This window comes from Ictidomys tridecemlineatus, unplaced genomic scaffold (assembly GCF_052094955.1).
Source record: "Ictidomys tridecemlineatus isolate mIctTri1 unplaced genomic scaffold, mIctTri1.hap1 Scaffold_54, whole genome shotgun sequence".
In the NCBI taxonomy this organism is placed as follows: Eukaryota; Metazoa; Chordata; class Mammalia; order Rodentia; family Sciuridae; genus Ictidomys; species Ictidomys tridecemlineatus.
In genome coordinates this window covers 432268-576446 of record NW_027523576.1, presented here as the reverse complement: position 1 = coordinate 576446, position 144179 = coordinate 432268, and the positions used below count along the sequence as shown (strand labels likewise).

The following is a 144179-nucleotide window of genomic DNA, read 5'->3' as shown; positions in this document are numbered from 1 at the left end:
ACTAAGTGTTGCTGAGGATGTGGGGAAAAAAGTTAGACTCATACACTGCTGGTGAGACTTCATATTGGTGCAGCCAATATGGAAAGCATTATGGATATTTCTAGGAAAATTGGGAATGGAACCACCATTTGACCCAGCTATCCCTCTCCTGGGTTTATACCAAAAGGACTTAAAAACAGCATACTACAGGGACACAGCCACATCAATATTTATAGCAGTACAATTCACAATAGCTAAACTGTGGTACCAACCTAGATGCCCTTCAATAGATGAATGGATAAAAATATGTGGCATATGTATACAATGGAATATTACTCAGCAATAAAAGAGAATAAAATCATGGCATTTTCAGATAAATGGATGGAGTTATAGAAGATAATGAAGTTAGTCAATCCCCAAAACCAAATGTCAAATGATTTCTCTAATATAAGGAGACTGATTCATAGTGGGATAGGGAGTGGGAACATGAGAGGAATAGATAAACTCTAGATAGGGCAGAGGGGTGGGAGGGGAAGGGAGGGGGCATGAGGTTAGAAATGATGGTGGAATGTGATGGATATTATTATCCAAAGTACAGGTATGAAGACACGAATTGGTGTGAATATACATTGTATATAACCAGAGATATGAAAAATTGTGGTCTATGTGTGTAGTAAAAATTGTAATTCATTCTTCTGTTACATATAAATAAAAAATTAATTAAAAAAGAAATAAAAAACTAAGAAGAAAAAAATAAAATGTGTTAGATGAAGTAGCATTTGGCAACACATTAAAATCTTACTCCCTATATGGGGAAGATAAACAATAAACAAAATAGATACTATGATAAATGGCCATAAATTGTATGGTTAGAGTAAAGAAAAGGAAGAGGACTAAGTGAATAAAGAATGCCATTTCTGTCATATATAGGAGAGTCCCAGAAGGCCTGGGAGCATAAGGTTCAGGGAAGAAATTGTATCAATTTACTAGGAAGCAATAATATTTGAGAAAAAGACAACCAACTCTGATGGCAGATACACAAGATCTTAATATGGTTGATATACAGTAAGGAGGCCTGATTGGATCCAAAAATAGTGCTGAATAAAGGTATGCCCGAGTGATAGTGCAGTTAGACCTTCTACATCTTCATGGACAAAATTAAGGATTTTGAACTTCATTTCAATGAGATGCAAATCCATTGAAATGTTTTGTGTTCAAGAGCATAAAGAATTGGTAAACATCTACAGTAATAAGTAGTGAATCATTGTTTGCCATGGGCTAGTGAATGAGGAAAGAGTGTGAAAATATGACGGAGAACTGGGATATTTTTGATGTGATGGAAGGGATATTTTGATTATCATGATTTTAACACAACTATCACTATTTTCCCAAAAGTATAGAAATGAACATTTAAAATAACTGGACATTATGATGTGTACATCATACCTCCATAAATTTAGCTGAAGTTAAAATTGCAAAAAGTGGAAAGATTAATCATAAAAATTTGACAAAAGTATGGCCACACAAAATATTTGGAAGAAACTCCAAAAATCAAATCATACAAAGAGTTTGTGAGCTGAGACTTGTCACTAAAAGAGTAAGTCACCTATAAAATGTGGGATCATCCTAAGGGAATTCCACAAGATCAGTGTTACAGATAGGAGACAAGTTTCAGACCAGTATTACATGTAGGATAGAATCAGAGACTCCCATGTTATATCAGAACACTTTGAAGGGAGAGAAACTTGATCCATAAAATTAATAAATAGGGAGACAAGGGGAGATAGCAAAATTATTAGATAACAGTGGAGATATGAAAAATAGAATGGGAACATCTAATATGTGTGTCTGATCAGATATCCCAAAGTAGAAAAGAGAAATTGGCAGACATGAAATATTTGAAGATATAACCATCTAAACTTTTCCTGAAGGTATTAAAATATAAACCCACAAAGAATTTCTCAAAGTACAGTTTAAAATTTATATGGTAAGAACAAAAATATAAATACATAGAGGCTTTTAGGAATGCTGAGAAACACCATACTCAAGAGAGGGATTTTAAAAGTAGTCAGAAAATGCCTGGAGATATTACTCAGTGCCAGCACAACAAAATGATAAGTACATACATAGTAGCTAGAGAAACATATAAGATCAAATATGCATCAAGGAATAATAAGTAAACTGATGGCAGATTTCTCAGCAATTAAAACCTGAAGATAGAATTCTATATTTGGGGTAGAATGTTTCTAGAACATCATTACCAATTAAGATTTGTATATCTAGCAAAACATCATTTGAAAGCAAAGTGAAAATAAATAAACCTTCTCAAATATATAATAATTGAGTACACCATTATCAGGATTATATTAAAAAAATTTAAAGGAAGTTTAATATTTTAAAGAAAAACACTGAATAAGAAAACAATGTAAATAAAACAAAATACAAAAATTTTGAGAGATAATGCGGAATAAAAATGTTCAGGATAAAAATGTAGGATAAATAAGTAAAAATGCATGATAAAATTCCAAAAAGTAAGAAATCCCACTTGATGTATATAATCAAGATGATTAGAAATATATTAATATAGTGCTCAAATAGTGGTAGCAGTTTGGATTTTAAAATTTCACCCTTATGCTCTGAATAAGAGACCAACCTAAACACAAGTAGTTGAAAATATGTTAAGTAAGGGGAAAAAAAGAAACAAGTATTTCTAATCAAAATAAAGTTTATATGGCTTTACTTATATCATACAAAATATACCTTAATATAAATATTTTATTAAGATCATTTTGTATGATAAAAGTTCTAATTTAACACTTTTAGATTTTATGTACCACATAAGATAACAGGAGGAATTTGAGAAATCTATCCTAAATATCTGAGATATTTGAAATATTTCTTGCAATTAAAAGTATCTCATATGCAGAAAAGTTTACAAATGTGTAGTAACTTTTTTAAAAAAAAATGAACCCAGGTCTTAGAAATCAAATAATTTGCCTACCTCCATAAAATTGATATTAGATCATCTTCTCAAGAATATATGAAGTATTAAACTGCTGACCACATATGAGGACATAACATAAATTTTTGAAAAATAATATGTACAACATGTTCTTCGATCACAATACCTTTGAAGTCAATAAGGGGATCAGTAAAATGAACACTTAGATATTTTGAATTCTACAATCACATTTGTAAAACACTCATAAATCAAAAGAGAAAATATAGTGGATAATTTAAAAGTAGTTATAAATGAATTTTAAAGCACTAGTTACGGGAAAAATTCTTATTTTAAAATGCTTATCTTACACAAAAGTAAGGACTAAATTATTTATATATGTATGTATTTATTTTTGTGGCAATGGGGATAAAACTCAGGGGAATACCATCACTGAGGTATATCCCCAGTCCTTTTTATTTATTTATTTGGAGAGATGGTCTTGCTAAGTTGCCTTGGGTGATCTTTAACATGGGATGCTCTTTCCTTAGTCTCCTGAGTCTCTGGGATTACAGGCATGTTCCTCCATGCCCAGCAAATCTAAAAATTAATAAACACACTTGTAATACAAAATTTTCAAAATTACTAAATAGTACAATAAAACTCAAAAGAGGAAATATAAACATATGACCAAATGTTAATGAAATTGAAGATATAGTAAAAATGATCTACAAAGCTAAAACTTAATTACTGAAAAAGTCTAGTACAATAGGCAAATGTTTGCCCATATATACCAAAAATAAAATTTATGAGACCAAATAAATACTAGCTATTGTAAAATAGGATAAATGGCCCCAATAATTCTGATATAATGTACATAGGCATTGAAAAATACTTACAATATAGCCAAAATGCACATATTCCAAGATAAATTAACTCAACAGAGCTCAATTTCAAAAGTGCATTTAAAAATCAAAATAGATCTATGATCATTAAAGAAATGAAATATCTAGTCTATATTTCCCATCAAGAAAATAATAGGTGTAAATCATTTCTGGAATGTTTTTCATATTTTCAAAGATGATACTACTACTATATAAATTCACTGAAACATAGGTATAAAAACAAAAGGAAGGAAAGTGATTATTCTCTTTATTTGCTTTCTCATTTAAACAGACTTGGAATCATTTACTTGGGAGGTCTGATGTTCACATATTTGTACTTCTCTGAAATTTTTAAATAGAACATGCTACTGGGAACAAAGTTAACTAAGAGTTACAGATTGTTATCTGTTGGGATACACTGTTCAATTGTGTGAAAATCATACTCTCTTGGCTGTTGTCAATCCCTGACTAATTGGGGCACTAGTACCAGTCCAGTCTTACTAGTGAGGGCATTCCAAAGGCCACTCTCTGCTGGGTACTCTTTGCTCTAGAACTGTCCTATTTCCTGTGACTCCTATTACTCAGTCATGCTTTTTTTTCTTTTTCCTTTGTATCAAATCTACTTTGTGATTTCAAAAGTCTTGCTTGCCAATACCTGCTTCTTCCTTTTCCTTTATACATATTTCTCATGAATCATTTTATGAAGATCTAATCCAATCTTTGCATTTTCTACTCAAAGGTAAATAATAGACATGAATGATACTCAAATTGAGTGACAAACACTAAGATCAGGTTTAGGGACAGGCCATCTATGATACACCTGTCTAGGAGGACCCATCATGAATGATATAAGTTGTACAGAAAGTTGTTGGCATGGTTATGAGGCCCAATTGCAAACTTTTACTCATAGTGACCCCTAGGAAAATTTCCAAGTGAGGAGAATTTCAGTGTTAGTGTGATGATTTGGGCATTTAAAAGCAATGAGAGGGAAATTCCTCCAAAGATAAGAGAGCTGGCAGGTTATTATAAAGTTGTGTTGAAAGTCAACAGAGGAATAGAGCCTTGTCTTTTTTCAGTATACAAGTACAAATGAGGCATGGTCATAGGATTTGAGACTTTGAGACAGAGAACTCCAGAAATGTTTTACATCCCCATTCATAATTAAGAACAATGTGGGAAATCAGTGCTGTACTTCCCCATGTGTATGAAGTTATGGGCATTGTAAAATAATAAACAAATACCCCACCAAAATAGAATATGAATCTCAAATTTGGATTTTGTATTGTAGAAAAAGTAAATTAGTCACTTTGGTAATTATTTAGTTAAATTATTTATATTTTTATAATTTTCAGATTTTGGAATATGATTTCATGATTTATTTAATATTGGAAAATAAAATTTTATTCAACTTGGCCTAGTTGTTCTTTGTAGGATATAAAGTTCTAAATTAAACACTAAATGGATTTTTATACAACTTATTTCTGGAACATATAAATAATATATCAAAGTGGTTTACATAAAATTTCAAAAACTTTGCTTTCCAGGAGAGGATAAAAATAACCATTCTGAAATCTATTCAGAGTACTAAGTCATTTACTTTGGTTTCCATAGCAAAGAGTAACTTCAATAAAAATCATTTTTACCAAAGTCATAAAGAACAAAGGCAGTAGGTGCAAAAAGGGAAAATGTGACATAAATCTGGTAAATATTAATACAACCATATCAATAATACTCAAATGTGAATCACCCAAAACACCAAATAAAGATAAAGATTAAAGAGTGAATAATAATAATAAAAAACTATAGTTGTCTTTAAAAATTTTACTTTAAAGACACCCAGATTTGAAGTAAAATATTGAGACAGATGTGTCATGTTAACTCTAATAAAAAGAGTCGTGGAGTAGCCATATTAATTTCAGAAAAGCAGACTTTAGAACAAGAATAATTATCAAGCATAACAATGGGCATCATATAATGAGGAAGAGGTTAATTCTGCTAGAACATGTAACAAAACAGTGTATCAACAATAAAGAATCAAAATACATGAGGCAAAAACTATAAAACGGCAAGGAAAAAATAGATTATTCCAGCATTATAATATTTTAAAAATTTTAATTCCTTAATTATACTTGGAGACTTCAACAATCTTCTTTTAATAATTAGCAGACCCAGGAGGTAAAATATTGGGTGAGATATTATTGAACTAAAGATTATAATCAATTACCTGTATCTAATTGACATCTATAGAACACATCACTTCATGATAGCAGAGTATGCATTCTACTCAAGATCACATGAAGTGTTCACCAAAATAGTCTACATTATGGGCCATAAACACACTAAATAAATTTAAAAGCCCAGAAATCCTGCAAGTTTCTTTCAGAACACAATAGAATTAAACTATAAATCAATACCAGATAAATAGATGGAAAATTGCCAAATATTTGAAGATAAAATAATACAGTTCTAAATACCACTTACATAAAATAGAAAATCTCAAGGAAAATTCAAAAAAAACATATTTTACACTAAGGGCAAATGAAAATAAAATTCTCAGAATTTGTTGGATACAGTGATAGCACATATATTAGATAAGAACATCTGAAATCAATAACATATTAGAGGCAGAAAAGTAACATGAAGTTGAAGCAAGGAGAAGAAAAACAATAAGAATTAAAGTGAAAATTAATGAAATTAAAATAGGTAAACAATAGAGAAAATCAATGAAACAAACATTTGGCTCTTCTAAAAAATCCATTGAATTGATTAACCTTTATCCAACCTAAGGAAAAAAGGGAAGAAACAAACTAATAATATCAGAAATAAAGAGATTTCATTACCTCTTTCCCAGGGACATTAAAAACCTAATAAAAGAATATTGCTACTCCTCAAATTATTCCATGAAATAGGAAAGGAGGTATCTTTTCCAAACTCATTCTTTGAGGCTAGAATCACCTTTATATGAAACCAGACAAAGACACATCAAAGAAAGAAAACTTCAAACTAATATCCTTGATGAAGGTAGATACAAAAATTATGGATTTTTTTTTGCAATCACATCAATAGACTTAAAGACCTTGCTCCTAATTGAAGAAAAAATAGGGCCAAAAGTTTACCATGTCAGCTTAGAACATGACTTCTTTAACAAAACTCCTAAAGCACAAGAAGTAAAATTAGGAATCATTAAATTGGATAGATTCAAACTAAAAGGCTTCTTCACAGCAAAGAAAATCATCATTACTGTGAAGAGAGTGCCTACAGAATGGGAGAAAACCTTTACCACCTCCACCTCAGCTAGTGTTAATCTTCAGGATATATAAAGTACTCAAAAAAACTTAACACCAAAACAATCGATAATCCAATGGAAATGGGCTAAGGAACTCAGCAGACACTTCACAGAAGAAGAAATACTATCTGTTGCCATATATATGAAAAAATATTAAGCATCTCTAGCAATTAGAGAAATGCAAATCAGAACTACTCAAAGATTTTAGCTCACTACTGTCAGAATGGCAATATGAAGACTACAAACAACAATAATTGTTGACAAGAATGTGGGGAAAAAAGGTACACTCAAACATTGCTGGTGGAACTGCAAGTTGGTGCAACCACTATGGAAAGCAATATGGAGATTCCTTAGAAAATTTGGAATGGACCCACTTTTGACCCAGCTATCTCATTCTGGAGTTTATACCTAAAGGACTTAAAATTAGCATACTTTCTTGATGTAGCTACATCAATGTTTATAGCAGTTCTCAATTCACAATAGCCAAACTATTGAATCAATTTAGATGTCCTTCAACAAGATGAATGGATGAAGAAAAGGTTATATATATTCACAATGAAATATTACTAAGACTTAAAGAAGAATAAAATTATGGCATTTTGCAGTAAATGGATGGAGCTGGAGAATATGCTAAAAGAAAAATAAGATAATCCCCCCAAAACAAAAAAAAATGATGAATGTTTTCTCTGATATGGGAAAGCTAATTCACAATATGAGGACTAGGAAAACATAGAAGTACTTTGATTAGGCAGAGGTGAGTGAATGTAGGGGAGGTAGAATAGGTGTAATAAGGACAGCAGAATGAATTGGACATTATTACCCTATGTAGATATATGACTACATGATTGGTATGATTCTACATCATGTACAGTCAGAAGAATGAGAAGTTATGGTCCATTTTCATATGATGTATCAAAATGCATTCTACTGTTTTGTATAACAAATTAGAACAACAACAACAAAAGAATATTATGAACAACTCTATGGCCAAATGTTTTTAATTTAGATGAATTGAACCAATTTCTTGAAGGAGATAATTTTCTCAAACATAGTCAAGAAGAAATAGAAAATCATAACATGTTTTTATCTATTAAAGAAATTGAATCAATAATTAATAGTAATCCTTCAAAACAAGATCACTGAGCCCAAATTGATTTCATTAATTAGTTCTACTAGACACTTAAGCAAGAAATTAAATAAAGCTTTTATAATCTCTTCTAGAATTAGAAACGGATTGCATTCATCTCAACTAATTCTATGAAGCCAGTATTATCCAAAGTCAGAAATAGATGTCTTAGTAAAAATATAAAACAGTATCTCTCATGAACACAGATGCAAAAGCCCTTGAAAAATACTGCCAAAAAGAATCCAAAACTGTTTAAAAATAATGGAACATCATAATCAGGCAAAATCTATCCCATCCCTTCAGATTTAATAATTAGAATGTTCATGTACTCCCTAAATTCATTTTGAAAGCACCATTGTTATATTAAAAGTTGGGGCTGTTAGGAGGATTTAGGTTGCAAGGACAGAACCTTCAGGAATGATATCAGTGTCCCTATTAAAGAGTTTCCAGAGAGCTGTCCTGCCTCCTCCACTATTTGAGGACATAGCTAGAAAGGATAATCTGTTAAACAGAACCAGTGTCTTCACTAGACACTCTTTGTGCCTTGATATTCAACTTTAAAGCCTCCAAAACAGTAAGTAATAAATTCCTGTTCTTTATTAGATATCAATTTATAGTACTATGTAATGGCAACAAAAACTGGCTAAAACAAAACTAGTGCAACCTTGAAAATTCATCAATTGGTGCAAATTGCATCTTCAACGGGCTAAGGAAAACAAAAAAACCTATGGCCATTCAAATGGATGCACAATAATTTGATAGAATCCAACACATATTCACAGAAAAATCTATCCGGAAACTAGAGTTAAAGGATGAATTTTCTCAACTTGTTAAAGAACATTAACAAAAATCTATAGTTCATATTATATTAATGATTAGAAATTACATACTTTCTCCCTAAGACCGAGAACAAGACAAACTTCCTCATCATGCTGAAAGTCCTATCTAGTGCTATTCAAAAAGAAAATGTATATTGATTTGAAGAAAAAAATGAATTATCCTCCTTTGAATATAATACGTTTCTGACGAAAATTTCAAAGAATCAATAACAAAGACAACAATAAAACTCTTGGAGCTAGTAAGAAATTATAACAGCAAAGTTGCATAAGTTATTAACATAAAAATCAATTGATTTTCTACATATCAACAATGAAAAATATATATTCAAAATTTAAAACACAATACCACTTTCATTAGCACTAAAAAATACTTAGTTAAAAATTTGACAAAGTACATGAAAATCTATATTAGGAAAATTATAAAACTGATGAAAAAAATTAAAGAATGTGTAAGCAGAGACATATTCATGTTCATGTATAGGAAGACTTAATGTTTTTTATGTTGTCAGATCTAGACAAATACATAACGGTCAGTAAGAAATAGACCCATGCAAATGGGAAATAAGCAAAGATAATTCAACAAAGAAAATATACTCTTTTCAACAAATGTTTCTGGAAGTAGTAAATATTGCATGAATAAAAGTAATCTAGACCCATATTTTATACCTAGATTTTATAAAATGAGATTCCTTGATTGCCAGATTTTTGGAGGTACACTGAGGACTCCCAAAGGAAATTTTTATCATGCCTTATGTCATCTGAGAAATAACCTCTAACATGTTAAAACACTTTTCTGCTTATAAACATGCTAAATAACAAAAAAATGGATCAATAGATAAAACTTGATTTTATTAATATATTTATATGTTTGAATTTATGCAATAAACTCAAAATCACTGTAATCACATTTGTTTATGTAAAAATATCACACATTTGAGCAAGAGACTTGGCATCTTCCAAGAAAAGAAAAAGGGAATGTTTCTACGGGTATATCTAAGAAGTTTTTTTTTGCCAATTTCATTCATTCCATATTATCCCTGGATGATACATGCACATGATTTCTGGTGACTGTGGAGAAGCACAGCTGGTAGCTACCATCAAAACTCAAATACACATCTGTTGTGATATTGCCTAAAAGAGTTTCTTACTAATTTATATGACAAAACATCTTTTACCCACTACCCCTTCACACAGAAGTATAAGATATTTTCAAAAACATCTGGACTCTCTGCTCAAAGGAGGCATTTCTTATCTAGTAGGGCATTATTTTCATTAGATTTTACTATAATTTGCTATTATTGTCCAGTGAATCATTAAAAACAACATATTAGTGTCAAAGATATGTTATTCATAAGCATTTTTTAACTTTCTTTTTTAATCCTTCTGAACTATTCCAACTGTCTCAGGATTTCCAAAGCAAAGCAAATTAATTCATTTCCCTACTTTAGCAAATTACTTTTTTCTCCTGATTATTTTTCTAGAGACTTAGCATTCCATACATTTTTAGATCTCCAAAAGTTGCTTGTAATAAATCCAGTATAAGAATACAAAATGAATTGTTTATAACTCATACATTTTAGGTTGATTTTTTAAATATCTAATTTGTTGTTTGCTATATTGCATGATGGTCCTGTTGTTGACACATAATCTATGTAGCAGACTGACCAAATAGTTGACAACTAAATTAACATGATCTAAGAGCCCTATCTTCGGTGTTTTCTAAGTTCTTGGAGTATACACTAAATTTTTATTGATTATGCATTACACAGTATCTATTTTAAGTTGAATGCATGGTATCAGGTGACATGAAATCATAGGACACTATAATGAGATACAAAAAATACTTAAAAGAATAAAAGCAATTTCCTAATTATAGATGGGTGTTAAATCTGTGAAATTTCAAGCATGAAAAAAATCATTATAAATGTTAAATTTCACACTTAGGCAAATGTATACAACAGAATGTTCATGTACAATCTGCACATTCTCCTCATTTCTATCTGGTTTTCAAATTCCTCACAGTATACTTCTAAACTATCTTTGTGAAATTAGGCATAAAACAGCCTATGAAATTTACAAGGCCAGTCTAAAATGAATATACAATTTCTCTTCAAATATCCCAAGACAACAGCAAATAAGGCAATAGGGTTGTACAGTAGCTATTTAAAATAAGGGAGGTAGGAAATTAGAGAAGATGGAATCAACTGTGATAGCGCCATTGTTGACTCTTTTAAGGAATTTGGAGTCAATTTTAATGTTATATAGCTAATATAGAGAGTTTAGTAGACAAAGTACTGCTTTTTCTAATTTATCTTTTTAAAGTTTTTTTTTCCAAAATTTTAAGAAAAAGTACAGGTGGTTAAAACCTAGAATGAGATCAGAAATGGGGCTGTCTTAATGTCAGTGTTACATTAAGTCTAAGCTGACCTCTCAGTACATTCAGATTGTGCGAGTATATTACAAATCAAGAATCCAGGATGCCCATGTCAACCATATCTCTTGCGTTGGCATCTTTCCTTCAACTCACATCTATTTCTATTGCCTCATTAGGGGTGTATGTATGTGTATGTGTGTGTGTGTGTGTGTGTGTGTGTGTGTGTGTGTGTTTGTATATACACACAAATGGAAAAGAGAAAACAAAATTCAAGGTTTGGACAGCTCAATGATACTAAAGTTAAATTTTTTGTTTTCATTAACAGTCCCTCAATGAAATAGTGTGCATATTGAAATGCATGGTTAGAGGCAGATGTGAATGATGTGGAAGGTTGGAGGCACATATGAATGACTTGAATTTTTGTCTGGTTCTCAAAGTAGTGATATGGGAATATCACTGGAACAATCTTGGAAAACATTGTGAACCTATGGACTTTAGCACAAGTATAAGAATTCTTGTATTTCATAGCAGCAAAGCAGCTTCTGTAGAAGAGATAGTAAATCACTACACACACATACACACAGTGATTCATTCATGAGTGGTATTCTTTGTCACCTCTGTGCATATAGAATAGTCCTATGAACAAAGTTGTTATGGTTTCAGGTATGGGGAATATTCCTGAGCCAAAGTGAATATTCTCCTTTCTAATAAGTTGGTCTAATTCTTCTACTAGCAGAGACAAACTTTGAGTTTCCATGACGGTATTATTTCAATAGGAAATGGATCAGCAACTTGATGGAAAGTAAATTCTCCAGCTTTCCTCTTTGACCATGGAAGGTGCAGGAAATTTTCTTTAGATAAATGATAAAAGTTATAGTCTAGTAGACTTTAATTTTTAACGTTACCTTTTTAAGTATCATTCTAGTCATCGTGACCATCCATGACTGTGGGAAATTAGTAACATAATGAGTGGTTCCAAACTTTGTAAGCAGTAGACTAGAATTCAGAAGATCTTGTTGGAGCTTCCATCTGCATTGCTTTTTCATGTGTTTCATTATTTAGACCAAGTATTTTTTTCTACTATAATCACATGTTCATCATTGAACAGATTTTTGTTGATGTCAGAGCAAGATCAGCCTGTACCTATGGCAGGCTATAAAAGTTAAGCAATTAGTGACCTTAGGAACCCCTCAAAACCAATAACTGGTAGAAGCTAATGAATCTATATCAACAGTTGAAAATGATCATAAAATATACACTTTAAGTCAATCTTTCCTGTAACTGTTTTTATCACTTACAAATTAAAATATTTCTATTCAAATCTTTCTTTCTGATTTGCTTTTGGCAGAAGATTACAGAAGACATTAAAAAATTCCCTGATTTGTGTTTCTATAAATATGTTCATCAATGAAAGTGAGATGTCCCTTTCACTAGAATCCTGGTTATATCCAGCTTAGCATGTCTCTCTGAGGAATAATGAAATTTCAGAGGATTGTGAGTGTTTGATGCTTCTTTCCCCCAAAATATTCTCTTGTTTAATTGTATTTTGTGTTAAAATTCTAAAGCATTAGCTGTGTGTGTCCACATTTTCTTTTCCATGAGAGTTTCTGCTTCTTAGAGATACCACTAATTCTTTTTCTCAATCAGTACCACATTAATGCCATACATTGTAAGATTAAACTACAAAGATTCTATAAATACTTACTTTGTATAAAATAATAGGGAAATAGGAGAGGGGAATCTGTGTATTGGCTCATATGGCACAAGTGGTAGGATATGCCTTATAACCTGGACCAGCTGAGAAGTCTTGTCTTGTTCTTGGACCTATTCAACTTATGTAGTTTTAAAGATTAAAGATATATTGGAAACACATGCTAACCTTTGGTATTAATTACCTCTAAGTCCAAAATGTCACTTATCTTGTGCTGCAGCCCTTTCTTTTTTTTCTTTTTTTCTTTTTAAACATGTATTTATTTTTTAGGTGTAGACGATCACAATACAATGCATTTATTTTTATGTGGTGCTGAGGATGGAACCCGGGTCCCAGGGGTGCTAGGACACAAACAGACAACTGAGTGAATGAAGGAAGACTGTACAGGATATGAATAAGAAATTCAATAAAGAGATAGATATATTGAATAAGAATCAAAGAGAAATCCTGGGGGGGAGCACATTTCAAAAACCAGTTAAACATCTCACCAATAGGGCTCAGAGGTAGAACGCTCACCTAGCATGCACAAGGCACTGGGTTTGATCCTCAGCACCATATAAAGTAAAATAAAGACATTGTGTCCACCTATATCTAAAAAATAAGTATTTTTTAAAGTCTCACCAATAGATTTTTAAAAATAGAAGACAGAATTTCAAGACTGGGAAATTCATAGCAATAAAATAAAAAAAAATACAAAGCTCTTACTAGAATATACAAGAACCCTTGGACAACAATAAGAGACTAACATAAGAATTGTAGGTCTTGAGGAAGTATAAGAGGTATAGGTCAATGACATAAGATATTCTGTAAATATAAAATTCCCTAAACCTCAGGAAGAAGATGGACATTCATAGACTAGAGGCATATAACCCCAAATAGATAGGATTAGAAAAAGAACCTCTCCAAAATGTATTACAGTTAAAGTGTCAGAAGTCAAGTACAAAGAATACAAGTTGCAAAAGACACATAATAGATCAATTATAAAGTCAAATTAGAATAACAGCAGATATCTAAGCAAAATTCCAAGGGTCAGGAGGGCTTAGACTGTATTTCAAGTCCTGAAAGAAAACAACTGCCAACCAAGGTCCCTATATTCAGAAAAAGCTATACTTCAGGATTAGAGAATAAAAACTTGCTATGATAAATGGGAACAAAATGAATTCATGACCACGAAATTATCATTGCAGAAGGATATAAAAGAAATCCTACACACAACCAAGAGGGCATGGAAAAGAAGAAATCTCATTAGAATTGTCCACAGACAAATGGGAATTAGAAGTAAATCAAGACTTAGAAGTGAAAAACAAGAACAACAAGAAGTTAATATATAGCTATGCATATTCATACATATTTATAATGAAAGAGAATACAAATCATCTTAATTATTCAATTAAAAGATACAGACTGCCCTATTGTATTAAAAAATAAATTTTATATTGTCTTCAAGCAACACGCCTCACAGGCAAAGACATTCACAGACTGAAAGTGAAAGGATGAAAAATGATATTTGATGCAAACACAATCCAAAAACAAGCAGGCACAATCACTCTAACACATGTCAAAGCACATTCTAAACCAAAACTAGTCCAAAGAGACAAAGAAGGTGAAGGGAAGAATTTAATAAGAAAATAGTAGGATTATAAATAATAATGGCACGAATATTGGTGAATCTCATTTTATAAAACTAATGTTACATGATATAAAGTTAACCTCAATTGTACTGATAAAGTTCTTTATAATAAAATTGGGGGGCGGCCGACCGGCCTCTAGGAGCCGCCGCGGCGCTGGCCGCCTCGCTCGCTCACGCCGCCCGGCCCTCGGCTCCCGCGCCTGGGCGGCGCACGCAGCCGGGTGGGGCGCGGCTCGGGCGGAGGCGCGCGGGGACGATGCCGCGGAGCTAAGCGGACGCGGCAGCGGCGCGGCGCCCTCCGCGGGATGGCGCAGGCGGCTGGCGGCGAGGGCCCGGCGGAGCCCGCGGCGGCTGCGGGCCCGCCGGAGGCGCTGAGCCTGGAGGAGATCCTGCGGCTGTACCGGCAACCCATCAACAAGGAGCAGGCGTGGGCCCTGTGCTACCAGTGCTGCGGCTCACTGCGGGCCGCCCGCCGGCCCCGCACCGGGTGCGCTGGGCCGCGCAGGTCCGGGTCTCAGGGACGGCGCCGTCACGAAAAAAAAAAATTGGGGGACTTCAATATATCTAACTCACTGACAGATCACCCAAACAAAAAAGTCAAGAAAGATACATTTTACTATAAACTGAACTTTAAAAAAAAAAAATTAGTTGTACATGGACACAACATCTTCTTTTTATTTATTTATTTATTTTTATATGGTGCTGGGGGTCCAATACAGGGCCTCACGTGTGCAAGGCAAACGCTCTATCACTGAGCTACAGCCTCAGCCCCAGATAAATTGAATTTAACAGAAATCTACCAAATATCTATCCAACAACAATCAAATACACTTTTGTTTAGACATCTCATGGAACTTTCTCAAAAATAGATCATATTTTAGTCCATATATTCACAATGTTATGAAATTAGAAACCAATACAAACTGTTCAAATACATGAAACTTATACAGTACACTTTTAATAATGAGTGGGTCATTGAAGAAATTAAGGGTTAAACTTAAAAATTCTTAGAATTAAATGAAAATAGAACCAAAATATACTAGAATTTGTATACAGTTAAAGAAGTGCTAAGAAGGAAGAATATAGCTACGAGTGTCTACATAAAAAAAAAACAGATTTCTCAAATGGTAAACTTAATGACACATCTCAAATCCCTTAATATGAACAAACTCACTCTAAAAACAGGAGAAAGAAAGAAATAATAAACAGTAGAACTGAAATTAACAAAATAGAGAGTAAAGAATAATACAAAGACCAACAAAAAAGTTGTTAAGATTGATAAACTCTTCACAAAACTAATCAAAAGAAAGGCAAAGAAATTCCAAACTAATAAAATTGAAGAATAAAATAATTATTTTTGTTACAGCAGATGTTACAGCAGACACAACTGAAATGCAAAGGATCACCAGGGATTGTTTTGAAAACTTACATTTCAATAAATTGGAAAATTTAGAAGAAATGGATCTATATCTAGGCTCACTTGAACCTAGAAGATTTAGAAAACCTAAACAGACTAATATCAAATGATTGAAGCAATAATAAAAATCTTTCCAGTAAAGAAAATTTCAGGATCAGATTGATTCATACTTAATTTTATTGTATATTTGAAGACTAGCTAATGCCAATACTCCTAAAATTATCCCATAAAATTGAAAGCAAATAATCATTCTAAAGTCATTCTGTGAAGCCTATATCACTCTGATACTAAAACTGGATGACAGTTCAAGGAAAGAAAACTATATAACAATATCTTTGATAAACAAAGATGAAAAAATTCTCAATACACTATTAGAAAATCAATTCAAGAACACATTAAAAACATTATGTATATAATTAAGTTGATTAGTTTTCAAGGATTCGAACATTATTTAACAGATGTAAATCAATAAATTTAATATACCACATAAATAGAATCAATGACAAAGCTACACAATCATATCAGTAGATGCAGAAAAATCTAAAAAAATTCTACACTCCTTCATATAAAAACCCTGAAGAAACTAGAATAAAAGGACCTACCTCAACATAATGAAAGCTACATATGACAAACCCAAAGTCAATATCATAGCGAATTGGAAAAGCTGAAAGAATTTCCTCTAAAATTAGGAGCAAGGCAAGGATATCCACTCTTACCACTCAAATTAAATATAGGGCTTGAAATTTTATCCAGAACAATGAATCAAGAAAAGGAAATAGAAGGTTACAAATAAGAATATATCAAATTATCACTATATGCAGATATACTTAGAAGACCCTCAAGTTTCTAGCAGAACACTACTAAACTGATAAATTGAGAAAAGCAAGAAGATTCAAAATAAACAAAAAATAACTAACTTTTCTATATATCACTAATTATTCAGCTAAAAAAGAAATTAGGATATTAATTCTATTCACAATTGCTTAAAATAATTAAATCTGACCATAAATGTGAAACTCCTCTACAATGGAAATTATAGAAAAATTAATATGACTTTGGACAATGGAAAGAACTTTCTCTTCATGGATAGGAAGAATTAAAATAGTTAAAATGACCATTTTCAAATTATATGTAAACCCATCAAATACCAATTAAAATCTTCATAAAACTGGAAGAAGACCATCTTAAAATTCACATGAAAGAAAGAAAGACCCAGGACAGTCAAAATAATCCAGAGCAAAAGAGGAATGCTAACAGCATCACAGTACACAATTTCAAATTATATTGTTATAGCATCAAAACAGCATACTAAGTACTATGCATGAAAACAGACATGTAAAACAATGTAACAGAATAGAAGACACAAAAACAAACTCATCCTGATTCTTGACAAAGATACCACAAATATGTTTTGGGGAAGAGGCAGCTTCTTTAACAACTGTTGCAAAGAAAATCAGTTAAGTGTTTGTAGAATAAAACTATATCTCTTATCTCTCACTCTATAGAAAAGTAAACTCAAAGTGGATCAAAAACCTACCCGTGTATATTACTAAAAACTGTTAACTGTTGCATCTGTTAGAAGAAAAAATAGGGAAAAACTCTTAACATATAGGCAGAGGTAAATATTTCCTGAATAGGAACCCTACATCTTGTGAAATATGAGCAATAATTAATGAATGGCATAGCATAGAATTTTAAATCTGCACAATAAAGGAAACCAAAGAGTCAAAAGCCAAAGTACAGATGGGAGAAAATCTATGCCAAATACTCTTTTAATATAGAATCAATATCCAGAATATATAAAAAGAACTAAAAAAATCACTATAAAAACCAGTAACCCAATCAATAAAAAATGGACAAATAAACTTAATGAAAACTTCTCAAGAGAAATACAAATGACTAATAGTTATGTAAAAAAATAATCAACTCTTTAACTCTCAAGGGAATTCAAATCAAAACTACACTTAATTTCCATCTTACTTCAGTTGGAATGGCAATCATCAAGAATGTAAATAATAATATTAGCAGGGATAGAGAAAATAACTTTTGCTCTGTTGGTGGGAATGTACAATCATGTAAAAATCAACATCCACTTACCTTAAAAATCTAAAAATAGAACAATGATATGATCCAGCTGTACCACTTTTTAGAGTTTATCAAAACAAAAATTAAGGTCAGCATACTTTAGACGTATATGCATACCCAGGTTCTTTGCAGGACAACTCACAATATCTAAGTTGTAGAATCAGACTTACTGTCTATGAGCATATGAATAGATGAAGAAAATGTTGTATATACACACAATGGAGGTTTATTCAGCCACAAAGAAGAAAAAAAATTATGTCATTTTCAGGAAAATAGATGAAACTAGAAACCATATTTTAGAGTAAAAGAATTTAAAAAAATTTATATGTTGTCTTTCATATGTGGAACGTTGAGAAATAAATATAGGTACTATGCTAGGGTAGAGGAAGGAGATCAGGGAGAAGTAGGGTTCTATGATGGAGCTATTGGGGAATGAAATTTACCATATTGCATTTTTATGTATATGAAAGTATGCCATGATGAAACTCAATATTTTGTATAAACAATATGAATCAATATAGAAAAAATGACATTAACCACATTAATTTGGTCCAATTAAGAAATCATATCAGGAAACTATCTGTAATCTGGGTATCATCATTTATTTTCATGATAATCTACTTACGTTCTCTAAACCAAAATGCCATTCATCTTTTGCCAAACCACAAGAATTTTCTATAACCCCCAAATTAATATCAACTTAATGTATATAAATCAAAATCCCTCTAAATTTAGTATTTTCTTTTCACTGATACGCATATTCTCTTTAGCAAGTCACTACAAATAAACATTATCATATATCTGGCGATGTTAAAATGTCCTTCCTCAAATAAAGTTTGTTCCCTTTTCATTCTAAATGCACTGTGCCATTGAAACCAGGACCAACCTGTTCCTGTAGAGAAGTTGGCATTGTTGTTAAAGTTATAAACATATCTCTTCAGAGGGGGGGAAAAGGAGAAACCTTTAGCAACTTGATGTTTCTCCCAAGAATGATCCTGACAAGGCGTAAATGTCGGGGGAAAACCAAAATTAGGGGTACAGTAAGGAGAGGCCTTGAAATGAGTGGCATAGCAAGTACTATTAGAAGAAGGAGGCATTGGGATCAATACCTCGGAGATAATAGCTAAAGTAGTTATGTTTAAAACAGAGCTAGTTGCGGGGGTCCCTGAGCCTGATTGTTTCCCTGAAACTACTTGGCTCAATATAGCACTGAGAATACTCCCTGAGACTCGACTGGACCACAATGGGTCCTCCCAGTTAGTCAAATTTTTGGTCTTAAGGCTAATACAATTAGTGTTCCCAAGGCTGAAACAAAAAACTCCTGTGAGATTAACTTGAGACTGATTAAAAATATTTTCCATGTCCCCTCTAGGAGAGGTACAAGGAGCAGACATCTCACATGAGGTAGAAAAAAGAGTGGGGAGGACACTAGAATTACTATGAACTGGCATTGGCATTGGCCATGCCCGTGCCACTGCCCACCACTGCATTGGTGCCATCTGTACCGTTGGCACCAGCATCAGAGCCAGAGCACTCATCAGAATGAAGCTCCTCATCATGGGGCTGTTGTGGCACCTCCTGCTGCTGGTTAGTAGATCTCGAGACTCTTCTTGTCAGGCGTTCAGGGATCCACAGCGGCTCCGTGCGATCCTGGGGAAAAACATACAGATCCTCGTGCCCATGTCAGCACGGGGTCAGGGCCGTTCCATTGGCCCGTAAGAACATCCTTCCACTTAACATAGCCAGTCACAGAGGGCTGAGGGGACACATGTCTATCGGCCGCAGAGCGGCCATGAATATCCAAATTCAAAAAATTAATGGTAAAAAGAGCTAAGGACAGGCGTTCTTTAGGAGTGTGGTCAACTCCTATTCCCCCTTTTTGTTTTTCTAAGGTTTCTTTTAAGGTGCGGTGGGCACGTTCAACAATGCCTTGCCCTTGAGGATTGTAAGGCAACCCATGAGCAAGTTGTACTCCCATAGTAGAACAAAAAGATGTAAACTGTCTGCCCGTATAAGCAGGTCCATTATCAGTCTTAAGGGATGCAGGTGCACCCCATGCTGCCCATGCCTCTAAGCAATGAGTAATAACATTACGTGCCTTTTCTCCCGATAAAGCAGAAGCATGAATAATTCCAGAGTATGTGTCAATAGAAACATGTACATATTTGAGGTTACCAAAGTCAGGCACGTGAGTTACGTCCATTTGCCAGACGACCAATGGCTTCAATCCTCGTGAGTTTACACCATAAGTAGGAGGATGAAGAAATGTGACACAATGGGGACATTGTAACACTATCTGACGAGCATCCGCTCTGGAGATGGAAAAACGTCTGCGCAGTGTCATAGCATTGACATGAAAGTTGTGATGAAACAATTTAGCTTCATCTAAGGAGGAGGCCAAGCATACCAACTGGCTTCTAGTTGCCGAGTCAGCACAGGCATTACCCTGTGATAACGGGCCAGGAAGAGAGGTGTGAGCCCGAATGTGCATTGGATAGAAAGGGGCAGTACGGCTACGGATAAGCTGTTGAAGCTGATTAAAGTAAGCAGACACAGTATGGGTGTCACTAATAGCTCCTACAGCCTCCAGAATTTTGAGTGCCTGCACCACATAGATGGAGTCCGAAATGAGATTGAAAGGAAAAGAACACTGTTTAAAAACTTCAATGACAATTTGTAGTTCTACCCATTGTGTATTACCAGGAGCAAATTGATACTGGACAGGGGGAGAGTCATTAATCACATAAGCTCCCATTCCAGACTTAGAGCCATCAGTAAAAATATTAACAGCCCCCGGAATTGGAGTGGGTGAAGTTACTTTAGGGAAAATGATAGGATGCTCTTTAACAAAATGGAGTAATGGATGAGAAGGGTAATGATTATCAATATCCCCTTGAAACGAGCAACATAGAATGGCCCAGTTGTCCAGAGTAGCACACAAAACATTAATTTGAGCTTTAGAATAGGGTATGATAAGAGAAAAAGGTGCTTGTCCAAAAAATTGAATGCTCTGTTGAATCCCTCTAAGTGCTAACGCTGCAACAGCATCAGGATAGTATTCTAAAGATTTTCCTGGGGATACATGTGGGTGGATCCATAGTAAAGGCCCATCTTGCCACAGTACTCCAGTAGGCTGCCGCATAGTGGCAAGCACACATAACTGGAAAGGTTTATCACTCTGGAGCCTGCATAGAGTAGCATGTTGTATAGCTTCTTCTACTTTTATAAGGGCCACTCTGGCCTCTTTAGTGAGGGTACGAGGGGAAGTAAGATCTGGATCACCCTTAAGAATAGCATACAAAGGCTGGAGTACGATATTAGGAATATGTAAATAACCTCTTATCCAATTAATATCTCCCAACAGTTTTTGAAAGTCATTTAGAGTTTGGAGATCTTGAGTTCTTATAGTAACTTTTTGTGGTTTTAATATGTCATATCCAATCGTCGCTCCCAAATACTGAATAGAATCCCCTGTTTGAACCTTTTCAGGTGCAATATGTAATCCATACTGAGCTAACAACTTCACCAGGTCTTTATAGGCCTCATTAACTGACTGTTGTAATTTGGCTGCCAATAATACATCATCCATATAATGAATAATCTTAATGGAAGGATATTGTTGTCTGAGAGGTGCGAGTGCCTTCCCTACATACATCTGGCAAATTGTAGGACTGTTAGACATTCCCTGTGGTAAAACGACCCACTCAAACCTTTGATCTGTTTCCTCGTGATTACACGAGGGAAGGGTGAAGGCAAAACGCTGTGAGTCTTTAGGATGCAAAGGAATAGAAAAGAAACAGTCTTTAATGTCAATAGCAATGATATGCCAGCCCTGAGGAACAGAGGAAAGCAGCGGCAGCCCTCTTTGAATGGGCCCCATAAGTTGCATTTGAGCATTAACTGCTCGTAAATCATGCAGTAGGCGCCACTTCCCTGATTTTTTCTTAATGACAAATATGGGAGTATTCCATGGAGAAGTAGAATGTTGAATGTGGCCCAAGTCAAGTTGTTCTTTAACTAGGTCATGGGCTGCTGCCAATTTAGCCGAGGGAAGGGGCCACTGAGGCACCCAAACAGGCTCCTCGGTGAGCCAAGTTATGGGTATTTGAGCCCCAGCGGCCCCTATGAAAAACCCAGACCGAATCTGTCAAGTTTTTGATGACCTTGCACAGGGTGTTTGCGCCCCTGTAGATGTTTTCCTAGTCCTAGACCTGGCCTATACCCCATATTTTGCATAATCTGTTGAGACATTAGGGAATAGTTATTACTAAGGGTGAACCCCATGTCTTCCATCAGATCACGGCCCCATAAAGAAATAGGTAAATCAAGCACATAAGGTTGAAAGGTACCACTGTGTCCCTCCGGGTCCTTCCAGGATAGATGTCTGCAGCTAATTTGAGGAGCTTGGGCATATCCAAGTCCCCTTAAGGATTGATCAGAAGTCTGTACTGGCCATCCCTTAGACCAGTCTTTAAGGGCTATAATACTACGGTCTGCTCCTGTATCTAGCAGTCCCACAATAGATTTACCCTCTATGATTAATTCCAAGGTGGGGCGGTTGCTCATACCCAATGACAAATAGATACAATTCCCTCCAGTGCTACCAATCTCACTTCCCATCCGTGACCGTGAGTCAGCCGGGAAGTGGTTATGTAAACTAGGCAAAATTAGTAATTGAGCAATCCGATCCCCTGGGGAGATAGACACAATGCCTCTTGGAGCTTCCACATGACTTTTACTGTCCCCACTGTATCAGGGCTTATGACTCCGGGAAAAATATGAAGACCTTGTAAAATAGAGGAAGCACGTCCAATCAATAAGCCCACAGTGCCAGGTGGTAAAGGCCCTTTGAACTCAGTTTCTACCAACTGGACTCCCATCTTAGGTGTTAATACGAGTCTGGAGGTGGAACAGAGGTCCAATCCCGCTGCACCTGTAGTGGCTCTCCGCGTCTCATGGGATGGCATAGAGATGGCCATGTCTCGGGTTCGGGTGTGACATTCTCCATTGCCCCATATATTTGCGGGCCCTGGGGTCAAGGGCCCCTCCGGCCGTTTTTTGACCCAGTTAAAATAGGCTGCCCATGGATGTCCCTCACTGATCTACACTCTCTTGCCCAATGCTTCCCCTTTTTACATTTTGGATACAACCCCGGTAAACGAGGGCCATTGAAAAAGCCACCATGGGGAGGTCCATTGAAATTGTCTTTTTTGGGACATTCACGCTTGAGATGACCAGGCTGACCACAACGGAAGCATGTCCCGGCACCAGAACCGCCCCTTTTTGTAACCCGAAGGACAGCAGCTGCAAGACCTGCATTAGTTAAAGGTCCTCCAAGCTCTCTACACACCTTCATCCATGCCTCTATGCCTTTATTTTTATAAGGAGTAATCGCTGTTTTACATTCTTTGGTGCATTGCTCAAAAACCAATTGCTTGATAAGGGGCATGGCTCTATCAGGATCTCCAAAAATTTTTCCAGCAGCATCCACCATCCTTGCTACAAAATCTGAAAAGGGTTCTGTAGGGCCTTGTATAATTTTAGTCAGGTTACCAGACACCTCTCCTCTATTAGGAAGTGATTTCCATGCCCGAATGCAAATATTATTAATCTGGTCATATACTTCAGGAGGAAATCCTGTCTGTTGATTAGCAAATCTCCCTTGCCCCAAAAGCATGTCCCTGTCCCAATGGGGGTGTCCTGCTGTATGATTTTGGGCAGCTTGCTCTGCTGCGCCCTCTAGCACAAATGCTCTCCAGTCCAGATATTTGCCTGGGGAGACGCAAGCCCGAACGAGGCTAGCCCAATCAGAGGGAGTCATGCAATATCTAGACAGATTCTCTACCTGAGTTAGTGTAAAGGCGGCATCGACCCCATAAGCGCGCACAGACTCCGCCAGGGTCTTTACAATCTTGAAATCCAAAGGCTCATGAAATCTTCCCCTATTATCATCCTGAAAAACTGGATAAGCAAGACCCATCTCAGCGTTAACAGCTCTCCATGTTTGGGCATGGAAACTTCGTCCCGAAACACCCCCGCCATACGGAGGCGGATCGGGAGGCCGCCCGTTCCCGAGCCCTTGCTTATCTCTGTTCCCTGTACCTAAACTCACTAACTGCCGGGACAGCATTCTTATCTCCTCCTCCTCAGCGTCTTCTGCCTCTGACCCACTTTCGCATGGGGGCGTGCGCAGCACACTGAGATCTGGATACAGTCTCCTCCCGTTCTCCACGCCCCGCACACTCCCCTCTTCCTGAGACACTTCACTCTCTGTTGTTTCTGATTTTTCCTCATGCAATTGTTCTAAAACCTCCTGCCCTTTAACAAGCGCTTCTTGGCATCGGCCATCCGTAAGACAACTACGGACCATCTTCCAGAGGGGTATCACCCCGCCCTCTAGCATGCCCTGCTCACGAGCAAAGTCAAGGTCTTTGCCTAATTTATCCCAGCTGGGTGTAGTGAGGCTGCCTGAAAATGCAAACCACGGTGCAGCGACATCTACTCTCTGTAAAAATTTTTCCAAGGTGCGATGCTTCACCTCCAGTCCCTTGGAACGTAAAAGGCCATCGAGGGCTAGAAGGAGTGGACTTGAAGTCACAGCTCCCATAACGCAACACAAGAAAACACAGAAATCGAAAGTGAAAGTACACAAAACAAAACGAACATACACAGAAAACAAAAACGAAAATACAGAGTGCAATTGCTATGAGATGTAACGCCCTCTCTTTTTACAGAGGAGCAGGTACCTTTTAACGCTCCCTCTTTATGTATAGAGGAGCCTCCGCTTTTTAACAGCGGGTCCCACCTTACCTGGGACTTACTGGCGCGCCTCCCTGACTGCTGAAAGTTCTGGTTCCTGGGTGTTTCTTTGTTTCTTTTCTCCCGGGTCTCGGCACCACTTGTCGCGACCCCCCTTGCCCGCAAGGAAGACACGACTCAGGAATCTTCTTTCAGCAGTTTATTCAGGCCCTTGATATTCTTCTAATAATTCTTCTACTACTCTCTCGGATGCCCCTCCCAGCCTTAATAAAGCACCGCGAACCCCAATGCAAAGCTGCCACGTGTACCCTTCTCACAGGGTGCTAGAAAATGACACGCCAACTTTCTCTGATAAGGAGCTGGGAACACGCCAACTCTCTTTGATATGGAGTTGTCCTTCACAGACCACAACGGAGCCAGCGCCATCATGTAATGGCGACCACAGTCCGCAGGAACGGCTCACCACAAATTAGTATATCTACTACCTCACAGTTACTTTTTTGTGTGTATGGAGAGCATTTAAGATCTATTCTCAGTGAATTTTGGGTATGCAATACAATATTTTTGAGGATAGTAACCATGTTGTACCACTCATTCAAGTCTTCAGCTACTGCATCTAATTATTGTAATCTAATTATCTAGAAATGTGAAAATGCAGCTTTTGTATAGAAATTTTTCAATGCAGAAAGGTTGAGTACTTATATAATAGTTACATAGTTTCTGATTTTTATGTATTTTCTTATTTGTGCTTTTCCTTATATTATTAGCATAAGGAATTTGAAAATTAAATTGGCAAAAACTCATGAAAAACAATGAGAGTGAGCTTAAGGTGTAGTTCAGTGTTAGAGCACTCACCCAGCGTGGGCAAAAACCTGGTTTTGATCCCCAGCATCACATACAAACAAATAGTAATAATAATAATAATAATAATAATAATAATAGAAATAATAGCAGCTCTTTTTTGAAGACTTGTGATATGCTAAGCACTGTTATCATATTACCTGCTTTATATCTTTTTCTTTTTCACAATAGCTCTATGGGGTATTATAATTATTGTATAGATAAGAAAGTTGAAATGCACAGTGCTACATAAAACAACAAATATCACAGAGGTAAGTAGCAGAAATGGATTTCAAACTCAGACAGTGTTTTTTCAGAGAATTTACCCTGAATCACTGTGATACACCACCCTTATTTCAATATTTTCTCAGTATAAGGCTGATTCTTCTATTCTCTCTCTAGCTGTAGCAAGAAAATTAAACAATGTGTTTGAAGATCTAGAGTCACTTTTACTATGGTTTTCTTCCCTAATTCTTTTCATTTCTTTCTTGACCTAGGTATGTACTATTTCTTATATTCACTAAATTAGTAATTGTATATCTTCTAAGTAAGGTTTTCATCTCAATTTCTTTCATTAAAAGCAAACATTTTTAGCAAAAAATAAGAATGTATACTATGCATTTAAACATATCAACTGTTTTTCTAAATATAAATTTATTTATTATGAGTTCTAGTGATTGAAGAATATTTTTTAATTTATTGCAAGAATAGGAGGTATAGAATTTTTGTATTTTAAAAACTACAAGAGATTAATACTAATTTTAAATATCAAAAATATATCCAAACATATTGTTTTCTATTATTAAAACTACTTTCTCACCATCACAGTTTTTTTGGGGATTACATATATATAAAGAACAAAAACTTAAAAACAAGATAAAGAAGATAAAGATGATGAACAGAGATAATTAAAAGAGCAAAGATATTACTTAGCACCATGTAAAAGGGAAATTCCAAATTAGAAATTAATAGTGAGTATACATAGGAGGTTTGATATGATCATACAATATGTGTTATTCCCTCTATCTCTTTTCTCCTTCTGGGGCTGAGGATTCAACCCAGGGTCTCACACATGCTAGACAATCTTTACTGCAGAACCGTACCTCTTCCCTGTGTTACTAAAGAGAAAATGGTCATTTAGCTGGTGCTCCAGTGTGAACACTGGAATGTGTCCATTGCTTGCATAATTAGGCTACCCAAGTAGTTTGCAGTGAATGGAAATAGGAAGACAATTCTTATTATTAGTTGCAATATTGCAAGCTTTTGTGTTCTGCCCCAAGCAGATAACTGTGGACACATGTCTGACTTCCCCTTTGTAAAATTAAACCTCTTAATGGGGATTCATAGAAAATATTCTGAAATTGTATTAGTTGAAACTATTATATGAAGTAATTGAAAGAACAGATCATTCAATTCATATATTATGGTATAATTACTGTTTCTTAACAAAATCCAAAGCATTAAAGAATCTGAATTAATTCACATGGCTTTAGTGATGGGAAATCCTGGGGTTATCATACCTTTTCAGTCTTAGTGGCTTGGAGGTCAGTATTTTTAGTAGAATTCAGCACTTTCCCATCACACATGCTAAATTTTATTAATTTCACAAGTTGTTTTAAACTTCAGCAGAGATATCAAATCAGGTAACACTTTTCTGATAAACTTATTGAACAGAGATTTAGTTTTGTAGTTAGAAATGAGGTTTAAAAATGATCTGTAACTCTGTTGAACATTGGAAAACCTGTGGAAATATACCAGAAAAGTTTTGTCACATTCTTACACCTTCTACATTTCTAAGAAAAACTTAATCCATATCAAAGAATATTACTTTTAAATATCATTCTGTCTTGGATTTCTTCCAAAGAAAGATGACTATCCTGGTGTTTGACATTTTTCTAATTGAAAGCAACTGATACATCTGCAGACCTTTTTTAAAAAAATTTTACTTTTAATATATAATCTAAAAAATAAAGTTTTTCTTGAAGCTATCTCATAACATCCTCTCATCAGCCAGATAGTTCTAATTTTGTTGACAGAAGTAAGTGAATTTATTAACAATAGTTCTAAAGGGACTAATATGACAAATATTTAGTAATAAAAAGTTATTAATAATTAAACTGCTTAGGTATAAATACATAAATAACAAAACATTTGATGGATGCTTTTCAGAATATTCCAGAATGTAATCCAGAATACATGAAATTGAACAAAAAATTCTCAAAGCCTGAGTCTAGTCAATATTGTAATTAGTATATAAGTCTGCAATAAGTAAAAGGAGGTTCAATTATTGTGGTGAATTGTATTTATACATATATATATAAATTACTTTTCCTGAACTCATTTCAGCTATTACAGGATAATGAAGATTTAGTACAGTTCAGTGTCACAAATATGCTCTTTCTCAACCCTGTGACAATTGAGTCAAGTCTAAATTAAACTCTTCTAAGGTGCCAATCTTGTTGAACTCCATTTTCACTGAGCACTATTAATTCAATTATTAACACTCTTCTTCTTTTGACTGATTGCACCTTGCAGTTTCTAGAGAAGTAATGGAACTGAAATCTATATTCTTTTCTCCCTTTTGTAATTACAGACTGCAATGATTATGGCATAGCTATGCCCAATTTCCTATTTCAGATGATCAAGAGGACCTCATTTAAAAACAGAGATAGTAGGATCCCTTGTGAGTAAGGTTTAGTATGTATAAATGTTTCCCTTTTGAGTTTTAGGAAGATTTGCAATTATCAACTCATAAAATATAATTTAAATTTTTCTTGAATATATACTATGTCATTTTCTGGCATATGTATTTAATTTTATTATAGATTAATCTTGATGTCTTTTAGTACTGTTAGATGAATAGCAGTATTTAACTAAATTACTTTATTCAGAATAATTAACTGATTTAACAGTCTGTGCTAGCCTTTTCAATAGCAAATAATTGCGTTGGCTCTTTGGAAGATATTCTTAGAAATCCAGATATATGGGTAAATTTTCCAATCAATAAAAATCTTAGTAATATTTCTTTTATCTGATTCATTTTTAAGGTTTTTTGTATTTAAAAAAATATTGCAGGCATGTAATCCAACTGTAAATTTAATGTACATTTAAATGCAATTAAAATTTATTATGGTACTTGAAAAAGATTAGACAAGGCTACATCAGTAATTACACTGTACTATTTAGGGAATAATATAATCATGAGAAAAAATCTATACATATTAAGAACAAATGCAATATTTTTTCAAACATTTTTATTGGCAGTTAGTGAAATTTATGAGTGCAGGATCTATGGGTATGGGATGGCCAACTGCATTCATTTGAGTGGCTTAATATGCTTAGTTCTTTGGACGTATTTTAAAATCCCTCCACTAGGGTTTTAGAAAATCTTAATCTGCTCTCTATTATTGTTTCCAACCACAACTCAGTTCTGTAGAAGCTGCTGAGATATCAAATTAATTTTCTTGAATAAAGAACATGAAGTGACTTTATTTAAATAAAAGATTCCAATTAGACTTCAATGTTAAAATTTTAATATGATAATAAATAATAAATTTTAAATAACCTTCTATTTTACAACAATATGTATTCACATATAATTTGAAATACAGAGTTCCTATATATCCCTTGCCCTCATTTCTCTAGTATTGACATTGTGCATTATGGTGTATTTGTTCCAAACAATTACATAATATTGATAACATGGTTCTTAACTTGGAAGAATGAGAGCCTAATTTGCAGATTTGCTGGTCTATAGTGGTTTTTTTTCCAGTTATGTAAATACTCCCAGCATGACTGATTCCAAACTACCAATCAACAGCTTGAAAAAACTCCTGAAATTTTATTTCTTTTAATTTTCAAATTTTTTATTGGTTTAAAAAATGATAGTGGATTGCATTACAATTCTTATTACACACATACAGCACAGTTTCCCTTATCTCTGGTTGTATGTAAAGTATGTTGACATCAATTTGTGCCTTCATACATGTTCTTTGGATAATGATGTCTATCACATTCCACCATTCTCACTAATCCCCTGCCCTCTCCCTTTCTCTCCCACCCTCTGTGTGATCTAGAGTGCATCTATTCCTCCCATGCTCCCCCTCCATACCCTACTATGAGTCAGACTCCTTATATCAGAGAAAACATTCAGCATTTGTTTTTTGGGGATTGGTTTAATTCACTTAGCATTATCTTCTCCAATGTCATCCATTTACCAGCAAATGCCATGATATTATTCTCTTTTATTGATGAGTAAAATTCCTTTGTGTATATATGCCACTTTTTGTTATTCATTCATTTATGAAAGGGCAACTAGGTTGGTTCCACAGTTTAGCTATTGTAAATTGTATTGGTATAAACATTGTGTGGCTGTGTCCCTGTAGTATGCTGATTTTAAGTCCTTTGGGTATAGACTGAGAAGAGTGATAGCTGGGTCAAATGGTGGTTCCATTCCCAGATTTCCAAAGAATCTCCATACTGCTTTCCAAGTTGGCTGCACCAATTTGCATTCCCATCAGCAATGTACAAGTGTACCTTGTTCCCTACATCCTCACCAACACTTATTGTTCTTTGTCTTCATAATAGCTGCCATTCTGACTGGAGTGAGATGATATCTTAGAGTAGTTTGGATTTGCATTTATCTAATTGTGAGAGATGATGAACACATTTTCATATATTTGTTAATTGATTGTATATCCTCTTGTGAGAAGTGTCTGTTCAAGACCTTGTCCCATTTGTTGACTGGGTTGTTTTTTAAGTGCTTATCTTTTGAGTTCTTTATATACCCTAGAGATTATCTGATGTGTGAGGAGTAAAAATTTGCTCACAAGATTTAGGCTCTCCATTCACCTCACAGATTGTTTTTAATGCCGTGAAGAAACTTTTTAGTTTGATTCCATCCCACTTATTGACTCTTGATTTCAATTCTTGCACTATAGGAGTCTTATTAAGGAAGTTGGGGCCTAATCCCACATGATGAAGATTAGGGCCTACTTTTTCTTCTATTAGATGAAGAGTCTCTGGTTTAATTCTTAGGTCCTTGATCCATTTGAGTTGAGTTTTGTGCATGGTGAGACATAGGGGATTAATTTTATTTTGTTCCATATGGATTTTCCCAGCACCAATTTTTGAAGAGATTATCTTTTCTCCAATGCATGTTTTTGTACCTTTGTCTAATATAAGATAATTGTAGTTTTGTGGGTTAGTCTCTGTGTTCTATATTCTGTACCATTGGTCTACCAGTCTGTTTGGGTGCCAATCCATGCTGTTTTTGTTACTTTGCTCTCTAGTATAGTTTAAGATCTGGTATAGTGATGCCATCTGCTTCATTTTTCCTGCTAAGGATAGCTTTAGTTATTCTGGGTCTCTTATTTTTCCAGATGAATTTCATGATTGCATTGTCTATTTCATTGGGATTTTGATCAGAATTGCATTAGGTCTGTATAGTGTTTTTGGAAGTATGTTCATTTTGATAATATAAATTCTGCCTATCCAAGAGCAAGATAAAACTTTCCATCTTCTAAGGTCTTCTTTGATTTCTTTCTTTAGGGTTCTGTAGTTTTCATTGTATAGATCTTTCACCTCTCTCATTAAGTTGATTCCCAAGAATCTTATTTTTTTTTTTTAGGTTATTGTAAATGAAGTAGTTTCCCTCATTTACTTCTAGAGGTTTTGTCACTGATATACAGAAATGCCTTTGATTTATGGGTTTTGATTTTATAACCTGCTACTTTGTTGAATTCATTTACTAGATTTAGAAGTTTTCTAGTGGAGCTTTTTGGGTCTTCTAGGTATAGAATTATATTGTCAGTAAATAGTTCTAATTTAAGTTCTTCTTTTTCTACAAGTATCCCTTTAGTTTCTTTAGTTGTCTAATTGTTTGGGGCAGTGTTTCAAGAACTATGTTGAATAGAAGTGGTGAAAGAAGGCATCCATGATTTTTTTTCTCATTTTTAGAAGGGAGTGCCTTTAATTTTTCTCCATTTAGAAAGATTTTGACCTCAGGCTTAGTATAGATAGCCTTTACGATATTGAGATATGTTCCTGTTATTCCTAGTTTTTCTAGTGTTTTGAACATGAAGGAGTGCTGTATCTTGTCAAATGCCTTTTCCATATCTATTAAAATGATCATATGATTCTTATCTTTGAGTCTACTGATGTGATGGATTACATTTATTGATTTCCATATATTCAACCAATCTTGCATTCTTGGGAAGAATCCCACTTGATCATGGTGCACAATCTTTTTGATCCGTTTTTTTATTCAATTTGCCAGAATTTTATTGATAATTTTTGCTTTTTTATTGAGAATTTTATTGAGTATCTATGTTCATTGAAAATATTGGTCTGAAGTTTTCTTTCTTTAATGTATCTTTGCCTGGTTTTGAGATCAGGGTGATATTGGCCTCATAGAATAAGTTTGGAAGTGCTTCCTCTTTTTCTATTTCCTGAAATAAATTGAAGAGTATTGGTATTAGATCTTCATTAAAGGTCTTGTAGAACTCGGATGTGTTTTCATCTGGTCCTGGCTTTTCTTGGTTGGTAGGCTTCTGATGACAACTTCTATTTCATCACTTGATATTGGTCTGTTTAAATTGTGTATACCTTCCTGTTTCAATCTGGGCAAATTATATGACTTAAGAAATTTGTTTATGCCTTTAGTGTCTTGTATTTTGTTGGAGTATAAGTTTTCAAAATAATTTATAATTATCCTCTTCATTTCTGTAGTGTCTGTTGTGATATTACACTTTTCATCTCCAATGGTGGTAATTTTAGGTTTCTTTCTCCTTCTCTTTGCTAGCATAGCTAAGGGTCTATCAATTTTATTTATTTTTTTAGAAAACAAACTTTTTGTTTTGTTATTTTTTTTAAAAAAATGTTTCTTTTGTTTTGATTTCATTGATTTCAGCTCTAATTTTAAATATTTCTTGCCTTCTACTGCTTTTGCTGTTCATTTGTTCAGCTTTTTCCAGGGCTTTGAGATGTAGTGTGAGGTCATATACTTATTGAATTTTCTTCTTTTAAGGAATGAATTCTATGCAATGGATTTTCCTCTTAGTACTGCTTTTATAGTGTCCCAGAGATTTCAATGTTGTGTCTATGTTCTCATTTACCTCTAAGAATTTTTAATCTTCTTATTAAAGTCTTCTCTAACCCTTGGTTCATTCAGTAGCATATTGTTTAGTCTTCAGGTGATGAAGAAATTTTTATTTTTATTGTTTTGTTGATTTCCAGTTTCTTTTCATTATGATCTGATAAAACGCATGTTAATATCTCTACATTTTTGTATTTGCTAAGAGTTGTTTTTTGGCATAATATATGGTCTATTTTAGAGACGAATCTGTATGCTCCTGAGAAGAAAGTGAATCAGCTTGATGCAGGTTGAAATATTTTATATATGTCAGTTAAGTCTGATTTATTGATTTTATTTTTTAGTTCTATAGTTTCTTTATTCAACTTTTGTTTAGAAGACTTATCTAGTGGTGAGAGAGGTATGTTAAAGTCACCCAAGATGATTGTGTTGTGGTCAATTTGACTCTTGAACTTGAGAAGAGTTTGTTTGATGAACACACCATTGTTTGGAGCATATATATTTATGATTGTTATGTCTTGTTGGTGTATGGTTCCCTTGAGCAGTATGTAATGTCCATCTTTATCCCTTTTGATTAACTTTCGCTTGAAGTCTGCTTTATTTGATACGAGGATGGAAACCCCTGCTTGCTTCAGCAGTACATGTGAGTTGTATGTATTTTCCCAACCTTTCACCTTCAGTCTGTGTATATCTTTTTCTATCATATGAGTCTCCTATAGGCAGCATATGATAGGGACTTGTTTTTAAATCCAGCCTGCTAGCCTATGTCTTTTTATTGTTGAGTTTAAGCCATTAATATTCAGGGTTATTATTGAGACCTGGTTTCAAATCCCACCGTGTCTCTTGTTCTAGGCACAGCTACCTCTCACTCCTCTTCAAGACCTAGGTATCTTGCAACTGTCACCCTAGCCCCCTGGACCCACTGAGAGCTCAGCCCTGCTACTCAAAAATAAATAAACAAATAAAAGGTAGATACTAAAGGCAGAAAGTGTTGAGCTCCCTCTGTCCCTACACCTTTCCAGATTGTTGGGATCCAGCTTCAAGAGAAGCAGAGATGGTCAGCTCAAATGGTGAGTCCTTTCCAAGAGTGCTCCTCCTGGCCCCACTTCCCCTGGAGCAGGCCTTTGTTTGTGGCCTCCATGCTCCCAGGGGTGAGCCTCCCTCCCTCCCCCCCACCACGGTGGCTTCCACCTGGGAGAGTACAGAAATCTCCCCGGTCCCCCTCCCAACATCTGCTCCTGTGCCCACACAAATAAACACACAATCGCTTTAGCTTCTCTTTTCAATTTCCAAATCATTTCAGAGGCTCTGGAACCAATCTTTCCAAAGCCCCAAAGCACAATCTCTGAGGATTAGAAACCCAACGGAGCTCATTCCCTCCGAGAGGGAGTGCAGGCTGCTTTAGATTTTGCTCCTCACCCCATCATTTGTTTTCACCCTCTCCCCCCTGGCAAGCAAATCCTAAGGCATATAGATAGTCTGCAAGGGCTTTATGCGCATGTTACATCACTTGGCTCCCCTCACTGGCCCTAATGAATGTATAATTATGCCTATTTCACAGGTGAAGAAGCCAAAGTGCAGGGCAAGTAACACAACAACCTCGTGCAGATGAGCCGACGGACGAGTTCAGATGTGAAAACCAAGTCTGCAGGAGGAAGGGGAGATTTTAATAGGATCCCCGTCAGGCCTCCAAAAGGCCAACTAGCTTCTGTTGTACTTTTTTGAGTGATTTGCTGGGTAATATGTAGTGTGATCTCTCCCCATGAGCCTCTTGGCTTTTAGCAATGCTTGTTTCCTGGGCACATGCATGCGCGCGCGCACACACACACAGCAGACACACATATACACGTGCATACAAAGCAAGGAGCTGGCTGCATTGGTGGCTCTTAAAGGCAGGGCTGGGCCTCCCCCAAGGCCTCCTTTCTTGCTCTAGCCAGTTGTTCCCCCCAAAAGATCCCAGTGGGGACTCCAGGAATGAACTAGCTCCCAGAGATGCCTTCCCCAAGGCTAATCAAAGGATCTCTGTGCTTCCTGAGACTCCTGAGGCAGGCAGGCTTGGAATCCCTCACACCCCTCCCTCCAGTCCACTTTCAGAGATGTGCGGGGTCTTTGAGCATCACTGATTTGTCTTGGTTTTTGACTGCAAAGGAACTAGGCCCCTCTCCTCCAGCTGCCCGTCCCCCAGGCACTTGAACTTGTGTTTCCATGCCCCCTCTCTTGATTCCCTGCAGTCAGAATCCACAAGTTGTACTATGGCTCATTTGTCAGAGGGCAGAGCAATGGTGTGCATGCCTACCTGATCATTCTGCCAGAGCGGACAGGCCTCCCATTTAGGGGTTTTCTTCTGAAGGCAGAAAAGGAGAGCATGGAGCCTTGCGGGAGGAAGATGCATGCTGAAATTTTGCAGGTGGCTCCAATGGGGGTGGCTTGTCTGGGTTGGATCCACTTACAAGTTGCCTCATGGTTTTGTCCCCTATAAGTTCAACTAAGGCTCCCACTGACTGTGCCCAGAGTGGGTGTCCCGGGGATGCTGGCTTGTTTATGCCATCCACAGAGGCTGGAAACAGTCTTCCCATCAACATCATCTATGATATCATTCTGGCCCCATGCTTCCCTAGGACTGAAGTTTCAGAAACCAAGTCCACCCTGGGAGGTAGCAACTGCATAAATCTGATGAATTCAGTTGAAATATGGCCCATGGGGTTGAAACTAAGAGAATTTGAGGACCATCAGGCATTAGCACACAATACTCAACCCCTCATATGTTATATACTACGAATATACTCCCAAGATGGACCATGGAAGAATCCTAGATCAATAACAACAGTAGCAATAATAGTAAGCACACTGTAATCGAAATAACACTGCCTTTTTTTTTTTTTTAGCACCAGGCAAATCCGAGCAGGAACGCCAGCTCTGCCTCTGGCTAATCACGTGAACTTCTGCCCCTCTGTTTCCTCATCTGTAACGTGGGGTGATGACTCCTACATTGCAGGATTATAGGAGGAATAAGTGATATGACACAAGCAGAGTGCCCAGTGTGACATGTACTAAGATTTTAATTAAGGTGTCTTCCTTTGCTTTATGTCTTTTGATCCTAACAACAGTCTTGGGAGAAGGCAAGGCAGGCTGGAGTTACTCCCACTTACAAACAAGAAAAGAAATCCTCAAGGAGGTGAAGTGACTTGTCTGCAGTCACACAGAGCCAGTAACAAAAGAGCAAGAACTTGACATTGTCTAATTACTATCTCTGGGTTCTTTCCAATTAGGAGACTCAGGTTCATAAATCACCTTCCCCAAGCATCTAGCTCATTCCCAAAGGGGATTGAGGTATCAGAGAAATACCCACCGCTTAACTGTCACAGAGTCCACCATTCATAGGGAAGTGGGTTCTACTATGGGTTCTCACTGACCCTCTTTGGAGACCCTCTCAGTGATCTGAGATGTTTCATTGAGACCCTTACCACCCTCAGATATTTTGGCTTCCTGAGATCTTTCTGCATTTGTTCCCTTTGTGTTACAGGCCACCAGAGATGGTCTCCACCAGGAGCATAGGGCTTTGACCATCTGCACCCCCTGTCTCTCTTTCTCCATGTGGCATGGTGTCTGGATGGTGGAGGTCTAGCTGAATTGGATGGTGGAGGTCTAGCTGAATTGCCTTCCCAGGCTGTCCAGTGCCTGGAGCCCAGGTCCTTCTCTAGGGGCTCCCCATGGAAAAGTGATTACAAAGGAAGAAAGCACACAGATGCAAAAGTAGGACCCTCATCCCCAGTGAGGCAAAATGGAGTCTTGCCCTAGGCAAGCAATGCACACCTGTGGGAGACCAACCTTACAAGTGACTGAGTCATACTCCCCGGCTAGGTGATGTGTTGCTCAGTCACAGAAATGTGTCAGAGCTTTCCCCATCTTCTTGAGTGTGAGGGTTGGTGTCTTGTGCATGGGTATATCTTGCTACAGCCCCATGGGTGGAGCTATGCTCACCTGTTCCTTTGTGATATAACCCCTTGCCCTGTTTAGGATAGAATCTTCCATGGAAGTGCCTTGTGTGTGTCCCCTCCTCTTACTGTGTCCTTGGGTGTGGCCTACCCAGGTGTCAGTTAACCTGCTGACAGTGGACATCATGAAGATAGACTCAGCCCCCTGAAACCTGACCCCTGGCCTCATTTGAATAGCTTCTTCTCAACAAAAAGGGTCAGCCCGTGCTCTAGCTCTCTCTCTTTCTGCAGACCCTTAAAGTCAGAGGAGCTGTCACAGCGACCCCAAAGAAAAAGGTATTTTTGTCTCTTGAGTGGTTATTTTGCACAGCCCAGTCAGCGCAGTTTTCCCGGAGTGACCCCTGAGCCTTTTAGTCGCGAGAACAGAAACCCGGCACACACACACCATGGGTGCCTGGGCAGTTGATTTCTTTGGGCTTCAAGAAGTCAGTTCCCACCTGACTTCTTACTCTGTAGGAGGAGATGGGATGTGGGTGAGCCTCTCTTCTACCAAGCCCTCTTCAGGTGCCAGTGTCATGGGACACTGGGCCTCCTGCAGCTGCAAGAAATGTCCACCAGGGGGTGCAGGGAGCCATCACACCTCACTGTCCCTAACCAGTACCTTTCCAGAAGGCTCCTTCCTAGTCTCCCTAGCTCAGGTCTCAAGCCAGTTACTGCACTGACCAGGGGGTGATTAGAGAGAAGCACTGAGCCTGAGCTGCCCTGAGGGGGGCCAGGGACAAGTGTGGGATTCCTCCTGAGTCCCAGGAGACACTAGGGTTCAGGGACAGGACTCCACCCAGGCAGGGCTGGTCCTCTCCAGCTCTCCTTCCCCACTTGAGGACTCCCAGGGCTGTGCCCTGGACACACCTTGCTTCCAGAACAGGCCTGGGTCAGAGGCCAGCCTGGGAACCATGGCCTGTCCCCATCTGGGCCACACTGCCACCTCTCCTCACCCTTCTGAACCAGACTTTCCAGAATGAAAAAAAAAATCTCCAGCACCAGTCAGGGGTATCTGACAGCAATAGATTTATTAAGTATCCCCCCAAAATATAAACACAAACCAGTAAAAAAAAAAAACAAAACAGACCATGAAACATCAGGCCTGGAGCCACAATGAAAGAGACAATGAGCCACACGACATGGACACAGCCTAAGTGGGAGGACAGCCCAGTGGACCCCTGTGGGTGGGGTGGGCCATAAATACTGAAGGACAGCATCAGAGCCCTGGGGTTCTGCGGCCTGGGAAGCAAAGCTGGGGCAGCACTGTGGCTCCAGGGCCCTGGGTCAGACACTGCAGCCCAGACCTGGCTGCAGTGGCCCGGCACCAGCTGGGAACCGCCTCACTTGGGGCTCTGGGCTTTGGGCTCCTCCTCATCGTCCTCATACATCTCACCCTCCTCCTCGGCCGTGGCGTCCTGGTACTGCTGGTACTCGGACACCAGGTCGTTCATGTTGCTCTCGGCCTCGGTGAACTCCATCTCGTCCATGCCCTCGCCCGTGTACCAGTGCAGGAAGGCCTTGCGCCTGAACATGACCGTGAACTGCTCCGAGATGTGCTTGAACAGCTCCTGGATGGCCGTGCTGTTGCCGATGAAGGTGGAGGACATCTTGAGCCCACGCGGCAGGATGTCGCACACAGCCACTTTGACGTTGTTGGGGATCCACTCCACGAAGTAGCTGCTGTTGTTACTCTGGATGGCCAGCATCGCTCATCCACCTCCTTCATGGACACGGAAAACTGTGGCAACGGTGAGATAGCGGCCGTGGTGCGGGTCGCAGGCAGCCATAATATTCTTGGCATCGAACATCTGCTGGGTGAGCTTGGGCACAGTCAGCGCACCGTACTGCTGGCTGCCCCGGGAGGTCAAGGGCGTGCGGGAGCCCAGCATGAAGAAGTGCAGGAGCGGGAAGGGCACCATGTTCACGGCCAGCTTGCGCAAGTCAGCGTTGAGTTGGCCCGGGAAGCGCAGCGAGGTGGTGACCCCACTCATGGTGGCAGACACCTGGTGGTTGTGGTCCCCGTAGGTAGGTGTGGCCAGCTTGAGGGTGCGGAAGCAGATGTTGTAGAGCAGCTCATTGTTGATGCAGTAGGTCTCGTCAGTGTTCTCCACCAGCTGGTGGATGGACAGCGTGGCGTTGTAGAGCTCCATCACCCTGTTCGACACCTTGGGCCAGGGCACCACACTGAAGGTGTTCATGATGCGGTCAGGGTACTCCTCTCGCACCTTGTTGATGAGCAGCGTGCCCATGCCCGAGCCCGCGCTGCCGCCCAGCGAGTGGGTCAGCTGGAAGCCCTGCAGGCAGTCGCAGTTCTCGCACTCCTTGCGCATCACATCTAGGACCGAGTCCACCAGCTCTGCGCCCTCCATGTAGTGGCCCTTGGCCCAGTTGTTGCCAGCCCCACTCTGACCTGTGGGGTAAGAGGAGGAGGTGACAGGCCAGGGCTGAGGGTCTGCAGCCCAGACCAGCATCTGCCCGAGCACTGCAGAAGGACTTCAGAGGAGGTGCCTTCGTCTTTAAATATCTATTTATTATTTTTTTTAGGTGGACACAATATGTTTATTTTTTATTTTTATGTGGTGTTGAGGATCGACCCCAGCACCCTGCGAATGCCAGGCAAGTGGCTACCGCTTGGGCCACATCTACAGCCCTGCCTGCTTTGTATAAGTGCATACCCTGCAGGGCACACCTTCTCCACCTGCCGCGGGCCCTGGCCATGGCAACTGCATGCTGGGGACTCTGGACTCTGAGACTCTGGGGTCAGTCCAGTGCCTTGTTGTCTCACAAGGGCAACCTGGGTGTCCAGCTCACCTTCCTTCCCACCCCACAGTCCCTGGTAGCGCAGGAAGTGAGGCGAGACCTCTTCCTGCATCTGTGTGAGTACAGGAATGTTGATCTCTTGCCACATGCTCATAAACAGAGTCCCCTAGAGGCCCTCAACTTCTATCCCACCAGTTCCATATGATTCCAAAAACTTACTTGTATTTTTACTCCTCATTCTTCTTCTTTTTTTAACATTTGTTTTTTACTTATAGGTGGAAATAATACCTTTATTTTATTTTTATGTGGTGCTGAGGATTGAACCCAGTGCCTCATGCATGCCAGGTGAGCACTCTTTCCTCTGAGCCACAGCACCAGCCCTTCTCATTCTTCTTGAAATGCAAGAGTTGTGTTTCCCACACAGAATCCTTTCTCTGGGCCTCTAGCACCCAAATATAAACTGGAAAGATTAGTTCCAACAATTATGGCCCCAGCAAAAGGCTTTATCCCGTTTCTGACTCACCCCCTCTGCAATGTGGGTTCACCTGCCCAGGCTGCTGGGCCCTAAGTGCATATGTAGCAGGAGAAACTTACCAAAGATGAAGTTATCAGGCCTGAAAAGGTGCCCAAAGGCCCCAGACCGGACACTGTCCATGGTTCCAGGCTCCAGATCCACCAGAATGGCCCGAGGCACATACTTGTGAGCTGAGGGGAGAGGGGGGCTGCTCAGTAATGTGGGTCTCAAGGGCTCTTCACTTCCTTCTAAATCCTGCCATGTATAAAATGGTTGATACTTTAGATGGCAGTCAAGTTGTGCATCCCTGTGGGCAGGCTGATATTTCATCAGTTTGCTATGGAAATCACTCTGCACTGGTTACCAAACAGCCCCCAACCAAGCCCTCCAGTGAGTGGGCTCTGGGCCTTCCCTCAGCCTGCTCCTCTGGACTGTACACCTGCCCTCTTTGCCATTAGAGGTCTGCACCTCACTCTGTGCTGGCTGTCAACTGACTTGACATTTTCATTCTGTGAGTATGAATGCCCCATCTCCAGGACACCTGCTAGCCTCTGGGCCAACCAGTGGAGGCAGAGGTGTTAGGACTCTGCCCACCCAGGCACCCGGTTCCCAAAGGCAGGTGCTTACAGGAGGCCTCATTATAGTAGACGCTGATGCATTCCAGTTGCAGGTCCAAGTCCCCCACATAGTTGCCACTGGGGTCGATGCTGTGCTCATCACTGATGACTTCCCAGAACTGCCAGGGAGGCACAGAAGAGTCAGCGAGCAGCCACATTCAAGGCTAGGACCCACCCTCCTGGGGTCTTATAACTCACAGCCTATGAGTAGGAAAACCTTGTGCTCTCACCTGTCAGACAACCCACTGCCTGCATGACCAGGCTGCCCAGGGGGCCCAGGGGTAGACCAGGGCTCAGCCCACACAAACCAGGTTCCCAGACCCAGCTTTGCACTCATGGGCAAGGAGATAACACTTCCTGGGCTATATTATTCCTTCTTTCCAGACAAGGGAAAGCAGGCCCAGATCTGTCACATCCTTTAGCCACTATGTGTGGCCCTTGGCATCAGAGTAAGCAGTGTTCAGTGCTGGGGCTCAGCCCTGCCTGTCATGGTTTGATTGTGAGGTGTCCCCTAAAAGCTCACATGTGAGACAATGCAAGAAGGCTTAAAGGAAAAATAACTAGCTGGGGATGTGGCTCAAGCAGTAGCGCACTCACCTGGCATGTGTGCGGCCCGGGTTCGATCCTCAGCACCACATACCAACAAAGATGTTGTGTCCGCCGAGAACTAAAAAATAAATATTAAAAATTCTCTCTCTCTCTCTCTCTCTCTCCTCTCTCACTCTCTCTTTAAAAAAAAAGAAAAAATAACTGGGTTATAGCCTTAACCCAATCAGAAACTTGATCCCCTGATAGGATTAACCAAAGGCCCCTAGGGTTAGCTGGAGGAGGTTGGGTCGCTGGGGGCATGCCTTTGGGGTATATTTTGCAACTGGCTGTGGAATCTCTTTCTGGTTTCTGATCATCATGTGAGCTGTTTCCCTCTGCCATACAATTCCACCATGATGTTCAACCTCACTTGAGCCCTGAGGAATGGAGCCAGCCTTCTAGGAACTGAGACCTCTGAAACTGTGAGCCTCAAATAAACTTTTTCTCTTCTAATTGTTCTTTTCAGGTCTTTTATTCACAGCAGCAAAAACTGACCAAAACACTGTCTTAGCCAGGCAGACCCACAGGGACCCTGGGAGCCAGTGTTATCAAGTACCCCCAACAGAGTCTGCAGCTGGGCTACTGGGGTCCCATGTGGGAATAACTTCCCTCAGGCCACCCTCACCTTGCCGTCCACATGGAACTGGCAATGCTAAGGCTCATGCCCTAACACCTGCTGCACCCACCTTGGGTGGGAACACACAATGCTTCTCAAACTCTGTTCCCACACCTGCAGCGGAGCAGGTAGGTAGCACAGGGCATGTGCAGTAGCACCGTGATTGAGGACTCACAGCTTGGCCCCACCTCTTCCCAGCTGTGTGACCTCAGGCAGATCACCAGGATTCTCTGTGCCCTGGTGCAGTCTGTACAGTGAGCTTGATAACAAATCTATAGGAATATAGTGAGCTAATCTATGCAAAGCAAATTAACAGTTCATGGCAGATGGTTAGTACCATGCAGAACTGTTAGCCCACATGCTGGCACACACCCTGGATGAGGGAGCATCAGAAGAAGACACTTCCTTGGGGCACAGCATCTGCCTCCTAAGTCACATGTGTAAGACTCCAAGGATGTAGGACTGTGAGGCCCCTCCCATCGCCTCCTCTCTGCTCCTCAGGGCTGCAGTGACTTCCAGATGAGTTACTGGTGCGAAGCCTTGGGAACAAAGGGCCTCTACATAGGAGTCATGTGCTGGTGGTGATTCCCACAAATTACTAAGGCTCTGCTGCTGCCATTCCCGAGTGTTCACTCCTGGCCACTGACCCTATCCCTCCTCTGCCCGCCCACCCCAGCCAGGAACCTCCTGGAGTCCACCGCCCTTTGTGTTGAGCCTGGCCCACCCAGGGACCCTGGAGGAGGAAAGCAGCCCCTGGCCCACCTGCAGCTAGTGGGCAAAGCTCCTCATCCCCACCGCGGCCCATGGCAGGCAGCTATCTCCTGCTGTACCAGGGGCCAGCAACAATAGCCAAGAAATTTCCTATGGTCTGGGTAGATGCTGAGCAGATGAATCCTTCACACAGGGCCCTGCCCAGGGACCTCCAGCTTAGGACCCCTGAGAGCAGGGTTGGAGGGCTGCAGAAGAGAAGTGCTAAGTTGCTTCACACTGATCACTGATCACCACAAAGGGGAGAAAGGAAAAACAAAGCAGTATCCCCCCTCCTCCTAAAATTTGCCTCTGTTTGCTTGCCCCCCCGCCCCCCACTTTTAATTACTGAGGATTGAACCCAGGGCCTTCCATACACCAGGCAAGTGCTCTACCTCTGACCTACATCCCCAGCCCTTTTTATTTTATTGAGACAGAGTCTCACTAAATTGCTCAAACTGGTCTCAAAGGTGGGATCCTTCTGCCTCAACTGGGAATTATGGAATAGTTGGGGTTAGAGGCTGCGCTACCACACCCAGCCAGAAATATTTTTTTCTCATCGTTTTTGTTTTGGTAAAAGGGATTGAACCCAGGGGCACTTAATCACTGAGCCACAACCCCAGCTCTTTTTAAATTTTTTAAAATTCTGAGACAGGATCTTGCTAAATTGCTTAGGACTTCACTAAATTGCTGAGGCTGGCTTTGAACTTGTGATCCTCCTGCCTCAGTCTTCTCAGCTGCTGCTGGGATCACAGGCATGCACCACCACGCCCAGCAGGGGAAATTGTTTTTAGACAAACATAAATTAGTAAAAACAACTCAAAAGGAATAAAAATAGGAAGCAAACCTAATATTCCAGAGTCCAGTGTCCGAAGACACTGTCAACACTCTGTAGGCTGCATAAGAAAGTGGGTGTAGACTTGACTGTTTGAGCTTTTGTCTAACGTGTGCCTGTGGGATACAAGTGCTGGGCCAGGCCAAGCAATAGCAGCAGGGTCACCAGGCAGGCCCCAGGGCTGCCATCCTCTCCACCCAGCACTGACCCCTGACCCTCCCAGGAGCAGATGTTCAGAGCAGGCCTGGTCCCTGTGACCACAGTAAGGAGTGTTCAGCTCCTCCCATCAAGTCAGGGCAGCTGTCACTGACTGCCCCAGGAGTCCTGATTATATCTGAGAACCCTAGCCCTCAAGCCTCCCCTCCCCCAGTATCCCTCCTAGAGGGACACAGATGTCTCTTCTGGTGATTAGAGGATCTCCCCGTACTGTCCCACCCTCTTCAGAGGCATCTCCACCCTAGAGTCAAACTTGCAATTTACATGTCAGCCACAGGGCTCCCCCAGCCCATGGTAATTAGCTTTTTGTTCCTGCCTGATTACCATGGCAACAGCCTCCAGGGGAAGTTCTTGTCTGACCCCTTCCCCTCCAGGAACTATCTCCCCCAAGGCCCTCTTGGGAACTAGCTCCACAGCGACCTTGAGCTGGGTTCCTGGCTTCGGTCCTGACAAAGCCACCTCCCTCCACACTGTTGTTCTAAGGGTAGACCCTTCCACCCACCCAGCCGAAGCCCCAGCTCTGCTAGGGACAGAGCTAAGGGGTCAGCCAGCTGCCTTAAACCTGCTGTGTGACCTTGGGCAGGGGACAGCCTTCCAGGACTTGGGTACAGGAACGGCTATCTCACAGGCCGGGTGGGGATGAGGACACCTGAAGTTCCCTGCAGAGGCACACACCAAACCTTTCCTTGCCTCAGCCTTGACATCTGTGAGGTGAACTAACAAGGAGAAATGCAGAGGGAGGCTGCAGCCCCCGCACCTGCAGCTACCCTTTGTTCCAGTGTCCAAGCTACAGGAGTAGACCCTGGGTGGGCGCGGTCCAGGGAGGTATCGAGCCTTTGTCCAGAAAGAGCAGGGTTGAGGGAAGAGTCCAGCTCTGGACCAAGGTCACCCTAGTCCAGGCCCAATTCCTCCAACAAAGGAATAGGGTGGGGCTAGGAAGCTAGAGTTTTCAGAACAGGGCTGGGGACAGGAGGGCAGCTCTGTTCCTTGGAGGACATCCCGTTTTTTCAGTGGAGGTTTGGGCAGAGGGAATCATCATAGTTTTGGGGGAGAGCTCCACCCAAAACTGCTCACCCTATCCATCTCACTCAAGGCTAAGGTGCGGCCCCAAAGAGGGCCACGCCCAGACAGTCCCCCAGCAGGCCTGCTGAGGCCCCGTGGGGGAGGGAGAAGGTGTAGATGGAGCTGAGGTTTAGCAGCTGATGTGGGCTGCCTGCCAACAGTCCTAGGTCACCTGGGCAAGGGCAGAGGAAAGGCGTGGGTGGGAATCACAGGACGAGGATTTCGACGCCCCTGCCGCCCAGCGGTACCTCACTCATCCCTTTGTTCCAGACTGGGAACGGCGCACCACGCACCACGCCTGGCTCCTCAGGGCCGTCGCGTGGTGGGGGTCCCTGGGATGAGCGCTGGGATGGGGGGCCGTGGCCTCACCTTGGCCCCCATCTGGTTGCTCCCTCAGGCTGGCTGAGTCTGGCGGGCGGCGGTGAGCGCAAGCGGACAGTCGGGCGGGCTGCAGAAGGTCGGCGGCCCCGCCACCAGCTCTTATAGCGTGGACCCTGACCTGGCAATGGAAGGTGCCACCCGCCCTTCCTCCCCGAGGGTTGCCATGAGGAGGCATTGCACTCCTGGGCATTCCCAGCGCCTGGCAGGCAGCCCTTGCTCCATGAATATCCGCCTCAGGCATTGTCCTAAATGTACATAAGCCAGGCACTGGACCTACCAGGGCAAAAGACAGAGGACAGCAGTTTCTGACTCATTTCCTGATGTCACCTGTATCCTTGAACTCTTGGTATAAGTGAGGGTAAGGAGGGGACCTGGAGCCATCTGGAACCACCTACTTAAGGAGACTGTCAGAAGAGGAAGGAGAGGATGTACCTGCCATGCATCATTCTATTCATACATACTGCATTGGTTTAATATTCATCTAGGGTTTGATATTCCAATGACACCTTATAATGAGGTCCTCATGGAATTTTGATGACAGAAATCCCTTAAGAAGCGTTTCAGGGGCCGGGGATGTGGCTCAAGCGGTAGCGCGCTCGCCTGGCGTGCGTGCGGCCCGGGTTCGATCCTCAGCACCACATAAAAACGAAGATGTTGTGTCCGCCGAGAACAAAGAAAAATAAATAAATAAAATGTTAAAATTCTCTCTCTGTGTCTGCCCCCCCCTCTAAAAAAAAAAAAGAAGCGTCTCAGGAAGCACCACAGTTTGTAGACCCTCAAGCATCATTCACTTCAAAGCCAGCAGCTGAGAACAAGCTGCAGGTGCCTGTGCCCTCCATTCTGTGCAGGAGTGCTGTGTGTTGTAGTTGCGTCTCCTCTCTCGGGAGAAGCTCCCTGGTTTGGCAAGCATAGAAATGGGTCTTTTGATCTCAAGAGATGCCCCTCCCCCACAATTTGTCCGTGATGTGGCTTTCCATGGTTGGTTTCCAGCTGTCCCCATTCAAGGAGTCCTGGGTATTTGGCTGTGCCTCCTTGTCTGTGCAAGGGAAGAAGCTTGGAACCATCCATAGGCCTGGACTCCCTCTCTGCCAGGATGGCATCAGACCAAGCCAGCTCCCCCTCTGTCCCCAGAGGGCTCTGGTGCTAGGCTGAAGGCTGACTCACTGTTCTGTCTCCCAGCAGAGACTGGCCTTGCCGGGAACCAGCAGTCTGGGCTGTAGCTGACAGCAAGGTGGGGGCTGCTTACTAGACCTGTCTGGGAGAAGGTTAACAGGACATAATAGCTCCCACCAAGCTTACCCCAGGGAGGAGGTCTGCTGATGTCCAGTGTCTGTGCAGGAAAATTAGGTGGGCTTAGTGAGAAGCCCAGGTTGCTTCAGAAGAGGGGCACAGGGGTCCACAACTCTCTAAAACCAAGCTGTATAGTTAACCCCAAGATGCCCACTGCCCTGGACTCGGTTTTGGACATCCTGAGTCCCCAGACAACCTCACCCCATTCTCAGAGGCCTTGTCTAAAAATTTCCCCGGGCTGGCAGAGCACTGACCCAGCTCCCAGGGGGACAGTGACTAGCAGAGAACAGACTCCAATCCCTGTTCCACCCCAGGCCACAGGCCCCTCTGGGCATCTCATAGTAGATGAGGATGGTCCCATTCACTGTGTGCCATAGCTGTGGGGTTGCAGGGATGAGGCCAGGAAAGGGGCATGCTCTGGCTGGGGTCAAGCGTCTGCACCTCAGGGGCTGGGACTGGGTGGTGCTGCTTCTGCCAGTGTAGAATTGGGCCAGAGGCATTCTGGGCAGTATGAGTCTTGTCACCATGGAGGTGACTGGGGGAAGGGGCTGCTGAACATGTGTCCTTGGCTCTGTATTGCGGTTTGTAGCCACAGAGAGACAGATGGCCAAGAAGGAGCTGAAGCCTGAAGTCAATACACTCTTCCCATTAACACTGGAGGCCTCTGGAACTGTGGTCTCCTCCCCTGGGTAGACAGTCATGATTTCTGGGATTCTTTTCTCCCCATCATAACTACTGTCCCTACCTTCCCTCCACCCAGATTTCAAACAGCTTCTGGAAGAATTCAGGAGATGGTGGTGAGGCTGCACCTGGGCACAGCATTATTACCAATTGTTTCCTGGCCCTGCACTCCCAGGCACTGGCCACTGATTCAGACGGGCAGCCTCTCCTACAGCCAGAGCGTGCCTTTGCTGGATCCCCATGCCTTGGGTGAGTGTGGTGCTAGATTCCCAACTCTCAGGTTTCCACTAAGCCTGCAAACTTGAATGGATGCTCAGCCCCACTCTGGTGGACACCCCTGTGCAATAGGCCCATTCTGCAAATCCAGTGCCCTAGCTCACTTCTGAAAGCAGCCTACTGCACAGCTGTGGCTGGATCTTTCTGGTCACAAAGTCCTTTCTCCTGAGGCTCTGAACAGGAGCAGGGTCCCTTTTCCATGGCTCCTATTGATCTTCGTGTCCCAGCTGCTGAGGGCACAAGCCCCAAGAGCTGGCAATAAAAACCAAGTGATGGTGGGCATGGCCTAGTCACAGGCAGAAGCAGAACTCCCTAGGACAGAGAATGTCTCTTTAGGATCCTAGGATCTGCCCCTGCTGCCCAGTAACCAAGCCCCTCCCCTCCCCAACTTTCTCCATTTCCCTCAACTTCTTTTGAGGGTTGGTTTCTGGAGGTCACACTTACCCCTCTCCTGTCCCTGGGTCTGTGCTTCCACACCTTTAGAGATCATCCAGTCTGTCCTTTGGCAAATGGGACCAAGAAGGGAAGGGCCTATCCAAAGCCACACAGGACTTGGGCCACTGGATACCTTTGTCTTACTTTGCCCAGCATCCTGGCCTTGATTCCAGCAGCCACCCTCCCTGCTCACCAGGAGCACAGCAGCACCTCCTTTAGTGTCAGGCGGAGCTCCCGGCTGCGGAAGGCATAGATGAGAGGGTCCACAATGGAGTTGCATATAATGAGGGCCAGGAACAGGTTGAAGTTCTTGAAGACACAGCTGCAGGCAGGGTGCTGGGGGCAGAGAACGATGAGGGTGAGGTGCAGGAAAAAGGGGCCCCAGCACAGGAAGAAAACACCCAGGAGGGTAGTGAGGGTCACAGCGCCCTTCAGGCGGAAGCCCTGGTGCACTGGTCGCTGCATCTTGTGGAGCTGGGCGATGCCCTGGGCATGCTGGCATGCCCAGGCAAGCATGTGGATGTAGAGAGCTGCCATGAGTGCCAGCATAGCCAGAAAGAAGGTGACGAGACAAAGCAGGACAGCTGCATGGTTGTAGTAGGTGATGAAGAGGATGCTGGAGAGGATGCTGGCCGCCCAGATTGCCATGATGGCCCCTCGTGCGCGGGGCAGCATCACAATGCTGTGATAACGTAGTGCGTAGAAGATGGAGATGTAGCGGTCCACAGCAATAGCACCCAGAAAGCAGAGGCTGGACACCATGGAGCCACAGGTGAGCACGTCCATGACATTCTCCAGCTGCTGCACCACAGCGGCTGGTGTTGCCAGGACACCCACCTCCAGCAGCAGGAAGATGGCAGTCTCCAGCACATTGCTGGTGCTCACCAGCAGGTCAGACAGGGCCAGGCAGCAGATGAAGCAGTACATGGGAGAGTGCAGGTTGCGATTCTTGGTGATGGCCACCACCACCAGCATGTTCTCCACCAAGCTCACCAGCCCCAGGCCAAGGAAGAGCCCATCAGGAATGGACACCAGCAGGCACTGGGGGCCCGTCTAATTGGTGGCCAGCCGGAGCTGAGGGGTGGCCGTAGGGGTGGAGTTGAGAGATCCCAGGAGCCTCCTCTGTATAGGCATTGTCCTGTCCTCAGAAAAGGAGGGGTGGATGGAGGGTCCCAGACTCCAGCTGTGTCAGGCTCCAGGCACCAGCTCAGATCATGGTGCGTCGGGTGTCACTCACACCTGTCCTGTCCCATCCCTCTCTCACACTTGCACTCACCCTCTCCCTGGCTGGACAAAGGTTGGCCTCGGCATGGCCCCAGTAGAGTCCAGAGACTTCCTGGCTGGGACCCTGAGTTCTGCAGTGTGGAATCTCAGTTCACAGTGCCAATGAAGCTGGTCATCCACTGCACTGCCAACCTCTTCTCTGGAGGCTGCTCTGGTGGGGACCTCATCTGCTCCGGGAGCCTCTAGGTCACCTACCTCTGATAACTCTGCCTGGCCTCCTGCCTCCCTGGGCCAGGGGTAGGCTGAGGTCCCAGGAAGAATGGAGCCTTTCTTTAAAGTTGTCAGCGGAGCCCCTCCTCCAGAGGGTGGCACATGATGGGCGTGCGACTGAGCTGCGTGAGCACCCCGGGACCGGCTGCCAGGGGTGTGAGCGGCATCCAGCAGGCGCCAGAGCCCAAGAACCCCTGGGCACAGTGCGGGGTCAAAGCCATGCTGACCTTCCCCATGCTCCTGCCCCTGCATCATCAGTCCTGCCTCTGAGGACCTGCCCCTGAGCCCCCTTCTGAGAAACTTCTGATTCTCCTGCAGCCTCATCGCGGCTTCCTGCGTTCCCCGGTGCTACTGGGCTCTGCTTCATGGTGGGAGCAGCTGCGAGTCCACCCTGCCAGGCAGGAGGCACGTCACCTCTGGGGCATTTTTGAATTTTTTATACTTTTATGTATTTATTTTTATGTGGTGCTGAGGGTGGAACCCAGGGTCTCACACATGCTATGCAGCTACTCTACCATGGAGCTACCACCCCAGCCCCATCTTTCTTTTTGAATTTTTGCTGAGAGTGGAGCCCAAGGCTAGTAGTCTACCAGAGCCACACCTGCCATCCTGAAACTTGTAAAATGATTAAAATCTCAAGAAACAGTTGGCAAGGCAGGAGCCACAGCCTCAGCAGAGGCTCAGCGCTAGACATATCCCACAGGAGTACCTTGCCATGCCAGAGCGGCCACAGCCCCCAACTGTAGCACTGCTGGGACAGTGGGGGGGCCGTTTTTCTGGCGGCTGGCCAGGTGCATCCTGCTGAGGTCTACCAGCAGCCTGTCACCATGCAGACTTGCTCACTCACTGGGGCACCAGCTGCAGCCGACTCCCCCTCCCTGGTGGCACCCCCATTTCTGCTGTGGGCCTACAGGACCTGGAGCTGGGGACCACATCAGGGCACTCTTGTCTCTGGCCTTAGTGGGCCACAGCCAGGGATGGCACCTTGAGAACCATTTACAGCCCTTGCCTGGGTGGGGAAGGCAGTCCTGCTCCCATTTGGGTATCTGCTAGGCTCTCTACAGGGGGCCCCAGCACTTTCTCGGGCAAGATGTGTTTGTGTCTTGCATTACTGGAGACTGTACCCAGGGTCTCGCACATGCTAGGTAAGCCCTCTACCAATAAGCCATATCCCCAGCCCATTTTTTAAAAAAAAATTATTTAGACACTATTTTGTGGTACTAGGGATTGAATCCAGGAGTACTCTGACACTGAACTATATCCCTACACCTTTTTTAAAAATTTATTGTGTGTTTACTTATTGGCAGTACTAGGAAATGAACCCAGAGGCCCTCTACCACTGGACCATACCCCCAGCCCTTTTAATTTTATTTTGAAGCACGGTCTTGGCTGGCCTTGAAGCTGTGATCCTCCTGCCTTGGCCTCAGCCTCATGGCCTGAGATGATAGGTGTGACCACTGCACCTAGCAACCCTGAGGTGTTTTCAAAGCATTTGTTTCTGCAGTGCGTGTGAGAATCCATTCTCTCACTCCTTCATCTATCCCACTGCCAGACACCTCGGGCCACATCATGCCCGTACACCGGTGTGTGAAAGCACAGGATAGCGCCCACTAACACTGGTTGGACACTCCTTACATCCCCACCCTGCAACTCACCAACTCCTCATGTTCACTGTGGAGCACTAAGTACAACACAGATGGAACCTACAGATGACAAACATCAGAATGACGGCTTCCCCAGCCTGAGGACAGCCAGGAAGCAGCACCCAGACCCACAGATTGAAGAGTGGCCCGCGCCAGAGCAGCCTCAGGTCTCTTCCTGCCTTCTCTTGCAAGCCACTGTCCTGACCTCAACACCACAGGTGAATTTTGCCTTTCTTGGAATGTCATATAAATGGAACCTTCTGGTTGGTATTTTGTATCACTCTGAGATTCATCCGTTTTATTGCAGGTAATTAAAATCCTCCCACTTAGACCGTGTGGTATCCATTATGTGAGCAGATCATGCTTGCATTTGGACAGCTTCCAGCTACTTGGGACGGACCAAGGTGGCGTTGGAGGCTTGGCGCACATCCCCTGGGGAACAAGGGGCAATGTTGGTGCCACAAAGTGTCCATCCTTAGTGGATCTGGCCATTTTCCATGTTGGTGGACTGCTTTTTTCTGGTAGCTCACCAGTCCCACAAACCTTCACGGAGAGCCCGCATGGAGAACGGGGCCCACATACTGCCACACCCTGAGCTCAGCTCTTTGCCTCCATGACTTCTGCCCCTCATGGAGAATGGCCCAGGGGAGTGGGTCCCAGCACGAGGGCTGTGCTACAGCACTGGCCCAAAGCCACATGCAGCCCAGGCAGCAGCAGCTGCAGACCACTGTGCACCTCAGGGCAGCGGCAGGCAGCCCACCCCGCCCCCTGTTTCAGGGCCCCTTAACAGGGATGTGGATTTCCACTTCCATGAACAAGGCCTTTGAGAGGGATGTGTTTCTCCCCATCCCTTCTCTGCCAAGCCTAAGACTTCAAAGGCATGAGACTGGGGTAGCCTTTGGCAGAGGTGACCACATCCTTCCTCTCACAAGACCCAGCTGGTGGGATTAAGAAACCAGACAACCCTGCCTCAGGACTCCCTGTCTTGGACCTCACTGGACACTCCTGCTGCAGGCTTCGTGGGAAGGAGCCCAGTACAGCTGAGCTGGAGACAGTCACCTTTTGGCTTGTGACAGTAGGGAAAGTGGAGAGAGTGGCCTCGGGCTGTCTGTGCCCTGATGAAGCCAGATGGTGCTAAGGCTGAGTGTACCCTGACCTGGATGTCCTGGCGCCCAGTGCAGCTCCCAGTCTTGCCCCAGATGTACATACTTGGCCCTCACGGAGTATCCTGGTGAACACAGGAGGGCAGTGCACAGCAGGCCTGCCCCACACGGGGAGAGTGGGGCCACTGCCTGACCCTCATGCTCAAGCACAGCTTCTCAGGAAGGGCATTGGCCACATCTTGGCAATGTCAGCCTCCTCTGAAGTCCCTGTCTGGAAGGTGACAGGGAGGTTTGCTCCTGGGTGCCCACCTTGTCTAGCTCGGTGAGAAAGGCCACAGCTGGTCAGCCACCCTGCCCATCACACAGGGCCTCCTGCTGAGGCCAAGTGGTCCAAAGAGGAGCCAGGCCTGCTTGGCAGCTAGGCCTTCGTGGCTGTTCAGAGATGTGAGCAACTCTAGAAGAGTGCTCAGCTGTAGCACTGCTTAAGCCCAAGTGCACCATGAGGTGCTGTGGGCTCAGGGCCTCAGGAAGCAGGCCTGCAGCTGAGCGGGTCCCTCGAGCCCAGGGCCCTTCTCTCTGCTTTAATGCTAGAGTGCTGGCCGTCCATTTCAGAGGTCCCTGGCTCCTGGATGCAGGATCACTGCTGTGGTTCCAGATATCACATATCTGGATTGAAGGCAGGAAGAGGAAGGGTACCCTGCTTGCCTGTCATTTTCAGAGAACAAACCCTTTCTCAGTACATTGCCCCCACAGACCACCCCAGCTGTGGAAGCTCGAGTGCTGCCCAACCTGGAGATGGGTGCAATCCCCTACCAAACCCTGTTAGGCCAACATTGAAATTTGGGACTGCGCCTCTTCCTGGCCCCTCTTGGGGCAGAAAATCAGCACTTTGAAGGGGGCCCAGGAGAGAACTGGCACAGCTCACAACCCCTCAATTTCCTGACCTTTCCAGAACTAGACAGGATATTCCTCTGTTAGTTACTAGGGACTGAAAAGCATGCTATCCTTGAGCTACATCCCTAGCCCTGACCTCAGCCTCCAGAGTTGCTGGGATTACAGGATTACAGGTGTGGCCAACACTCCTGGCTTGGGTCACATGATCTGTCCCTCCAGTGGTTAGGCACAATGACGCTGAGGCTCTGGTGTGCCCTGGCTGTTTGGCCAGCTGTGAGCCAACTTGGGGGTCTTATTGGAGCTCCCAGTTACCCCCAGAACTAATGTCCATTAACCTGTCCTATACCCCCAATCTACCCTCAACAACTTTCTTCCTAAACTTGCTTTTTGGGCTTCTCCTTCACCTCCGGACACTGCCCCTGAAGCTTCCCAGATTTCTTCCTTCTCTCCCTGTCTCCTCCCCTCCCTCCTGCCTTCCTTCCCTCCTGTGCTGGGGATGGGTCTGGAGCCTTATACAAGCCAGCCCAGTGCTCTACCCCTCAGCTGCGTCTCAGCCCTCCAGTTTCCTAATACAGTACCGGGCTGGGGATGTAGCTCCAAGGTAGAATGTGTGCTCAGAAAGTTCAAAACTCACAAGTTTGGAGAGGCTGCAGTGTCCAGCTGAGGGACCCACCCCACATTATCCCCAACTGCTCAAAAAGAACTGGGCTGTGGCCTGAAGGCCAGCCATGTAGACATCTCTTCTCAATACAAGCCTGGAGATCCCACACCACCAGGGATCCCCCTGGAGCCCTGTGTTCCAGATTCTGGTATGGGCCGCACATGGGCCAGGGATGGCTCTGGACTACTGGGTGCTGAGGTGGAGTTGAGTGTTGGAGGAGGAGCCCCCGCAACAGGGAAGAAACCCATCCATGTTTGCAGGGAACAGAAGACACGGCAGACGGTACATCCCGCACTTCTACTTCAGGGGACTGGTCAATACAGACCAGAACAGAATCAGGAATATAATTACACAGCGCTGGGCGCAGCAGCCTAAGTGGCTCAGTCCCAGTCCTCCTCCCCCTGGGGTTGTCCTCCCGCGACGCCTCCAGGTTGTTGAAGTGGAAGTTGGCCATCATGTCTCGCATGGCCAGCATCAACCGGTTCAAGCCTTGGTTGTGGTTCAGACCCCCAGGCACTCCTTCCACTGGCCTCTCCCGCTGCAGCAGCAAGACATGTCTGAGCAGGGCCTCTCTGTGCTGGGACTGGGGACCTGGGGCCCAAGCAAGGAGATGCGTCATCAAGCCCGGGGTGGCCTGCACCCCAGCACGGGACCTGGACCCTCCTCAGGTCCCTGTCAAGGACATGAAGCTCTGAAAAACCAAAGGCACATGTCTACCCAGGCCAGTGCGAGGCAGGGGCCGAGCAGCCCTGCGGCTCTCAGGAGCTGTCGGCCCCGCTCCTGCACTGCCCAGCATGGTGCTGACGCTGGACATCTGCATGCAGATGACTGGCTTGAACCACTCAGCACAGAAGCTGAGACGTGCCCAACCTACCTCCACAGTGTAATTTGGCAACAGTGACCGGAAGAAGAGGGCAACCATGTTTCCATGGCTGACAGGACTTAACCTGAAACAGGAAGTCAAGAGAAGTCATAAAACAAAGCTAGACTCCCCTTGACTCCTCCCAACGCAGGTCAGGGTCCAGCTTGGGGAGGGGCCATGGACACCCAAGGACAACTGGGAAGGAAAGGAAGGGGCCCGGGGGTGGCTCTTCAAGGAGCCTAGTCTGTGAAATGACCACAGCCAGGCTCTCCTCTGCCATGGACAGGCCTTGTTTCCAAGAAGAACTGCAGTCTCACTGGGCGTGGTGGCCATGCCTGTGCCAGCGACTTGGGAAGCTGAGGTAGGCGGATCATGAGTTCAAAGCCAACCTGGGCAAATCAGCAAGATGGCTCCAACATTTAAAAAAGTGCTGGGGCTGCAGCTCAGGGGTAGAGCACCCAGGTTCCATCTCCAACACCACAAAACAGAAAAGGGCCGCAGGTGCACACCTCCTTCAGCACCAGGCCAGCAGAGAACAGAGCCACAGGCAGGGGACGCCACGGCCACTATCTGCTGGATGCCAGGGCCACACCCATGCTCTGAGGAGGAGAAAGCCCATGTGGGCAGAGAGCAGAGCAAGGTGCCTCTTTACCGCTGACTAATGACCTCCTCCTGAGCTACTGGGGAGCTTGACACAATGGGCTTCACTGTGAACACGCAGTCCCATTATAACTTCTACAAAGTTGGTGGGGAAAGGTGGGGCTGGAAGGCAGCCTGCCTTAAAAGGGAGGGCCACCAGCAGCTCTGGGGCTTACCCCAGACAAGCAGCTCCTCAGTACATTTTTCCCCTGCCAGGATGGAACCCAGGCCACACATACTAGGCAAGTGCTCTGCCACTGAGCTAAACCCTGGCCCTTTTGATTTTGAGAAAGGGTCTTGCTAAGCTGTTGGCCTTGAACTTGTGATCCTCCTGGTCTCAGCCCTGAGTAGCTGAGATTATAGGTGTGGCCCTAACACCAGAAGTAAAGGTGAAAGGGCTCTTGTTGGCTCTGAAAGCTGCCCACATTCTGGGGGCAGCTTGGAGGCAGGCTCTGATGTGTTTCTTTGTCACTTTCTGTCTCACCGACCCACTCTCCTTGCCCAGCCTCACGGGCCTTCTTGCTGCCTTCCTGCTGCTCTGGGTATCTCTCGGTGCACTTTGGACCTTACCCTTATCTCTAGGTTCTACAATTCTTATCTGTTCCTACCACGGCAGCTGACCACAGGCAGAGTGGCTTCTTATTCTGCTTCCCACTGCGTTTCTAGTACCTGCTACAAAATCTGGAAAGAAACGCTCAGAGTTGGGTGGATATGTGCAAAGGCAGCTGGGTCCTGAGTGTCACTGCTGCTCCCTCTTCCCTGTGGCTGACCGCTGGCCTTCTGGGCTGCCTTCGGTGGGCATCGAGCCCCGGGGAGCCCCGAGGCACTGACCTGGGTCTGCACAAGCACAGTGGGGGTGAGGGCATTACCTCTCTGGTCTGACGTAGGAGTAGATGGTGTCCAGGGGAGGCAGAGGGTCAAACCCCATCACAGACTGTGTGGTCACATCCTTTAGAAAGGGGAGAAACAGTGATGCCAGAGCCTTCTGGGGCAGGTCACTCAACAGAGAAAGGGAATGGGCTTGGCTTTCTGCCCCTGGGCAGAGGCATGGTGGGAAAGGTCAGGCACACAGGAAGTGCCCATGCATGCCATGATCAAACTCACTGTGGTGCCCAAGCCACACAGCACGGGCTGAACCACAAGTCACACAAAGCCGGCACAGCCCTGTCCGGCCTCTCTACACCCTCCCGCCAGCACCATGCTGTCACTACTCATCAGAACAAGACTTCCTGGACAGAAGAGGTTGGCAGTGCTGTCCTGAGGATCAGCAGAGCAGCTTATGTAAATTAGTGGTGTCGAGGGCCCCAAAGGACCCCCTGTCCTGGCCGCCCTGACCTGCCTCTTCCTACAGACCTGTGGTGCCCTTGAGGTTTCCCCACAGCAGCAGCCTGCTCTCAGCAGTGTTGCATGCAGGCCTGGCCACCAGCAAGGCACGTGGGGCCAAGACTATGGGTCCAGCTGCTCCTGGATTGACCAGCACCCCAGTAGGCTGAGGGAAGGTACATATATCCCCTTTGGCCTCACCCACCGTCCTGCCTGTGGGCTGCCAGGAGCAGGAGGGGAACGGTCACACAGCCCACCATTACGCCATCCTCCTTACCGGGGGAAGCGCAGCAACAGCCTCCCTGATCTCCGAGAGGATCACATGGCGATGGATGTATCTGGGTGCATGCTGGTAGAGCATCTTCCACCTGAGGCCAGGGCAAACAGCAACAGATTAATCAGTGCCCACCCTGCAAACTGCTAAGCCCTTCCTCCCTGGCAGGTCTCCATCTCCCAAGGATCTCCAGCTTCACGCCCAGACGGCCAGGCAGTCAGTTCATGGTGTGCTGAGTGAGTCTCTGAAGGACCCGAGTGTCACTACAGCTGCGGCACGGGGCCTGCCCCTGCTGGACAGGGTGGGGCAGAGAAGCTGCACAGGGAGCAGAACGTGCTCCTGCCCATTAAAACATCCCCTCTAGTGTAGAGAACAGATGAGTGCACAGTGAATACTGGCTGTGAGGGCCAGGGTTCCAGGGCCCCCACTCTCCCATCATTTCTTCAATTTTACTTAAACAGCAGAGGGCTTCCTCTGGGCAGTTAGGGGAGACTCCTGGCCAGCACAGACCACAGAGTCCTCACTGTACTACCCAGCCTGGCCACAGCAGTCCCAGACCACAATGCTAACAGGGCCAAAGGCCAGACCATGGGTGGAAGTGGGCCAGGGCTGCTGCTTGCTGCTATCTCTGCCAGCAGGTGTGAGCCTGGCACCTGCTATAGCAGATGTGAGAACCAGACGCACAGCAGTAGGCAGGACAGAATATGGGCAGACCTATGCCACACCTTCAATCCCACCTGGACAGTGGCAGCAGCCTTGGGGTCTACATGCTCATCCACAGGAGAGCAGGGCTATGCCAGCGGCAGAAGACATGAAACCACTCTGGCCCACAGCATCTAACATCAGAGGGTGACCAGAGAGGGCAGGAGGGGCTGACCTGCACGAATACCCAGCATCTCACCTGTTCACACAAGCCTCCACAGCGGGGTCCCCAGCGTCCACTGCCTGAAGAAACTGGCGAACATTTTCCTCCAGCCAGCTCATGGTGGCAGGCTATTTCCAAAAAAAGTGCGACCTCCCGAGGTACAGACTCACCAGCTGGGTAGGGCAGGGGGTGGCTGTGGGAGCAAGACCTGGGTCAGGGATGGGGGGCTGGCTGTGGGAGCAAGGCCAGGGTCAGGGATGGGGGGCTGGGTGGAGCACGGCCAAGGTCAGGAATGGGAAGCTGGGTGTGGGAAAAAGGCCATGGTCAGGGCAGGGGACTGGCTGTGGGAGCAAGACCTGGGTGAGGGATGGGAGCTGGGTGGAGCAAGGCTAAGGTTAGGGATGGGGAGCTGGGTGTGGGAGCAAGGCCTGGGTCAGGGATGGGGAGCTGGGTGGAGCAAGGCCTGGATCAGGGATGGGGGACTGGCTGTGGGAATAAGGCCTGGGTCAGGGATGGGGAGCTGGGTGGAGCAAGGCCAAGGTCAGGGATGGGGAGCTGGCTGTGGGAATAAGGCCAGGGTCAGGGATGAGAAGCTGGCTGTGGGAGCAAGGCCAGGGTCAGGGATGGGGGGCTGGCTGTGGGAGCAAGGCCAGGGTCAGGGATGAAGGACTGGCTGTGGGAACAAGGCCTGGGTCAGGGATAGGGAGCTGGGTGGAGCAAGGACAAGGTCAGGGATGGGGAGCTGGGAGGAGAAAGGCCAAGGTCAGGGATGGGGAGCTGGGTGGAGCAAGGCCAGGGTCAGGGATGGGGAGCTGGCTGTGGAATAAGGCCAGGGTCAGGGCAGGGGCCTGGCTGTGGGAGCAAGGCCTGGATCAGGGATGGGGGGCTGGCTGTGGGAGCAAGGCCAGGATCAGGGATGGGAACCTGGGTAAAGCAAGGCCAAGGTCAGGGATGGGGAGCTGGCTGTGGGAGCAAAGCCAGGGTCAGGGATGGGGGGCTGGGTGGAGCAAGGCCAAAGTCAGGGATGGGGAGCTGGGAGTGGGAACTAGGCCATGGTCAGGGCAGAGGACTGGCTGGGGGAGCAAGACTAGGTTCAGAGATGGGAGTTGGGTGGAGCAAAGCCAAGGTCAGGAATGGGAAGCTGGGTGTGGGAGCAAGGCCTGGGTCAGGGATGGGGACCTGGGTGAGCAAGGCCTGGGTCAGGAATGGGAGACTGGCTGTGGGAGCAAGGCCAGGGTCAGGGATGAAGAGCTGGGTGGAGCAAGGCCGGGGTCAGAGATGGGGGATTGGCTGTGGGAAAAAGGCCTGGGTCAGGGATGAGGAGCTGCATGGAGCAAGACCAAGGTCAGGGATGGGGAAACTGGGTGGAGCAAGGCCAGGGTCAGGAATGGGGAGCTGGCTGTGGGAATAAGGCCAGGGTCAGGGCAGGGGGCTGGTTGTGGGAGCAAGGCCTGTGTCAGGGATGGGGAGCTGGGTGGAGCAAGGCCAAGGTCAGGGATGGGGAGCTAGGTGGAGCAAGACCTGTGTCAGGGATGGGGAGCTGGGTGGAACAAGGCCAGAGTCAGGGATAGGAAGCTGGTTGTGGGAGCAAGCCTGGGTCAGGGATGGGGGGCTGGCTGTGGAGCAAGGCCAGGGTCAGGGATCGGGAGCTGGTCAGAGCAAGGCCTGGGTCAGGGATGGGGGACTGGCTGTGTGAGGAAGGCCAGGGTCAGGGATGGGCGACTGGGTGGAGCAATGCCAGGGTCAGGGATGGGGAGCTGGGTAGAGCAAGGCCAGTGTCAGGGCAGGGGGCTGGCTGTGGGATCAAGACCAGTGTCAGGGATGGGAGCTGGGTGGAGCAAAGCCAAGATCAGGGATGGGGAGCTGGGTGTGGGAGCAAGGCCTGGGTCAGGGATGGGGACCTGGGTGGAGCATGGCCTGGGTCAGGAATGGGAGACTGGCTGTGGGAGCAAGGCCAGGGTCAGGGATGAAGAGCTGGGTGGAGCAAGGCCAGGGTCACTGATGGGGGATTGGCTGTGGGAACTAGGCCTGGGTCAGGGATGAGGAGCTGGGTGGATCAAGACCAAGGTCAGGGATGGGGAGCTGGGTGGAAAAAGACCTGGGTCAGGGATGTGGAGCTGTGTGGAACAAGGCCAGAGTCAGGGATGCGAGCTGGGTGGAGCAAGGTCTGGGTCAGGGATTGGGGACTGGCTGTGGGAACAAGGCCAGGTTCAGGGATGTGGGACTGGCTTTGGGAGCAAGGCCTGTGTCAGGGATGGGGGACTAGCTGTGGGATCAAGGCCTGGGTCACTGATGGGGAGCTGGGTGGAGCAAGGCCAGGGTCAGGGATGGGAGCTACTTGGAGCAAAGCCTGGGTCAGGGATTGGGGACTGGCTGTGGCAACAATGACTGGGTCAGGAATGAGGAGCTGAGTGGAGCAAGGCCAAGGTTAGGGATGGGGAGCTCTGTGGATCAAGACCTGGGTCAGGGTTTAAAGCTGGGTGGAGCAAGGCCAGGGTCAGGGATTGAGAGCTGGCTGTGGGAGCAAGCCTGGGTCAGAGATGGGGAGCTGGGTGGAACAAGGCCTGGGTCAGGGATGGGGAGCTAGGTGGAGCAAGGTCTGGGTCAGGGATTGGGGACTGGCTGTGGGAACAAGGCCAGGTTCAGGGATGTGGGACTGGCTTTGGGAGCAAGGCCTGGGCCAGGGATGGGGGACTGGCTGTGGGAACAAGGCCTGGGTCAGGGATGAGGAGCTGGGTAGAGCAAGGCCAGGGTCAGGAATGGGAGCTGGCTGTGGGGGCAACCTTGGGTCAGAGATGGGGAGCTGGGTGGATCAAGGCCTGGGTCAGGGATGGGGAGCTGGTTGTGGGAGCAAGGCCTGGGTCAGGGATGGGGAGCTGGGTGTGGGAACTAGGCCATGGCCAGGTCATCGGACTGGCTGTGGGAGCAAGACCTGGGACAGAGATGGGAGTTGCGTGGAACAAGGCCAAGGTCAGGGATGGGGAGCTGGATGTGGGAGCAAGCCCTGGGTCAGGGATGCGGAGCTGGGTAGAGCAAAGCCTGGGTTAGGGATAGGGGACTGGCTGTGGGAGCAAGGCCAGGGTCAGGGATGGAGAGCTGGGTGGAGCAAGGCCTGGGTCAGGGATGAGGAGCTGGGTGGATCAAGACCTGGGTCAGGGATGAGGAGCTGGTTGGAGCAAGGCCAGGGTCAGGGATTGGGGGCTGGCTGTGGGATCAAGGCCTGGGTCAGGGATGGGGAGCTGGGTGGAGGAAGGCCAAGGTTAGAGATGGGTGGCTGGCTTTGAGACCAATCCTGTGTCAGGGATGAGGAGCTGGGTGGAGCAAGGCCTGGGTCAGGGATGGGGGGCTGGTTCTGGGAGCAAGACCTGGGTCAGGGATGGGGAGCTGGGTGGAGCAAGGCCAGGGTCAGGGATGGGGTACTGGCTGTGGGAGCAGGCCAGATTCAGGGATGGGGGACTGGCTTTGGGAGCAAGGCCAGGGTCTGGGTTGGGGAGCTGGGTGGAGCAAGGCCAAGGTCAGGGATGGAGAGCTGGCTGTGGGATCAAGGCCTGGGTCAGGGTTGGGGCTCTGGGTGGAGCCAGGCCCGCCTCAGGGATGGGGGACTGGCTGTGGGAGCAAGGCCAGGGTCTGCCAAAGGCCAATGTCTCGGCTTGGCACCAGAATCACGAGGCACTCACAGCTTTGTAGGTTCAAACAGCAATTCTTTATTCCAGCTCTCACACCGCCTCCACACAGGTCCAGGGGCAAACGCGTTCTGCCGTCTGCCCGCACAATTCACCTACTCCACGAGGCTCTCTCCAAATCCCATTTTAATCTCACAAGAGCTCAACGGGAACAAGCAACAGGAACACCCTAATCCCAGCAATAATCTTCAACCTCTAACTTCCCTAAAACCCATTATCTTAAACTGGCAACACCTTAAACTCAAGGAGCCGGTTACTTCCTCAAACCTGATCAGCTCTAAACCCGGATCCGCCTTGGTCCTTGAGCAAGGTCACCTTATTAAAGCATGCATGCAATGTCCCATGGAATGTCATCTAAGCAGCATGGGGTACGCTTGGCAAGGAAATTTCGATGCGTCCTTCCTACTTGGTAATGGCCCTCAGCAAGGGTCAGGGATGGAGGCTGGGTGGACAAAGGCCTGGATCAGGTATGGAGGGCTGGCTGTGGGATCAAGGCCTGGGTCAGGGATGGGGAACTGTGTGGAGCAAGGCCAAGGTCAGAGATGGGGGGCTGGCATTGGGAGCAAGCCTGTGTCAGGGATGGGGAGATGGGTGGAGCAAGGCCTGGGTCAGGGATGGGGGGCTGGCTCTGGGAGCAATACCTGGGTCAGGCATGGGGAGCTGGGTGGAGAAAGGACTGTGTCAGGGATGGAGAGCTGGGTGGAGCAAGGCCTGGGTCAGGGATGGGGGACTGGCTGTGGGATCAAGGCCTGGGTCCAGGATGGGGAGCTGGGTGGAGCAAGGCCAGGGTCAGTGATGGGAGCTGGGTGGAGCAAAGCCTGGGTCAGGGATTGGGCACTGGCTGTGGGAACAAGGCCTGGGTCAGGGATGAGGAGCTGAGTGGAGTAAGGCCAAGGTTAGGGATGGGTAGCTGGCTGTGGGAGCCAGCCTGGGTCAGAGATGGGGAGCTGGGTGGTGCAAGGCCTGGGTCAGGGATGGGAAGCTGGTTGTGGAGCAAGGCCAGGGTCAGGGATGGGGGGCTGGGTGGAGTAAGGCCAAGGTCAGGGATGGGAAGCTGGGTGTTGGAACTAGGCCATGGTCACGGCAGGGGACTGGCTGTGGGAGCAAGACCTGGGACAGGGATGGGAGTTAGGTAGAGCAAGGCCAAGGTCAGGGATGGGGAGCTGGCTGTGGGAGCAAGGCCAGGGTCAGGGATGGGGAGCTGGGTAGAGCAAAGGCTGGGTCAGAAATAGGGGACTGGCTTGGTAACAAGGCTTGAGTCAGGGATGAGGAGGTAGTTGGATAAAGGCCAAGGTCAGGGAAGGGGAGCTGGGTGGATCAAGGCCAGGGTCAGGGTGGGGAGCTGGCTGTGGGAGCAATCCTGGGTCAGAGATGTGAAGCTGGGTGGAGCAAGGCCTGGGTCAGGGATGAGGAGCTAGGTGGAGCAAGGCCAAGGTCAGGGTTGGGGAGCTGGGTGGATCAAGACCTGGGTCAGAGATGGGAAGCTGGTTGGAGCAAGGCCTGGGTCAGGGAATGGGAGCTGGCTGTGGTGCAAGGTGTGGATCAGGGATGGGGGGCTGGCTGTGGAGCAAGTCCTGGGTCAGGGATGGGGGGCTGGCTGTGGGAGCAAGGCTTGGGTCAGGGATTGGGGGCTGGCTGTGGGATCAAGGCCTGGGTCAGGGATGCGGTGCTGGGTGGAGCAAAGCCAAGGTCAGAGATGGGGGGCTGGCTTTGGGAGCAAGCCTGTGTCAGGGATGGGGAGCTGGGTGCAGTAAGACCTGAGTAAGGGTTGGGGGTTAGCTGTGGGAGCAATACCTGGGTAAGGGATGGGGAGCTGGGTGGAGCAATTCAAGGTCAGGGATGTGGAGCTTGCTGTGGGAGCAAGGCCTGGGTCAGGGATCGGGGGCTGGGTGTGGGAATAAGTCCAGGGTCAGGGATGGGGAGCTGGTTGGACCCAGGCCTGGGTCAGGGATGGGGGACTGGCTGTGGGAGAAAGGCCAGGTTCAGGGATGGAGAGCTGGGTGGAGCAAGGCCTTGGTCAGGGATGGGTGACTGGCTGTGGGACCAAGGCCTGGGTCCGAGATGGGGAGCTGGGTGGAGCAAGTCCAATGCCAGGGATGGGGAGTTGGGTGGAGCAAGGCCAGGGTCAGTGATGGGGCGCTGGCTGTGGGAATAAGGCCAGGGTCCGGGCAGGGGGCTGGCTGTGGGAGCAAGGCCTGGGTCAGGGATCGGGAGTTGGGCAGAGATCAGGGATGGGGAGCTAGGTGGATCAAAGCCTGGGTCAGAGATGGGGACCTGGTTGGAGCAAGGCCAGGGTCAGGGATGGGGAGCTGGCTGTGGAGCAAGCCCTTGGTTAGGGATGGCTGGCTGGCTGTGGTGCAAGGAGCAAGATCTGGGTCAGGGATGGGGAGCTGGCTGTGGAGCAAGCCCTTGGTTAGGGATGGCTGGTTGGCTGTGGTGCAAGGACTGGGTCTGGGATGGGGCGCTGGCTGTGGGAGCAAGCCTGGTTCAGGGATGGGGAGCTGGGTGGAGCAATGCCTGGGTCAGGGATGGGGGGCTGGCTATGGGAGCAAGACCTGGGTCAGGGATGGTGAGCTGGGTGGAGCATGTCCAAGGTCAGGGATAGGGAGCTGGCTGTGGGAGGAAGGCCAGAGTTATGGATGGGGAACTGGGTGTAGCAAGGCCAAGGTCACGGATGGGGCGCTGGCTGTTGAGCAAGACCTGGGTCAGGGATGGGGAGCTGGGTGGAGCAAGGCCAAGGTCAGGGATGGGGAGCTGGCTGTGGGAGCAAGGCCAGAGTCAGGGATCGGGAGCTGGTCGGAGCAAGGCCTGGGTCAGAGATGGGGGACTGGCTGTGCGAGGACGACCACTGTCAGGGATGGGGGACTGGGTGGAGCAAGGCCAAGGTCAGGGATGGGAAGCTGGGTACAGTAAGGCCAGTGTAAGGGCAGGGGGCTAGCTGTGGGAGCAAAGCCAAGGTCAGGGATAGAAAGCTGGCTGTGGGAGCAACATCAGGGTGCAGGATGAGGGTTGGCTTTGGGAGCAATGCCTGCGCCATGGTGGGGCCTGACTGTGGGAGCAAAGCCTGTGAGCAGACCCCCCAGCAGGACCTTCTGGAGAAAAAAGAGGCTGTCTCTCAGCTACTGATGGACAGTCCACCTCCTGAAGGGAGGGCATACAGGTCTGTAACTTTGAATTGGTGCTGTCTGCGCTCCTCAGCTGACTGAGTTGCTCAGTGTACATGTGTGTCTGCAGAGAGCAAGTGCAGAGGACGAAGGCTGCCTAGGGGACGGGGATTCTGGGGTGGACCCCCATAACATGTTTTTCTTTCATTTATGTTTTCTGTTTATTTCTGGTACTGGGGATTGAACCCAGGGGTACTCTACCACTAAGCCACATCCCCAGCCTTTTTATTTTTCATATCTTATATATATTTTTAGTTCTAAATGGACACAATATCTTTATTTTTTTATTATTTTTATGTGGTACTGAGGATCAAACCCAGTGCCTCACAAGTTCAAGGCAAGTGCTCCACCACTGAACCACAACTGCAGCCCCCTTTATTTTTCCTTTGAGACAGGGTCTCGCTGAGTTGTTGAGGCTGGATCCCCCTCCTCAGCCTCCAGCATTGCTGGCATCATAGGCTGTGCCACTACACCTGGATGTCTCCTCTGTATTTTTATGAGAAACATGAAAAAGGTGATATGTGCCAATGCAGAATGTGGAACATACCAGCAACGAGAGCCCTTCTGCCCACAGCCAGTGCCTGTGGGTCATGCTGTCTGACCTTAAGCCCTGCTGCCCACTCCTGTCAAAAGGCATCAGGTGAACCTCATGTCTTAGGCCAGAGGCCATTTACTTGACCCACCAGTGTTTCTCTTCAGACGTAAGGTGACCCATATGTGGACACAGACTCCAGGCCTTCCTTAGGGGACAGTAACCAACATCCCCAGGGGTTTCCTGTCTCTGAGATTGCCACCAGGCTGAAGCAGGTTTCCAGGAGACAGAGCCACACACACACCCTGACCCTGCGGAGCAGAGCTCATCTGCCACCCCTCCACTGCCCTGACGGTAAGCGAGGGCCCCCAGGAGTCGATGAGGATGCCCACCAGGTGTTATCCCAGCAGGGCACCAAGGCTCTACCTTATCTCAGCATCTGGTCCATAGAAGTGGTGATTGGAGACAGTGGCATCGGGCCGCACACTGCAGTACTCGAGCAAGAGCATGAGGACTGCAGGAGGAAGCAGAGGCTCAGGTGCTCAGTGGCCAGGACAGGGACCCGGGGCCCTGTGGGCCCTGATCACAGACACGACTGGAGTCATGACGTCACAGAGGCTGCAAGGCCACGGGGTCCTTGAGTGTGACTAGCGTTCTGAGCTGCTGCAGAGGGAGTGGCTGAGGATGGGGGTCCACAAAGGTTTAGCAGGTACCTCTCTGCACCCTGGAGGCAGACCCTTGTCCTCCAAGTGCCCTTCCACATCTCAGGGAGACTTGCCATCACCCTTCAAGCATGAGCAACAGACCCTAGGACAGACTGGTGGGAGTGGGTCGGCCAGTGCCCTGGAGGAGGTGACCCCACAGGGCCCCAGGGTAAGGACAATGGCCAACACATGGTCACGGGCTCTGGGTGTCCAGTCCCCTGGGTCAGGGCCTCTCCAGCTCTAGAACTGTCCCCATGCAGTACTCTCCGGCTGAGTAGGCAGGGCTTCCCTACACTGCCCACATGCCGAGACCCTGCCAGAGGCAGCTGCTGCGAAAGCCGCCCTACCAACTGCCTCCCAGGGACAAGCCGCAGTAGAGTCTCTCCTGAGGGATAGCCATGGCAGCTCTGTTATTCAACGTGGGCCCCGTGGCTCTGTGTCCCCCACCTTGGCTGGCCTACCAAGGGCTCCCAGTTGCATCGAACCCAAGGGGGACAGAGGTGGCTGCTGGGATGATGGGCTGAGCCCTGAGTTGGTGAGCTGGCTCTGCTCCTGACAGGGAGCTCTGGACACTGCAGGTGGGTCTACCTGTGCTCGCGTCCACCCAGTGCTGGGGTCTCTCCATGGCTTCATCAGAGCCAACAAAGCAGTGCTGACTCTGGGACTTCCCCTCAGAGGGGCAGTCACCGATTGTGTGCACACCTCTGTCACAAAAAACACTCCTACCCTCAAGCACAAGGACGGCCTCATCTAGAGGGTCACTTTCTGCGTGCTTGTGGAGAAGGTTCCCTACCTGCCGCCTGAGTAGGCAGCAGACCCCTGGGCCTTCCCTGGGTGCAGATAGAGGCCTAGTGTGGCGGGGGGGCACCCTGGAAATGCAGGGACGTACCACATACTGCCTCTGGATCAGGTCCAGGCCCCGCTCAACCCTCTGCTGCTGTTTCTCTCCCTAACACTAAACACCAATGTGCATACCCTGTATCTCTTTCCTGCCCTGTAACTAACAGCAAAGTTAGTGGACATACAGTTTGTCCCTCACCCAAAGCCCCCTCCCACCTGGCTGGCGTGCAGTTGGCCCGCTGAGGTGGATAATCAGCTAACTGCAACATCAGCAGTTTTTAGGCTGGCTGGAGAACACATCTTTCTTTAAGCACCAGGCAGGGCTGGGATCAGGTCTCCACCCTCAGGAAGAACCACTGCACAGGCCAGCGTGGTACCTACCTCCAGGGAACATGTGAGTGCCTGCTGGATCAAGAGGGAGGCCTTCTCTCTGGCAGAGCTGAGCTCATGCTGGGGGAGGTCTGTCTGTGACTCAACAGGAAGTATGCCAATGGAACCGAGAAGGCAAAATTTGGGAGCTGCGACAGGTTCCGATGAGCCTACAAGGGAGCAAGAGGCCAGGTGAGGGGCCTGCCCTCTGTGATGACCAGGTGCACCACAGTGAGCTGACAAAGCGGGCCACCCCCACACCTGGATGGAGGACTTGCTCCACCTGGGGGTCTTCAATGTGCAGAAGGGCAACATCAGTGGGAAAAGAGCTCTGTTGAGCCCCTCAGGCTCAGCACTGTGGGGGACAGGAGCGACTCCCTCTCCCCACACAGCAGGGTCCAGAGTGAAGGCAGCCAAGCTATGACTGCCCCCACCTAGAGGGGCCACCACCCTCTTCAAACATTTCCCCGCCTTTCTCTGTGTGCGATGTAACAGACATGATCTACTCCATGCTTTTCCATTAACAGGGAATGCTCATCTCCACAGAGTTCTGTAATCTTATAAACCACCACAAACATTCTTCTGTGGCTGGTTCTGGGGACCCCGTGGGTTTCTTATAGCCATTCTCCTAAGCTCCTGGAATCTCTGTAAACTAGATCCCTGGATGTGAGACTTCTTGGCCAACTGTATAAAGAGTTATGTGATTTTAAATGATTTACCTGTTTTTCATTACTTATTTTTTATGAAAAATGTATTTCTTTATTCACGAAAAATATGTACTGTGAAAGGTTCAAGCAGAAAAGTAGAACAAGTACAGGTTCCTCCCCCTCCTCCCCTCCTAGGCCTGAGCCCCCTCTGGATAAGCTCTGTTCAGCTGTTTGTCCCACTCAGTTTGCAGCAACTACACTAAAGCGAGAGGTGAGACTGATCTTCACACGTGGAGCCTGACCCAACACACCTATACTGCTGCTTTGACTTGTGTGCAAACCCCACCTGTAGCAAGATAGTGCATGCTCTATAGCACTCAGTGGAGCCCAAGACAAACCCCACTCTCCTGGGTCTGGAGGACCCAGGATGGCAGGTGGCATTTATGTGCGACTCTGACCTGGAACATGTAACCAATCATGACTACCCAGACTGTCGTCCCCACACTCAGGACCTAGGGTCCCTGTCAGCCCTGCATCCCTCACTGAGTGGCTGTCCCTTTCTGTGCCTAGCACGCCCAGCTCTGTGGTCTGCCTGACTGTCCATTACTAAGCACCATCTCTACACGCACACTCGGTGCAGTTGTGTGCTCATCTTGGGGATCTGATGCAAGGCTGCTTCCCTCTGGAAAGACCTGATTCTGCTCAGCAGCAGAATTGAGGGAGACTAAAGGGCAGGAGGTCCCTGGAACCCACCCTGGCTCTGCTTCATGGCCTCACCATGGCTACTAGTCACACTGCAAGCACACACCTACCTCCCACTCCTGGAAGGGGCGGATCAAGTACTCATAGTTCTGAGCCCGCAAGGCCAGGTGGTCGACAAGCAGCAGCATGCACAGTGGGTCCTCATGTGGCTCAAGGCTTCGCAGGCAGCACAGTGAGGGAAGAGCAAAGAGAGCAAGGAAAATGTCAGGGCCCAGGGTCTCTGCAGCCCAGAAGCCCCTGCCATGAGGACTGGCAGGAGTGGATCCCTGGTGGACACTCACCTCAGGATGAACTTGCAGAACTCCAGTGCGGTGCGCGGGCAGCCACGCTTCTCCAGGAAGCTCATCTGCTTGTAGAGGGCCAGGTAGAAGCTCCTACATCCAAAAAGGTCCATGTGAGTTCAAGTGGCAGCAAACAGCAGAGCAGCCTCTGAGAGCCACCTGGCTCCACGCCAGTGTCCAGGTCATCATACGAGTCTGTGAATGCCTTTTGTGTCTGAGGAGAAGCTTTGTGTGTGCCTGAAGAGCTGAACACACACAAATGTACTGAAAGTTTTTTAAAAATTTTTGTTGTTGGGGCTGGGATTGTGGCTCAGCTGTAGAGCGCTCGGCTAGCACAGGCGGGACCCGGGTTTGATCCTCAGCACCACATTAAAAAAGGCACTGTGTTGTGTCCATCTACACCTAAAAAATAAATATTTTTAAAAAGGGTTTAAAAAAATTTTGTTGTTGTTGTAGATGGACAGAATATTTTTTATTTTATTTATTTTTATGTGGTGCTGCTGAAGATCAAACCAGTGCTTCTCATGTGCTAGGCAAGAGCTCTGCCACTGAGCTACAGCCTCAGCTCCCTGAAAACCAAAATTTTTGAAATCATTATCTTGCTTTTGGTTTGCTACTTGTTATTCAAGGGAAATGAGCTAAAAACGGTTATAATTATGATCTTAATTTACCTTCAAATTTCAATGGCGCTACTGTTGGGTACATAAAGCTATGTGACTTTAGTCATCCTGTAGACTTATTTTTAGAACTGAGAGTTTACTAGAAAAAGAAACCAGTGGAGAAAGTCTAGACAGAGTGCCTGGTGCAGCCACGTTGCTGCACTGAGACAGGGCATGGTGGCCATAAGGTGGGGGCCATGCCACAGCCAAGCAGCACTGCCCAGAGCAGCAAGAATACACACAGGACAGCAGGAAGACTGCTGCGGTCATGCAGGCTTGCCACGGGGCTGATGCCAGAGGTGGTCAGCACAGAAATGTCATAAAGCAGAGCATAGACCCAGGTCTGCTCTGTCAGGCTGAATCTGACTTAAGCATCACTGATTTAAGAATCAAGACACAGGCCTGTGAGGCCTGCAGAAGTATCCCAGGCCCACAGGGAGGGCTGCCCTCAGGAGAGGCAGCTCACCTGTTCTCGGGTCTGTGGTAGTCCAGCCGGCATGTCCCACTGGTGAGAATGAACAGGGGGTGGAAGGCACACTCCATGCTGTACAGCGCTCGCTCTGTGGGCAGCAACACAGAGGCGGGAGTCAGCCACAGTAGGCGCCTGCAACTCCCAAGACGCCAAACAAGCGAAGCACTGGAAAGAAGGGGTCACAGAATTGGGACCCTGCAATGGGACCTCCTAGGTTTCCCTGGTGCCACGGCATTAATTGCAGCCAAAGAACATGTGAGCCTGAATGAGAAACACCCTCGACACCATGGGGTGCCACTGCCACATGTCCTGTTCATGCCCAGTCCCCAGGTGATACAAACACGGCCCAGACGCCCACAGCAGCGTGCGTGCACACACGGAAGAGCAACCAGAACCACCAACTGATGACGGATTCACCAACCACGTCTGTCCAAAGGGGGAGTACTATCCAGCCAAGAGCACACGCAAACCTGGGTCACACCACACATGGGGCACACAACCATGGGCAGAGACCACGCACAGTGCTTCCACTGAATGGCTCCCCACACAGGTAGGACCATGGAGAGTCTGACCAGAAGTCAGGGGTTCTGGGGCCTGGGGGAAGATAGAAGATGGCAGGCTGTTTTCCTGGAATGGACTGCAGTGATGGCTGCCCAATTCCGGGACACACTAAACCAGGCATGACACACCTTCCACAAAGTGCTACATGACAACGTCCCGCCACCTTCATCTGCTCTAGTGGCGAGAACAGGCAGGCTGCACTGCCTACTGGGTCTCACCTATGAGGTCTCGTGCCATCTCCTGATCCTCTTGAAAGCGGTAGGCATCACTGAGCTGCAGGAGTGAGTCCACAAGGTAGGGGCTTGTCTGGAGCAGAATCTACCAGAAAAGAAGGGCAGCTCTGGAGGAAGGTCACAGGCAGGGACCCAAAGGACACCCCTGCAGTCCACCAGGACCTGTGCACACCAGGAGAGATGATCACCAGGTGACAGACGAAATTCCCTTTGGACTCCAGGTGTGCACTGCTATTACCCAGCCAAGGCCTGGACCTGGCTCCAGGTGGGAACTGGGGAAACTGCCTGCCCAGTGGGGCTGTATTCGCTCCCAGGTCTCAGGACAGAGGACTGAAAGCAAGCAGGTTCCCGCCCCCCCTACGTGGGGGACATGGGGCCAGCAGGATCTACATGCTCCCCCTACCTCCCCAGTGAGGCCCAAGACAGAGGCAGCACCTGGGAAGGACCATAGTGCCACTACACGCAGCTCCCAGCAGGAGAGCACCTGAGTGCCAAGTCTTCACAGTGCCCCTCGGGTCCGGGGGCCCCACTGCCAAGGTAGCAGCTGCCCGGGCACCCGCCCTCCACCCACTGGCAGCTGTGGGGCCCACATACCACAAGGTTGTTTGGCTCCATGGACTCCACAGCCACCAGGAACTTGTGCTGTGCCTGCTGGTACTCCTCACTGTGTTCAAACACAAAGAAGGAAAGCCCTTTTTTCGATTCCAACAGCCACATAGACAGACCTGGCAGGCGAGAGTGCATAGACAGGGTGTGCTGGATGCCAGGACATGGTGCCTCTACAGAGCACAGTAGCCCCAATAGTCTCCCTTGTGCTGTTCTCAGAAAGGACTCTGTGATACCAACCCACTCGATCTGAGGGGTCTCACAGGTCACCCAGGGCTGGGGCTGGGCTGCCTCTGGGCCAGAGGCTGACGTCCAGGGACTCTCTCAGAACACCTGGGCCTGCTTCCCACTGCTTCCTTGGGCTGTCCCGGGAGCTGGCCTCCGTTTGCTTTCCACAAAGACTCACTTCTGTATAGAATTCAGATGAGCTCTGGGAAAGGATGGAGCCGAAGTGGCCCAGGACAACAAACCTCAGGGATGGGAGCATGGAGGTCCATCTGGGTGCCCGATCACGTCTGGTTGGGACCAGCAGCCAGGGTGGCTGTGAGGGGCTGGGGCAGGAGGCGAGCAGTGGGCACAGGGCCAGGTCAGAAGCCTTGGCCATGTGTAACCCCTGACCAAATATGGTTCTGCTCCTTTTGTGTGACTGTGTGGAGGGACCATTTCCTCTGGTTAACCTGAAAAACTCAGTCTGCTAAGACAACTGCTAAATGGCCAATGGTTCTCATGGGCTTCCCCTGAGCTACTCCATCCTGAGAGCCCAGCCCAAGGTCCAGGTCCTGCAGATTGAGACAATGAGCCCCTATCTCTACCATGTTCGGGTTCCTTTGCTAGAAGGGCAAGAGACCTGGTGGAAAGAGAAGATACATGAGAGGCATCAGGGTTGATCCTACAAGTACAGGCCCTGAACTCCCAGGCGATCCTCACTGGGAGTCCAAGGGGATTCTTCTAGAATCCCCAACCCCACAGGCACAGCAGGTGAGGTGCGTTGGTTACCATCCTCCACACATGTCCTCTACACACCCATGACCTCTTCTACAGTATGTGCCCCATCAACCTGCAGAGGGATGTCTGGATGCTTCTCTATGCTGTGTAGCCGATGCCCAGAGAGGGCATTCACTTCCTACCCTGCACCTTCTGCATGGCTGTTTTCTTTAAACATAAAACTATCATACATTATTGATTTTTTAAAATATTTTTAGTTGTAGATGGACACAATACCTTTATATTGCTTATTTAGTTTTATGTGGTGTTAGGAATCGAACCCAAGGCCTCATACATGCTAGGCAAGCACTCTACCACTGAGCTACAACCCCAGCCCCCAAATTATCATAATGTGAAAACAAACTCAAGGGCTGAGGATACAGCTCAGCAGCAGAGCCCAGCCTGGCATGTGTGGCTTGGAGGGCTCGGGCTCAGTGCCAGCACACACACAAAAAAAAAACACTTAAAAATGCAAGCGTCTGTTTAGCTGCTTCCTGTAGCATGGCACCCAGAGGACGAGGCAGACGGCAAGGAAGTTGAGAGCTTCTGCACAGGTCAGGCCAGCTGGGGACATACAGGCTGCTGCACCCTCAGGAACACCATACCTCACACGCAGCTGCACATGGTGCTGCAAGGCCCACCCAGAAGGCACTGAGGCCAGCGTGCCAGCCCCCTGCTGCAGGAGTGACAGACTCACCTGGCTTGCTGTACCGCGGCCAGGTGCTCTTGGGGGTCGTCAGCCACGTGCACTTGGGTTATACATGCTGCCTCTGTCGCGGCCTGGGGAGGAGGAGACAGGCACAGCTTTACCTCCACGGGCCAGGGGCCAGGCTGGCCGCCCAATCCCTCCAGCTCTCCCTGGAGGCAGAGCAGTGGGCAGGGGGGCACACAGAGAGGGAGAGCAAAGCACTGCTGCATGAAGAGGGGACCCCAGCTGCGACCTGTGCAAGCAGCTACCATCAGGTCCAGGGGAACAGGGAGGCCAATAGTCCAGCACAAAGGCAAGAGGGACAAAAAGGAAACAAAAGTGAAACCCTAGAACATGGTGCAGAGCAGGAGCTCAGGGCCACTGAAATTCCCTGAGCAAACAAGCTGCTTCCTGTGGGACAGGCTGCACAGGAGGAATGCCTGGCTGTGGCCAGAGGCAAATTAGGGAAGTGGACCTCTGACCCAGACCCCAGTAATATGATTCCAATCTTTGAAAAGGAAAACATGGAAACAATGAGGAAAACTGAGGAGGAAATTGGAATATTTCTGCAAGGAAGAAGACCGAGAGCAGAGTGTTGAGGGTCCTCAGGCACCCAGCTCCCTGCGACTCTTGTGTGAGCGACAAGTTGAGGGTACCAGGCCCCCTTTGGGCAAGAGTTCTTAGCTGCTGTTAGGGGGTCTGGCTCCCTTGCCAGGTGGCATCTTAGCCAGGCCTGGAAGGGCTGCACCCTGAGCTGAGTGATGGGATGTGGATGTGTGTAGACCAATCTCTAGGCTTTTCAACAGTGCCCTATTTCACTAAAACAAAACAAGGAATAAGGAGCTGGACTACCCGGAACAGGACAAAACAGCATCTTTCTTTTCTCAAAAAGAGACATTAAAACTGTATGAGAAGAACAAATACACAAAAAGAAAAGCATGGCCAGAGGCTGAGAGGCACAACATGGCACAACTCTGCACATGCAGCAAGCAGTGGAAAGGAAACCACCGGTGCCTGGAAGTCTACAGCATCCTGGGCACCGCCAGGTCTGTCTGAGGTGAGCTTCCAGCCAGAAGTCTAGGGGAGGAGGCAGCCCTGACGGATGCTGGAGGGAGGGTCAGGAGGAGCGACACAGGGGGTGTGGAGACAGCACAGACAGGGGGAAGGGAGCAGACCCCATCTGTCTCAGGAGGAAGTCAGATTCCCCCCAAAGGTCAGTGCACAGCTATATGGAAACCCTGAATGGTCACCAGGAGGGAGGAACAGAAAGGAGCTAAGGTTTGGTCTCTGAACAACAGGACAAGGGTGGGGGACCAAGAAGGAGGGAACCACAGCTTTTCACTGGACATACTTCAGTAGGACTTAAATTTTTGAAGAAACAAACAACAAAAAAGTGTGCTACTATAAAGGTAGTAAGTGAGCTGACCTGGTTACAGACCTGTGGTCCTGGCTGCCTGGGAGGCTGAGGGGGAGGCCCATGCAGACTCATGAGTGTGCGACCAGCCTGGGAAGCACGGAGGGCCTCACCTAAAAAATAGATACATAAAACTGAAATATGTGCAGGGGGCAGCTCAGAGGTGTGTGGCTCGGAGGTGTGTGGCTGTGGGTTCACTCCCTAGCACCACAAAAACTAAAAAAGAATGTAATTATTAACTAATGACTGATAATAACTATAATTTACAAAAATAAGATGATGCAAAAATGTAACACAGGGGCAGGCAGACAGACCTGGGCTGAGCGGCAGAACTCAGCCTGAGCAGCGCAGGTAGTGGCTCATGTAAGTGCTTTTCACAAATAACCCAAAACACACAGAAGTCAGAAACTCATGAGTCCTCAAACACTTAAAAACAAAAATACAAGGCAAAAACTGTAAAACACAAGGAAAGTGGGGACAAACTAAGTCTAAAAATAATCCTTGGCCCACTCATGACCCAACAGACACCAGTCAGACAAGGGCGCCACGTGCACACCTCACACAGTTTCAAGGCACTGTGTTGTCGAGGATGTAGCTGAGGACAACCGAGTGCAGGTGGGCCTCGGTGGCACCGTTCCTGGGAGGGCAGCTGGGCAAGGCGCAGGTACTCGAGGAAACCCACAGTGGGCCACTTCTTGGAGGGCTGCATGGATGCAGGGGGCCTGCAGCCAAGGTGTGGACACACCTATCCTTGGCCTAACAAAGAACCCTGTGCATCAGGCACAGAGGACACCTGGGACTCCGACATGCCAAAGCCAGCACAGCTTCCTCGAGAGGCGTGCAGAAAGGCCTGGGGACATGGCCACAGGTGATCAGAATAAGAGGGGAACATTTCTACACTGCTTCAGAGCTTTAACAAAAAGCATTCAGCTCTATAATCAGAAAACACATACTTAAAAAGACACAAGCTTCCGGATGTTTCGGTACGGAGATGGAGAGTGGAATTCCCACCTCCTAAAGAAAGTCCCAGGATGGGCCCTGACTTCCCCTGGAAAAGCCAAGGGACACTCCACTGCCTACTCACCATCAGCTGACACTGCAGAGGCTGACTAGCCAGGAACGAGTTAGGTGACATAAAACTGATCTCAGAACCCAAACTTTTTGTCATTTTTCCTGCTGGTGGAGAAACAAAATGGATCTGGCTAAAATTTCAGGATTCAAAGTTTAACAGCTTGTAGGACCTTTTTAAAAATATGGGGTGCACAGTTGAGAAGGTGTGAAACAGCCTGGCCTCCTGGCGTCTCAGCCACCTGCCCAGGCCCTGGAAGGGCTCCATCTGTCCAGTGTGGCTTTCAGTACTCTCCCCCAGGGTTTTCAATGGCTCCCCCACCCATAAGAAATGAAAGCAGGTAAAAACAGCTTGAGAATGCAGCTGCTGTGGGCCTTACCTTTGCTCCCCCAGGACCGCTCGAGCACCAAAATACCGTTTCAGTTCTGTGTCGGATTCAAGTGTCTAGAATGTGGGAAATGTGAGGAAGAAAAAATTAAGTCAGGCTTTCCTACAATGACCCGAAATTACAGAAAGCTAAGTAAGAGTGCAGCCAAAGAACAATGATTTTGGGCTTGAAAGGTGATTTCTAGGCCTGCTTTCTTTAAATCTGCCACCTGTAATAGGACCTGACCACTACTGGCCCCTTGGGGCACTCAAGGGATGCAGTGGGTCACTGCTAGGAGAGAACCTGGGGTAGGTCTCCCCTGTGGGTCCAGTGTTCATCTGTCATGCTTCGTACAGGGAGCATGCACCCTGACGCGGAGTGGAGGGCCTCAATGATACAGGCAGCTTGCTTGTCAAAGCTGGCAAAGATCAGGTTTCATTAAGCACCCACCAGACCAAGTGATGGGTGATCGTCCAAGGGTGACACTACACTGGTACAGCTCAAAACGCCTCATGAGACATACAAAGGCAAGCTGTTTGGAAGTCCTGAGCTGGGCATGATGGTGCCACACCCATGTCTACTCAGAGGCCAAGGCAGGAGGACTCCTTGTTAGAGGCTGATCTCAGCTACTTAGCAAGCCCTAAACAAGCTAACAATACCCAGTCTCAAAATCAAAAATAAAAAGGAGCCAGGTGCAGTGATGCTCAGGTATAATCCTAGCATCCAGGAAGATCGAAAATTTGAGGACCGCCTCAGCAAATTAGTGAGGCCCTAAGCAACTTGGTGAGATCCTGCCTCAAAAAAATAAAAAGGGCTGGGGATATGGCTCAATGGTAAAGCACCCCTGGATTCAATTCTCAGTACCAAAAAAAAGTCCTTTGAAACACAGATGTCTTTTCCTTACTTCTTTCTCCTTTTTTTTCTACTTCCTAAATGTTTAATAATGAACTCTTAACACTTCTAAATAAATAAAGACAGCAAACTGTCCTCTTTCTAAATCACTCCTCCCCATCAAAATCAGAGGCCGAGTCCATACCTGTGCTCCACATACAGGACATGCTTCCTGGAGCTCAGTGGTGGGGGACCCGGGAGGCTGAGCTCACTGCCATCCTCAATCCTCTCCAAGATGCGGTCGATATCCTCCATCCCACTTTCCTAAAAGCCCAGAAGGAACTGTTAATCGCCACACTGGCTTCACTCCAAGTGCTGTGACAACCAGTAACAAGGAGTTACTTTGAAAAGTTATTTGGTATGTACTTTCTAAAAGATGATCTAACTCAGAAGGAGGAGATGTATTATAGGAGGAAGCTCAGAACCATCACTAATCCAGAAGGCCCTGGGAACCATCGGGCCAGAGAGCCACACTTCATGTCTCACAGGTGAGCTCACATCCTCAGTTGAATGGAACTGGGACCTGTGACTCCAACTGAACAGCAACAAAGCTACCACCTCTCTTCAGGACGAACAATGAGACAAGGAGGATCAAGGCAAGAACGGAAACATTCTGACTGAGGGGGATCTGGTCTGTGGGTTTCCACACCCAGCACCCCTCATGCACTGGCGGGATGAAGGCTGGGTGAACAGCAACAGGGAGCAGGGCTGGGAAGGGACTCTCCCTGCAGAGGGCAGCTGGGACACGGAGACTAGGAATAGGCCATGACAACCAAGGAACAAAGGGGCAAATCACAAGCAAAACTGTAGGTGACTCTTCTTTGTCCTTGACCTCTTAGATAGTTATACTCCTGACAGGAAAAAATGAAGACATCAAATAAAATGGTCTTCTCCCAGCACCACCGTGAGGGACACGGCCCAAGGGGCACGGAGGGATTGGGCAGGGGCCAGTCAAGTCTGATCGCATACCGAGGCTTCTCCTGCACTGTTTTTCTTATTTTTCTGCTTCTTTTTCTTCTTCCGGAGTTTTCCACTTGCATTAGACTAATAAAAATAAGATATTCTAATCAATGGAGAGAGAAGCAAAATCTTAAAAACTGAGAACCAAAGCAGCAAGCCAACACCACTTGGAGCACCTGCAGCCCCTCACGTCCTTCTGCAGCAGGACCCTGCCCGTACCCCCTGCTGTCAGTGTGGCCTCTCTCTCCCACCCTGCTCTGCTGCAGAGCTGGTCCAGGCTGCCTGGGGCACCCACCTGCTCCTGACTGGGCCAGCTCCTCTGGGCAGTGAGAAGCTCCTCAGGGACGCTTCACCAGAAGTGGTTGCTCCCAGAAGGCACAGAGCTGCCTGGAGCACAGTGGGCAGCAGGCAGGGCAGGGACCTGCATGCAGTACCCCTGGGGCCGCCACTGATCTCAAGGACTTTAGCACAAACTTCATCAGGGTTCCCACGGAATCAGCCAAAGCAAATTCAGAAAATTATACTTCCAAGAAAAACCTGACACAGGTGGCACGTGGCAGGATGCCACAGCCCTTCCCTGACATGCCAGCCTCCTTGTTACCACGGGGTCCCCATACCTGCTCCGGGGGTGCAGCCTTGGCCACATTTCCTTCCCACTTGGTCTCTGGGTTTCCATGCTGAATCCTTCCTTTGTTCCCTGACACTGCAGCATCTGTTAACACACAATCAGACTTCTCTCCGTTCACCACCAGGTCGTCCTCAAGATCCTCGACGTTTATCTGGAGAAACAAGCCCAGGGCATTTCTGCACAGGGGTCACAGTGTACGTGGCGAAGTAGAGTTGAGCCAGATGTGAAGACGACTTGCCATGCCTGTCACCCCAGAGACTTTATTTGGGAGGCTGAGTCAGGAGGAAGGCAAATTTGAGGCCAGCCTGAGCAACCTCAGTGACAAAGTGAAAAATAGAGGGCTGGGGGTATAGTTTAGTGGTACATCACCCCTGAGTTCAATTCCAATACTTCAAACTAAAAAACAAGGAGCGTATTATAATTTTCTCTTTTTTTTGAGAGAGAGAGAGAGAGAGAGAGAATTATTTTTTAATATTTATTTTTTTTAGTTCTCGGCAGACACAACATCTTTGTTGGTATGTGGTGCTGAGGATTGAACCCGGGCGGCACGCATGCCAGGCGAGTGCGCTACCACTTGAGCCACATCCCCAGCCCTATAATTTTCTAATATTGTTCTTGTTCATGTTAAAATAATTTTGTCCTCAAGTCTGATGAGGCAATTCTCCTTTCCCAGCCTCTAGAGTTACTGGGGTTACAGGCATGACCACTATGCCCAGCAGGGAGTTGTGTTCTTGATGAAATCAACATCAAATTACTAATTGTTGTCACCACTCTGGAAAACAGCATGGAGATTCCTCAGAAAATCTGGAGTGATACCACCATTTTACACAGTTATCCCACTCCTCAGTTTATACCCATAGGACTAAGTTCTATAATGATACAGCCACATCAATGGTGATAGCAACTCAATTCACAATAGCTAAACTATGGAACTAACCTTGGTGCCCTTCAACAGATGAAAGGACAAAGAAAATGTGATTGATATATATATATATATATATATATATATATATATATGTATATATATATATATACACACACACACACACATATATATATATACACACACACACACATGTATGTGTATATATATAGACACACAATGAAATATAAATGTATATATTTTTATGTATGTATATAAATATATATACTCATATACACATGTGTGTGTGTGTATATATATATATATATACACACACAATGAAATATTAATCAGCTTTAAAAAAGAATAAAATTATGGCATTGCTGATAACTGGACAGAGCTGGAGAATATGATGCTAAGCAAAATAAGCCAATCTCGAAAAACCAAAGTGGAATATTTTCTCTGATATGTGAATGCTAATTCACAGCAAGTGGGAGTGGGGTGGCTAGGAATACTAGAAGCGCTCTGGATTAGATAGATGGGAATAAAAGGAAGGGAGGGGGGATGGAGGTAGGAAGAACAGTAAAATGAATCGGACATTATAACCCTATGTGCACACATGACTACATGAACGGTGAAACTCTACATCATGTACAGCCAGAAAACAAGAAGTTATACTCCGTTTATGTATGATGTGTCAAAATACATTCTTTTTTTTAAAAAAAAATTACTTTTTAGTTTTTAGATGGACACAATATTTCATTTTTTTGTGGTGCTGATGGAAACCAGTGCCTCATGCATGCTAGGTAAGTGCTCTACCACTGAGCCACAGCCCCAGCCCCTGTCAAAATGCATTCTACTGTCATGTGTAACTAATTAGAATAAATTTTTTAAAAAATTATTTATTTATGACAGCAAAATGCATTACAATTCTTATTACACATACAGAGCACAATTTTTCGTATCTCTGGTTATATAAAAAGTATATTCATACCAATTCATGTCTTCATATGTGTACTTTGGATAATAATGTCCATAACATTCCACCATCATTTCTAACCCCATGCCCCCTCCCCTCCTTTCCCTTCCCACCCCACTGCCCTATCTAGAGTTTGTCTATTCTTCTCACGCTCTCCTTCCCTACTTATCAATCAGCCTCTTTATATCAGAGAAAACATTCAACATTTGCTTTTGGGGATTGGCTAACTTCACTCAGCATTATCTTCTCTAACTCTATCCATTTACCTGCAATGTCATGATTTTATTCTCTTTTATTGCTGAGTAACATTCCATTGTGTATATATGCCACATTTTTTTAATCCATTCATCTGTTGAAGGACATCTAGATGGTTCCACAGTTTAGCTATTGTGAATTGTGCTGCTATAAACAAGAGTGGCCGCATTCCTGTATTATGCTGTTTAAGTCCTCTAGGTATAGAACGAGGAGAGGGATAGCTGCGTCAAATGGTGGTTCCATTCCCAATTTTCTAAGAAATCTCCATACTGCTTTCCTTATTGGCTACACCAATTTGCAGTCCCACCAGCAGTGTATGAGTGTTCCCTTTTCCCCATATCCTCACCAACACTTGTTGTTTGTATTCATAATAGATGCCATTCTCACTGGAGTGAGATGAAATCTTAGAGTAGTTTTGATTTGCATTTCTCTAGTTGCTAGTGATGATGAACACTTTTTCATATATTTTTTGACTGACTATATATCGTCTTCTGAGAAGTTCAGGACAAACAATTAAAAAAGAAATAAAATGACTCTCACAGGTGTGGTGGTACATGCCTATAATCCTAGTGGCTGAGACTGATCGTAGGTTCAAAGCCAGCCTCAGCAACTTATCAAAGCTGTAAGCATCCTAGTGAGAACTTGTCTCAAAAGAAAAAAAATTGGGGCTGCAGTTGTGGCTCAGTGGTGGAGCGTTCACCTAACATGCGTGAGACACTGGGTTCAATCCTCAGCACCATATAAAAATAAAATAATAAAATAAATATATTGTGCCCACTTATAACTAAAAAAAATTATTAAAAAAAATAAAAAATTTAAAAAGTGTTGGGGATGTGGCTTAGTAGTTAAGCACCCTTGGGTTCAATTCCCAGTACCAAAGGAAAAAAAATCAAATGACTATCAAAAATAAAGATGAGAGTGTTGGCAAGTTTAAAACCACCACAGCATTTCAAGTCTTTATTCCAGCCTAACAGCAGCAGCCTGAACACTAAAATTTATTTTTAAATTTTTTTTTAATTTAATAGCACAATTGAAACGTATTTCAATTACCATCAGGGAACAGCAACTATACTGTACACGAAAACAAGACAGACATACACACATAATTCTTTGAAAGGGACTGAGGGAAAATTTTTCAATGTAATAAAGTAAACTCATGATTTTTAGGTATCTGGTTTCCACCAGCATGTCAAAGTAGCCACTGGTCCCAAATACTATGATGTCCTGCTGCATAACATCATTTCTCAATGGCTGCACTGCACTGTCACTCCTTAGCATTTGTGCATGCACAGGGGGGTGGGGGAATGTTTCCAGTCCCCTCTATGGAATGTGTCGTGTTTGCACAGAGCCTGTGCACACCTGTGTGTTCTGCCTCTCCTCTGCATCACCACATACCTAACCTAACTCAAATCCTGTCTCAGTAGTCTGCACACTGTGCAGTTCAGGGAGCGAAGACAATAAACACAAGCAGCACAGCTGTGAGTTTGAGACATATTTCGACCTGTGGTTGGTGGGAGCTGCAGGTATGGAGGGCCAACTGCATCACGTTACATGCCCCCTGTAAGCAAGACCGCCCACCACAGCACTTAGGTCAGTTATGAGGTCAGGTCAATGCATTCACGTTTCGGCTGTGCAGTCATGAAGCAGCTCCATGTCATGCATACCTCTGCTTCCTCATACAGAACACTAACAAATGCTGTGTGTACAGGCACATATGCATGGTGCTGGGGATCAAACCAGGGCCTGTGCATGTGAAAACACTCCTATTATTTCCACCTATGAGTTATAAGGGCAAAAACCCATAGAACACTTGAACTGACTGAATAGAACCTCTTTGGAAATCCATAGGCAGCAGAGAGATGAGCAGCCACATGTCTGCCCAGGTGTCAGTGCTCCATGCTCACAGAGCAGCCTGGGAATCCACCACAGGTAGCAAAATGTGAAGAGATGGTTCACAAAAGAAGACAAACAGGGGCTGGGGTTGTGACTCAGCGGTAAAGCGATCACCTAGCACATGCGAGGCCCTGGGTTCGATCCTCAGCACCACATAAAAATAAAGATATTGTGTCCATCTACAACTAAAAAATATTAATAAAAAGAAGACCAAAAAATGGACAATAGGCACGTGGAAAGACACCCAACAACATCTTTATTGAAATGTAAATCAAAAGCCAGTGAGGAGCACTGTCCCTGCTGAGGGCTGGGGGCATAGGCTGCCAACACCAATTCCCTGGAGGCTGGAGCACCTTCAGCCTTGCACAGCCCATAGGCAGGTGGGATAAAACGCTGGAGGAGAAAGGTAGCAGAATACAACAATTACTAATTGGGCATTATGTAAAATTGTGGATGTGTAACCAACGTGATTCTGCAATCTGCATTTGGGGTAAAATTGGGAGTACATAACCCACTTCAATCTAATGTATGAAATATGATATGTCAAGAGCTTTGTAATGTTGTGAACAACCAATTAAAAAAAAATGCTGGAGGAGCACTCAGCACCTGCTGGTCCAGGTATACGCATCCACTCCCGATGCAGCAGTTCTCCCTGTAGATGCCCCATCAGCCAAAATGAAACCCAAACCCACAAAACACCTGTCCTTAGAGCTCAGCAACTCCAGGCAGAGCAGCCCCCAACCAGAACTGAGTCAGACCCCTGAAACACCACGGATGAACACGCTGCAATACACTGCTACTCAGCAAGGAGGAGCTGACCGTGAAAACCCACAGCCTGCATGAAACTCAAAAGCACAGGCTAAGCAAGCAAGGACAGAAGGAAAGAGCACATTCTGGAAGACTCTGCTGGTGGGAAATGCAGACACAGGCAGGACTCACACACACGCAGGGAAAGGGGGCACAGGCTGCAGGGTGGCAAGCTCTCAGAATGTGGTGTGGCACTCATGCTGTGCATGCCTCTGGTCAAGACTCACTACATACCCCTGGGGTGCATCTGACTGCACTTCATCTGACTTAACTTCAGTAAGCTGTCTTTAGGACCCCCTGACTGAGACAGTAAAGGTGATTTCTAACCAAAGCCAAAGGAACACCCATGAGCCATACATGACACCAAGGTCCACACTCTAGGCGGCAGGTGGGGACCAGGCCTATAGGTGTCTGCGTCCATTTCCCCGGGAGGTTTTTCTTCTAGAAAAGCTCTCTTGCTTCCTCCATTTCAACATCACATCATTTCCGTGCTTGCTGAGTGCCCACTGAGGGCCCAGCATGACTTCACTACAGTCCCACAAGGCCAAGGAAAGCATCCCCAAAGCTTTCATCAGGTATCTAATCAATGCTCCTACATCCAGAAGAGGTGGATCCCACATTGGAATGGAAGTCACTGACTCTACAGCCCAGGAGCCTGCACCCTGAGGAAGACATGCCTTCGGTCTTCCAGGAGGAGCTCTGTGCATGCCTGCTGGGTGGTGGGGACACACAGCTAGCAACAAAATTCTTTCAGGAAGCAGACACTTCAGCCCCAGGAAGCAACCCATGCAAAACACAAAGAACAAACAAGTAATGTATACAGTATGTTCGCAGGTAACTGCCAGGAGATGGAAAAGGGCCAGAATAGATGGAATGGGACTGTAGGGCAACTGTGACCATAATCAGACTGTATGGCAATGTGACGGGGAAGAGACTCTGCCTCTGAGGGAGGAAAGATCCAGCCATGTGTTGGTACTTGAACGTGGGGAACTGTAGGCATAGAGGGCAGCAAAGGAAGGGCAGTGTGGCTGAGCAGAGCAGGCTAGAAAAGCGAGTGAGAAGAGCTGTCTAGGCAGCCTGGACAAGTGGAGACTGGGAAGAATGGGTCATGACCCTGTGCACTTAGAGCCACGCAGGACTTTTCAATGGTTTGCACAAATGTCAAGAGACCAGGGACATCTTCCAGGTGGCTGATCTTGGCATGTGGTTTTCAACAGAGACAGGGAAGCCTGAGGAGCAGGTAAGCCCTAGTCTGTAAGGTCAGGTGCATTTGGACACATGGATACAGATATAGAGCTCATGCACAAATCCAGAGACTGGGAAGGAGACCTAAGCCAGTGATACTAATACCCTCAGAAAGCAGGGGCCGGGGGTGCAGTTTGGTGGAAGAGGATACTTAGCATGCATGAGGCCCTGGGCTCAATCCCCAGCACCAAAATACAAGCTCCCAGCAACTGGAGAGGCTGAGACAGGAGGACCACCAGTTTGAAGCCAGCCTCAGCAATTCAGTGAGACGTGCAGCAATTTAGCAAGACCCTGCTTCAGTAATAAAATGCCCCTGATTCAATCCCCAGTACAAAAGTCAAAACTAAACAACAACAACAACACAACAAAACACCCCACACAACAAGCAGAAGGCTTACACAATCACAAAGCCCCAATCCAATCTCTTGGACCAGAGTGATTTCAAGGAGGGATTCACATAAGCATCATTTTTCCCATTCAGACATACAATCATCTCTTCTTTTTTTTCATAACCCTGAACACCTCTATTTCTCTATTCACCCACCAATTTTCACCAGCAGGGACAATATCATTGTGTGGTTTAGAGAGCACAAGGTTCAAATAAAAAAGCCTAAATTTAATTATGTGTATGTGGGGTTTTTTTTTCTGTTTTCTTCTTTGCAGTGCTAGGGATGGAGCCCTTGCCTCCAATGCCTGAGGCAAGTGAAGTAAGCCAATCCCTAAACACTAAAGGTCAAATGTTTTCTCTGATGCTGATCCCTAATGGAGGTGGGGTGGGGAGAGCATGGGAGGAATGGAGGAACTTTGGATAGGGCAAAGGGAAGGGAGTGGAGGGGAGAGGGCATGGGGGTAGAAAAGATGGTGGGATGAGATGGACATCATTACATTACATACATGTATGAAGACATGAATGGTGTGATTCTATTTTGTATATAACCAGAGAAATGAAAAATTGTGTTCTATATGTGTACTATGAATTGAAATGCTTTCTGCTGCCATGGATAACAAATTAGAATAAATAAATTTTAAAAATATAAATAAAGTATATGCATATCTTGTCACCCCTTGCTATTGTCTATTGTTTTTATTATAGTTGCCATCCTGGTGGGTGAGAAGGGGGGGTGTCTCCTTGGGGTTTTGATTTGCATTTTCCTAAGGATTAATGATATTGACTATCTCTTCATGTAGTTAGCCCTTCATATACCATCTTTGGGGAAATGTCTTTTTGGAAATCTATATTCATATACTCAAAAAATCAAGTATGTCATGGCATCTATTCTTGATTTTTAAAAATTTTAAATGAAAAAACAATTTAAAAAATAAGGTAGTTCACAGAGCTTAATGGGAAATCATACTGCATAAAAAATATTAGATATTTCTTTAATTCTGGGAGCAAATGGGTATCTTCCTTCCAAATTTAAAGAAGTTTAATTTAAGAAGTTTAGGCAATGCAGTAACTACCACAGGGTAGTTCCATTTGAGATAGTATCAAGCTAGTCCAGAACCCTCTCATGGGTTAATGCTTAGGAAGAGGGGTGTGGATCCATGTGCATACCATGAGATCGGGGACTGTGAAAGGGGGTGAAGAAAATGGAGATATCTGGTTTCCACATAGCTTTTGTCTTCCTGTCTCAGCACATCCTTTCAAGGTACTTTGTTATTCAAATGGGCTAATCAGGGCGAGTTTCTCTTCTTCTTACCAGGCCTGTCATCCCAGCTAATCAGGAGACTGAGGCAGGAGGATCATAATTACAAGCTAGCCGGAGCAACTTGGTGAGACCCTATCTCTAAATAAAGAAATAAGGTCTGGGGATGTAGGCAGTGGTAGGAAGAATGCTTACCTAGCATGTGTAAGGCCCTGGGTTCTATCCCCAGTACATACAGATGCACAAATGCAAAAAAAATTAAATTAAATTATCATTAATTATCATTATTAATAGATAATCTGATGAAAATGTCAACCCCCACAAAAAAAAACTGCATAAAAAATTTGTAAGAGCAATTAAATAAAATAGTGGTTATAAAAGCCTATAAAAATGAACAACTTTCAAAAAAGAGAAGTAAACACTTAAAAAATAAATTTCACCAATATTTCCATTCACAATAGAGATAAAACTACAATATAGAAGCAATAATTTCAAGATTTGTTAATAAGACATTTTCAAGACCTATTTGAAGAAATTATAAAATATTACTTAGGACTGCTTTTAAAATGAGATACATGATACAAATATATAATAAAACTGAACGGTAGGCTGAGATTGTAACTCAGTGGTGGAGCATTTGCCTAGCATGTGTGGGGCACTGAGTTTGATCCTCAGCACCACATAAAAATAAATAAATTAAAGATATTGTGTCCATCTACAACAAAAAGAATTTTAAAAAAAATAAACAAACTGTAGGTATATCAGCACCCAATTTAAAATTTTAACATCTTTATTATGTATAACAACCTAATGTAATGTTCTTTACACCTGAATTTCATATGAAATAATAAATATATCAGAATTTTCATTAATATTTTGAAACCAAAGAAATATTAAGAGATAACGCCAAGTATATATTAGATAGTTTTAAAAAGATGGAACTGGGGATTAAACCCAGGGGTTCTCTACTACGAAGCTACATCCTCAGCCCTTTTTATTTTTATTTTTGAAATTAGGGGCAGGTGTACCAGGTTGCCCAGGCTGGCCCCCAATTTACAATCCTGCCTCAGCTTCTGAGATAACATACATTATAACCCTGCACTACTGCATCAAGACCTGCAACCTATTCTTCAACCTCTTTGTTTGAATGCATTGCTTGATGAAATATTTTTTTTTAATTTTTAAGTAATACAGGTTCATTCATGAATTGTATGCCTATTTTACCTAAGCTATTAATGGAATCACATCTTTTCCCTTGCTTTCTTTGTTCTCCATTAAGCTTCTAGTTTTTGAGACAGCTTCCATGATTTATTATTTCCATTTTGCAAAAGTGTAATAGACATATCATAAAAAAGCACGTTTTCTACACTTTCAAAGCCTAAACACACCTAGGACACACCTAGGATGGATGGAATTCATGTGTCTCCAGCACAGTGCTAGCTCTGGTGACTAGTCAGCTTACAGATCTTGTTTACAAATTAACATTAATAGCCCCATGGAGTTTGCAATTACAGAAAATTAAAAAGATACAAAATTTAAAATAGTGCTCAGGAGTTTCCGCTTCCACCCATGTAGAAACAGGCAGTACAGGTCTGGGGTCCTTGAGAAAAGGGAACCAAATGAGGGCAGAGGTTGGAAGGCTGGCCTGGATGCATGTTCTGGTCACAGCTCACAGAGGGGAAGCAAGAGGAGCACATCAGTTTGCTGAGTTGAGGAGCCAGAGAGTTAGGTTAGACTGACATGGCTGGAGTTGAGGAGTCCGAAAATTGGAAAGGAGAAATGTACACCAAGAAAGAGCTCCAGAAATCTGAAAGGGGTTCCTGAAATCCATTGCTAAAAACTTAGTGTTGTGTGTGTAGGCTGAAACTTCACCCAGGAAGGAATACCACATATTTGTAAGTGCTGGAGAAACATGAATTCCATCCAAGCATAGAAACAACTTCACTGACCACCTGAGATATCAGTAAAAATTCCAGAAGGGTCACACCTACGTGGTACGGCTAAAGCAGCCCTAGAATAAAGGCTCTTCTCATTCGAACACAGCTTAAAAATAATTCTTGAAAGGATCAAGCTGATCTGCAAGCAATTTAAGTGTTAACCAAAATGAAGTCAACACTCTTAAAGGAATCCACAAATGCAGACGCTCAACAGCATGATATCCAGCATCCAGTCAAGGTCACTAGTCAGTCCAAGAAGCAAGAGAATGTGACCCATAAGCAGGAGAAAAAGCAGTCAAAAGAAACAGATCTAGAAATGGCAGGGACAGCTGCAGCATGGAGGTGACCGGAGCACTTCTTAGGGACGCTCCTTCCAGACCTGATGTGCGTTGTGTTTCATTCGCATATCTAAGTGGCAAACATCTGCCCCTTGGAACCCAATCCAGATACCCTAGTTCTCAATCCTGGCTGCATGTTGGAAGAACCTGGGGGGGATGGGACTTCTAAAGGTCTGTGTGGGGATGCAATCTGACCAAGGATTGCAGTCACTGAGGCTAGAGCCCAAGGCTCCCCAGGAGACTACAATATGCAATGGGCTGGAGGAGCCCTGTGTTGGAGGTCAGGCATGGAGGCCCATGCTCTCGGAGCAGCTCTGTCACACCACACTCCCCTATGGAGCCAGACTCTGGGGAGCAAGGTTATCCTAGCCTGGGCCACTCCGTGTTGCAGGGCACAGGTGGCTTCCATGTGTTTCCTGGCTCTGGGCCTTTCATGGAACAGGTGCTCAACAAATGTTTGCTGCAGGGTCAGAATGAGAAGCAGGGCCAGGAGGAACCCACTGAGGTCACCGACCTGTGGTTAGCACAGCGGAATTGGCCATTGTTTTCAAAAACAGATGAGGTTAAATCCTAAATTAGCTCAACCCATTTTTAGTTAGTGATTGCATGTAAGTCACCAGGGCTGCCTCTGTGGAAAACAGAAAGATAAATCATCTCATCTGTAAAATGTGGATGATAACTCTCACCTTGAAGAGTTGATGGAAGGATTCAAACACCTGGCACAGGGCTTGGCCCATAAAAAGTGTTGGGCAAACAGTGGACATTACAGTTCCCTCAAAGCATGAGAGGAAGAGGTCAAACAGAGAAATCGAATCAACAAATATTTATTGGTCACTTGCCATGGGGCAGGCCTTGTGCTGAGGACTGGGGGCTACTATTCCCAGGCCTCTCAGTTGAAGGTGAGAGAGACTGTAAACAAAACAGAAAGTTACAGGGCGGGGGGGGGGAAGAAACTTAGCTAAAGGGTCTTCAAATTTCTGAATTTATATTTGTAATATCCTAAAAATAAATTTCATTTTGTCCTTCTAGTTATTACATTCCAACTAATGAGGGTTTGGTTTGGTTTTGCAGTGCAGGGCAACTGAACTTGGGGCCTCACATATGCTTTACCACAGCGGGTTCTTTACCACCCAGATGAATTCCCAGCTAAGGGGTTCTCTTTATTTTTACTGGTATTGAGAAAGATAAGAAGGCAGGTGCTAGGCTCAGCAGTGCACTCATGTAACCCCAGCTCAAAAGACCAAGGCAGGAAAATTACAAGTTTGAGACCAGCCTCAGGAATTTAGCAAGACCCTGTCTCACAAGAAAAAAAAAGTGGGGGATGGGGATGTAGCCTAGTGGCAAATCACCCTGGTTCAATTCCTAGTACCAAAAAGAAAGAAAGAAAGATTAAAAGCAGCATAGAATATAGTTTCCTATGAAGCACACTGTTGTATAACTAGAAATCATTTCATTATAACACTATAATATTCTTTGAATCTTTAGGTAAATCATTAATGGCTCCACCATACTTTAAAGGACTTAGAGGGAAATCTTCAACAGAGGGAACTCAGAAGATGTAATTAGATCAAGACCAGGAATTGAATTGCAAATGGGTAAGAGTAAAGATCTGATATTTAAAAATAAATATTTGACTTATTAAGAAAAAAAAATGGCATTTAAAAAGTCATCCTACATGGTGGGAGATCTTTGCTGGGAGGACTAGGCCTTGTAAAATAATCTGAAGGCATCTCAGGTTTTCCACACTTTAAGAATGTTTGATGTGGCTTTGACATGAAAAACTAATCAAAGAGCAAATTATTTTTCTCTATACCTATAATACAGACCAGTTGTCTCTTAAAGAGATAAAGAGATTTAAAACCTCAATCCAGATCCCTTCCTCTGCTAAATGTCCTCCAACAGCCTTCCCTTGCCCCCAGCATTTTTATAACTAGTATTTCTAATATTTTTACTTACAACTGTCATTTCATGTTAACAATAGCCAAATATTAATTTAGTAACATTTATTTAACTACCTCCTATAATAACCTAATATTAAGCTAATGCATAATATAAGCCACCTTCACACATAAATTTTAGAAATCGACATAATACTACACTATGATATAAAGAAGAAATAAAGGAACATGTGCTTCAGTAGGTTGATTCTCTGGCAGGCACGTATACTAGAAGCTTCTAGAACACAATAGTGAAGCACTTAGTGTGTGAGCCCACAGACAGAATTTTATCATGTGCATAGTGACCAACATATTTTATTCAGATGGGTGTTGTGTGTTGGGGACTCAAACACTTTGAACAGGAGAGTGAACAGATCTTGGTAAAGTTCAGGAAAATCAGAAATACAATCAAGTCTCAAGCCTCTACTTGTATGATACCAGCATTCCTGGTACCTTCAAGTACATTAAAACTCCTAAGATACTCAGTTTTGTACATAAAATGGAGTGAGGGCCTCAACTTATACTGCCCAATATGGCAGCCTTGGGTCACTAGCCACTCAATATGGCTATTGAGCACGTGAAATGTGGCTGGCTGCTCTGGTTGGTCTAGACCTGGGACAAAAAAGAGAGTACAGTCTACCTCATTAATGATTTTACATTGATTTAAGTTCAAGTATATACATTCAGAAAATATTTTAGATATACTAGGTTAAATGAAATATATTGTTAAGATTTGTTTTACCTGTCTATTTTTAGTTAAGTAGTTATTTGAAAAATCTTGAAATCATGTATGAGTTCACATTGATGGACAGTGGTTCTGATGTTAGCTGAGCTTAGTGGGACTCTGGATCCCAGGTCATCTCCAACCAAAGCATCCTCGGATGGCTCCATAACATCTAGCCCAGGGCCAGAGGTGCGGCACCACCCATGCTGAAAAGTGTTACACCTTGGAGCTGCCTTTTCCTCCTCCGCCTTTTCTCACAACTCCTGCCTCACACCTGTGTTTCTGAAGCCCTGAATTCCTTGGGGGACTCTGAGTTTGCTCCAAAGTTGCTTCCCTCTTGGACAAGGTTTTGAATCCCACTGGTGAAACCACAAAGAATGAGGCCCCCTAAGAAAAATCCTCCCCCCTTCCCAGGACCCTCTACTAGTTGAATGTAGTATTAATCAACCAATGCATTGTTGAGTTACTATCAGGATGTGAATTGAGCATTATTAACAATTACCAAAAAACTTTCTTCTTGGGTTATTTCCCCACTTACTTTGTGACGTCACTGAAAGCTGAGACTTTAGATACTATGATTTCCAGGTGTTTAAGAAATCGTTATGGTTGGTTTGTCACAAAGCTATCAAAGTAACATTTTTTTAAAAAATAAAGACCACTTGCAACACTCCCTCTTTTTAGCCAGACATTGGGCTTCATTGCTCCCCTCCCATCATGACGTTAGTTCTCTGAACCTCACCTCATTCTTTCCTAACTCTTAAGGATTCTTACCAAATGCAATGGGTAGAATTATTTTCAGATGATTTCAGTTCACGAGTTCAACATTAACGGAGCGCCTACCTTATGGTTCTCAGTTTTAAACAAAACCCAGCCTCCCCAGCTTCACACGGCGAATTAACTTGTATGAAAACACATATAAGAGAGCACAAAACCAACCTATCGGAAGAAAAAAAAATTTTTTTTTAAACCGGACATGCCACAACTCATGTCAAAAGCTCAAATCCCAAGCAACTCGCGTACAAAGCTAAAGGAGGTCCTCCCCGTGAAAGTTAACACCCAGATTTCCACCAGAACCGGGATAACGGCCGGGGGCCCGAGGGGGAGGGGCGGCGGGCGCGCCCCGCGGACGTCCACCGCGCACGGGGCACCGCTGGCTCCCCGGTTCGGGGCTGGAAGTGAGAGCGCCCTTCCTTCCCCACCGCGTCCCTACCTTCCCGGCCTCGGGTTACGCCACAGCTGGCAGCCAGACTTTTTCAGGAGGAACACCGAGGCAGCGCACCGCGCGCTCGACCTTCCAGCCTCGCAGGGGCGGCGTTCCGGGAGCAGGAGGGAGGCCGCGGCGCAGACGCCCAGCCTCCGCCGAGCGACCTCCCCGCCCCCTCCAGCTCCGCTCCGCCGGCAGACGGCGCCCCCGGGGCTAACTCTGCCGGGGAAGAGGAAGCGACGCAGCGAGAACAGGCTGTGTGGACCGACGGGGGACGGAAGAGACTGTGTGTGCGCGCCGGCAAGGCCCTCTCACCTTCCCTCAGCCGAGCCCAGCCGGCTCCAGTCACTTGAGGAGCGCACAGGAACGCCGCCGCTTAGCTCTCCGGAGTGGGGCGGGCCGCGGGGCGAGAGGGCGGGGCCGCGCCAGCAGGAAACCATTTCCCGGCCCAGTACACCCTTTCCTGGTCCCAGACGCGACAGCGGTCTGCGCCGCTCCGGGATTGGGCGAGCCTACCTGTCAATCTAGTGCTGGGCTGGATGTTGAGGGAGCTGAGGCTGCGCTATGGTAAAGACAGAGGTTGAGTAGCCCTGGGCCTGGTGGTGTCTAGCGGTTTGCCTCCCCGACCCCACTGGCTCTGACCTTAATGCTCCTGCTTAGCGCTGCTGCAGAAACTCCACAGCAAAACCCGACTGCGTCCGGTCCGGAGTTCAGCCCTAAGTGCCTTGGTGGTTACCTCCTGATTTGTGCACCTGAACAGGATCCTCCCAGCTGAAGATTCGTAGCGGGAGGGAGCGACAAAGAAAAACAAACTCCTGGAAATGGAAAACCTTTTTTGTAAGACTTATGCTTAATTTGAGCCACAAGTAAAATAAACTGAGTCTAAGGGTCCTCAAGGCGCCCTTGTGCGTGTTTTCCACTCTCAGCTTAACAGCCCGGTTAAAAGGACTGTTACCCTCCGATCTAGATCTGCCCATTCTTAACAGCCTGGCTCCAGCCACCTGCTGGGACATCAGTAAATTGCCCCCGCCCCCCATGGACACACGCACACCCCACTACTACAGTCCCATCACCTCTACCACCAAAAAAAAAAAAAAAAAAAAAAAAACCTTGCTTCATTCCTTCCTAAAGATCTTTGTGATTTAGTTAAGGTGTCGCTGTTCAGGGAAGCCTGCAGGGTTAAGAACCTTTCTAGGAACAGGTATTGCCCCATCTGAACTGTAGCCCTTCCTAGATTGTAAACTCCATTAAGTCAGGAACAATGTCAGTTCACTTTTCCCCAGTGCTCAATTCATGACATGTGGTCAATATTTTTGTTGAAGGCATTAATATATTTTCTTTTCTTTTTGATCTTGGACCTGACTGTAAGTCTCAAAAGTTCACAGTTTTCTGTGTTCAAAACTATTCACTTGAGTGCTAATGGATATATGTGGTTAACTTGCCTTATGTAGGATCACAAGGAAAAGCACAGATTAACTATGGCCCCTACCTAGTCTCAAATTTGCTAGGACAAGTAGACTATAAAAATGGAAAGTAACTACTGTCTGTCTACATTCCATCATTAGTATCCAAATTGAATAATGCCTGTGAATTTTGGATTTAAGGGTTTAAAGTTGAGGGTTATCATACCTACCATGGACTGAATTATATCCCTGCAAAATTCACATGCTGAAGCCCTAACCCCCAATATGATGATATTTGGAGATAAACTATATTTGGCGATAGACCTTTAGAAGATATGTAAGGTTAGGGCGGGGCATAATGGCATTGGCCTGTAATTTCAGCGGCTCAGTAGGCTGAAGCAAGAGGATAGGGAGTTCAAAGCCAGCCTCAGAAACTTTGCCAGGCCCTAAGCAATTCAACGAGACCTGTCTCTAAATAAAAATACAAAATAGGGCTGAAGATGTGGCTCAGTAGCCAAATGCTCTTGAGTTCAATCCCTGGTACCAAAAAAAAAAAAAAGGAGGGGAAGCCAGCGGTATAGGGATGTGGCTCAGTGATTAAGCGCCTCTGGGTTCCATCTCTAGTACAAAAAAAACCAGTAAGGTTAAATAAGGTCATAAGGATGAGAACCTAATCATATAGGATTAGAGACTTCCGTCTTTAAAAATAAAAATAAAAAAAAAAGAACCAAACATGTTCTCCACAATGTGAGAACACAGACAGAAAACAATCTTCTGAAGCCTGGAAGAAAGCCCTCACCCAAAATCAACCATGATCTTGGACTTTCAAGCCTCCTTAACTGTGAGAGAAAAAAATTCCTATCATTCAAGCCATCCAGCCTGTGATATTTTGTTATGGCAGCCCAAATTAACACATGGTTTTCTTGATACACTTTATGAAGTTTATGGGTTGAGATACTATTATCAATTTTGAAGAAACCATTGTCCAGAAGTTAAAACTAGTTCTCCAAAATAGTGAACTTAGCAGAACGTGAGTCAATTTCAATTCTAGTCCCAGATTCAGCAAGTGATGGAAGCAGAAGGTATGAATACAAAAAACAAGAAATAAAATACAATACTTAACTTCACACTAATTAACCCAGAAAAAAAATGTGTAAATCATAAATTTAGGTTTTATTTTGGAAGAGAATCTGTATTTTGAAGGAGCCAATGATCTAAGTAGACCCTTTATAAGATTTTGATCCAGATCTGTTGGCTATTATATGCCATCTATTTAAGCAATAAAAGATGTTTTGGGGCTATGTATGGGGTGGAGTCTCAGTGTAGAGTGTATGCTTGGTTGCACAAGGGCGTGGTTTTGTTCCTCAGCACCATAAAAGAAAAAAAAAACAGCTCCAAATGAGCCAGAGGCTCAAGGCCAGTCACCAGGACTTGGTGAGATCCAATCAAAATAAAATATTTTGTTTTAAAAAACACTAGAGGCTGGTCACAGTAGTACACATTTGTAATCCCAGTGGCTTGGGAGGGTGAAGTAGGAGGATCACAAGTTCAAAGCCAGCCTCAGCAACTTAGCGAGACCCTGTCACAAAAATTTTATAAGGGCTGGGAATGTAGCTCAGTGGTAAAGCACCTCTGAGTTCAATCTCCAGAACCAAATAAATAAATAAATAAATAAAAGAACTGGGGATGTAGTTCAATGATGGAGCACTTTGCTAGCATGTGCTAGACCCTCAATTCCCTGTACTGCCAAAAACAAAAAGACAGATGTGCATGTGCACACACACACAAGCACACATACACACACACACACGCAATGTGTATATATATATATATATATATATATATATATATATATATATATATACATTTAAGAGGAGTTGAAGAAAAGGAAACAGTGAAAGAGAGAAGCATAGATTGGAAGGATAGATAGTCAGAAAGTCTTGTTTGAATTACATTTAGAAGAAATAAAGTCGTGTTCTTATGGGGTAGAAGTTGTCTAAGAGACTTAGTTTCACACACTCTTATCTTCCCAGCTTCCAAACAGGCAAGTGGCTTAAGAATCATCCTTGTTAATTAGTGCTGAATGGACCAGAGACTAACTAGAATTAATCAACAACAAACTTGGGTCAAACTCAATGACTTGGGCTGGGGATGTGAATCATCCTTGTTAATTAGTGCTGAATGGACCAGAGACTAACTAGAATTAACCAACAACAAACTTGGGTCAAACCTCAATGACCTGGGCTGGGGATGTGACTCAAGCGGTAGCGCGCTCGCCTGGCATGTGTGCGGCCCGGGTTCGATCCTCAGCACCACATATAAACAAAGATGTTGTGTCCGCCGAAAACTAAAAAATATTTTTTAAAAATTCTCTCTCTCTCTCTCTTTCTCTCTCTCTCTGTCTTAAAAAAAACTCAATTACCTACCCAGGTGTGATGATACATGCCTATGACCCCAGTGATTCAGAAGGCCAAGGCAAGAAGATCATATATTCAAAGCCAGCCTGGGCAACTGTGTGAGACACACAAATCAAAAAGTGGCTGAAAATACAACTCAGTGGTAGAGGATGCTTGGGCTCAATCTCCAGTACCACACACACACACACAAAACTTGATGACCTATGGACTGGATGTAGGTAGCAAATGTCTAAGATAAAGACATGCAGACAACTTCCTTCATTAATCCCAAAAGAAAGTATCACAGAAAACAAGGAAGTGAAAAGTGAACCTTCATGTCTCAAGACCTTTCCCAGGAAATTATTGAGGGCTTATAGTCAAAACTAATTGGAGATAATAACTGTCAGACATAAGTATTTAGGGAAAAAAAAGTCCTATGTACCAATTAGCAAGGCTGGACTATAAGGTATAGAAATTACAGACTCCTGGTACTAAATTTAATTTTTAGATTCAGCACTGTTATGCTTTTATGGTAATTAATATAATAAAATGTGTTAAGGGTTCACTCAGTAGTAGAGACTACAGTAGGTACTGGATATCTAAAAAACACTTAAAGTACTTTATAAGTGCTCGCGCCAGTGTCAGAAATTGAGATTTAAGTAGACATTATTATAACAATAAATAACAATATATGTGTATAAGGAGGACATTAAGACCCAAGAGAACAAATTGTGATCAAGCTAGTGAGACAATTAACTAGGCGAAAAGAAAGATTTTCTACTTAATAAAAGGCACTAAACAACACTATTTGCTGGAGAAGAAGATGATTAGAATAGTAAGCAATAGGTTATGGAAGTCAAGAACCTTAATGTTTATCCTAAGGACAATGAAAAGTCATTGAAGGGCTTTCTTTCAGTCCTTTAAAACTTCTCAGGACTGAGTATGTAGCTCACTGATAGAGAGCTAGTCTCATGTGCACAAAGGCCCCAGGTTCCATCTCCAGTATTACCAAAAACAAAACCAAAAAAAGTCACTCTGTTATTTTTTGGCCTCCAATGTGTCCGCTGAGAAGCTAATTGTAATTCTTGACATTATTTTCCCTATATCATGTGTTTTTCTCTGGTTGCTTTTAAGATTTTATTTCTTTATCTTTGTTTATCAGCAGCCGTACTGATAATAGTAGTTATACAGTTATCAACAGTTACACTGTCTGTAGGTATTATTTCTCTTTGCATTTATGCTGCTTGGGGTTTACTTAGTTCCCTGGATCTCTGAGTTGGTGGGTTTAACTTATTTTCTTTCCTTCTTTCTCTGCTTTTTTCCTCCTTTATTTCTTTTATCAAATTTGGAAAAAGAGTAGTCAATATTTTTACTGTCTCTGAATTTTTTTTCCTGCTTCATTCCCTCTCTTTTCTTCTTCTGGGACTATAGTTACAATTATACCAGATTTCTTACTTCATGTCATTCAGGCCCTGTTCTCAGCCCCACACTCCCTTTAAATCTTTTTCTGTCTGTGCTTCAATTTGCAAAATTGCTATTGAGAACCAATGTCTAGTAATCCTTGAAAAATCTAAATGTTGACATTTTCCCAAAGTACAGATGCCTTATAATTAGTGACTGTGAATTCTTTGGAGGAAGATTTGGAGACATATTAATCATGAAAACAAAAATCACAAGATATTATAACAGAGAAAATTTAATTTGGGCTGTTAATGGACAGGAAAAAAGGGAACATGGAGTAACCCAGAGGTGATAACTGCATGGAGCAGCTACCACCCCTATGGCCAGAGAAAAGGATAATCAAAGTTGGATTATCAAGTCTCAGAAGCTCAGAGGAATGAACCAGAGGAACCACAGCTCATACCCCTGAGAAGAGGCTATCAGGCTACTATTTTTTCTTTTGATCCTGCTACTTCTGGGAGGGATTTGATAAGGCTAGTAGTTTGCAGGGAGGGGCAATGCCAAAAGAAGCTCAAGGCTAAATTCAGTACCTCCTTGCTGAAGCAAAGAGTGCTTGCTAATGGCTTGGGTAACAGTGACAGGAACTATAAGCAAAGGAAGTCCCTTCTCCCCTTTCATTTTCCAGTATCCCTCTAGGGTCCTTCATTGCTGGAACTTAGGAACACCAGCTAACATAGGAAATTTGTAGATTGTAGGTCTGTGCCATGGCATTCTACAGGAAAGTATAGAGAGGTGAGCTAAGAGAATTTGCAGCTAAAAGACAATAGTTTAAAAAACAGGCCCATTTCAACATTTGTGCAGAATTAATAGTGGTGCCATTGCTGGCCTAAAATAAAGTCAATGCTTTTATAGACTTTGGGCCCTTTTGAAAAGGATCTTAGGACACCATGTCAATTTTCTGCTATATTATGATTTTTGTTGGTAATCATCAAAAGAAGTAACTTTGCTGGAGCTCACTTATATACCTGCCATGAAATCATGAACAAGGGCAGATTTGAGAGATAGCTAAGGATAAACAGATCCTGCTCCAATGTTAGGTCTCCCACCATCAGGCACATGAATTATGTAAAGCTGGCAAGAATTCAGCCTTCTCCCTATATCTCTTTCCCATGCATTGCCTAATGTGGCTGTAGCAAGGGGAGGACCAATTTCCTGTTCTAACATTGGACCCTTGTCATTGAAAACCAGCTCCTTTCCTTTGTTCTCTCATTCTTGCTTCAATTCAAACTCTTTTACCCACCTCTGTCATCTCTAGTTTTCTAGTGCAAGTAGATGACAAAATAGCACTTAGTGTTCAACATTTGACCCTATAATATTCTTTTTGCAAATGAAGATTTTGAACATTGAAGGGTTTTGTTGAATATTTTTTTTTAATATGCATGTAGTTCTTTTTGAAACTAATAGCTTTATTAAAGTATAGGGAAAGAGCAAGGACACAATAATAACAGACTTTCTCTTCCTTGTAGTTTTTTTTTTTTTGAAAGAGAGAGTGAGAGAGGGGGACACAGAGAGAGAGAGAATTTTAACATTTATTTTTTTTTCTTAGTTCTCGGCGGACACAACATCTTTGTTGGTATGTGGTGCTGCTGAGGATCGAACCTGGGCCGCATGCATGCTAGGCGAGCGCGCTACCACTTGAGCCACATCCCAGCCCCCTTTGTTGAATATTTGTAAAACTTTGGATGTGATCATTTTTCAAAGTTGGGAGCTTGTGGGACCACAGAAGTTTTACCTGAAAAAGTCACTTCTTGGGGCTGGGGTTATAGCTCAGTAGTAGAGCACTTGCATATGTGAGGCACTGGGTTCAATTCTCAGCACCACATAAAAATAAATAAAGAAAAGATATTGTGTTCATCTTAAAAATAATCTTTAAATATACAGGGCACACATAAATTATCATGAGAAATAAACACATGCATACACATATTTAATCCATTCTTTCTTTAATTGAAGTTACATATAATAATTTATAGTATATAAATACACACAACATATAAATGCCTACTGTAGGCTATTCTGGACATTGGGGCTAGAACAGTGAACAATTAAGAGTCTTCAATAAGACAAGGGCTGGGGATATAGCTCAATGGGTAGAGTGCTTGTCTTGTATGTACAAGGCCCTGGGTTCTAGATAGGGAAGAGGGGTGGGAGGGAAATGGAGGGGGCAGGGGATTAGCAAGGATGGTGGAATGTGATAGACATCATTATCCAAAGTACATGTATGAAGACACAAATTGGGTGTCAAAATACTTTATATACAGAGATATGAAAAATTGTGGTATATATGTGTAATAAGAATTGTAATGCATTTCACTGTAATTTTTTTAAAAATCAATAAAAAAGAGAGTCTTCAATAAAACATATTCAGTTGCATGTGGTGTCAAAAGGCATGTGATCTGCCTTGTCCATTAGCATAATACTTAACCACTCGTCCAGCAGCTGGTTCAGTTATCTGGGTCTTTCCCAGTTTCCTTAAAAGCGGAGCCCAGGGTTCAACTGTAAGAAATATGGAGTATTTTATTTTATTCATGTGTTTTGGTACTAGGGATTGAGCCCAGGAGTGTTTAACCACTGAGTCACATCCCCAACCCTTTTAATTTTTTGAGACAGGGTCTCGCTAAGTAGCTTAGGGCCTCGCTAAATTGCTGAAGTTGGTCTCCAACTTGTACTCCTCCTGCCTCAGCTTCCTGAGCTACTGGGATTACAGGTGTGCAGCACCATATCTAGCAACATGGAGTATTTTAAAGCGACAGCTATAAAGGGAGCAAGACAGACAAGGGGAGGGCGCCAAGCAAACACCTGATGTTAATTAAAATCAAGACTTGGCCTGGTGTGGTATGTGGAGGGAAATCTTGTCTCTGAAACACAAATTGAATTACAGAGTTTTTTTCTGCCTTGAGTCAAGGCAACTGGCCTTTTGTAGTTACTTATCTGTCAGTCTTCTGGAGATGGAGGCACCCCTGGGCTCTGGAGCTCTCAGCAGCCAAAGGCAAGTCTCAAAAACAGACATCATGCCATAAAAAAATCTAAAATCTGCCAAGCACAGTGGCACACACCTGTAATCACAGAAGTTCAAGAGGCTGACGCAGGAATATCACAAGTTCAAAGCCAACCTCAAAGGGCTGGAGATGTGAGGCTGTGGCTCAGTGGTAGCATGCTTGCCTAGCATGTGTGAGGCACTGGGTTCAGTTCTCAGCATCACATATAAATGAATAAAATAAAGGTCTATCCATCTAAAAAAAATTTAAAGAATTTGGAGAATGTGGCTCAATAGTTAAACATCCCTGGGTGCAATCCATTGTACCAAAAAATCTCCAACAAACAAATTTAAAATCTGGTTATGCATTTGGGGTTGCCCTTTTGCACCTCTGTTCTTGCCATGAGAAGAACTGTCCCCAGGTAACTATTGCCCTGGCAGCCTGAGACTAAGAATAAACACATATGGAGCAAATTTGAGCTCCATTCTTAATAAGGAGTCAAGAACAGGTGAACCTACAGCTTGAGGCAGAACCAGTCAGCCAAATCTAGCCAAGATCAGCCAATTCCCAGATATAAAAGCAATAATAAATGAGTTTGGAATAATTTGCTATGCAGAATTATGTGACTCTAACTCACTGATTTATACACTGAGAATTTCTGGAGTATTCTAACCTGGTAATGTTATTGCACACTTCATACACTTACTAAAACACTCTTGGCCTTTCCCGCCATTCATAGTGGAAACTGTGTGGCGGGCAAAGCTTTGTGAATTGGGTCTCATAGTGTCCTAGCTGTTATGAAGTTCTACCAGTCTCATGAATTTGATTCTCCTCAGGGCTTGCTCTAAGAATCTTTTTTTTTTTCTTGCCTTATTGGAGATTGAACCCAGGGGTCCTTCACCCCTGAGCTACATCCCCACAGCCCTTCTTGTTTTTTTTTTTGTTTGTTTGTTTTTAATTTTGATACAGGGTCTTGCTAAGTTGCCAAGGTTTGCCTCAAACTTGCAATACTGCTGCCTCCACCCCTCACGTGATTGGGATTATAGGCATGTCCCATTGTGCCTGGCTAAAAATCAATATTCCTCAAGCCCATGGCTCAAACCCACTATGCTAGTCAGCTCATTGTCACTGTAACAAACATCTGAGATAATTATCTCATAAAGAGAAACGTTTTTTTCTTGGCTTACAGCTGTAGAGGTAGCAGTCCATGATCTTGGCCCTGTTTCTTTTGGGCATGTGGTGGCACATCATAGTGGGATCATGTGGAGAAGCAAAACTACTCACCCTCATGGGAAGGAAGTGAAAGAGAGAGAAATAGGAAGGGCTGGGATCCCACTATTCCCCCAATGACCTTAAAATCTCCTAGAAATTCCACTCTCTCTCTCTCTCTCTTTTTTTTTTTTTTTTTTGTACCAGGGGTTAAACCCAGGGCCACTTAACCACCAACCCACAACCCTAGTCCTTTTAATTTTTTAAATATTTTATTAGAGATAGGGTCTTAGTGAGTTGCTCAGGTCCTCATTAAGTTGTTGAGGCTGGGTTTGAACTCATGATCCTCCTGCCTCAGCCTCTAAATGCCTAGGATTACATGCATGTGCCACTGCACCAAGCTGAAGGTCCATCTTTTAAAGGTTCTAAACCTCCCAATAGTGCCATGCTGAAGACAGGCCTTTAACACATGTACCTTCAGGGGACACTGAAGATCCAAACATAGCACTCATCAAGGTGGTGTTTACAGACAGAAGTTGCTGAATTTTGAAACCTAATAGCCAACCGATTGCAACCACCTTCTTTCTGCCACAGGCCAGAACAAAACCATTGCACCTTCTGTACTTTTCTGTTCTGGAAACCAATGGACAACCTCTCTTTTTTTCTCACCATTCTGACAAGGTATATAATTATTAAATTATCAAATTGTAGGACCATTGTTAACCATGGTGAAAGCAATTCCAGAGGAGTAAATCAGAAATCAAATTAATAGATTCATCAAAAATGACAGGTGAGGGCTGGGAGTGTGGCTCATTTGGCATGCGTGCGGCCTGGGTTCGATCCTCAGCACCACATACAAACAAAGATGTTGTGTCCAATGAATACTAAAATAAATAAATAAATAAATAAATATTTAAAAAATTCTCTCTCCCCCCACCCCCCCCTTTCTCTCTCTCTCTCTCTCTCTCTCTCTCTCTCTCTCTCTCTCTCTCTCTCTCTCTTTCTCTCTCTCTTTTTAAAAAAAATGACAGGTGAGGAAGAGGGTACATTAGCATAAGGTTTTCTGTCTAAAACTTGCCCCTTGACTCTCTCCCTTCACAACCTGGACTCTTTTAATTTCATTCTTCCTCTCACAACTAAAATTAACAAAGTGTTCTACATTTTGCAAAGCTCTTTTTAGGCAGAAAAAAATTCATTTAATTGTCACTTCTAAAAGCTAAGTAAGAAAACCACCTGACATTAACAGGTAATTTACATAAATTATCTTATATTTTGTTCTCAAAGTCATGAAGTATGTTTTACAAAATGCTAGGTGGTCTCCATTTTTTCCAGTGGAGATTAAGAGACTTTGAGTGATATGCCTAAGGTCACCCAGTGGGTTAACAGAGTGAGATAATCAGGAACCACCAGGGTAGGACACAAGGCTGAAACAACTGAAATAAACCCATGGGCACAATAACCTGTCACTCTTCATAGCATATGTCCTTTCCTCTACCCTTGTGTAGAGGAAAGACCCGCTTAAAATCCTCATAAAAACCACAGAAGATAAATGCTTGCACATGATGAAATTGTAACTGGGGGACCACTCTTTCTCCCCACCAAAAAAAACCCTTTAGCTTCCCTTATTTCTTGTCAACATAAAAATCACTAATTTTGGAGGTCATACAGCAGGCTGAGACATTATTAGTCTCCCACTAACTTTGTTGTAGTTAACACCTCTGATATGTGGATTATGATGATAATGGTTCCTTAGGTCACTTTTTAGGGACTTGAAGGCTACTTTTGCTGAAGAATATTGACTCTTGGTTTGGGCCTGCAGATATCTGGTGGGTGATTGGAATGGGATCTCTGTCATTATATATGTCTGTCCCTTTTGCTCTCTTAACTTTTGGATTAGGCTGTGCCTGTAGACATGTTGATTGCTTGTTGGACCTGGTGTTTTCTTCTACCACACCCTTGTGCCTTTATAGTAGGTATTGCAGCCTAAGCACCCAAAGTCCTTCAGCCCTATCATAAGACCCAGATCAAGGTACAAGTCTAAGATGTTTGCATAGGATAATGATGCCAGCCACAAGAACCCCAAGAAAGTTGATTATGACTTCCTGGTGGTTCAAATCTTATATAAGAACAAACATCTTTTGGAACTTTGCCCCTGGCTAATGGAAATTACCAAATCCTAGCCCACCCCAGCGAATCAATAAAAGCTTGTATCTTCCTTTGTTTAGAGAGCAGCCTGGTCCTTTGATCAATGCTATCTCCCTTTCGCCAAGCCCCAATTAAAGACTTGCCTCTATATTTATGTTCACTTGACTCTTTCATTTCTATTGTCACCAAGTCAAAAGTTTCTGTCTCTGGTATCAGAAGAATTGAACAAGAATGAGGACTCCTTAATCTTGATTAGTCTTCTTGCCTCTGCATAAAAGGATGTCCTCCCAACCCAAGGTGTCCAATTCTCTTCACTATTCAGTAGTCACAGAATCTTATTTCCTTACTTCAGAGGACAGATTAAGTGAGATTAATGTGCCAGAAGATCTAGGATTGGAATCCAAACCTTGTGACTCAAGTTGAAGGCATGTTCCAGAGTACCAGGCTGCCCCAGTTCTTGGCAGTTCTTGCCAAGGGAAGAATATTTGTTTTACAAGGTCAGCCACACACTGTAAAAGAAATCTTGCCTGGTGACCATCCAGTGTATCCTCATTTACACATCTGGAGTATTCCTAAAGACTCCCGTCAGCTTTGGAGCACACCAAGTTCTGTGACCTTCGTCATGTCTCCTTGGAGTGTCAAAGTGATCATGTGTTCCACTCAAAACAGAATTTGGACAAAATGGGGACCAATTTCTGTGCTGACCTGGTCAGTTCTGCACCCAACCACTTGCTGAAAGCAGCCTGAATGCCTGCTGCCTGTACTTGCTCACAACCCCTGTTGGCACTGTATGGCATCCATCTCAAGGAGCCAGCAGGCTACAGGCCAGAAGATCCCATTAAGGAACATGAAATGTGCCTTACTGCTTCTTTGTTGCTGTCAAGAAGATGAAACTAACTAATAAAGAATTTTTGGAAGTAGAGAATAGTGACTGAACCAAAAGATCAATAGAAAGCATCATTTTTTTTAAAGGTGATAAAATCCAAATTTTAAGAAAGAAGTTTCAAGTTGTTGCTCAGTTGGCTTTATGAGTGATGCCTCTTTCCTTTCTCAACACCCCAAAGTCTGAAAATGTTATTTCTGAGTATTTCCAAGTATTAGCAATATTTTTGTGGGTCTATTTAGCAAACCATTAGAAATTACAATAGAACTTTAAAATTTGGAATTGGAATTTCCTTTTTTTGGTACTAAAGATTGAACCCAGGGATTCTTAACCACTAAGCCACTTCCCAAGCCCTTTTTTGTACTTTTTTCTTTAAGAGACAGGGTCTCCCTGAGTTGCTTAGAGCCTTGCTTTGCTGAGGCTGGCTTTGAACTTATGATCCTCCTGCCTCAGCCTCCCTTGCCGCTAGGATTACAGGTGTGCTCTACCACACCTGGCCCCGAAATTAGAATTTTCAACTATACTGTTTTTTGTTTTTTTTTATTACAATGCCAAAGGCTACCTTTTTACATCTAGACTGCTGAGCCAGCTTTGTTGAGATTCTCCTTTGTGAATGTTAGGGATATGATGATCCACCATTCAAATACTCCTTCAATGCAGGATTATTGTCCCAGCTGCTAGGAATGCTGTTGGCAGATAATTCTTCAGCCATCAGCTTCTTCAGGGATTGTCTCATTAGTAGAAATTAGCCTCTCTCAAGGTCATAGTGTTTCAGAGCTAGCCATTTCCAATAACTAAAGATGAAAGAAATAAAATCTGGCCCCTTAGCCCAACTTGGGAAAACTCTGAAGGGCTATTTTCACTCCAGAACATGTCATTACCACCCAAAGTGGGGGTAATGACAAAAGTTAGGTTTCCTCATGGTATTTGTTGTATATTCTGTGCATCTTGACAAATGTATGGTGATATTATATACAATATTATAGTATCATGCAGAGAAATTTCACTGCTCTAAAAATCCTCTGTGCTCTGCCTACTCATCTCTCTCTCATCTCCAAACTCTGGCAACCACTGATTCTTATTACTGTCTCCATATTTTGGCTTTTCCCGAACATCATATGGTTGGAATCAAACAGTATGTAGCCTTTTCAGATTGGCTTCTTTCACTTAGTAATGTGAATTTAAGATTACATCATGTCCTTTCATGGCTAGATATCTTATTTCTCTTTGGTGTCAAATATAGTTGCATTGTTGGGATATTAAAATTTATTATCCATTTATTGACTGAAGGACATATGAGTTGCCTCCAAGTTTTGGTAATTACGAATAAAGCTGCTATCTGTGTGTAGGTTTTTGTGTAGACATAAATTTTCAACTTATTTGGGTAGCTACCAAAGAGTGCAATTGCTGGATCATATGGCAAGAGTATGTTTAGTTTTATAAGAAACTCCAAACTGTTTTCTATGGTGTCCCTTCCAATAATAAGTGAGGGCTCCTGTTTTTCCACATCCCTTCTAGTACTTCATTGTATCTGTGCTTTGAATTTTGTTCATTCTAATAGGTATGTAGTAGTATCTCATTGTTATTTTTATTAGCAAGTCCCTAATTCCTTAATATGATGTTGAACATCTTTTCATATGATAAACATGTGGCTTATTTGCCATATTTGGTGAGGTATGTACTAAAGTCTTTGACTCATTTTCTATTGAATTTTTTATTCTCTTATTATTGAGTTCTTTGTATATTTTGGATAAAGTCTTTTATTAGATATTTCTTTTGCAAATACTTTTTTTCAATTTTTATTTTCACAACAATGTCCCCCATGAAGTAGAATTTTTTTTTTATTTTAATAAAGTCTAGCTTTCATTGATCATAGCTTTGATGTTGTATCTAAGAAAGTCTGTCCTGCTCAAAGTCATCTAGGTTTTCTCCTATGTTGTCATTGAAGAATTTTATAATTTTCTGTGTTCTTTTAATGGCCCATTTTTTATTTAATTTTGAGAATATAAATGTCTGTGTCTAGATTTATTTATTTATTGTGCATGTGGATCTTGTTTCAGAACCATTTTTTGAAAAGACTATCTTTGTTCCATTTAATTCCCTTTGATCCTTTGTTAAGGCTCAGTGTGTGGTTGTTTCTGAGCTCTCTGTTCTGTTCCACTAATCTTTTTGTCTATTCCTTCATCAGTACCACACTGTCTTGATTACTGCAGTTTTGTAGTATGTTTTGAAGTTGTGTAGCACCTGTTCTCTCTGATTTCATTCTATTCCTTCAATGTTGACTATTCTGGATTTTTCTCTCCATATAAACTACAAAGTTAGTTTGTCAATAATAACAAAATAACTTGCTTTAATTTTGGTTGAGGTTGTGTTGAATCTATAAATCAAATTGGGAAGAAGTGTCATCTGGGTAATATTGAGTCTTTCTATCCACATGTACCAAATGTCTCTCCACAGTTTTCTCACATATACTTTGTTAGGTTTATTCCTATATTCCTTTTTTTTCAGGGATGGGGTGTTAATGTAAGTGTGTAATGTAAATTAGTTCCAGAAGCATGTTTCATTTGTTTGCTTTTGTTTTTTATTTGTTTTATGCTTCTTTTGGGTTTCTACACAGACCTGTCATCTCAGAACAAAACCAGGTTAATTTCTTCCTTCTCAATCTGTATACTACCTCTTCTTTCTTTCTCTCCTTTCTTCCTTCTTTTCTTTCTCTCCTCTTACTACATTACCTAGGATTTCCAGTAGAGTGTTAAAAAGTGGTGGTGAGAGAGACATTCTTATCTTGCTCCTAATCTGAGGGTCAAGTTTCAAGTTTCTCATTATTAAGTATGATGGTAACTGTGGGTTTTTGTAGATGTTCTTTATCAAACTAGGAAAGACACCTTCTATTTATAACAAGTGGATTTTGAATATTTTCAAATATTTATTCTATATCTATAACTGCCTACAAATCAATAAGGGAGACCCAGAAAAGGAAATCCTGCTGACAACTTGTTATCATACTTCTAACCTCCAGAACTGTGACAAAATAAATTTCTCTTGTTAAAGACACCCAGTCTATCCAGTCTATGCTGCTTTGTTGTGGCCGCTCTAGAATGTAATCTTAAATTCTTTTCAGCTTGTGATGTACCAATTCATTCATTGGTACATTGTTAATGTCTTAGTTGCAGCAATATGTTATCTTTGTTCATGTCAACATATAACATCAAATCATCAGGAAATTTAAATACAGCTGGGTGCAGTGGTGCATGCCTGTAATCCCAGTGACTCAGGAGGCTGAGGCAGGAGGATCTCAAGTTCCAAGGCAGACTCAGCAACTTAGCAAGGCCCTAAGCAATTCAGCGAGATCCTGTCTCTAAATAAAATACAAATTAGGGCTGGGGATGTGGCTCAGTGGTTAAGCATATGGGTCTAATTTCCAGTACCAATAAATAAATAAATAAATTTTAAAAATTAAATACAGACATTCTAATAAATTCTACCTCATAGAAGTCCCACCATAAATATTTTATAAGTGTATTAGATATTTATAAATGCAAATGTTATATCATTAAGAATATTTCCAACATTCATGGATCAGAGCAGAATTACCTGTCCAGGAGCAGTGGTGTGAACCTTTAAAACCAGTGAACTTGAGAGGCTGAAACAGGAGGATCAAAAGTTCTAGGCCAGGCTTAGCAATTTATCAAGACCCAGTCTCTAAATAAAGAATAAAAAGGGCTGAGGAAGTAGCTCAGAGGTAAAGCACTCCTGGGTTCAATCCCCAATCACCCCTCCCAAATAGAATTACCTGCTTACCAATGATTATGTGTAATGATCAGTAAAATATTCTGCAGACTAACATTTGTGTATATACATTCCAATCCATATTCTCAGTTCCTGTACACTTCCATTGCCAGGTTCTGTCCACAATTTCACATAGTGATGCATCCTATAACTCTGAATCTTCATTTGAGTAAGCACTGTGGACAATAGGGGTTTCCCTAGAAGCCACTGCTAACCAGGACAGCAAGTAATACTGTTTATGGAGCTCACTAAGGGGCACATAAATACACCTCACTAAATGCAAACTAAATGCATCCCCAACTCAACTTTCCTTTATTTTTTTAATATTTATTTTTTAGTTGTAGTTGGACAAAATACCTTTATTTTTAAATTTATTTTTATGTGGTGCTGAGGATCGAACCCAGGGCCTTGCATGTGCCAGGCAAGCGCTCTACCACTGAGCCACAACTTTCTTTTAACTGAATCCCCAAAGTGCTTTTGAGCACCCTGCACAATTCAAGAAATGTGACAGGAGAATTTCAAATGGAAAGAGAAATTAGTCTTTTATTTTTCAAGGCTTACCACAATATAGGACTATAAGAATACTACTGGGGTTCTTCCTAAAGTTCTTGAAGTCCTGAAGCTTGTGCTTTAATAGTTTTACAATAAGTCAGCCTTTGGCATTGTAAGAGTCTCATGCCTGATGCTAGTCAGGAATTTACAAGATGGTCCTCTGTGTTAGCTTTTTCTCATTATAACAAAACACATGCACACTTAACTTACAAGGATGGAAGTTTTATTTTGGCTCATGGTTTTGGAGGTTCCCATTCACGACTGAGCAGTCAAACTTCTTTGGGCCTCTGATAAGGCAGCATATCATAGCAGAGAAGAATGTTCACCTCATCAGCCAGGAAACAAAAGAGGAAGAAAAGGCCATGGTCTCACAATCCCCTTCAAGCTCATGCCTACAATGACTTAAAAGCCTCCCACTAGATCCCAAGTCCGCTGTAACTCACAATAAACAACACCAACCTGGGGATCATAACTATAACACAGAGATCTTTGGGGGCTTTATACAAACTATAATATACTCTCATCTGTTTTCTCCTACCATCTCATGATGGTCTTTTCTCACTCAGATCAATGTTATATTCCACTATAACAGTATCCAAATCAATGGATATGTCAAGAATTTGTGCCTTTGTCTTTACCCACAGCCTCTTTCTGGTTGGGTTTATCAGTCTTCCCTCTGAACCTTTCTAGTTTGCATCCTGATCATCCCTCACAATTCTCAAAATAGGATGTGACACCTTTGTCCCTCACTTTCACACTTGAACAGACCCTGACAGGAGAAGAATCATGAAGGAGTCAGAGTCGCCGTGACCAAGGATGGGAAACTAGAAACAAAACAGAAACAAAACAGCTCAAGTCAGGAGGAAAGCCTGGCTGGGTTTAAAATATGATCTTCTCTTATTTATTTTATTTTTAAATTAATCTCATGTGTATAAAAAATAATGTAGTCAGGATTTACATGGAAAATAAGAATCTTTCTCACTCCAAAGACCTAATCCTTTACCCCAAAGTTAATCATTAACCACAGTTCAGTGATTTCCTGTGTGTGTATTTGAAGGATTAGTTTTAAGGGAGAGATGATCACTCTGGTTTGAGACATTAAGTTGAGAATAATGATGATACAGCTTGGTGGCAATGTTCCAAGAAACAGATATTTTAAATAGGCAATTGGAAAAGTGAGAACTAACAGGTAGATCTAGACTCTTTTATTTTTTTGCATTGCTAATGGTGTGTGTGAGAGAGAAATGAGAGGTAGTGAGGAAAAGAGGACAATTCTTATCTATAGGGAACACCAACATTTAGGAGACAACCAAGGAAGTAAGTCCCTTGAAGAGACAAAAGCAATAGTCAGTGAAGTGAAAGAAATTGAGAAATGCTTCTTTGTTTTAGTAGCATTGGAAACTTTGCTTCCCTGAGAAAATACAATATACAGATAGCTAGCAGCCAGTACTTCTAGCAACAAGAAAACTTAGAGCAACCATACTGTTTTGTGCGATATTTTATGGTAAAACTTTCTGTTCCTTGCCCTTGGTCACTAGTCCCCTATTAATTTCTATGTGCTAGACTTTGAGCCTTTTTTCTCTCTAGATATGTGAAGACTATAAGCTCTCCTCAATCCTCAGCTTTTCTTTACTTTTTCTTTTTTAAGTATATTTTTTTAGTTGTAAATGGACATAATGCCTTTATTTATTTTATTTTATTTATTTTTATGTGGAGCTGAGAATTGAATCCAGTGTCTCACACATGCTAGGCAGGCACTCTACCACACTGAGCCACAACCCCAGCCCACCTCAGCTTTTATTTTCTGTTCTACCACCATTGCAGAACGTCCCTCCTGTTTCATATGGTAGAAAGACTCCTAAGGTGGACACATATGGTCCCCAACTCATAGTATTCAGAGCTGTGCATAATTACCTGCTTTGAGTGTGAGCTGAACTTAGTGATTTGATTCTATGGCAAAGATTATGAGATGCCACTTCTATGATTGTAACAAGGGTCATAAATTTGGTTTTCCTAGCTGATTGTCACTATTGCATTTTTGGTTGACTTTTAAAAAATGTTTTTATTAGTTATAGATAGACACAGTACTTTATTTATTTTTTTAATGTGGTGCTGAGGAGTGAACCCAATGCCCCACACATGCTAGGCAAGTGCTGTACCACTAAGCCACAACCTCAGCCCCGGGTTGACTGTTTTGATGAAGTAAGCAGACAGGATGGAGAAGCAAGGAACTGAGGTCAGCTTCTGGCAAAGACCCAACAAGGAACAGAAGCCCTGAGATTAATAGCCCAACAGGAACTGAATGTCGCTAACAACCACTGAATGAACTTAAACCTTCAGATGAGAGTACAGACCTCAGACCAATAGTCCAGGAGAATAATGCTGAGACCCGAATTGAGACAGTGGCTGAGGGAAGAGAAGAGCAGTATATACAAAACAAGACTAGCTGGACTTGATGATCAACAGGATGGTGGGGAATGACAGAGAGAAGTTGACCAGGGCCCCTAGGTGGAGAGTGGGAATGTTTGCTAAGCAGTAGTGCTTAGGGATGAGGCAGGTTTGGGGAGATGGCTTGGACTGTATGATTATGTTCTTAAGCTAGAAAGAAAAAGTTTATATTTTCCTTGTCTGTTCAAAAGCATATCTGCTGGGAAAATGTGCAGGGGTAAAATAAATCTGAAGCTGGCTCATGGGTGCATGAAATACAATCTACATCTACAAAATAGGTAGGTCATTTAAATTGACTTAAAGAGAAGATGGAGGGAGAGAGGAAGAGGGAAGGAAGGAGGATAAAAGGAAGAGAGGAAAAAAATGAATATCGTCTTTAGACAATGGAGCTGAGCTCTGTGGTACACACCAGAAATCTCAGCTACTCAGGAAGCTGAGGTGGGAGGATGTCAAGTTCAAGGCCAGCCCTGGACAATGTAGTGTGACCCTGTTTCAAACTAAAATAAAGTTTCAAAAGGATTGGGAATAAGCTCAGTGGTAGAGTGCTTTCAATGGTAGCATGAACAAGGCCCTGGGTTCAATCCATAGTACCACAAAAAGAAAAAGAAGAAAGAGAAGAAGGAGGAGGAGGAGGAAGTAGAGGAATAAGAAGAAAATAGATAGAAGTGAATGCAAATACAGCATAGTAATTTAAAGCAAATGGAACAGGGGGAGTCTGGGCAATACTCAGTTGAAGAAGGCAGTAGCTAAAATTTTGTTGTTGTTGTTCATTGAACCCAGGGCCTCACAAATGCTAGGCAAGCATTCTACCACTGAGTCACATCCTTAGCACTTTAACAATTTTCTTACATTGAGTTAGGGTCTTGCTAACTTGCCTAGGCTGACCTCAAACTTGGGATTCTCTCTGCTTCAGCTTTCCAAATAGGTAGGATTTCAGGCATGCTCTACCTCACCAGGTAGTAGCTAGAAATTTTAAGGGAATCCTATGCCCTTGCCACTAGAGGCCCTGAGCCAGCCTGAACTCCCAGCTACAAGGATAGACCTATTCTATAGTAAGAGGCTTAGGACATTTCACAGTAGCAGTATCACCCAGAGCAGGGTTATTGTGGAAGAATCTGCAAACCAGACAGGTAAGAAAATGCCAGAAAATGGGCCCAATTTTAGGAGAAGCATTCAAGTAGGTTCCAATAAACTTCTATGGTGCAAAACTGCCTTGGCATCACTGGTTGAGGAAGGAGAAATGGGAACAGAGCAGACCTTGTAAAATTAAGTGAACAGCACTTACTGCACTCAAAATACACTCGCTTCTGCCACCTCCTCATCCCACCTCTCCTTTCAAGTGTGAATAGCATCTGTGCTCTGCAACTGAGTCCTGGCCTTAGCAAAATGTATTAGGAGTGAGTTGCTGGTATACTTAACAACTAGATCCTAAGGACAGGGTTGGGGAGAATTACTGATTTGCAGCACTTGCAGTTATCCATCATGTAAATAATCCAGACTTCCGCTTGATGTCATAGAATACAAAGTGGGGAAGAGATGTGCACAATTAGCTTTTATGAACTGGTGAAAGCCAGCTCCAGCATGTCAGGGTAAGGCACTATAAAACATTTTGCTGAACCCAATCATCTCTTGGAATTCACATTGCTTATTCTTCATATATTCTAATGGTTATAGTGAACATCTGTTGCTCTTTGCACAGTATACCTCAACTTCTTTGGTTACTTCTCTTCCCTTACTGCTGGGAACTTCCCCTGCACACACTATTTATGGTGTTTCTCAGTGAAACCCCTTGACCTTTGGGGTAGATTCAAGACTCAGGCTAAGATCAGTAAGTACTGTTCACTTAATTTTACAAGGTCCAAATTCTTAATTTTATAGGGTCAGATTCTCTCTGCTTTGTAGAAGAAGACTGAAGTCAAATCATCATTTAATGCAAGCTTCCCAAAAGAGGATATCTGAGATATGTTGGCTCCTGCTGTTTGTGACAACAGTATGTTCCTAAGTTCCTTCCACTCTGTGAGCAACTATGGTTTTTTTCTATAAGTAAAATGTTATTGTGAAAATAAATAAAATGGTATTTTAAAATTCTAGCTAGAATTTCAGTCAAAGGTCATGTCTTGTTAAAAAGGAAATCAGCAAGTACCAGCTATAAGCTCCCAGCAAACTACAAGTTTCTCTATATAATTAGGATTGAAAGTGCATGTCTTGTGTTTGCACTCCTGAAATTATTCCACATTCCATGCTTGCAAAAACATTGAGCTAGATAATGCACACTCTCAAAAGAGGTGTTTGGACTGGCATGCCACCAGTTGGTCCAGCCCGCTTTCTTCCCCTGTTGCTGCATATAAGCAGAGAGGGATAGGAGTCCTTTTGACTGCTGTCTCAAACTTAAAGCCTCACTTTAAGCTATAGTTGAGAATGACTTTTGGATTTCATGAGCAGTGTCACAGACAATTTATTTCTTTTTTTTAACGTTTATTTATTTATTTATTTTACATGGTACTGAGGATCAAACCCAGGGCCTCACAGCTAGGCGAGTGCTCTACTCCTGAGCACAATCCCAGCCCCATTTCATTTTCTTTTTCTTTCTTTCTTTTTTCTTTTTTTTTAGTTGTAATGGACATAATACCTTTATTTTATTTGTTTATTTATATGTGATGCTAAGGACTTTTTTCTCCAATCCAGGGCCTCACACATGTGAGGCAAACACTCTACCACTGAGTCACAATCCTAGTCCCGGCAATTCATTTCTTATGGAACGACCATGGATTTGATTAAAAGGACAATGTGTTATGTTAAAGTAACATTGCAAAATTGAATTTGCAACTGTTTCACTGGTTATGTTGGCTGTTGGCCATTACAGCCATGTCCTGCGTTTGATAACCCGGTTGTGTGCTTCACACATTGATGTATTCTGGTTGCCTGTTGACAGTTGAGTAGCAGCATATTCCCTCTGTCTTCTTAAATCTCACCAATTAATGGCTTTTAGAAATGTGAATGGAAAACTTTTCAAGTTTCTACCTTTAAATTTATTGTGTAAATATAAATTTAGCCTCTTTTGTCAGACACTCAAATGTTTAATATAAAACAGTAATTAAAGTATATAAAACATAGTGATAGGAGAAGAAATACTGATGACAAAAAAATTACGACAAAGTTCTCCTTGTTTCTACTTCATATCTATTTAGGCATCTAGTTCAGGCTGCAGACCCAGTGCAGACAGCGCTGTCTCCTCTGTGTATATCCTTAAAGCCTGGGCCAGGGGAGCAATATCCATTTACTTCTGAGTGGAGGACCACTCTTTCTCCTCTGGCTATACCTGTGCAACTCTCCACACTATGGAAGGGTTTCCACAGACAAGTCCATCAATATGTATGGGTGACTCTAGCAATTCTCTCACCTATGTAGTTCCTCTCTGCTGAGGGCCATTACCAAGTAGGAATGACGCATCGAAATTTCCTTGCCAAGCGTACCCCATGCTGCTTAGAGGACATTCGATGGGACATTGCATGCATGCTTTAATAAGGTGACCTTGCTCAAGGACCAAGGCGGATCCAGGTTTAGAGCTGATCAGGTTTGAGGAAGTAACCGGCTCCTTGAGTTTAAGGCGTTGCCAGTTTAAGATAATGGGTTTTAGGGAAGTTAGAGGTTGAAGATTATTGCTGGGATTAGGGTGTTCCTGTTGCTTGTTCCCGTTGAGTTCTCGTGAGATTAAAATGGGATTTGGAGAGAGCCTCGTGGAGTAGGTGAATTGTGTGGGAGACGGCAGAACGCGATTGCCCCTGGACCTGTGTGGAGGTGGTGTGAGAGCTGGAATAAAGAATTGCTGCTTGAACCTACAAAGCTGTGAGTGCCTCGTGATTCTGGTGCCAAACCGAGACATTGGCTTTGGCACCTCTCCAGGGACAAAGCAGAGGAGCCTGCCTACCCATTTCCACCCCAGCATAGACTTTGCTGTTCTTTTGGAGCTGGGTTCTTGATGGCTCATTCATACTGCCATTGCCCAAGACCACAGCTGCAGTCACTTGTGCTGGCTCCTCTAAGTGGACTATTCTGGCTGTGAGCACATGCTCTAGTGCTTCCTTGAGTAAGAGCCTTCTTCCCCTCTGTCAATCACTTGACTCAATAGGAAAAAAGGAAAGATTCCATCTTTTCATTACTTATAATTGTCAAACACACCACTGAATATTACTGAAAGAAGTGACTGTTATGATTCTAGATAGGCATGACTGTCTACTGCCTTGACAACCACCAAAAAAGAAAGAAAAATTCTGGTTCTCCTTTTGTGCCTCTTTCTTAGTAAATGATTTTACTCTCCATTAAGTAGCACCAGTTAGAAATTCCAGAGTAACTCATATTCAAATTATCTTGCCTCTGGGAGGTCAGTTTACTGCCAGATCATCTCTTGAAACCACGTACTGTTTGGTATCTCCTCTAATAAAATACTAGTCCATGCTAGCCTGACCTACATCAAAAAAACTTTTCCAGAAGCCAGGTGTAGTGGTGGTACATACCTGTAATCTTAGCAACTCAGAAGGCTGAGGCAGGAGGACGGTAAGTTTGAGGCCCACCTCAGGAATTTAGTGAGACCCTCAGCAACTCAGCAGGACCCTATCTAAAAAATAAATAAATAAAGCCAGGCAGGGTGGCTCATGCCTGTAATTCTAGCAGCTTGGGAGGCTGAGGCAAGAGGATCACAGGAGGCTCAGGTAGTGGTTTGAGAGGCTGATGCAGAAGTTCAAAGCCAACTTCGGTGAATTAGCAAGACCTGAAACTTATTGAGATCCTGTCTCAAAAAATAAAAAGGGCTGGGATATAGCTCAGTGGTTAAGCTCCCCTGAATTCAATCCCTAATACCTCAAAATAAAATAAAGAGGTCTGAGGATGTAATTCAGTGTTAAAATTGCCCTAGTTCCAATCCCCATTATTCAGGAAAAAGAAGAGAGGCAAATGGGGAGGGGGGAGACTGACTTCTCACTTTTACCTTGAATTCATTATCCACACAGCAACTAGTAATCTTTGTAAATATAATCAGATCACTCTCCTGTTTACAACCCTTTGACTTACTCTGTTGTTAGAATGATAAAAACAAGACAAATCCCTCACATTCACTAGATGGAACAAAATGGATGCCCACATACCAAATTTCTAAACACTAAAAGGCCATAAAAACAAGCTGATGATCAGATTTTAAAAAATAGTATCTTCCTCTGTGACAAAGAGGAGGATGTATCTTCATGACTGTATAGAAGAAGTCCAGGTTTCCATTTTGAATTCTCAGACATGAAGTTCCTGAGCCAGGCAGAGGTAAGCACCAAGCCCCAACTCTCTCTGCTTTCCTTTCTACCCCAGGTTCTAGACACTCTCACCGGGTCTCACCTGCATATATGCAGTCACTCAAGTCTACATGTTTCATATTTCTGATATAAGTTGTCCTTTGAACAACGTTTTTTTAGCTGTAGATGGATACAATACTTTATTTTTGTTTGTTTTCATTTTTTTTAAAAATATGGCTCCAGGGATTAAACCTAGTGCCTCACACATGCTAGGCAAATACTCTACCACTGAGCCACAATCCCTGCCCGCTTTTGAAAAACTTCTGAATCCAGAAGTGTGTATTCTAGTAACTAGGTCAACACTCAAGAGAACAGACAAGGGACAGGCTCTGGGAGCCAGGCACAGGGACATTTGCTCAAGGGATTTCAGAGTACCTTGAATATGTTCTAAAGAGTAGGGTGGTACAGGTTTTAGGTGGGCATGTCCCTCTGATCTTGAAAATTCCTTACCTCTTTGGAAAAGTGAGGCTAGAGAAGGGCCACTGTGGATTCAGAGCTGTTTTTTGCATTCTTCCATGACCTTCTGCCTTTTATTCATACTGAGCTTTTAGTTCTTTAAATCTCCATGTTCCCTTCTGTTACAGGGCCTTTGTAGAAGGGGTTACCCCCTCCTTGGCAACTCATTTTTTTCAGGTCTCAGCTGAAACATCTTTTCCTTGAAGTTGGTTTCTGATAGTCCTCATATCACTCAAGTGCCTCCATTCGGTAGGCTCGTAGAATCCTGTACTATTTCATAGCACTAATAACAACGCTAATAGAATAATTATTACTTGCCTAGTACTCATATAATTATTAAGTTATTATATAAGTAGTTATTACATAATGAGAAGTTTAATGCTTTTATCCTCTGCTAGAATGAAAATCTCCAAGAGGGAAGGGACACTGTGTCTAATTCATCATTGTCTCCCCAATACCTAACATGGTACCTTACATAAAATAGCCAAATATATTTGTTAAATGAAGAAAAGCATGCTTTGTGTGACTGTCTCCAGTCTCAGGTTTTCCCTGCCTTGTTATAAGGGAAATCCCTTTTAAGATTCACAATCTTGGTCTTGGCCTCTGTGAAGCACCTGCAGATCCCCTGAACCTTTCTTTCTAGTGGGGGTCCTCATGGACATTGGCATTATGGCCTGTCCCCTTCTAGTTCTAGATGTTTGCTCATGGCATGTATTTTTATAGACCATTCATTTAAAAGGATTATTCAAATGCTTTAGTTCTATTTTAAAAGAATCTTTTCAGAAATAAAAGTTAGATGCAATTATTTATTATTATTATTTTGGTATTGGGGATTGAACATGAGGGTTCTTTATTACTGAGCTATATACCCAATCCTTTTTATTTTTTATTTTGAAACAGGATCTAGATAAATTACCCAGGCTGGCCTCTAACTTGCAATTCTCCTTTGTCAACCTCCCTAGTAGCTGGGATTATGGGCATACACCACTGTGCCCAGTTGCAATTATTTCAATAGATCTTTCATCAGTTAAAATATCAATGTTAGTATTTTAATGTCATCTCTTTATATTGTATGTTTTAAAATATTAGATGCAACTGTTTTGCAGCTTTGGAAATAAGTTAAAAATGATGTTTGAAATTCTATTCAGTTTCTAAAAATAACTGCATCAAGATATATAATAGTATTGTTTAGTTTTAAAACATGTTTTCTGTGATTCTAACAGTGTATGTTTACTATAGAAAATTTGGAATGAGCACAAAAATATAAAGAAAATAAAAATTATCTATAATTCCAATACCTTAAGATATATACTGATGATCTGACCACCTCTCAGAGGCCCCACCTCTTGAAACTATCACGGTAGGGATTGAGTTTCATCATAGAAATTGGGAGTGGGGCACAAACATTCAGACCTTGGTGTTATATACTGTTCCCATATGTACATACTCTAACAGAGGGACCATGATTATTCTTTTGATCTCTAAGTAAGAATGTCAATTCAGATTCTAGGACCTATGGTCCTTGAAGTGTTTAGGTATTCCCATGTTCCCAGTGGACAGTTATCTGAGTAAATGGCTTTAGGTCTAAAGGTTCTGAAACAATCTTTGGGGAAATACTGAGGAAATTGATACTATGCACATTCATCATGGTATTTCAAGTCCATCTTCATGGGAACCTATCTTTCTTTGAGTTCATGGTTTTAGATCTAAAAACAGATTCATGTTTGGAAACTTGTCAAGGAAACATTATTTTAATTGAGGAGACTGCTTCACTCTCCTGGTTATAAATCCTAGAATTCATCAAATGGTACAAAATGAGTAGTATCCTCATTAACTGCCCATTTATTTTTCCCTCAGGATCATCATATTAATTATCTTCATATTATTTTCTGTAGTTCTCTTTTTCCTCACTGCACCTGGGACTTTATAATAATTGTCCAACTTGACTTCTGACAGTGAATAACCACTACGTGGCCTTGATCACTTTAGGACCCTGTTATCCCTATTGCTATCAGTGAAACTCATTCTTCCATGGCTTCTTTTACCATCAGTTCTGGCCTACAGGGAGTCACTAGTCATCATCTTAGAGATACTGGTGCCCCAACAATAGCACATCTTTTTTTTTCTTTTTTTTTTTTTAACCATAGTGCTGGGAACTGAACTCAAGGCCTCATGCATGTTAGGCAAGCACTCTACCACTAAACTATGTCCCCAGTCCAGCATAACAGTGCATTTCTAATGGCCTTGAAATATGGTGTAAATAATGGCCTTATGTAAACTAGTCATCTGGTGGGGTTTCCATATTTATAAAGTAAATATTCTTCAGCATAATCAAATTCCTGATCCTTTAAATTTATTCTTCTACTCTCTGCCATGGCAATGGTGACATTTTAGCCTCACTTGATATGGGTCATCAATTTTTTCATGCTTCTGGAACCCATTCACACTAACTGTTGGGGGTCTTGATATGGTTTTAGATCCTTAGTACTGGGAGGGTGTTTCCGAATATACTTCTCCCTTATCCAATCTGATGTTCCTTTCATTATCATTAAGCACTCTCAAAATTTAATTCTATACATTTTTTTCCAGTTTATGCTGGCTGGGTATTAAAGATCTTTTGGGATATAGGTCCTTTCCTGAATGCCAATATCCAGCATATTGAGACTTAACACTAGTTAAGGCCTACGGAAAGAGAGAACCTGTGAGCAAATCTTGAGGGCAAAGAGGAGACACTTATTATTTTAATGAAGAGACATGTCTGAATCATCTCTGAGTAATGGGGGACCATTTCTGGAAATGTCCCCATCTGATTGTCAAGCCCCATTCTTTCTCAACTAAGACTCTGCTCTTAGCTTAATATACCTGTCTTGAATGGAGTTTAGCTCACTCTGACTGAATTCATTCTTTGGCTTATTATGGACTCCTACTTCAGGAGATTTTTTTCTCTTCTTTTTTGTGAGGTACTAAGTAGTCACTTTGAGCTTTTAGTTGGAGATTAATCACTCTCAGCTTTTCATTAACTTATTTCCAGTCCATTCATCCAGCTAAACAATAATCTTAATCACCATGAGCTATTACAATAAAATGCCATAGACAGGGACTGGGGCTGGGGCTCAGTGGTACAGTTCTTGCCTCATGCATGTGAGGCACTGGGTTCAATCCTCAGCACCACTTAAAAATAAATACATTTTAAAAAAGATATTGTATCCATTTAAAATTAAAAATATATATATATTTTTAAAAAGCCATAGACAGGGCTGGGGTTGTAGCTCAATGGCAGAGTGCTCACCTTACGCATGCTAGACCCTGGGTTCAATCCTCAGCACCACAAAAAAATAAATAAATAAAATAAAGGTATTGTGTCCAACTACAACTAAAAAATAAATATTTTTTAAAAATGCCTTAGACAGATTGCTTAACAAAGCGAAATTTTTCACAGTTTCAGGGTCTGAGAAATGCAAAATCAGGGTGCTGGCTCATTTGGTTCCTGGTTAGGGCTCTTTTCCTGGCTTGCAGACCACCATCTTCTTGCTTTGTTCTCTCACATTCTTTCCTCAATGTGTTCACAAAGAGACACAGCTCTCTTCCTATTTCTGTATGGCCATGAATCCCATTATATTAGGGCTCACTGCTACAATCTAATTTAACCTGAATTATCTCCTAAAAGCCCTATATCCCAGTACAATCACATTTTTAGTCCAGAGAAATACCCAATTCCATTGTTCTTATAATTTTCATTTTCCCTATATGTACCATTCCACTGGTGTACCAATCCCATTAACCACCCATAAAAATTTTAACACTTAGACTGTAACCTTGTGATAGGAGCCCTCCATGTCAGGTAGGCATCTAATGGTCATATGCAAAACCCCATCTTATTGCTTGCTCCTTCAGACCTTATTCTTGCCCTCAACAGTTATAGGTTGGGTTTCCTGGGAAGGTGACGACAAGACATGAACAGGTAGGGTGTTTGGAGAGTGCCCTTTGGATTAAACGCTTGTGGAAGAGTGGGAAAGAAAAAAGGATTGGGGAGAGAGATTGTGCAGGTCCCATAGGGAGTTTTGGAGGTTCAAACTGACTATTATAGTTGTCCCAAGGTGGGCAAGTTGGCCAGTCTCTTATATTCCCACTTTGATCCCCAATCGATATGTGGACCAGGCTGGGAGAGGACCTTAGCAAAGGTGACAGTCTGCAAATGCAACAGTTCTAAAGGCACCAAAGACTCGGTGAACAGCAGGCTCAATAGCTGGGACAAATCCTTACTCGAAGGGGGATGGTGGTAGCATATCACCATGTTCATGAAACATTTAAATCTCTTATTGTTTTTGTTTTCATATCAGGGAGAAAACTTCCACTCCCATGAGGAAAAAAAATGGTAAGAGCTTAATCCCTTACTTTCTAGGGAAGTAGGAATAATTTCACTAACAGTTGAGATCAGAAGAAAGAACCAAATTTGAAACACTAAGCCCATTCTGGGTTTTTTGTTTTGGTCTCACTTTGTTTCTCTCTGTTTTTTTCCCTCTTGTCTGTAGGATTTAACAAATTTTCTGTTTTATGTGGCAGACCCAAAATCTATGAAGTTGTCCAGTTCTGCTTTTGACTGGGTGATATATCTGGTTGTGGGTAACAAGTACATTTGCTAAACCTTACTTCTTTGTTTAATTGGCTTTATGCAATGTAATTTTTTATAAATTTTATTTATTATAAAAATTTCAAACATGATCAAAAGCAGAAAGAATAAATCAAGGAATGCTGCTTATATTTAATACCCAATTAAGTAAATATCAGGATTTTAAAATATTTTTTAGTTTTAGGTGGACACAATATCTCTATTTTACATTTATGAGGTTCTGAGCATAGAGCCCAGTGCCTCATGCATGCTAGGTGAGCACTCTGCCACTGAGCCACAACCCTAGCCCCCTTTATTTTATTTGTATGTGGTGCTGAGGATTGAACCTAGTGGCTTCCACATGTGAGGCGAGCGCTCTACCACTGAGAGGATTTTTTTAAAAATATTTTTTTTTATTCGTTGATGGACACAATACCTTTATTTTATTTGTTTATTTTTATGTGGGCTGGGAATCGAACTCAGTGCCTCACACATGCTAGGCAAGTGCTCTACCACTGAGCAACAACCCCAGCCCAATATCAGGATTTTTATACAAGCCAATATTTTGATTTCTATCTGTCAGATTTTTTAAAATCTTATTTTTCATTTGTTTCCATACTTGGGAATGGAGGAAAATTATATTATCTTAAATACAAACACAAAACAAAACACCCTGAGAAACTTCACATGAAATCTGGATTTGTGACAGCTCTTTGGGTGATTAAAAAAAAAAAAAAAGGTTTGGCAACACTGGCTAGGGTGGTGACTATCAGCTGGCTCTGAGAAGCAGCTCCTGGCTTTAGACGGGTGTGAGCTCTCCTCTTTGAGATCTTAGTGTCCACCCCTCCCAGTGTGGCGGCCTAGTGCCAGTTCACCATTCATCACAGAGCTTAAATTGTTGCTTTTATTATGTCTGTCCCTCTTCCCACTTTTGTATGTTACCTCTCCGGCTTCTGAAGGCCCTAGCTTTGTAGACAGCTATTTTAGTTTACCTCAAGACCAGATCAGGTGATGCATAATCACAATGTCTAAGTGTTTGCAGCAGCTTTACTATAAGACAAAGCTGGAATACAAACATCCATCAGTAGGTACACTGACAAACTGTAGTATGATCATACAAAGGAGTACCATAGCAATACTGGAAAGGAATGAATGTTTAATACAACATGGATGAAACTCAAAATAATTATATTGAGTAGAGAAACAATACAAAAAAGCAAAACCAAACCAGACCTAATACATGTTGTACTTACTAATCCATTTTTTTTAATTCTAGAAAATTCAATTAACCTATAATAACAGAAAGCAGATCAGTGGACAGACAGTGGATGAGTGGTTGCCTGAGATGAATAGAGGAAGAGAAAAGGTTTACAATGGCCAATGAGGCAACTTTTAGAGACGATATATTTGTCATCTTGATTGTGGTAATAGTTTAATGGGTATACATACATGTTACAGCTCATCAAATTATAAACTTTAATTATATGTAATTTATTGTGTTAATCCTATATCGATAAAATTGCACTAAAAACAACAAAATAACAAATGTCTGTCATAAATGGCAATAGCTACTGAATATACATCTACCTAAGTGTCATTGACAGAAGGTATTTATATTTAATTTTATTTATTGATTGTTTACATTGATTTAGAAGGAAAGGTCTGCAATTCTGATCCTGATAACTTGTTATTATATTTTCTTTCCTAGGAACACTAAGATTAAAGAGAAAGCCTAAAAGCTTTTGGAAACAGATAACAGTGGCTGCCTCTGGGGAGAATTAAGAACAAGAGTAAAGATATGGGCAAGTGTTTTAGTCATCTTTTTTTTTTTTTTTTTTTTTTTTTTTTTTGCTGCTGTGACTAAAAGACCCAACAAGAACAATTAGAGGAGGAAAAGTTTATTTGGGGACGTACAGTTTCAGAGGTCTCAGTCCGTAGATGGTCAATTCCATTCCTCATGTATGTATACCTGTTAAACCATTATCACAATCAAGATGAAGGCTCTCATAATCCAATCATTTCACCTCTAAGCCTTCTTGCACTGTCTCAGAGGTTTGAGCTTTTGGGGGACACCTAACATCTAAACCATAACAGCAAGTAACTTTTTATTGTTTCAATAGGTCATTCATATGCATGTGATATTTATAATAAAAGTTCTTTTTACAAAATAAACCTGGTTATAAAATATATGCAATGAAAGATCATAGGAAAATCATTTAGTATGTTTCCATAAAATATTTTACCCAGAGATGATTTACATTGGGTGGAAGGGTAAACATCTGATAATGATGAGGAATTAAGAAACTAATCATCTATTAAATCCAGGAAAACAGGTTGAACATTCCTGCTGTCAAGCTCAGAGAGGGTTGTTGGAATGCTTTTGTTGTAATTGTTCATCCTCTCATTTATCATACGGTACACAGTAACAGATTTATTTTATTGTTTGTTAACACTTTTTAATCCAGGGCTAGGTAGAGTACTTGTGTATGAGGCCCTGAGTTCCACACCCAGCACTGCAAGCAAGCAAACAACAACAAAAATCAATCCATACTTTCATTCAGTTTCACTGAGTACTAGACAATGCCTTGGGACTTCTGAATGAAAGTAGATTCAAACTTAGTTATACTGACCAACTAAACTTAATGTTTCTTTTTTTCTGTGATACTGGTGGTTGAACCCAGGAGCAATCTACCTCTGAGCTACATCCCTAGCCCTTTTGAATTTTTATTTTGTGACAGGGCTATGCTAGGCTGTCTGTTAGATTGGTTTCTCTGTGTGTATGGAAACAATGTCTTAGACATTTATTTGATCAAGGATGATTTCCAAAGTGGGCTAGGCCTTTTGAAATTAGGTGAAAATTCCAAGGACACCAAGAAACTTGGACTAAGCAAATTGTTGTTCTACTGATTCTTTAATCTCTACCTTAAATAATGTGTAGAAACCGTTAGTTTCTTCCCATGTTAGTTCCAGTCTTATGCCTATGAATTTATTTTTTTTTCTTTCTCTTTTTCTTTCTTTTTTTTTAATATCTGCATAGTTCTGGTCCTCTACATTTTTAGGGATAGAACTTTGTCTACAACCATGTTATTGACTCTAAAAGGAAAGGTAATTTGGATACATCTTATTATAAACTTTGGGGCAGAATTAATTTGTCATCTTTGGAAGGAATTATGTTCTGAGTTAAAAAAAAAAAGGAAAAAAATTCATGATTTAACCCAATTATGGACTGGTAGTAGGACACCATGGCATATTACTGCCACCAACTGGCATCACATCTTAATTGCAAGAGTAGAAAAAGGAAAATAATTTCTGATTTTTAAAATATAAGCAACATCAAATTTCCTGTAACCAAGTGAAAAAATTTTAAGTAAGAATACTTCATTTGCGAAATAAAAATGAGGAAGTTGTCATGATCCCTAAAACACAGGGTTTGTGAAAGTGATAAACGTGAAGGGATAAGGAAGTAGGGTCAGATGACAGAACACATTTCTTTGGTCTAAATATTCAGTAGCTGCATCTGGAACTATATCTGCAAAAAAGTAGTGGAAAGGAAGAATAATTCATAAAAATATTTCTTTAAAATGCCTTTATGTGAAAAGAACATAACCATTATCATCATCAAAGTTGACTGAATCTTGGGCTGGGATTGTGGCTCAGTAGCAGAGCGCTTGCCTGACATGTGTGAGGCACTGGGTTCGATTCTCATCACCACATATAAATAAATGAATAAAATAAATGTCTATTAACAACTAAAGAATATTTTTAAAAAGTTGAATTTTAAGCAGAACTGAATTGTTTTGTGAGCTAACATTATCTAGAGAGGAAAAAGGCAAAAGTTTAGCTAAAATTTCAAGGAATCATACTCTCTATAAAGTCACAAACTAGTTCTTTGTGTTATTAAACAAAGTTCCTCATGTTATTGGTTAATTAGATTGAATACATTGTTAGACACATTTTGATTTGGTATATATGCAAGGAAAATATCAAAGGCAATTTAAGACAATAGTATATAAAAAGTCTTTTAAAAATAAACTATAGAAACTCCTCTTCAATGTCTACCAATTTCATAGAATATGGAATGCATTTTTTTGTTTGTAATTTTAAATGTCAACTTTGGATGAGGTGGGCCAAGAGACTGAGTTGAAATAAAGGTCTAATGGCATGTATTTTAAAAGGCATATCCTTCTTTTTGATATTTCAAGCATATCTATGACTTGTTAATGAAAAAAGCCGTGTTTGAAAATCTTTGCCAAGGGATTTGAAATCTTAAGAAATTCTTAAAAGCAGAGGCTTCTGGGAAATATGTAATCCTGCAATGAATTCATCATGTTATGGAATCTCTATTACTTTACCAAATAGCTAAAGGATGAATGAATCTGCCTTTTGTTTACATTTATGATTGATCAGACCAAACCAGCTGATATGAAGAATTTGTGACAAAACAGAGATAAACTGGAAAAAACATCAAGGCATTCCTTGAATGACATTACATATTTTAGATGATAGTTTATAATCCATAAGAAACTACAGAGACCTTTTGTGTAAGTATATAATATTGCTTTTTTTAAAGGAGGAAAATGAAGGATCTGAACTGTTCAGATGACTATTACAATAGTGGTGTAAGGCAATGGGAAGAGATGGGGAGTGAAGGGCTTTGATGAAGATGGCTGCAGAAAAAAAAAACAAGGGATCTGAATGAATTAGGATATGATGGGACTCAGGTTAAAAAAATATAAGTCAAGTATGGCCTTATAATTTAGACCCTGGGGACTACATAATTATTTACAAACACCAGTTCAATTTGTGTGAGGGCAAAATAAAGTGTTAGGTTTCTACATACTTAGAAAGTTGACTATTTATGCTCTTGGATAATTTTTAAATTTTTTTTAAAGTGCTAGGCTGGGAATATAGCTCCGTGGTATAGCACATGCCTCAAGAGGCCCTGCCTTCATGAGATGAGAAGTGCTGAGGGGGAGGAGAGAAGCTAAAAAATACTTAGCAAAATATTACCACTGTAATAACACAATGGATTTTTTTGATGGTGGTGGTAGGTGGGGACTGAACCCAGGGCCTCACACATGCTAGGCAAATACTCTACTGAGCTATACCCCTGACCTGTTCATTTTAAATTTTTGGACAGGGTCTCCCTAGGTTGCCCAGGTTGGCCTTGAATTTGTGATCCTCCTGCCTCAGCTTCTGGAGAAACTACCATTACAGGTGTGTACCACCATACCTGGCTACAGATGACATTTTAATATATTAAATAGTTTAATACTCAACAATCTATTGCTATTTCCATGTTACAGATGAAGAAACTGAGACACAGAGATCTGCCCAAAGTCATACAGCTTTCCAGAAGAGTCTGGTTCCAGAGTCCATGTTCTTAATCACTGCACTATGCTGAAATCGCAGTGTTATTAGATTAGAATGTTCAAATAAGAGAGATAAAATGTCAGTTTATTTATTTTTCCAGTATTGATGATTGAATCCAGGGGTGTTCTACTGCAGAACTATATCCCCAGCCCTTCTTTCATTCATCTGCTTTTGAGGCAGGGTCTTACTACATTGTTGAACCTGGCCTAAAACTTGTTATTCTCCTTCCTCACCCTTCCAGTAGCTGGTATTACAGGCAGGTAACACTGAGCCTGTCTTAGAGAATTAATTTTAAATGCTTAATTTTGCAATGGAGCTTCCTGGAAAGTACCTGTAAGGAAAAGGTAGGAAGATTAAAAAATTAATTTTGGGGAGACTTTCAAGAGAAAGAATGTATTACATAACAGAGAGCTAGGGGTTGAACTACAGGATGGAAGACTGAAGTGGAGTTAGAAAAGGAATCAGAGACCAGTAAATCAGGTAAGTATAGATCCAGGGATTGAGAAGTGTTAACTGTGAAGGAAGGATGATAGTAACTGGAGGGAACTGACAGCACTGTTTTTTTTTTTTTTCTTTAAGACAATGGAAAGTTGAAAAACAGAAGGAAGAAGCCAGAGAATAGAATACTGAATACTGAGGATGTAACACTATAGGAAAATAGTAATGGTACAAGGAACTTGAAAAGCAGGACACACACCATTTAGACAGGATAGACTGTGGAGAGAAGGGCAGAGGGAATGCCTTAATTCGCTGAGAAATTTTGAGATCCTGATCGGAATCATGGTTACAAATGTCTGAAGATGGAGAGAATGTCAACCCATTGTTGGAATTGCACAGCTTTTAGCCCAGGAAACTAGATGAAGTCATCTATTAGCCTAGTTTGGGACTGGCACTTTTAACGAGGAAAGCTAGAAACAGGCTTTGCAGAGTAACAATAGGAAGTCAACCAGAGACTAGTAAATATATATCTATAAATAGTGTTATCTAAAAATCTCTGCAAGTCCAGTCACAGATTCACACCGGACTTCCTTCAGTGAAAAGCCACCACACACCACCTTCCAACACCTAACAGAAACCAGGAACAAGGATGATAACTAGAGATTAGCCCTCAAGAATATAATGGAGTTGAGCGAGTATAAGGTAATACTGGAAACAGAGCAGTCTATTCTGTTGGAGAATTGAGTCACAAATGGGCTGATGACCTGGGAGAGTAAGGATTCACTTTTGTTGAAAAAAGTTGAAAGCAGGTGAAAGGTAGAAGCCATGGTCAGGGATAGGCAGGTAGAGAGCAAAAGGAAGCTGTGAGATCCAACAAAACAGCTGGGTCAAGATTTCACGGTAGTGACTTTGTCCCTAGCCCACTGGAGGGCTGAGTCTCACGTCCATTTCAGAACCACTGACAATACTACTAGGTTGCAGTAGGAGAAACCGAATCCCAAAGCTGAGTCTCTATTTTCCCAGTCTAGCTGCATTCCCGGCTCACTAACTAGCCAATGCTGCCGCCTTATGCAAAGCCGGCACCATGGAGAGACTGCTACACAGAGGCAGGACGACGCCTATCGGCCTGGAGCGGGCAGTGTTCCGTCCAGAGCCGTGGCGAGGGAGGTCCCAAACAGTTCTGGGAACCTACTCCCCTTGGCTCGAGGAAAGCACCTCCCCAACAATAAATCGCTAGGAGTTCTCCCTAAGACCGGGAGGGGCTGGAGCAGGGCTCCGAGAGATCGCTCCCTTCCGTTTCCGCAGCAGGCCAGGCGGGCAGCGGGAAACTGGAGCCCAGGGAGGGAAGAGCTAGCCCCCGACCTGGGGAGGGGCCTGGGTGAAGAAACGGGGGCGGGCTCCGAGCAGCTCTAAAAATGGCGGGCGGCAGCTCTGCGAGTGGGACGCGCAGGCGCCAGTGTTCCTCCTTCCGCCCGCCGCGGGTGGCCCACGAACAGTCCACAGCGGCCTCATCCAGAGCTCTCCGCCACTCGCAATTGGCGGAGCTGGGCAAGCGCTCCATGTGGGGGCGGAGCCGCCACGCAGCGGCCACGTTTCCCGCCCCGCAGGTGCGCGTGCGCGTAATCCCCTCAAGAAAGCGTTTGCGCGCGCCCCCGCCGAGGCCCCAACCTCGCGCCTCAGCTCCCTCCCCTTTCCGGGCAGGCCAGTCCCGTCAGCAAGGCAGTGAGCACCGCGGCCAGCAGAGGGCGGTCGGGACCCAAGTCTGCAGCGGCGCCATTGGCGTGTGGAAAATGCCACCAGATGGCGGGTTAGGATTGCAGCTCCGTTGAAGGCGCGGCCCCCGCTCCCGAACCCCCGGCGACCACCCCGTAACAACCCCCCCACATCGGGAATAACACACCGGAGACTTTTGGGGGGAAACTAGGTCGACGGCCGACAGCGCCCGGATAGGCAGCTGAGGTGAGTGGGCGGCGGCGACGGCGGCGGGGGGCAGGAAAGAGGGGGAATGCGGCGGCAGCTTTGGCTTTTCTGGGTCTTTTACTCTTTCAAATGAATTTTAGTACTGTCTCCTTACATTTAAACAGTGTTATTGGCATTTTAATGTTATTGAATCTGTAGATTGCTTTTGAAAATATGGTCATTTTAATAGTATTAATCTTTCCTAGGAGAATTAATACATAATCGGTGATATTTATTTTACTTCTGATGTAGTAATGGCAACATAGTTGTTTCCATCTTGTAAAGCCTTATTCATTTTCATTCTTTGGTGTTTTATAATTTTTATTGTTAGAGTTCTATCATCTCCTGAGTTAGATTTATTCTTGTTTATTTTTCAATTGAATGAAATGATTTTTTGATTTCTTTTTTGGCAGATTTATTATGGGGATATAGGAAAGCTACTGATTTTTTTGTGTTCATCTTGTATGCTACTTCTTTTGGGTGTTTTTTTTTTTATCAGATCTACAAGACTTATGCTGGAGATTTTTGCATCCTCTTTGTATAGAATCAGGTCATCAGTCAGCAGAGATAATTTGACTACTACTTTTCCTATTCTTCTTTAGTTTTCTAATGTTGCCTGGTTGCTCTGGCTGGTATTTCAACAACTGTAATGAATAGGAGTGATCAGAATAAATAACCTTTCATTGTGTCTGATTTTAGAGGAAATGCTTTCAGTTTTTCTCTATTTAGTATGAGGTTGACTTTGGGTTTGTTGCATCTAGCCTTCATCATGTTGAGGTATGTTTTTCCTATCCCTGATTTCTCCTGTGTTTCTAACATGAATGAGTGCTGAATATTTTCAAATCCTTTATTTTTTTGGTATCTATTGAGAGAATGTATTCTTAATTCTATTTATGGTATGAATTATATTTTTTACTTGTGTATATTAAACCAACCTTGCATCCCTGAGATTAATCCAGCTATTCATATTGTCTACTCTTGTTAATGTGTTTTTGAATGTGGTTTGCCAACATTTTATTAAGGATTTTTGTGTATATGTTGATTTAGTACATTGGTCTGTACTTTTCTTTCCTTGATGTGTTTTTGTTGTTGTTGTTTTTTGGTCTTTGTATCAGAGTAACACTGGTTTCATAAATGAGTTACAGATTGAGTCCTACCTTTCTATTTCTCAGAATAATTTGAGAAGATTGGTGTTAATGGTTCTTTTTTTGGGGGGGGGGTATATGCACTTCTTTGTAGTAAATTTTGAAGGAGGTGTATGTGTTTTTTTATTTTTTTTTAGTTGTTAGTGGCCCTTTTTATTTTTTTATTGATACATGCTAGGCAAGCTCTCTGCCACTGAGCCACAATTCCAGCCATGGTGTTAATGCTTCTTAAAGGCCTGGTAAAACTGCCAAGAATCCATCTGGTCTTGGGGTTGTCTTCCTTGGAAGGCCCCCCTTTTTTTCTTTTTATTTGGTATTATGGATTAACTCAGGGGTACTCAACCACTAAGCCACATCCCCAGCCCTTTTTTGTATATATATTTTTAGAGACAGAATCTCACTGAGTTGCTTAGTACCTTGCCATTGCTGAGGCTGACTTTGAACTCACAATTCTCCTGTCTCAGCCTCCCAGGTCGCTGGGATTATAGACTTGTGCCACTGCGTCTGGCTTCCTAGAAAGCTTTTAATTAATGCTTCAGTCTCATTGCTTGCCATTGATCTGTTTAGATTTTCTATTTCCTCATGGCTTAATTTTGGCAGATGATATATCTAGAAATTCATTAATATCTTCTTGGTTTTCCTGTTTATTATAATATGAATTTTCAAAATAGTCTAATGATCATATGGATATCAAAAGTGTCTCTGTTGATATCTCCTTTGCCATCTCTAATTTTGTTGATTTGGGTCTTCTCTCTTTTTGATAGTTTGACTAGAGGTTTCTCAATCTTGCTTATCTCTTGAAAGAATCTGCTTTTGGTTTCATTGATTTTTTGAATTTTTTATTCTTAATTTCATTAATATTAGCTCTGATCTAAATTATTTTTTTCTACTGGCTTTAAAATTGTTAAAATGTTGGCAATGAATACCATAAGCTTCCTTCTTAATCCTGCCTTTATGGTATCCCAGAGATTTGGGTATGTTGTATTGCTGTTCTAATTTGATTCTAGTATTTTTCTTTGTCTCATTTTTTCAATGATTCATTCTTTATTTAAGAGAGTATTGTTCAATCTCCATGTATTTATGTGGTATCTATATGTTTTCTGTCTTCCATTTATTATGATATTATAAGTCATGAGATAAAATTGATTTTTTTTTGGTGGGGGGTATGTGCTAAGACTTGCTTTGTGCCCTTAAAATAAGATCTGTTTTGGGAAAGATTCCATAAGTTGCTAAGAAGAAATTGTAGTCAGCTGATGTTGGTTGAAATATTCTACAGATGATTATTAGTTCCATTTGGCTTATCATATTATTTATGTCAGAAATGTATTTATTGATTATATGTCTGGAAAAATCTTGGTTTTGGAGGGGTGGGTTGGAATCAGCAAGTATTAATCATACTCTGTAAATTCATGAAGTATTTATTTCATGTAGTAAGGTGTATTTACATTTGAGGTAGAAATATTTGTAATTGTTATATTTTCTTGTTGGATTTTTTCCTTTAACAGTATGTGCTTGATTTTTTTGTGATTAAGTTTTGCCTAAATTTTTTTTTTGTCAGATATAGCATCTCCTTTTTTTTTTTTTTGAGAGAGAGAGAGAGAGAGAGAGAGAGAGAGAGAGAGAGAGAGAGAGAATTTTTAATATTGATTTATTTTTTAGTTTTCGGTGGATACAACATCTTTGTTTGTATGTGGTGCTGAGGATCGAACCTGGGCCGCATGCATGCCAGGCAAGCACGCTACCGCTTGAGCCACATCCCCAGCCCCTTGTTTTGTTTTTTTAAAGCTCCATTTGTAGAGAATATTCTTTTCTGTCCTTTAGCTTGCAGTTGGTGTATATCTTTGCCTATAATAAGATGAGTGCCTTGGAAATTTCATATGTTTGATGTGAGTTTTTTTGTTTGTTTTCATTTTTGTTGTATTCTCCTTGTAGTACTGGGGATGGAATCCAGGGCTTTGTGCATGCAAGGCAAGCACTCTACCATTGAGCCATGTCCCCAGCACTGAGTGTGATTTTTTTTATTATTATTATTCAATGAGTCAGCTTTTTAATTATAGAGTTTAGACTGTTCACATCAGAGTTACTATGGTAAGATATTTATTATTTCCAATTTTTTTATTTTGTTTTATAGTTTTAATTCATTATTGAATTTAATTTGCTTAATTGCTCTTCTGGAGAACTATACATTTGAAAGTTCTGGGGCTTGTTTATGATTTCTCTTTGTGTAGTATTTCTTTAAATAATTTCTGTAGTGTATGTTTAATGGTCATGGAATTTTTAAATTTTATCCTTATCATGAAAAGTTTTTGTTTTATCTTTGATTTTAAATGATAGATAATCTAATAACCTTTGTTGGCAGTTGTTTTCTCAGTATTTCATTCCACACTATCTTGTTTTTGGGGATCTCAGTTGAGAAATCTGAAGCAACTCTTACTGTTCTACTTGTGTCATCTGATGTTTTTCTTTTTTGTGTTTTAATAGTCTTTTGTTATTATCTGTATTAGACATTTTTTGTGTTTTAATAGTATTTTGTTATTATCTGTATTAGACATTTTGATTATGACATGGCTTCGAAAGATTAATTTTTTATCTTGGCTATTTTATGTTCTATATGCCACAATATGCGAATGTACATCTCATTTCTAAGGTTTGGAAAGTTTTGGGGTATTATTTCATTGCAAAGTTTCTTAATACCATTAAGCCTGTTTATCTCTGCTCTTTCTATCCCAGTGACTTCATTATGACTGTGAAGTTTTGTTTCTTAAATCTTGTTCCCAAGTTGTTATATATTTTCATCACGTTACTTTCCTTACCTTAGATATGTGTCTCTTAAATATTCCAGCTTAAACTCACTGTCAAGTTTCAAGGTTCTGTTTTCTCCATAGTCCAGTTTGTTGGTGATAATTTTCAAGTGATTTTTTTTAATTCAATTTCATTTTGTCTTTCATTTTCAGAAGTTCTGATTGGTGTGTCTTCAAACTCTATATTTCTTTAAGTGGTCATTCAATTCTTGTAATTGCTCTCTTAATTTTATTTCTTAATTAGTTTCCCACATCCTCTTTTACTCATTTATCACTTTAATAATCAATTTTTAAAAGCTTTTCTTTGGAATTTTATCCCCTTCTCTGGTTGTGTATCCTTTTTTGAACGGTAGTAAGTTTTGGGGGAAGACTTTTTTCCTGTTTACTCATGTTTGCAGAGGTCTTGTATTTGCACATCTATTGAGATGAATTCTTTTTCCTTTCCTGTGGATAGCCTATGGAGTGTAGTTGTAGATTTTCTTGGTATCTCTAAGCTTCAACACATAAGCTCAGTGTAATTCAGTTGTTTCATCTGCCATTATCTTCCAGTTTGGTGCTGTAGAAATGCTAAATTAATTCATTCTTGTAGAGCTGCTATAATACTATGGGCTTTTTACATCCTTCTTTTTGGAGTCTTTCTCTTATATGTTGTAGGGGTAGGGGCCTGATGCTCTCTTTATTTGTTGGTACCTGGGATTTAGTCTTTGATTTGATATATTTGTCTACCCTATTCTATGTGTTAAAATATTGTTGAAGTTTAATTTGGATTGGTTTATGTATGGAGGAAGATGTACTGTCATGTTCCTGAATTGTGGGTGTATTTCAGTCTCAGAGTCTCTACTCTGTGAACCTGTAGTGTACTAGACATTTCCTAGCCCTTCTCAAAGGTAGGAGAAACAAGCAAAAGCAACAATCATAGTGATCAATATTCAAAATAAAGATAAGTGTACATTGTCTACTGTGGCATGTACACTTTTAATTATTGCAAAAAGAGGAAGGGCAAGGTTAGCATTTAATAACAGCAATAATAACCAATAACTATGAACCAGATCTTGCATCTCCCAGTATGAATAACTTGAGAACAATATGAATGATGAGGTAATAATTATATAAATTATTGTTAAAGACAGTATAATTATAATTCATTAAGAAGAAAGAAAATAGGGACAATGTAAACAAAAGTTTAAAATACTCAAAATTCAAATAGGGGTACAATAGGAGAGAAGAGATATCAACTGATGGCTGTAAAGGAGGAGGAATAAAAGGGAACTGAAAGAAATAAATAACAAGAAAAAGAGAGAATAAGCAAACTTGGCTGTTAAAGAGGGAAGAAAGGAGAGAAGGAATAATAAGGACCAGAACTAAAAGTCAAACCAAAACACACAAACAAAAAACTTTACTCCTCTACCATCATAAAAAGGTGGAATAACCTATTTTGAGGGGGAAAAAAGTAGAAAAATTATAAAGGAAGAAGTGGAAAAGTGATAAAAATGAAGAGAAAAAAATAGGAAAGTGTGTATCTGTGTGTCCGTGAGTCATTCAACACAACTAGAACATACACTCCCAGAAGAACATGTACTTTGACACTCATGCTCAATTCAAAAAGGAGAAAAAAAGGAAGAAAAAGAATTCTGTTTCTTCACTAATTTAGTCTTTCTTCTTGTGTTGCCCTTCCCCTCCACAGTAGGCCAATGCCATGCCTTTTTGGCTGCATTCCACATGTGTTCTTTTCTATCCTTTGTTTAGAACATCTGAATTTCTGTTTCTTTGATTCTAATATTAAGATTAGGTGAATTCCTTGTGTCACCCTCCTTGCTGGGAAGCAATGTTGTGCTGCTTGAATCCCCAGTCACAATATCTGGATATTACACCCTTCCTCTACTCTGTCATCTTTCACCTCTAATTAGTGATTGTGATTTTAAATGTCAATTTGATGTTAATATTACTTCCTCAGCCTTTTGGTAAGTTACCAAGTATTTATTGATTCACATTTTTTTAAGGTATAGTTGGACACAATGCCTTTATTTTCTTATTTTTATGTGGTGCTGAGGAACGAACCCAGGGCCTTATACGTGTTAGGCAAGTATGCTCTATCTCTGAGCAATAACCCCACATGTTTTTAATAAACAGAATTTTATCTTAAATAAATAATGCATGTATATGATTTTTAAAAATAAAACAATATTTTGATCAACATCAACCCACTATCCTGCCCTCTTCACCTGTAGTCTTCCTGCTTAGAGGAATTCTTTTATTTCTTTAAACCATCCCCCAGTATTACATGATTATTTACTGCATTTTGGTGGGGGGCGGGTAGTGCTTGGAGCCCAGGACCTTATGTATGCTGGTACATACATACCCTAACTTACTCCTCCTTTTGACAACATCATGATAATATTTTTGGTGAACAAAAAGTATATCTAATTCTTTTGTAAAACATACGCAATATAGAGAGGGTAAGATTTTCCCCTACTTCAAAGTCAGTTGTTTGTGGCCATTGTTAATAAATTACTGGATATTCAATGATTTGGAACATGTCCTAAAAATATGTGAAATTTTGTGGAATATAAAGACAATAAATATACATCTATGGAGTATTGTGGAGGACAGACTCAAGTGTGCCTCCTTCTGAGCATCATCTACTGATACTCATCTTTTTGTGTTGTCATCTTGAGTAGGTTAAAGCCTGTTACTTGCTTTTAAACAACCAACATAATATAGCAAAGATGATAGGGCAATTCTGATTAATAATGTTGTGAAAAATTTTTCTGCTAACCTACTTTCTCTAGGAATTCTCCTTGCTGGCTTGATAATGTGAAAATATTGGAGAAGTGTATATGACACAGAACCATGTATAATTTCTTGGCCCTTAGGGGCACTTCTTTAGCCATAAGTGGGCAGAATATCAGTGGCTTCGATTCTATAACAACTGAGAAATTAATTCTGCCTTTGACCTTAGCGAACTTATAAATTGATTCTTTCCCAGTTGAGCATCCAATTGAGAATGCAGAGAATGCAATGCAGCAAACAACTTTTTGTATCCCCACCCATGTCTCTGTCTCTGCATCTTTCTCTCCCCCTTCATACTGTGAGGTTTTTTGTTTTTGTTTTTTTTTAACTCATTCTAGATTTAAAAAAAAAAAAACCTGTATTGAGAGATTTCTCCTAATTGGAGTAAAAGGCCTGTGATGAGATTTTTTTTTTCAGACAATGTTTTCTTTATCTGTAAGAAAACCCATGAGGTTTAATACAAGCTGTTTCAAAAAATGGCAGGAATTCTTACACAATTGAAGCTCTCTTCTATGACTGTCCTCTAGAAATGGAAACCTAAAGTATAATATTATAAATCAAAGAATATGTTCCCTGAGTGTTTCTCCCACCTTCTCTTCAAACTTCGACCACCAACACCATTATTTCAAAGTTACACAGTACAAGCCAGTCTCATCCAAAGTCCTAGCTACTCTGCAGTTTGAGGTGGAAGGATCTGCTGGAGCTCAGGACTTCAGGGCCAGCCCCAGTAGCAGAGGGTGAACTTACCATTTTACCATAAGAGTTGTCTGATCCTGTGATGAGATTTTGAAGTTTCCCCAAGGATGCAGTATTACTTCTTATTTATTTTCTCGGTAGGGAAAGGAATTTTCATTACATGTCCTTTAGCTATTCTTTCCATAATGACCCTTTTCCCATGGATCAGTAAAGCTGATGTGGGGATTCTGACATTTTCAAGTATGTCTTTTGCAACTATATATTCAGAACTGAGGAAATAACCACAGAATGTGTCTATGGTTTGGGGTTCAAGTTCATTGGATTTGAATTACAATTCCATCAATCATCCAGCTACTATAAGTCCATAATTTAAGCAGTTGATTACAATGGCATTTTGAATCTCCAGAAACTGTCAATTCAGACAGTGTCTCTTAATACATGAAAGGTCCTAATGTTTGCTTTTTAACAATGCATAGTACCTCTAATTAATGGCTATAAATTCTTTGAGGGAAGGATTAGAGGAAGATATATGCCATGTAATTGCAGCTGTTATGCTGGGGTCCTTCTTCAAAATGCCTGGTCTCAGTCATAGTAGAATCTGTGAATTGACCTAGGTCTGAAAACTATGAGAGGTTGTAACTCTTCACTGTTGTCTCCTAAGTCATGATTCTAGCTACTAGACCTAGAATTTCTCTTTTTATATAGTATATACAGTACTCTAGATTGCTCGCCTATTTTGTTACTAGGGGCATTGTTAATTATCTATTGTTGAAGATCTTTGTATAATGACATAATAATTGTGTGTGTGTGTGTGTGTGTGTGTGTGTGTGTGTGTTGCCCTTTAGAGATTATATGTCCACTTTGTTTTTGATGGTTAAGTATGGCCAGTTGGAATGTTTTCCATTGGAATTACATTATCTCCATTGAAATCTAGAAACTCTTCTTAATGACCACATCTCATGTAGTCATACCTGGCTTTAAAAAAAAAAGAAAAAAGAATAACCACAGAGCTTTATAAAGATGTATATGTATTTTCTTTCTTCACTAATAAGAGTTTTCATTGTTTTTGGTCCCTCTCATAGAGCATAGAGAGGAGTAGGAGCATAAATATGCAGTTTGTACATGATACATCAAATCCAGCATTCCTAATTCTCTAAATCATTGATCTGTGTCACTGCAGGGAAGCTCTGGCACCTCAACTGTTACATCCACTTCCAGTGCACCAACTAGAAAATATAGCCTTTACCAGCTACACAAACTACTGCGTTAAATCTGGAATTTTTAGTAAGCACATTAATATTAATGAATTTAGCATGATGTACTGTTATATTCTACCCTTTGTGGTCAGATACATTTAGAATCTACTCCCACATGTGTTCCTCAGTTATCTTCTGGGTTTGTAAAGTATTTATTTCTTCCTGGATTACCAATATATACTTTTCCTCTTAGAATACGCTGATTTGAACTCAATTATGGATCAAGTGTCAACAAGAGCTGGATTACATCTGCTCATATAAACAGAATTTTCAAGCCAAGAAAGGCCCATCTTCTCAGACACTGGAAAGGAACTTTATTCCATTGGTGTGGGAGGCTCAAAATTACTTGGGAATGAGGGAGAGTTGTTTACAAAGGTTAGTTTCATCTGAGATGAAACAAAATTCTTTGTTCCATGTTTCAGGATCCCATTCTTTGCCAATTCAGGTCATAATTTTCTAGATGGGAGAATTTGGTGAGACTGAATCAATTACTCAATAAAAATTTTAGGAGTTGGGGATATAGTTCAGTGGCAGAGTCCTGAGTTTAGTCCTCAGCCCTAGGGGAAAATTTTTTTTCCAGCTTGATTTTTCAGCAGTTTTAAACCCCATAACTATAAAGGAGGAAAAGATTCTTCTAAGACAATCATGGAAGTTCTTTGGTTCTCAGATTGTGATTTAGGCTGAGATTTAAGGGACCTGAGCTTGTCATTTGCTCTCTGTAAATGCTGTAATGTACTTAGTGGGATCTATGTTATACTATTGCCCTAACACTTGTTATTACTGCCATAATATTCAGCTACACTAGCCACTAAGCTCCCAAGGTATGTGCTTGAGTGGGCACTTCATTACAACCAACCACAGATGACAACTTGGTTAACACTTTTTTGTGGTATGAGGGATTGAATTCAGGAGCACTGAACTACTGAGCCACATTCTCAGCCCTATTTTGTATTTTAGAGACAAGGTCTTACTGAATTGTTTAGCGCCTCACTTCTGCTGAGGAGATCCTCCTGTCTCATCCTCTGGAGCTACTGGGATTATAGGCATGCTCCATGGCACCTGGATTTGGTTAACTTTTGAAGTTACTATTTCTCTACTAGCATTCTGTTTTCCCTAGCAAGAAGCATAGTCTTGTCTTTAACCCCAAGGGTATGACTCAGCTCCTCAAATCTTATTTCTACTGTTTTATATCCTGGAAATAATTATCAGTTTGAATTTAGTAAGGAGCCAGTCATTTGAGTTAGTAAAACTTATTATAACTAATCACTAAGTTATAGAGGATTAACTTTATATATAAAAATAAAGATAATTCTAAAAGGCTTGAAGCACCTTTCTCAAGGAAAGTCAAACTTGAAAGGAGGAGCCTCAGCTCCTTCATGGTGAATTTCCAACTCTGTTGGGAAAAGATGAATTGCAGTTCGGCAAAACTGGGTTGCATTTGTGGGCAATAGGGAACAACACTTGCAGTAGTACACTTGTTAAAAATAGTGGATAGTTGTAGAGAGATGGGATACTTGCTGCCATCATGAGACCTGGAACATACCAGTGACCATGTTCATGGGATATCAAACAGATAATCATCGGGGCTGAAGTTATACCTCAGTGGTAAAGCACTTGCATGCATGAGGCCCTTATATAGTGTTCAATCCTCAACACTATATAAAATAAAAAAATAAAAGATATAGTGTCCATCTACTAATCTATCTATCTGTCTACCTACACACATTTTTTAAAAAGGATAATCATCAGTCTCAGGCTAGGCAGAAGGTCAGTGAAGGACTGTATACTTATGGCAGAAAACTGAGGTAGACCATTGTAGTATTTCCTTATATATACTCCTCCTGGATAGACCATGCAGCAAGAGCAAAAAAAAAAAATAATAATAATAATAATAAAAACTCAGCATATCAGAACCAGGAAGAGAAGTTTCTTTCCTTTTCTACTATCCTCCCGAAATTATACTGATAAAATTTATATACTTCTTAATGTAAAGGGAAAATGTCCATTATAACAGAACTGATACTGAAGGATAATTTTGGAACTGAAAAACAGTAGATTGATAATAAATTCAGAGGCTTTCCTTATATGTCTAGGATTTCTTGGCTATTTGTTTAAAGGCATTGATTGCTGATTTGGTGATCCCTAAGAATAGTTTATAAACATTTTATCTGATTTATTTTTGGTCCTCAATGTTGTAAGGTTTTTACTTTTTCCTTGGAATTAATGAATTTTACCTGGGTATGTTTAGAGTGTATGATTTTCCAATTAATTCTGGCTGTAACTAGATGAATCTTGTATATGTTCAGATTCTTGTATATGTTCAGATTTAAATCTTTCATTGATCAGGGTATTCCTTTTAAAATGATTAATTTATTTTTCTTCCTTTGTTCTTTTTTTTTCTAATTCTCAAATAGTTAGATCTGCTAAATCCATCTGCCAAATCTTTCACTCCTTTATTCATAAATTCTTTGTATTTTTGTTTTATGTGTTGGCAATCCTCCACCCACTCACACAAGTTTCATGCCATTACATTTGTTCTTGGTGATTATTCTTTCATTTCAGGGCATATTTAAATTGGAAATTCTTTTTTTCTTAAACTTCTTTTTTTTTAAGCTTCCAGTCATTGTTTTTTATGCTTTAATTTCCTCATCGGTTTCATATACAATTGATTTGCTTTTTCACTTCTTGATTACTGAGTCTTTTAGGCACATTATTTTGTTTTGATTCCTTAAGGAGTCATATTGTCAAATTACCAGGGCCTTTTAACTGACCCAAAAACATATGTAGTGAATGTTGCTGTAGTCTCTATTCCTGTATCATTCTAATCAATTCTGTTAATTGGTGCTTTCCCACCTAGTCTTAGGAGTGGGAAGCAGCTAATTCATCCTGTGACCCTGTGGTTTCTTTTGGGCTAAGAATTTTCAGTAGGTTTTAGTACCACACATCTCAGGAATTCTGCTATTCTAAAGAAGATTCAGCAATCTCTGAACATGCCACTTTTTAAAGAAATGTCAACAAGAAATTCTTGTCTTTCCCTGAACATTCTTGGCTGAGAAGAAATCTTCATTTTGTGCTGTTTCTCTTTTCTAGAGATCCTTGTAGAACCCATATCTTTGCTTGCATCCTCCTTGTTCATTGCAGTTACTTTGTTTTGAATGGGAATGTGATGAGAAGAGCATCAAAAATGGAAATTCAGGTTGTCATTTTGCCAAAATGCCTCTGATGAGACCTGTGAGATAAATATTGTAAATGTAAAGACAGCTTACAAACTGAAGAGAAACTATAAAACGTGACATCAATATTAAAATACCTTTCTCTGCCATTTTTATGTAAATGGCTATTAGACCACTTAGCTTTAATGTTACCATGTTAAATGAAAAAATAATTTGTTGATAATAGCTTGGTATTTCATAAAAATAATAGAAATGGGAAAAACTAAAATTAGTATCAAATGAAAGTGTGAAATATAGTGGTCATGGGGCTTTATTTATTTTTCTGGAAATTGGTGTGAAATGATATTATAAACTGATTGTAAGGTAAAATGAAAATACATCCTATCGTATGAAGGACCACACTATTCATCTAAGCTTAAAAACTAAGTAGTAATATAAAAGGACAACAGTAAGATCACTTTGGTCAGAAACGTCAGTAGTACAAATGAAAAGAAATAGCATTGTGTATAAGAGCAAATATCAGAAGAGCTACATTAAAATATTAAAAATATATTTAAAATAAGTGTAAAATAGTAAAAACAGACAAACTCAGACTTGCTTGTGTTCCCCTGTCCCACCCTTTGTGGTGCTGGGGATCAAATCCAGGGACTCTAACATGCTAGGCAAGATTGCTACCACTGAGTTGCATCCTAAACCCAAAACTCAGTCTTTGAAGAGCTATAAAAATAAAGAATGTTTTAGGGATATAGCTCAGTTGGTAGAGTGCTTGCCTCACATGCACAGAGCCATGGGTTCAATCCTCAGCACCACAAAAAAATAAATAAGTAAAATGAGAGTTATTTGTATGTTAAAAAAAAGTTTTAACTTACACATCAAGATAAGCCTCAGGTAGTAATAATATAAGTCTCATGAAGTAATAAAAAAATTCTCACTATGTAGAACTTATGCATTTACACACAAAAAAATGCTTGTGATTTGCAGGGGGGGGGAAATTTCATACATTTATTATACAATGATTCTCAGTTTAGAAGAGAATGGGAATGTTTTCTCTGATACAAGGCTGATTCATAGTGGGATAGGGAGGGGATGCATGGGAGGGATGAACTCTAGATAGGGCAGAGGGGTGGGAAGGGAAGGGACGGGGCATAGGGTTAGAAATGATGGTGGAATGAGATTGACATCATTATCCAAAGTATACATATGAAGATACAAATGGTTTGAATATACTTTGTATACAATTAGAGATGTGAAAAATTGTGCTCTATGTGTGTAATATGCATTTTAATGCATTCCACTCTCATATATAACAAATTAGAATGTTTTAAAAAAAAGGATTACTGTGGTTAGGTCTGCTTCCCCGCTTCCCGCGCACCTGCCTCGAAACATGGTCTGTTTGTACCCCAGAGTGACTTCTGTCTCCTAGGCTCAGGCAGTCCTCGAGCCTCAGCCTCCAAGTAGTTTGGACCATAGGTGTATGCCATCATTCCTGGCCCAGATTAGAGTTTACATGTGACTGTATTTTCTTTGCCATCTGCTTGTCTTTCTACAAAGCAAATGAATCTATAATATAGGATAATAGTTCTCTGTGCCTTTGTGTGTTTAACCAACATTCTGTCAAATGCTACTGAAAAATATATTTACCTAACAGTTTAAGAATATCAACTTAGTACACTGCATAGATAACCAAATTGAATTGATCTCTAAGCCTTATGGAGAGATTAAAGGCAAGATTTAAAATTCATTTTTAACATTGACTATTTTGTACCATATATGTAATTTTTCTTCCTTGCTTTAATTTTTGTTGTTGTTGTTGTTGTTGTCTTCTCTTTATTTTCTTTCTTAATTTAAAAATGTTATTTTTTGAACTGCCTCATATTCCTTATGGAGAAAAACAGAATATTAATTTCTGCACTGTTCTCTTGTACATAAGAATCATGATTATAACAAATGTCATGATATTTGTCATTTATAATCTGTAATTTTGAGTCTTCTAATGGTCTTCTTGTTGAATATCTGTGGCTGAGCTCTCAGAGATTTTCTTTGTAGTAAAGTCTTATAATAAAACTCTTTGTGTTGAATTGTGGATATGAAAACTATCAGTATCACAGCTTGAATTTTTCATACGTTTTTCTATTCTGGAGGTATGTATGTGAATTTGCTTTAAAATTAGTATCATACATTTCTCTTTTCACTTAATGTCACAAATAACCTTCATTATCATTAATGCTAACTGTAGATTCAGCTCATTTGTATTACTATTTACATTTCATCCTAATGTATGAATATATTAGTTTTATGAAACATTCTTTTATAAATATTTAAATTGATTAGCTTTTTTTTTTTACTAAACAAAAATATCCATGCAGGAAGGAATAGTCTCTATGTGGTAGGAAGGCTGCCACAATTATTAGAAGTTGGACTGATTTTGGCAGAGATAACAAAAATATACCAAAATTTAATTTTTCTTCTTGGTAGTAGAGAATTTCTTCACTTCTCTAATATCCAAATATTTAATATGGCTACTGATGTTTTGTCAATGAAGTACACTTCAAATCTGAGTCACAAAAACTTACTATGAGATGCTTTTTTAAAAATGATTTTTATGTTCTGTCAACTGGATATTGATACTGAAGGCTACTTACTTAGGATTATAGAAACTTTGTCATATTAAGGTCCCAGAGTAATTGTGTGTTTGTGATTTATGATTTAGGTATTCTAAAGTTATAGGATTCTCTTTGAAGATCTAGGACTATCGTATCCAAAATGTTTTTTGAAATTATCCTGTGTACCTTTCCTACTCCACAAATAAGGGCAACCCATATTGGAAT

At 42.8% G+C, this 144179-nt stretch overlaps 2 protein-coding genes and 1 pseudogene across 3 annotated transcripts; all 3 read right to left on the bottom strand.

The window, feature by feature from the left end:
- Positions 1–37947: 37947 nt before the first annotated feature.
- LOC144373960 (tubulin beta-3 chain-like) lies at positions 37948–43065 on the bottom strand. Its single transcript, XM_078036900.1, is given in 3 exon segments — positions 37948–39348; positions 40293–40403; positions 40840–43065. Coding segments are annotated over 3 exon segments (1329 nt in total). The 5' UTR covers positions 40988–43065; the 3' UTR covers positions 37948–38278.
- Positions 43066–45719: 2654 nt separating this feature from the next.
- On the bottom strand, positions 45720–53712 carry LOC144373961 (melanocyte-stimulating hormone receptor-like). Its single transcript, XM_078036901.1, has one exon. The coding sequence runs from the start codon at positions 48929–48931 to the stop codon at positions 48146–48148; it is 786 nt and encodes a 261-aa protein (XP_077893027.1). The 5' UTR covers positions 48932–53712; the 3' UTR covers positions 45720–48145.
- A 419-nt stretch (positions 53713–54131) lies between these two features.
- Positions 54132–81602, bottom strand: LOC144373983 (ribosome quality control complex subunit TCF25-like; annotated as a pseudogene). The gene is made up of 19 exons (XR_013433522.1): positions 81507–81602; positions 78218–78379; positions 77610–77684; positions 76786–76904; positions 75762–75826; positions 72909–72991; positions 71216–71346; positions 70607–70706; positions 69822–69915; positions 68697–68789; positions 68466–68571; positions 67030–67176; positions 65520–65634; positions 59488–59509; positions 57751–57887; positions 56853–56943; positions 56122–56201; positions 54626–54698; positions 54132–54289 (listed from the first exon to the last, which is right to left on the bottom strand). The product of XR_013433522.1 is annotated as a ribosome quality control complex subunit TCF25-like (transcript).
- Positions 81603–144179: the final 62577 nt, after the last annotated feature.

Bases quoted from the DNA above. Each gene is read 5' to 3' on its own strand.
- LOC144373961 (XM_078036901.1), bottom strand. From the start codon at position 48,931: ATGCTGGTGGTGGTGGCCATCACCAAGAATCGCAACCTGCACTCTCCC.